Here is a 141,464-nt window from a genome sequence, read left to right as displayed (position 1 = left end):
TATCCACGTCCCCCGCAGGCTTACTGGACTCCAGCCTTCTCCGCAGCTCGGCTACTTCCTGTCCTCTCAACGCGAGGTCCTTCTCTAGCTCCATGATACGAGACTTTTCTGACACCGTCGCCACCTACGGACAGCAGCCCAAAGAAAGAGAGATCATTTAAAGGATGAATCACTGATGCTTTGCTTTAACCTTGAAGCTCTTACATCATGACCCCATCTCAAGGCAGCCAACTACCCCGAATGTCTACATGTTAATCTACCTCTAACTATGATCATGGCTTAAGCCCAGTTTTGGCAGCTCCAATTCAAAACTATAAATCTTTGGCAAACTTCCACCATTTGGATTTGCAAAAAAATCTAAAATTCATACTGCATTTAACTCCAAAACTATTTCTTTTTCCTCCAAGGAAGCTTACATCAGGGGAAATACCCATTAACTGATAAGAAGTTACCAGAAACAGTAACTTTCAAAGTTTTCAAATGTATCCGCTTGTGGGAAGAAAGGATCTTTCTTATTCTGCCTGTTTTTTCCACCCCACTTCAATAAATGCGTCTCGATCTGACTGGGATGATTTTCAAGAACATGCCGTCCAGGGGAGCAGCCAGTAGCCGCGCGCGGCTAACTGAGCACGTGAATCGGGCGCTCACTGGAAGTGACAGGGGCTGTCAGTGTGACATACACGACAGATTTTGAAGACTTGGAGAAAAAAGAACATAAAATATCTTGTTAAGAATTCTGTATTGATTACGTGATGAAATGATAATATTTTGGATACATTTGTTTAAATAAAATATATTAATTTTACCTGTTTCTTTTTATCTTTCAAAAAAGAACGTTCATGTGCGTAGCAGAAAATTTTCAGTTATTTATTTATATATGTGGCTCGTATTATGCGTCTACAGAATAGCACCGGTGTCAATGGGGTAAAATTACCTCTAATGTTTCAATGACTATCACATCAACTGTAGAGTAAGAACCTCAACTGAACGATAAGCTAATTTACTAACTTTTAAAAAAAATAACGGGAGAATGACCACTTACCTGCAGTGACATATAAGCATCCCATAGAGCACCCCCCTTTTGGGTTTTCTAAGTCTGTCAGCATGTGGGTGCACACCTCTCGTCCCCCTAACCCAGTGGTTCTCAGACCACAGGTGCATGCGTCACCTGGGTGGCAGGTCTGCAATGCAGGTCCCCGGTCACGCCTGCGCGTTCTGATTCTATTTCAGCTCCGGGGTAGGACCCAGGAACCTGCTTCTTTTCAACAAACACCTCAGGACTTAGAAAAAACACTTTTATAACCTGTGCCCTTCTTTTCCTAGGAAATTCTCTCCCTCTGCTACCTGTAGGCAGTCAGCTTACTATATGAAACGTGGGAAATGGCGGCCTCTGGACTCGCCTGGGAAATAGAAGGGAGCGTGAGTGAAACACACCAGGGAGTCCCAGACTTCGGGGATCAAAACTCTCCCAGAGAACAACTCCCTCCCATGGTGCCTTTATGGGGACAGAAAATCCTCTGTCCACCTACTAGCTGTGAAAGTGACGAAGGCTAAGATGTCCACAAAAGGATGGGAAAAGCACATACTCGGGTCTCCAAAACGGCCTAATCAAGCCATTAAATATTTCAGAGAGGACTGCGGTTGCTGCTTCAGGTTAAAGATGTTCATTCGTTAACATACCTTTTCAGGAGTGCGCGATGGGGTATTTCAAGAGTTTGTTATCACAAAACATTAACACACCCCATTGCTACAAGGTCTATGACGTCAGTAAGTCCAACTGGACAATAGCTTGGAATTGGTCAGAGCAAAACAGTCACACCGAGGAAACACCACGTAAAAAAATAAGGGAAGGGAATGACAAGCGATTTTGCTTTAGGCAGAATTTTTGCAGCACTTCTGTTTTTTATTTTATTTCCCAAGGTTTGCCCTCAGGCAAAACTACGGGTCTGCCTCTCCTGGTAGTTTGAGGCCGGAAGTCAGGTCCCATTTCTTATTCTTGCTCATGTCTCTACAGCACTGAGCAGAACGGTTTACAAACTGGACTTCTGGGGTAGAGGGATTCCAAAGCGCTTCCTGCAAGGCAGGGACGTGGTGCAGACCTTTACAGGTCCCTGGCTGGTTCCACACTTGACACACTGAGAGTGGGGTTCAGCAGAAGACATGACTTGTTACAGAAAAATAATAGCTTGACTCTGAAATACGTGAATAACCCATGCTGTGAACAGATGCCTTCTTATCCGCAGCCAGACAAATAAAATAAAAAGGCATCAAAGTTATTCGCTGATGAAGCAGTTTGGGAGAGCAGTTCAGAAGTGAAAACAATGCCCTACTCCAACGATCTTATTCTCAGTCCCTTCTATTTCCCAGGCCAAGTTGGGCTCTCGAGTAATGAAGAGATACCACCAAACTACCAGGACTTTTTTCTTACCAAGTGCACAGGAGAGCTTTAGTTTTGAGGCTGACTGAGACCATTTTCTTTTTTCATAAAAAATAAAAACACAATTTAGAGAAGAGAAATCACTCAAGTATGTAGATTTTTAAATCAGTCAATGATTTCTCAACAAGAGAAATTTCTAAAAATATTAATAATTTAAAAGGAAAAAAATCAGTGTGGCAATATTTGATCAGAGATAGAGCAATGTTTTGATATTTTAAATTTAAGGATCCAGGCAATTCAGCCATCGACAATCAAATGCACGATTTAAAAGGTATGTCTACATACACATCTTGTTCCATGTAAATGACTCAGAGTACTCCTTAAATGTTTCAGCACAAAACTATTTCCATAACAGACAGACTCCGTGTGGTTAAGGGCACAGACTCTGGGGCCAAATGGCTCAGGCACAATTCTTGGCTCCACCTATTAGCTGTGTGACCTTAGGCAAATTGCTTAACCTCTCTGTGCCTCAGTGTCCTCGTCTGTAAAACGGGGCCAATACCACCTGCCCCCTCCTGCGGCGGTGGGGAGCCTAGGCTAGTGCCCGTGACAGTGTTTCATAAATCCGCGAGCAAAAGCGTGACAGCTGTAATGGCTCCAAGGGGCCTGGGGGCAGGAGCCGTTCTGTGCCCAGCGCACGTTTCCTTCCTGACGGCTGAGATTGTAACCTCCTGGGGGACAGAAAGGAGGGAAATGCAAAGAGAGACCTGGCTGGGAGAAAAAAGGAAGGTAACTGGGGTGAAAGTCCTTCACTCTCACGAAAAGGAATTCAATGTTTCAATTCCCTTCCCCCAACAGGCCGGGGGAGAAGGCAGGAGAGGAGAGCTAAGGTCAAACACCGACAAAAACTTCTCCAAAGCCCCAGTCACGAGGGCCGTGAGAGGAAGAGGACGGCAGAGACGGATTTCACGGTGTCCACGCCGCGCGCACAGCTGCCCAGCGTCCGGTCTGGATCTTGGTCGGGTTAAGCAAAGCATTGAGTCTTTACCTCGGACAAAAGGTCTGATCTAAAGCTGCCGCGCCTACCCAGCCGTCCACGCTCGCGGACGGCACCGAGACCACGCTCAGGGCGAACCGCTGGGCCGAGGCTGCGGCCGGCGGCAAGGCGCCGCCGGGGTGTCCGCCACTCACACGCGCGGGTCGGCTTCGGGAAGCGGCGGAAAGCATACCCTAGTGTCTTCTAACTCCCTCTGGAGTTTCTCAGCTTTGGTCTTTTCAAAGAGCAGGCTCTGTTCAAGCTCCTTAATGCGGGCATGCTCCAGTCTGGTCTGCGTCTGTCAGCGAAAAGGAAGAGGAAGAGAACACAAGAGTGCCACCGTGACATGCCAGCACAGGGGAGGGACAGCGGCATGCAGGCCGAGCCACCGGTGCCTTCCGCCGGACGATGGACAAGACGGGCAGCGGGGGCGGGAGGAGGACGGAGGTGAGATGAGGCGGTGGGGGGAGGGGATGAGCTAGACTACCGGACAGAGGCGTGGAAACACACGAGGCCGGGGGGCGGGAGTGTCAGAGGCATGCAGCAAATATAAGTTATATTGATAAGTGGCGGTTATCAGCACAAATTAGACTCGTTAATATTCCTCTAAACTACCATTTCTCCTCCCTCCTCCCCCACAACGGCTAGGGGACGTTCACGTGGATGTAACTGACCCGGTAACTTTAAAAAGCAGACTGACAGCAGGATCGCTACCACCTCGGCGTGCAAGAGGGAATGCTGTAAACCTTGTGTGTGTGCAGTGCATCCCCGGAGCAGGGCCCTGCACTCGGGCGTGAGCCTGATGTGAATGAGGGTCAGGCCTGACGCCTCGCAAAGGGAGCCCAGAAGCCGGGCCCGGGCAACACCGCCCATCTGGCAGGGGAGCACCGGCAAGGCTCTCACTGCTTTCCCACAGTGGCTTTTCTGAGGGCGTTGCGTCGCCCGAGAAAAAAAGGAAATTACATTTACAAAAAGATAATTCAATAATAACTGTGTTCCGCGTCTCCAGGCCTGAGGCTCAGAGCAGGAGAACAGTCTGGCCAGAACGGGACTCTTGCCCTGGCTGCTGAGATGTCCCTGTCAGCTCAGAGGTAAGACGTGGTCACTCGCCACAAAGGCATGAGCCTGAGCGCCACACAGGAGGAGCTGCTGAGACCCTGCGTGTCTCAGACCCTCTGAGGGTCCCCGTCCTCACTCACTCAGACGAAAGCTGATGGAGAGCCTGGAGGGTGATCTCTTCCTAGCAGGTTTGAGCACAGCAGAATCTTAAATTAACTCGGTATCCGTCTGAATGGACCTCCCTCTGACTCACCTCTCCCACCCGAGAGGTCCAGCATCACCAACTGATAAAAACCACCGAGAGACCTATTCCCAGAAGCGTCTAGTCACTTGTACTAGTATTAACTTAAATACCCCGTGGTTCTAACTGGTCAGGTTTATGCGTCTGGGCTACTATGGGCGAGGAGAAAATGGCAGCAAACTCTACACAGAGTAACAAAAAGTGGTGCAGAGCTTCAGCGGAAGGCGGATTGTGCGACACACCTTTGCTCTTGAAGACGCGATACATTCGAAAGCTCCCTCTGCTCGTGAACCAGGTGTAAGTCACCGTGGAATGTCACCTGCTTCACCTCGTACGCGCCACAGAAATAACATTAAAACCGCATGGTCTGGATAGTCCCCTTCGTCCATGTGCCTTAGACAGGCGTTCCACTTACGTGCTCTGACAAGGGACACCTCTGATCCAGACCCAGACCGCTGTGGTCACGACCTCCAGCACGGAGGCTCAGAGCGGGAGGCAGCAAAGCCTCTCTCCCCCTCTGGGTACTGAGATCAGTGTCCCGTGGGGGAAGGGTCCCCACTTCAGGGTAAAAAGCCAACACCTATGGAATGTGGTCTTCTCCCCCTTCCGAATCTTCCAGGGGCCTGTGGCAGGACGCGATCACTGTCTCTGACCAGCCGCCGGCAAGGGAACTCGTGACCCGCTTCCAGGCCGGGTGCGCAGTAAAAACGTGACCCCAAGCAGGACGGCCCTTTTTTTTAGACGACTCCTTCCTTAGACTGAGACACGGATCCCCAGAGGGCAACCCCGAGCCGGGGCCGAGCGGGAAAGCAGGGGGTCTGCCAGAAGCACACAGGGAGGCGGGCGGGGACCCCATGCAGACTGACATCGGACGCGGCGGGAGCCCGTGTGGGACGGACAGCGGAGACCCAGGCCACTGCAGCAGTGGCGCAGAAAGGACGTGGCGAACGGAGTCTGCGTTCAGCGCTCAGCCTCGGGCTGTCTCCTGCAGCTGCCGGGAGGCAGGCGGTGGCAGGGAGCGGTCTTTGTTTTAATCGTGTTCCCTGGGGGGGGGGGCGGGGGGTCAATCCACCTGACACGTCTTCAGGCGTCTGTCAGTGGGCATCAGAGCTGGCCAGGGGGCCCTGAGAAGCCGGGTTCCAAGCTAACTCTGGTACGATCTGAGCAGGGTGTCTGACCTTAGGCAGAGCGGGGGAGGGAGAGAAAAACATCCCCGCGCCTAGGAGCCCTGCTACCCGGAAAACCTCGCTCTGAAATAATAATTGGCAAGTCTCTGGTGTCAAACACTAGGGGACATAAATGCCTCTCAACCAAAGCCTAGTTCGACTTCCAGTCAGCAGCAAGGCCCGGCCCGGCCCGGCCAGCAGAGGGCCCTCGACCCAAAGGCCACCGATCCGTCCGCGTTCCCCGAGTGCCTTCCCTGCCTGGAATAAATAACAGGAGACCACGTGGGAAAGCTTCCCCCAGAACCTCTGCAACTCCTTCATCTGATACGTGTTATGCTTCACTCGGCCATCGTCTCTTTTAGAAGAACCCTATTAAAATGAGGGGGCATCGTGAGTTAAGTGATGGCCAGGCCCCCAGACAAAATCCTTTATCAACTGAACCTATGCCTGTACGTCAAAGAAACGAACACACAATCCCTGTGGGGTACAAAGGTAACTGCTCTGAAAGCCACATGCGCAGGAATATGAAAGCCAACGTCTGGGGGTCAGGTATGCAGTTAGTATTTGAGTATATCAATCAGCATTTTAATCTGTAATCAATCTGTTAACGAGGACAAGATCCACACAGCAAAGTGCCCTTACATTCTCGGGATCTTCAGAAATCTGGCTCTTTTGCTATCAGTAAGAAAATAAAAAATTAAACCACTGACGGAAGAGAGAGTCGACTAAAGCATCTATATGTTAAGAGTTTCAAAACAAACAGACGAACAAAAAAACCACCTAATTTCAACCAAGTTTACAGACAGACTACCTACGAGCCTAGGGCTGATGTGAACATTTTAATCTGCTTCTCCCCCCACACCCTGGGCTGCATTGCAAATGAGTTAGATAAAGACTCTGGGTATTTCTAAATGGATGAGAGTAACACAAAAGGAAACTAAAAATGTACCTGTATAGGAAGTGAGTGAAGAATTTTTATTAATAACCCATTGAGCCCTGGGCCTTATAAAACTAAAACTCGAAAAAAATTTCCCTTGTTTTCTGTTAACGATAAAGATACATTTCTTTCCAAAGAAATCAGGGTTCCTGCTTGGAAGGGCCTTTGAACCTTAAGTATGGTGTGGGCAAGTCAAGAGACCCTCAAACTGTAATGTTAGCAAAAATGTACATTCTGACACCTGCACAGAAGAAAAGGGCAATTTTTACTGAAATATTACAGATTAAAGTCCCCAAAATCTGTCAAATTTGAAACTTTTAATGATTTCATTTGTCACATATCTGGCAGTGGTTTGAAAAGCATCCAAACTATTGTTATGTGATGCGACACTTGGTGGCAAAGAAAAATCTCAAATATACCATGGAAGTAAAAGAAGCTAAAATATAAATAATGCTTTTTTTTTTTCTTCCTGGTAATCAGTTAAAAAAAAAAAAAAAACAAAAAACAGCTTCTAGAACACATAGTTCCTCCTTTTGCAGGGTTATAAAACATTTATCCCGCTCATCTGAAAAACAAGCAGCTTTGTTTGGGGCATCATGATGGAGCGAAAAACGCGCCTTCCGAGGAATGCCACCTCTGGTCATCAGAGGGATGTCCAGAGTCTCACTTAGGACACACTGCCAGATTTATGACTCAATTAACTCCAATTCAATTTTTGAATTTCAAAGCACAGGCAAACAGCAGTGAAGATTTAAAAAATTTCCGGGGCCACGGAGGCGGGACGGCGTGGTCACCGGCCGGGGGCCCCGTGAGCTCAGCGCGTCTCCAGCTGCGCTGGCCACTCCCTCTGTGGCCTGCTCCGGCCACGTCAGCTGGCACAATGACTTCATCCACGTTTCTGAACACTGGGACCCATGAACGCTTCAGAGAGCTGGAGGGGTTTTACCTCAAGATCGCCTTTAGTAATCGATTCTTCCTCAACCCGGAACTGAAGGTCCTCAACCTTCCTGCGGAACAGAAGCGAGACAACGTACTAAGGAAAGTGACAAAGGAACCCGTCTACCTCTCCCAAAAAGTGTGTGTGTGTGTGTGTGTGTGTGTGTGTGTGTGTGTGCGTGCGTGGCCACAATGAACACCCTGGGGAGGTCAGCAGCTGAGGGGCAAAGAAATGCCTTAGAGGAACAGGAAATGAACGCAGCTGAGCCTGGGTTTGGGGGCCTGAGAGCTCTTTCCTACCCAGGAGGCTCTGTTCTCCCCAGGGATGCACCCAGAGGGCCTGAGGTGGGAGCTGAGAACAATCGCTGGGTTCCTTCGGTCACAACCACCAGAATGGATCTCACCAAGACAAGCTCTGCCTGATGGGAAGGGAGGTCCAATTCCATAGCCACAGGTTTGAGAGGGCAAGCCTGTCGCTGCCACTTTCCCGTAACAGAACGCGGGGAAAGCGGCACGGGAAACCAGCCTCTCTCCATTCTGCCCCACGCCAGCGATGGGCGAGGCGGGCAGGCAGCCACGCAAAGGCCCCGGGCAGGGCTAGTGCCTGTCCCGGCTGGGAGGACAAGGCTGGGAACACGGGCAGAGAAGCCGTCAAGGACCCTATTTGCCTCCAAAATGCCCATTTCTTTCACATTCCAAAATCTGGGTTTCAATCAATGCCCTCAGAAAGTCAATGAAATATGGTATTTTGAAGACAGAAAATCTGGGTAACATCCACGTTCGAATGTTTACAAAATTGGGTGTGAGAGGAGGAAGAAAGGCGGACAAAGGGCATGACCTACACGCAAAACAAACCTTTCAAACTCACTAGCATTTCCAGCAAAATTAAGAATGCAAAGTTCTGAGTCAAATGGGGAGGAGGTGAAAGTCCTTGAGCTCCAGCAGAGCCGGGGGGACGTCCCTCGGCCCGGCGTCCGCAGGGCAAGAGCAGGTCTAAGGGCAGAGCAAAGGGCAGGGGGGTCCCGTCACCCTCTTTTGTCACTTGTAGCCGCGTTTAGGACGCGAGGAGGAATCCTCCTGTGCGGTGGCCTTCTCTCCTACGGGAAAGCCGTTTCCTGTTGACACAGCGTCCTGCCTCCAGGTGCTGTCCCCTTACCATGGCAGCGCCTACAGCTGTCCTGAGCACAGTTACGTGAGGTTACGAGGGACCTAAGTCGCTGCCATCAGAAATGGCAGATGGCATTAAGGGCACCAACAGAGGACAGACACCCCACAACCGGAGATGTTCACGCGGTTTCCACGAAGACACTTTTTAGGCCATACTGTTTGTTAACGGTCTCAAAAGACCTTTTTTAAGAATGGGACTTGCTTCTTTGTCTCTCTCTGTTTAGCGCTTGAGTTCCTCCTGACCTGGGTAATCCTCTAACTGCGTCACGTGAGTCTTGTTTCCCTGATAAGGCACTGAGTTTCTCAAGGGAAGGGGCCTTATCATCACCCATCAGCCATAATACAGTTTTATTAGCTAGACGGAAGGTGTTCCTTCAACCCTAGGTAACGGGGACCCAGCGTATCCTCCTGCAAGGATAAGGTTATCCTCCAGGGGACACTTGGCACACAGTAGGTGCCCAGTAAGTATTTGTTCAGCGACTCAGGCTACGTTTAGATGATTCCAAACCACTCAGAAGGGGCCGCATCAAAGCAAACCCTCGTCACATGGAACGGAGACTTAGTTCCCGGCCACTCCTTTGGTTCTAAGGGGGGACGCCAACGTGGCTGCTGAAGGGCAAGGTGGTGGCTTCAAATACAAGGCCGCGTGCGCCAGGGAGCAGTTCAGGATCACCTCTTCTCCTCTTCGAGCTGGTTGAGAAGCTCCACCTTCTCCCGGTCGGCAGCCTCCACCATGGCTCGCAGCTGGTCCATCTTGGCCTCCAGCTCCAGGACGTGCTAGGGAGGTAAGGGTGTCCGTGAGCGGCCTGCTCTGCCCCCCACCCCCAGGCCCGGGGACGCCCCCAGAGAGCTACAGCGAAGTGGCCCCACAGCGGGCCGGCGTGACTCTAACACCTGTCCACGTGAATGCGCGGGCCACGGCCTTTCATAGCTTATTCTCGACAGTGTTCCTGGAAGGTCCTGATGCTGAACCTCACACAAAGGATTATCTACAAAACATGGGTCCCGTCCTCGTAAACGGGCTACCAAACTCAGGCCAAAGGTCCCAGACGTCAAGACCAAAGGCTACGGGAGACGCAAGAAGGACAGGGCCGCATCTTGATGATGATGCAAACTGGCACCCGGGCCACAGCTTCCAAACAAGCCCAGCAAAGATACTCGTAGGGCTCCCAAGACTAGCTCCCGGCTCCAGGCACCGCGTGGCTATCCAGCCTCCTCCCTCAGGTTAGAACCCGTCACCACCTCCGCAGCGAGGCCGGCACCAGACGTCACCTGGTCATGTCCGTCCCGGGCCAGCGCCAGCTCCTGCTCTATCTCCCCGACGTGGCTCGTGGCCTTGGCCACCTCCGCTCTCTCCAGGTCCCGCTCGGCCAGCAGCTGCTCAATGTGCTGCTGCTTCTCCTTCAGGGCCTCCTGGAGGGCGGTGGTGCCGGAGATCTTCCTGGCGTAACGCGAGGAGGTTTCCGTCAACTGCAAAGAAAGTTAAAGTCGTGAGGGGCGGCGACGAGGCTACGAGGGACACGGGGGAGCGAGGCATGCGGGTGGGCGCCTCCCCGGCCAAGCAAAAGCGCGTCCCGGCTCCCAGGCCGGCCGGTGGCTGGGAGAGGCGTCAGGCCAGAGGACAGTCTCATGCTGCCATTTCAAATTTAAACAGGATTTGCCTCACTTTAAACTTAAAGGCAGGGGACGAAGCCCCAAAGTCACTGCTTGGACCCTCACAGAACACAGGTTAGCAACCAGAATGAGAGGCTGCCCATTGTCACTCTGACTCCTCTGTTTTTAGTGACCTAAGGTGGGGGAGAGGGGGCAGGCCGAGAGGGGTGTGGGGAGTAGACGGACAGAAAAGACAAAACAAAAAGTAGCTTGTCCAAGCACCCTTTCACGTTCCAGATGCTCTGCTCTGGGTCCTCTGGCCCAAGACGGGAGGACCCCACACGCTCTCTGTTTTCAGTGGGTTAGACTGTTTCACTGTTAAAATTCTAAGAACATGGCTTTTTCTCAAGATACTTTAGATCCTAACATGGTTCGAAATAAAAGACAAAGAGATCTACAATCCTGGAGGAAAAGGATCTCCCTAATTTCCATCTTAAAGCCTCCAGGATCTGAAAGGGGTTGTTAAAAACTTGATTTTAAAACCTGTCTTCTTGCTAGAGTTTTATTTCAGGAAACGTGCAAGGCCCTTTCACAAGCTGCACGTAACCTCAGCGCCGGGGAAGCAGACGAGGAGCGTTTCCCGGGGCAGAGCAGGTGCGCCGCCCGCGCCCGGGAGGCAGAGACACGCAGGCGGGATGCGGGGAGGCTTACCAGTCCCGTGCGGCTGGGCTTGCTGCTCACGGAGGAGGCCACCGAGCTCACGGAGCTGAGCGAGGACGCGGAGGGGCTGCGCTTCAGGCCGCCGGGCGTGGTTGTCATCACCCGCCTCACCGCGGCGGCCTTGGCTTTGGCTGGCGTGGTGGACGGGAAGCCAATCTTGGTGACTTTGTGGACCGGAGCGAAGAGGCCATATTTGGGCTGACACTGAAAGTACCTTTAGAGGACAGTAGCAAGGACAGACACACAAGAGTTAATTACGAGAAATAACGCCGATACAGCAAAAGTTCTAACTCCCAGGATGTGACCGGTTTGCCGCCAGTCCCACCTGGGGTGGCGCCCAGCACGCAGCGGATAAATAACCTCATAAATAACAGCGTGATGCACAGGGACGGGATTACTCATCTGCTGCTAAGGGAACAATGGGAATAAACAAATATTTCCACCACCAGACAAACAAACGCACAGCCCCCCAGTGACCCCACTTAAGACAACCCTGCCGGACGAAGGGCGCTGCGGGGCACGACGCGTGGACTCTGCCGGGGCGCCATCGCGCGCAGGGCGCAGGCGGGCCGGTGCGCGGCCCCGAACACACCTTGTTCCCGCCACGGCGCCGTCGTTCTTGCCGAGAGGCTCGTCCAGCTCCACGCCGCACCACTCCCCCTTGGCGAAGTCCGTCTCCCCGAGGAAGCGCACCACGCCAGCCTTCGTGCCGCCAACCTGGAGGAAGGGAGCGTTAAAGCGCGGAGACGAGCGGGATCCCGCGGCGGGTCCTCGGCGGTGCCAACAAGGACGGAGCGCCGCGCCGGCACCGCTGACCGCGGGCTCCTCCCCCTGCCCTGCCCCCTCCGGCGGCCGGCCAAGGCGACCAGGGGGCTGAGGCTGCCAACGTGACTGGATACCTGACACCCCCCGTGATGAAGCGGCCTGTGTCCGAGCTGTTAAGGCTGCCCGCCACACTGTGCCCTTTAGAAAAATAATTTTCACAATGCAGAGCGACCTTCCTGCTCCAAAGCAAATATTTGCTGCAAACGTGAAACCCCCACATCCTTCAGAAAAACCAAATCCATCCGTAAGCCCCGTAACAGCTGCTTCCTCAGCCTCCTTTATGGCTTCCACCCGTGGAGGTCAGCAGCGCCTCCACGGGCAGGACACACGCCCACACCCACACACGCCGGCCTGCGGCCCCTGTCCTGGATGTCGCGTGTAACCGTAAACTCTTTACTCCCCACTGTGAGGCTCTCCACTTCTTCCCGGCTATCACGTGACTCTCCTTCACATGTTATTTTACACGAACTGTTCAGTTATCTCTATAAATGCGTGGCGCTTTATCCCGGCCACTGTGTGGGCTAACACAGGAAGAGGACTTCACACGCAGGGCAGGCACGGGAAGGGTGATGGGAGCGCATGCTGGTGTCACGAAAGGCGTCCCCAGGAAAGACAGAGCTGGAGGAAATGCCACCCAGGATGCGCCCTGCAGAGCTCTCGACGAAGCCTCGCTGAGTACGTGAAAGGTGAACCCCAACCCTAACACGAACCCTAACCCTAGCCTCTCTGTGGGGCCCACAGAGACAAGGCCCCTTTTCCATGCCAACCAACTCACGGGGAAGGACGGCCTCTGACTGCGGCTGTCCGTGGGGGCTCAGGGGCCGGCAAAGGGGGAAACCCGCCAGCACGGCCGCGCGCGCTGGGCACGTTCGGATGCCGGCTTGTTAACTGGGCAAGCTGCCCCACACGTAAAGCAGGGGTCACGATGGGGCCGCTGTGAGAACGAACGACCGTCGCCCCCGTGCAGCTCGGCAGCGCCCGATGGCGAGCGCAGGGGTCCCGGACACACGAGCAGCCGGGCGCCCACCCTGCCAAGGCCACTTCTGCGTCTGGCTCTTCTGAGCTTTCAACACTCTGACTGGTGTCTGAGGGACCTACAGTTGCCTGTGCAAAAGGGGCGCCCTGACACTGTGGCCAGCCTGAGCCAACATCAGACATCGCTGCTGCAGACAAGATGAACTTAAACTAGAAACTCAACTGGAGGAAGACCTAGCTGCGGTTCAGGCTTTCGCAAAACACCGATTTTTAAGTTCTCAGCCATTCATTCAATATATTAATTCTTGAGTGCTGAGGCCCTACGGATACAGAGACAGAAACAGAACACGGTGTTGGCCACTGATGGAGAGAGACATTCAAACAAATAATTCCAGTAACCAGTGATGTTAAGAGGTTTCTAGAAAAGGCTGTGGGAACAGGGACAGAGAGACGCCGGGCCAGCAGCATGGACAACAGTCTGGAGGTCCAAGTGATGGTGATGGTGTCCGCCATCAGAGCGGGGGGAGAGGGTGTAGGGAAACCAAAGGCCTGAGCTCGCGGACAGGTGGCCGGGCGACTGCACGCCCCCGGGCCTGAGGAGGAGAGTGGGGACACCCGCAGCACTGTCCCGGCACAGAGTGGGCGCAGAGCGGGGGGCACCGAGCAAGGGGAGGAGCTGGCAGCACCGGTGGGCTGGGGGGTCTAACTGCTGAACCCGGCCCAGCTGCCGTCAGCACCGCGAGGTTCTGTGTTCCCCCCTAGAGAGCCTCCAAGGCTCTGCTGAGTAAGAACGAAGGCTTCCGGAAGCCGAAAATGAGAAAAATCAAAACTAATTTCAGAAAACATCATTCCAGTCGGCAGCAGCCCTCAGGGCAAAGGAATCAGGCTACAGGAAACCTCTTGTGCTGGAGAAGATCTCAGCAGTCAGCCAAGGTCTCCAGGAAGAGTTTCTGACATAATGGGAACATCTGGAATCTTCTCGGCTTTGGCCCGCACGTGACAGCTCCTTCTATTAATTACGGTGCCAGCAACCAAGGCAAGGAGAGGCCACGGTGGAGAACAGCTTCCTCAGAGCAGGGCCCTCCCACCCCCAGGCAGATGACAAATAAATGTCCAATAGAAGTGCAATGTCACAATCTGACACGTGGCTTTGGGATTTCTAAGGCACCGGTAAGGGCACGGAGGAAAAGAGGAGAAATCACACGAGAAAAGGCATACTTACACTCTTTGCGAGAATATAAAAGAGTAAAAGCTTTCTAGGTTGTAATTTGGCAATACCTAATACAGTTTTAAATGTCTATATAGCCTATGACTCATGAGCTTATTTCTGGGTGAAAAAGAGGGCACCCTGTAAGTGTCTGTCATTAAATGAGGCGCAACACTTCCAAACAGTGTGACCCTAAACAGCAGCTTATTATTTTACATCCATACTCATATGTATGAGCCCAGAAATGCCTCAGATACACCAGAGGTGCACTGTGAAATGGGGCATATATAATATGGCCCCACTGCGTGTGTGTTTTAAATTTATACGTTAAAAAAGAAATCTCACAAACATATGTTGAACAAATGAAGAAAAACACACAAAAAAGCACATGCCAGACAAACCACACGTTATCTAAGGTTCAAACATAAAATCTTATACACACAGGTATGTTTTATTAGGAAGATGTTTCTCTCCTTTGGCAGCATCCGAAAGGCCCACAGATTTACACTGGAAGAGTCTCAGCGTCACAGCCCTGGGAGCAGCCAGAGAAAGATAAAGCTTGTCACTTTAAGAAAAGGTCTGAATTCTCCTTCTCACGTACAGTCATGAGCGAAGACCCCAACGCAGAACAGAGGCCCATCCACGTGGACACAGAAAGGTTGGGAGTTAGTTACGTTTCCCAAGAACCCGGCGTCACGCCCTAGAAATACCAAATACACCCTGAAACACAGCCAGACTGTCTCCGCAGCACCCAGGGTACCTGGCTGCCCCAGGGACTCCCAGTCTGGAAGGAGGTAAGTCAAGTGAACAGCAGCATCAGCCCCCAGCGGCCCGTCCAGCACACAGGCAGACGGCGGCCACTTCCACCAGTGAGACCCGTGGACTATTCACGAGGTGCACTTGTCATAAGCAGCTCTGACGGACCCTCCCTGAGTCTCCAGATGTTACCAAAGCACACTCCCTGAACTCAGTCCCTTCACTGATGGCTAGGAGCATGTGGGGGTGGGGAGTGACGAGGGGGACCTTCCCCAAGCCCTGACTGCCTTCCTTGAGACAGAAGCACCTGCCCTGGCCAACGTGGCTCAGTGGGCCGGCGGCATCCTGCGACAGGTCACGGCTTCTATTGCCGGTCAGGGCACAGGCCTGGGTTTCGGGCCAGGTCCCTGGCTGGGGGCCAGTGAGAGGCACCCCAGTGATGTGTCTCCCGCACATGGACGTTTCTCTCTCTCTCTTTTTCCCTCCCTTCTCCCCTGTCTCTAAATATAAATGAGATGTTTCTTTTAAATAGAGCACCCGCGACAGTCACATCTCAGGAGCTCCAGTGTTTGGATCCTAAAGAAGTCATTAGGTGGAACGTCATACCTAACACAGCGGCCCTGCGCCTGCTCCCCCTGCGGAGAGGAGGCGTGTGGAGAAGGCAGGCTCCCCTCGGCCCCCGGCGTGGCTCAGGGCGGCAGGAGCGGGACCGGGAAAATTCTACACTGATGATCTCATACAATGATCTAATCACCTTAGTTCTATTCGGATTTTGGTAACCAACAGAATTTTTCTTTAATTAGGTAAATCTCAAATCAGACATTTTAGATTTCAAAATCTGATTTCCATACTCAATTACTTTTAAAGTACAGCTGCTCTGTATTTCTGAGTGGGAGCTGTCTGTTAAGCAGAGCAGCACATTAAAGCAGGAAAACCCAGGGACAGGGGGTAAGAGGAATAGTGACAGACAAGGGTCCACGTCCCCCGGCCACACGCCCTACAGGTCAGTCGCCTTCCTTCTCTGGGATTCAGTATTACCGGTGAAAAGAGGCATGTAGTGACCCCAAAAGGCCCTTTCCAGCTCTAAGGTCCCGTGACTCTGTGATACTCCTGTAACTTCTCCTAGAAATACTAGCCAACGGCAGGAAATAATTTTATCATCTCCAATAACACACTCCTAAGACTCCAGACTCTCATGGGTCCAAATAAAATCTGTATGCTCGCTCTGACCATGGAATTAAAATCTTCCTAGAAACACGCCGTTCAAACCTCTGCACACCAGCGTGCGTCTGCAGAGTCTCCTTCTTTCTCCCCGACGAAGGGAGCGAGTCTTGCCCCCCATCAAGGCCCGTCAGGCCCCGGGTGTGCTCAGGGGGCCTCTCCTCCCACCTCCCCGGAAGCGCGCCCCGTCGCCGACCCACCCTCACTGTTGGGCCTTCACCCCGTTCCTCCAGGCCATTCATCTGGGAGACGTAACACTCTGGACTCTGCCATCTTTAGATAAAGAAATTGATAAACGAACCCAATCTCTCCCAGCCCCACCACTCTTCCAGTGCCAGCCCGGCTCCCCACGCGCCTCCACACCCAACGTCTTCAAGGAAGGGTCAGCCCACGTCCAGCCCAGAGCGACCTTTCCACCGTGCAGCCGCATCGCCTCGCTCACCGGCTCCCGGCTCTGAAGGACGAGATCCAAGGCCTCACAGGCCCCAGGCCCCCTGGGGGGGCGGCGCTGCAGACCCCGCCTAGGCAACGGCCCCACCTTCTGCCAGGCGCTCGCTGCCCCGGGGAGAGCACACAGTGGCCTCTTCCTGGAATGCGCCAGCCCCTTCCCATCGCAGGAGCCGGCCCTCTCCTTGGCTAGAACTAGAACGTTCCGGCTTCCCCCCTCTTTATTTCCCTCTGCCTGGCCAGTTCCTATTCCTCCCCAGGGCCACGTTAATCACCGTGCCCTCGTTAGCGGTGGGACCAACCTGCCCTCGTCCTCCTTGCTGTTTTAGTAGCCCAACGGCGCTCTACGTGACTAGCGCTTGAATCAATTCTTTCTCCCTTGCACTGGTGGGAAGGAAGAGCTTCTTCTGCGCCCTTAAGGCAAAAAATTTTTTCTTTAACTTCTACAAAGACATCCAAGGCGACTTCCGAACCTGTTTTGTCAAGCGAAGTAGCCTTAATAGTTAAAAGGTACGCACTCTATTCTTTCAGCTCCCCTGGCGGAGGCACGAGAGCCGCTCGCTGCAGATGTTGCTCATCCGAGGCCACGGCCGCAGGGCCAGGCTCTCGTCTGCAGCCTGTTTCCCAGACAAGCTCAACGGCTGGAAAACCTGGGCGATTTCTCACAGATGAGGGGCCACCCCCCAAGCGCGGACCCAGAGCCCGTGTTTCACCCACTCGGCAGGGATGACAGCCCAGCCCCCCACGATGACCAGGGGCGACTCCGGACTCACCAGGACCCTGTCCCCAATTTTGAGCTCCCGTTCCCCTTTCTTGATGGAGCCAGCCTCCGAGAGGTTGGAGGTGGACTCGCTGGCGGTTTTGGTAAGGTTGCTGATGGGCGGTGTGGCGGGAGGCTCCTTCGCTGCGGGCTGGGCCGGCTTCGGAGGGAGAGCGGCGGGGGGCGCCGGGGAGGGGACCGCCGCGCCGGCTGCAGGCGTGGACAGCGGCGAGGCCGCCCTGGAGGCGGGCGCCGTCTGCAGGCCATTGGCTTCGTCGTCCGCCTGCACCTTCCTCGTCAGCTTGGAAGGCCGGGTGAATATGCCCTTCAGAGGCTCACACTGGAAGTAGCGGACCCCGGCCACCGAGCCGTCGTTCTTGCCGATGGGTTCATCTAGGACGATCCCGGCCCACTGGCCCGGGGCAAACTGGGTCTCGCCCAGGAACTGGATAAATCCGGGCTTGTTTCCGTTCACCCAGACTCGCTCCCCAACCCGGAAGTCGTCCACGAACTCCTCCTGTGCCTCCGAGGACGCAGCGCTGGGCACCTTGTCGCCGGGTGTTGCTTTCTCTGCGGGAGCTGCGACTGCAAACAAAAGAAAGGATCAGAGCAGGTTCAAAGTCATGGTCAGGCTGCCCGCTCCTGAGGTGGGGGAAAACACACTAGGGAGAGCCAAAAGCAACGGGCGTGGCCACAGCGCTTTCGGGGGTGCCCTGTGTTTCTTTCTGTTTTAGCGAGCAGGCGAGCGTTCCTCGGGCCATCACGGTCACGGTCAGTGCCGCCTAACTCAGGGGCTGATGGGCGTGAGTCCTTATTTGCAATGAAGATCAGAAGCAGTCGGAACAAACAAACAAGCACAAAACTAGTCCTTCCCCCGAGTTCATAACACGGATCTGCTTTCATTCTTTACTTCACCCCCCCTACGCCACCCGGGACATCACGAGCAAACGCCCACTCAGGCCACTGGGATGGGCTTTGTTCCCACATTTGAGTGGCTAGTGACAGCGGACAAGACCAGGACCACAGACCAGGGACCTGCAGGTAGGTCTGAGGAAGGAAGGCGGGGCTTCAGTGCTGCGTGCGGTCCCTGTCCCTGTTACTCCTAGACAACCAAGTGAAGCCCCTGCTGTGCTAGCAGACGGCAATCCCAGTGGGACGAGAGAGAGAGCATCTGGCCCGTGACGGCCAGGGGACTTCGTGCCCTCTCTACTCTGTGGGAAAGACGGACGTTAAATGCTGCCAGAAACATGGTATTTACCCTGGAAATGCATCCATGCGTTCGCCCAGTGAACATTCAATAGATACTCTGTATGAACTGGCAAAGGAAGCCCACATTCTTAATCACCCTGCCGCTGACTAGGCAGAGCGCCATCTTAGGGTGTTGCACAGCCCCCCCGGGTTCCAACTGCTGCTTCTACAAGGGGAAACTGATCTCTGCCTTGAGGGGTTTTAAATGAGTCTTCAATGAGAAAATGTATTTATTCATGCTGCCCGTGGGACGAGTCCCAGGCATGGTTCTTTGCCGGGGGACAGAGCCAGACAGCACTGTCTGTGCCCTCGTGCAGCTCAGTCCAGAGGCGAGGAGTCAGGGAGAAGGTGCCGGCAGCCGAACTGCGGCGGAGGAGACCGCGCCTCAGGGCAGGGCAGTCGGGGAAGGCCTCCCGGAGGAGGAGGCGTGTGGCCTGAGAGCTGATGCGCAGCAGTCAGTCGTGCAAAGGCCGGGGAGCACTGGTCTAGCTGGCCCAGAGCCGGTGCCCAGCGTCCCTTTACGCTGCCCTAAGGGAGACCGCGGAGCTTTGATTTGTGGAGGGTGTTTTTTTGTTTTGTTTTGTTTTGTTTTTTAAGAAGAGAGTAGATGACCTCAGGTAGAACAGATAATAAATAACCCGTCAAAGAGAGGGGCTGGCCTACTCGGCGTTTTAGCGTCTGCTCTAGCTTTGCACATCCCACGGTGCTGCGCGCGTGAACTTCGGAAGAACGACCTTCAGGAAAGTGCCTTGAGCTCCCGGGCAATTGCTCCCTTCTGAGCAGGTCAGGTTTCGTATTCATAAGCTGCTTTTTCTCTTTTAAAAAATCCAGTGTGTGCCAAGCACTGCTGGGGACACCACATCACACCGCTCGTGACCCCTGGGCTCGAGGACTTCCCACGCTCCAGGGTGCGCGTGCAAAGTGCCGGGCTGGGCGTCCCATGGAAGGCCTCGTGGGATTCAGAGGGGTCTTAAAGAGCGGAAGGGTTCTGAGGGACGGGGAGGAGGAGATGTCAAGGCTGACTGCTTCCCTCGAAGCTAAACAGCCCTGAAACAAGCCCGCTTCTTCACAAGTCTTGGCTTTATCAGTAAAGCGTTCCCGTCACCTAAGATGTTGGATGGCCTTTCTGATAAAAACCAGGTGTTACCGGACACAGAAAATGTAAATAACTTGGCGTCCTCATTCAATCAACAAATACGGACGTGCCAGGCAAAGTTCTAAGTGGGCGGGGGGAACCCCGCAGTGGGAAAGCAAACGCGCACGAAGGCCCCCCGCCGCCCGGGAAGCCCCCTGGGTGCCCTTCTAGGAGACCCTACACGGTGCTGGACTTGATGGGCCATGGTGGCACCAGGCTGGACGGCTGACACCGTAACGTGTCTCGCCGGGTTTAAGTCACGTCAGAAGACCGTCAAGGCATGCATGGGACGCCCTCTCTCCTGTCTCTCTCATTAAAGACCTAAGTGATCACGACGAATCGTCAACGGATCAGTGGAGAAGGAGGGAAGACGGATGAAGAAGTGGCGGCTGGCGACGGCCGGGGGCCTGGGGTCCGTCTCTGCGACGGGGTGGCTTTCCCTCAGCACCTGGGCCGGCGTCACCGTCCTGCCTGCGCCCTCGGTGCCCACATCGGCGCCGCTCCGTTGGTGTCATGTCCTCTCTTCAGCCCGACGGGCCTCCGTCTCCTCCACGCGGCCCCGGACCCCCGCGGCCCAGGTGAGTTCAGGAGACACGCGGGGAGGAAAACCGAAGAGCCCCCTCATCCCTGTGAGGACCAGACTCTGAAGGTACTTCACCTGACCCCCATTTTACCGCCTGACACGCCATCAGTGGAACTCAGGGAAGATAACCTACAGCAAAGCGAACTCCTCGCTGACTTAAGACGTGCAGACGTAACATGCTATTCTGCCCATTACAACGTCTTCAAATCTTTTCAAGAACATGAAGTTTGATCAGGACCATTTATACTTTTCAAACGGAAGTCTGGGCACAGGGCGGCACCCCCTTCAGCGGTAAGGAACACAGAAAGCGTTACCAGCGGCGGGCGTCTTCAGGGCCGCGCCCCCGGGCTTGAGGATCTTGGAGGGGACCTTGAGCCCGCTGGGCCGCAGCACGCTCATCTCCCCGGTCTGCCGGAGCCGCTCGTCCTTCGTCCGGCGGCCCTACCTCTCCCCGACCATCGATCCGGCTGCGGGCGGTTCTGCAGGGAAGCCAGTCTCCGGGTCAAATCTGTGGAGAGAAAAAGAGAAGAATTTAGACTCTCCGGGAGAAAGGACGTAGAAACAGCAGTTACGGTTAAAGTGGCTTCCCCAGTCTAAGCGCTTTCCTATCATCAACCACCTCTGCGCGGAACCTAGGAACCTAGGAAACCCCCGATACTGAAAACACGACCCGCTGCGGAAATGGATTCAGGAGCCGTTCACGATCCTGTAGACACGTAGCCGACAGGAGCAACAGATGCACTTCTCTTTACTAAACCTACCCACGCCCGCTCCGTCCAGGGCCGACAAACACACAAGGCACAGAAGGGGGCCTGGACTGAATGGGGGGGGGGGGGGCTTTTAGTTCTGCTTGACTCGCTGCTGGACGCCTGCATTGTATGACCACGGGCCTATTCTAGCTGCACAGTTTCTAAATCCACAGGATTACGCAATACTCAATATAGAAACACGGATATGTTAAAGTCAACAAGGGTTCAAACTAAGAAAAAGCCGTATCTAGGGCGTGGCGAAGGCAAGTTATCTTTGTTTGGTCTACAGAAAAACAACAACTAAAAAGAACCAATGAACTTCTGACTTACTCAGGACCAGAGGTGAATCTACAAGTTTGATCTCAGGCAGACCACTATGTCGGCACATTCTCTTTAAGAGAGGAAGGCAACCTCAGGATTCCAGAACAAGAGAAAATATTTCTAAACGTAACACCTAAAGTCAAAACAACTCGAAGAGGAAAACACTGCTACTTATACTCCCCCGGCGTGTCCTCGCTGGCGGAGACCGGACGATGAGCCGCAGGCCTCCCTCCCGCACCCGGTCTCCCTCGCGAGCAACGGCCGCCCGGCCAGCCCGGCCAGAGGACCTGCCGCGGTCCCCGCAGTGGGCTGAGCTGTGTCCTCCTCCCCCCAAGACAGGTCCATCTGGAACCTGGGAATGTGACCTCATTTGGAAAGAGTCTTGGCAGATGCAATTCAGTGACAGACCTCGAGATGAGATCACCCTGCATTACCTGTGTGACATGGGCCCTAACTCCAGTGACAAGTGTCCCTGCTGGACTGGGAGGAGGCCGTGTGGAGACAGAGTCAGGCCTGCAGTGCTCGACACGCCAGGGACGGCCGCCCGCCCCCTGCAGCGGGGACAGAGGCACGAGACCCAGTCTCCCTCCGAGCTCCGGAAGGAAGCCACCCCGCTGACTCCTTCATCTTGACCTTCTGGCCTCCAGAACTGACACAATGCATTTCTGTTGTTTTAAGTCTCGCAGTTTGTGGCCATGGAAGTTTTTCTGTTCAAGGGTAACCAGAAGGAACGGAAATCAAGCAGCACCCCTGCCTCGCTGGGCTCCCTCTGCAGAGGGTCCGAGGTGGATGACGCGGGTTTTGAAGTCAAAGGTAACCTGTGTGCTTTGGCGGGAGAGCCTGATTAGCAGCAGGAGCTGCTGTGTATCGGGAGCCGGTGGCTGCCAGGCCCGCGGGCGAACACCAAGCCCCGGCAGCGGCAGCCGCGACACCGTCACTGCCGCGGTGCCGGCAGGGGGCTGGGAGTCCGTGGGCCAGGCCGGGGGCTTCTGACTCAAGAGTCAGGTTTGAAACCGCTTCATTCACTGTCGGACCCTCCCCGCACACGGCCTACAAGCTGCACGCAGGGTCACTGGCTTGGATGAACGGGGACGGGCTGAGCCCCCTCCGGACTCAGCACAGAAAATCTGAGGAGGACGGGGCCGGTGAAGCGCAGAAAGCACCGTGGGGCCTCGCCAGGTCTCGTCCATCCTTCACCTCGGCCGAGCGCCGTAAAGGTGACAAGAATCAGCTGGATGGGGACAGAACACGCAAAGGGGCGCAACGGTCCGGGAAACACAGTCACGGTGACAGGAAAGAGAACTGCTCCTTAAAACACTTCCCTCAACAGAAGCAGCGGATTCTCGGGCCCGGTCACGCACTTCCCCCGGAAGAGAAGGCGTGGACACCAACCCGAGAAGCGGCTCAGCGGCCGCAAAGCCCACGCAGCTCAGACTCTTTAAACGCCGCGGCCTCAGAAACAGGCAGGCGGCTGCGAGGACCCCGAGAACGGCCATCAGCTCAACGTTGTGACTTCCGCTGGGCAACCTTCAGGCTGCTGGCTCCTGGGCCCCCAGAGCGATGATGTGGATTCCAAAGTGGGGACCTGTGGCTGAGATTTAACGAAGGGGAAACGTCTAGTCTGTCGCAACAGAAGAATTCAGGAGAAACAGGTCCTGGAAGGGGCTGAGAAGGCGGGAGGGCGGGGAGGACAAGGGCAGGGAGGGAACAGTCCCCAGGCAGGGCAGCCCCCGAGCGGGCCCCGAGGAGGTCCTGGTGTGGCACGGGAGCTGGCAGAGCAGGGGACCGAGGAGGAAGGGGGACAGGTACAAAGCCTGTGGGTAAGACCGTGAAAGGCTCAGTCTGGCGAACATCAGAAGACTCTGGTAAGACTCAAGCTAGAAAAGGAAACCGAAAGGAGACTCGAAAGAGCCTTGGAGACAGGTCAGCCTCAGATGTGCGCCCCCCGTTTTACCTGCCTTACACCCCCATGAAAAGCCGCCTTTGCCTGGTGAGCCTACGGGCGCAAACTGAAAGACGGCTCAGTGTCCCCTCTAGCCCGGCCCTCATCGCACGTGTCTGTTTCAGAGTCTGGCCAGACCAGCAGGGCCAATAGAAGACTTTCATCAAGTGTCACCCCAACCGCGGGTTGCAGACAGCAGATGGGGCGGCCAGGGCAGGCCTCCAGTTTCAGGCAAGAAGCGTCACGAGCATCTAACGTCGATGGCTAGACTGTGGCTACAGAGGAAGGTTCTGCCCTGAACCCTTCAGCTGACAGCTCAGTGAGGACGCCCCTCGAGGGGCCACGCAGATGAGACGCCGCTGGACTCGGGACCAATCCCAGACGCCCCTGCGACTCCGGGCCCAGGCCGAGGCGGGCGCAGACGCTGCACGGCAGGCTCGCCTGCATACCTGGGGCCATCTGGCCGGGCGCGGCTGGCCTGGGTCTGCAAGCCGGGCTGCACGCTCCGCGTTCCAGATCCGCCCTCTCCAAGAGGGCAGCCAGCAGCCATAGGCCCTGTTCACACTTTAAGTTCTTTTAGAATGAAACGGAATTTAAAATTCAGTCCCTCGGTCACGCCGGCCCCATTGCTAGTGCTCAGGAGCCACCGGGCGGCTTCCAGAACCATTGCCACCGTCACAGAACGTTTTCCAGGACAGCCCTGTTCTAGAACCTCCTCCACCCGGGGACGGTCTCCCTGCCAACGAGTGCCCTTCAGAGGGGCCGCGTAAGGAATCTGTAAGTTTATTCGAATAATACCGCTTTGGGCAAGACACTTTCACCTCCTCTTGTACGGATGCCCTCAGAGAGTCTGTGAGCTGTACCGTGTCGGTGACCCTGCAGCGACCTCTCAATACTCCACTGGCTTGGCTCTAAAATGCTATGAGCCATTTCCAAAATTCGAATAAAAAAACCTCAAAAAGAGAATAATACACAGCTCCCGAACACAGGGAAAATGTATCCAAATGGCTGTCAGAAATCAACATCCCTCCCCTGGTGAAAGAACTTCGGGCCTGGGATAGCTTCCATTTGTTCTTAAGTCACTTTACTTATAATGTCACTTTCCAAACCGCAGGATTGCGACACATGTACAGATGCGGCTCCTGAATCCTGTACGGGCACCACTGACTGATACCACAGTTCTGGTATCTTTTCAAAGGTAAGAACCACTTATAAAATGTTTATCTCTAGAACCTAATAAAATGTTTCTCTCTAGAACCTAACCCACTTCTGAACAGCCCAGAGTAGCTACCGTTTTGGTTGTATGTTCTCTAACGGGAGACGCGGGAAGAGCGACCCACTTCCGAGCCCCGGCCACGGGCCGCCGCGGGGAAGCGCTCCGGGGACGCGCCAGGCTGACTCCGCCGGCACAAGCCCGCCCCGCTCTCCTCCTCCTCCTCCTCCTCCTCCTCCTCCTGGAAAGGCCGACCCTTCCACCTCCAAACAGGAAGCTTTGCTGTAAACACAACACTAGGGGAACCGTGTTGTTTATTTCTGTGTAACCTACAGGTTTAAAAGGCAAATAAAGCCAGGCCTGAAATAAGCAAAAATGTTTGAACTAGGTCAGTACTGTACTATCCTCGTTTGTGATGTAACTCTAAAGAGCAAAGTTAACGGGCAACATATTTATTCTGGGGAAGCGAATAACCTTAGAAGACATATCCTCTTTGAGCTTTCAAAATAAGAAGGGTGCTTTACGTGTCTTGAGAACGTCAGCTTTACTCTGAGTTAGGATTCCTGAAAGCAGGACTATTCTCCTTGCACCCGGTAAAAAAATGTGTCCTGCCCTCTAGGAGGTCAAAGTTCGGAGCAGCTAGCACACTAGATACTGGAAAACGCCAGCATCCAGGGAGACAGAGTGATAAGAACCACGGGAGCACATGGTAAGCACCGCAAATGTTAGCTATTATTATTTCTGAGAATCCAAGCACCACACTTTCTTTTTAAAAGATTTTATTTATTTATTTATTTATTTATTTAGGGGGATGGAGAAAGAGAGGGCGAGAAACATCGATCGGCTGCCTCTCACACGCGTCCCTGCTGAGAACTGAACCCGCAGCCCAGGCACGTGCCCTGGCCGGGAATCGAACCAGCGACCTTTCGCTTTGTGGGATGAAGCCCAACCCACCGAGCCACCCGGGGCCAGGGCTCCAGCACCCCACTTTCCTTTCAGCTACAGCCCCTCTCACTACCCAGTATCTGAACAGGAAAGCACATAAAAATCTGTCTTCTAAACAAAGCTTCAGGGGTCGGGAGAAGAGGCCAGGAAACCCAGAACATCCGGTCACTGCATCCACCCCTTTGTAATCAGCAACCACCTAAGACACGCCTCATAAAGGTAAGAATTTGGGAAGCATCCAGATAATACAAAAATGTACTTGCAGTAAAACACGAGTCACCAGAGACTTTGGGGGTAGGGGGTGAAAAAAGGACTCTAGTCATGAACCCCACATGCGGAGGTGCAGCTCGGGCCCTCTGACACGCTGCACGGCACACAGAGAGGCCCCCGCTCCGGCTGCCCCAGGACACGACCCACCCACCCACCGAGTAAGCTCCAGGGGCCCCCGGGCCCAGCCTCTCCGCTGACACCACTCACACCCCATCGCCATGACCCTTCCCCAGAGAGACCTTGCAGAGAGGACGGAAATTCAAAGGCTAAAAACTCGATCCTAGTCTCCCTGTGTAGGAGCAAATGCTGGAAGCACAGAACTGCTCTTAATGATGACAACGGATCTGAAGCAGCCACACGCTGTCCCTGTAACTACACTTGACTTAAAACCGGCAGTTTCGTGCCTGCGACCTCTGTGTATGGGACGGCTCATTTCCAAAGCACCGTCTCAGGGACACCTCCGTCACAGCAGCGCATTTGAAAGGGACACGCCTACTGAGTCCATAAAGGACTCCTCATTCCAAAGAAAGCAAATGGCCTGACTGGTGCAGCTCAGCGGGTCGAGCATCGTCCCTCAAAGTGAAAGGTCGCCAGTCCAATTCCCCATCGGGGCATGCGCCTGGGTGGTGGGCTTGGGCCCCCGTCGGGGCGCAGGCGTGGGAGAGGGAGAGGCGGAGGCAGCCGATTGGTGTGTCTCTCCCTCTCTTTCTCCCTCCCGTCCTCTCTCTAAAAACAAATAATCTTTTAAAGACAGTAAATGTTTTAAGACTCTAGGTCTTCCATGTTTAGGACAATAGACTATGCGACTGTCAGAGAGGGAAACAGGGAACACAGAGGGCAATGCTCTAAAAAGGAATGTCTACCTCAAAACTCGGGAGACGCTGGGTCCCTCTGGTACTGATCGCCCTGGGCAGGAAAAGAGGTCCCAGAACAGAACCCGTGGGAGGCACATAATCTCTCGTCGACTCAAACTCAGAAGAAGGGTCCAACATCTACTTAAATAAAAGACAGGAGTGAACAATTTACCAAGTGCTTGCACAACCCTGAAAAAGATTACATGTATTAACCCGCCCAGACGAGGTTTCTGGGCGTCTGTGTGAAACGCTGCCTTTTCTTCCCGCGGCGACTCACACGGGGACAGAGCGCATAGCCGGATGTTCAAAGCCTGACGGGGACCACCTCTCCGCTGTGACGCGTGTGCGTTCCGGTGTCTGGGTCACAAGGGGTTGGTACCACGGATACCCAGGCTCGTCACGGCCCACTGCTCCTCGCCTGGTGCCACAGGTGTTCTGTCACAGGACAAAACTGTGCTGTCTGCCCGAGGGAACAGGAAAATGGACAGCAAACAGCGCCCGCGGCTGCTGGCAGTGACAGCAATGTCACTGTCGCAGAAAGTAGTAAGCATGTACTCACTCACACCGCAAAGTATTTCTGCGCTGCTACTGAGCTTTCTGTTTTTACATGTCCTGTCGGGGGATGTTTTCAACAGTGATCTGCATTATGCAGTCTTTTTCGGCAAATGACAGAGGACCTAACACCAATGTCTTTCCTTTCTATGTACAGAAGTCACAGGAAAGTCAACGGACATGTAGCAACACGGGACAAAGCCGTACCTCATGGCATCTGCAGAATGGGCCAGGCCTCAGCTCCCGCCCCGCCACGGGCCGGGCAAACATTTTGAGCAGTCCTGGCTGTGACGTCACGGTGACGACCTCACAAGCAGGGATTCTGATGCTGGCCTGCCCCGGGGGACATGGCCTCAGTGCCTGAAGGGAAACCCAGACGGTCGGCTCCCTGACTCTGGCGCTGATGACGTCTCAGGACAGGTGCCTCCCCCCCACCCAGGGCCTCCCTGCTCAGACCAGCCGCGTCTCCCCGCTGCTGACCAGTGGAGCAGCGCAGGCGGGCGGAGAAGGCACGTCCGCCCGCCTAGGAACTCAGCGCGCCCCCGGGAAGGTATCTTGATTATTCCCCGTTTGCGCGTTCTTATTCGGGAACGCAGGGCCTCAGTAGCCTCCCCTTGAAAACGAAGCTACATTGAAGAACTCTGAAGACCGAGCCGGGAGGACTCGGGAAGGTAAGATGTGAGCCCCGCCTTGCCGCTTGAAGACATCGCTAAGGTCCCCGCTGTTCACAAGAGTGAGGGCGACGACGCGGGAGCCAGAAGTTCGTGTCAAAGGCGCCAGCAGCGCGGAACCTCACCCAGCTCGGCGACGGTGCCCTGGGCCGAAAAGCAGCAAAATCGCCAGACCGTTATCCTCGCGCTGCTCCCCCGCCCTCCCGTGTGCCGGCACGGACGAGCCGGCACAAAGTAAGAGCAAGTGGAATTTTATAGACACTTCTGCGTGGTTAAAAATGCTTAACTTGGAAGGAAATGTAACGCAGGCGGAGCAATAATTATCTCCAGGTGCTGGGATTACTGCTACTTTTTATAACTTCTCTGTGTTTTTGTGAGTTTCTCAACTGTTATTTGATAAACAGGTGTAATTCCATGAGCAGGAAAAAAAAATTAGTGATTTTTGAGCCCCAATAAAATGGCTTCAGCCAGGGAGTTTGGAAGCAGACTCTCCTGGGCTGCTTTCGGCACAGGAACATGAAATGCGACCCGGGGCCCGCAGGAGCCGTGGAGATGCGTGTGCAGCGGGGAGGTGCTCCCCAAGCCTGTTTTCTTCCTGGAGGAACAGGCCCCAGCTCCCAGCTCCCTCTGCGGCCCAGGGTGGCCACGTGCCGGCGTTCCAGCCGACGGAATGAGAGGAGCGTGTGGGTGCGTGCTGCTGCTAAGCCTGGCCCACGGAACCCCCGCAGGCGTGCGCAGCCCTTCCCACGGCCGATGAAGGTGCCCGGGGCAACGTCAGAAGCGTGGATTGAGGACAGCGGGGTCACAACCCATGAATCCCTTCCCCCAGTTCCCTCATCAGGAAGAGCCTGAAGGACTTCTCCGTAACTGAAAATAAACCATTATCTGCGCGTCACTAAAATTAGTGGTGTTTGCTCACAGCAGCGAGCTTACCTTACCTAAGACGGTGGCAAAGACGGAAAAACGCTGCTTAGAGCTTTACCATCATCTAAGCAAATTTGGAATCATCTAAGTAAACTGCTCAAAGAAACTCTGAGGGTAAGCACCCGAGATAAAAGCGCTTCATACCACGAAAAGCATAATTATACGGATAATAAATACAAGTACTATAGTTTCTTATAAGCAAAAAGACATTTTACTGGCGGGAGCAAAATGTGTTTAAAAAGCAAGTCTGATCCCAGCCAGCCAGCACTTCCATAAGGTGTCTGACGAGGAGCTGGTAGTGGTCTGGTTAGGGGATTGTACTGGGCCTGCTATCGTACGTGCCTGACGTCTTCCACAGAAAGTTTTTATCGCAGAAGCTATTTTAGTAAAATCCAAACCACCCTGCCTTCTCAGCACTTCATAACCGTAAAAACACTTAAGCCATTTATAGAAATAAGAGGCTCTTCAAAACAAGCAGTTCCCCAAAAACACACCTGGTGTGAATTACGCTCAAATAAAAAGGAATAATATTCTTCATGATTCCTCCCTGATTTCCGAAGGTTTTGCTTCGTTTTTGTTTTTCAGTTCGCCCCTACGCCTGAGCCATTAAAAACCAAATGTTTACAGAGAAACTTAGACTCGGAAGTTCTGTCCCGACTGGAGGAGCCTCAACACGTACACAGCTCCCCCCCCGGCCTCCGTGTCCCCGTCCACAGTCTGAGGGTCTTGATTGAAAGAGACCCACTTCCACGCTTCTGTGTTCTCCCCGTTTCGGATTTCAAATCCAAGCCCAGCGGCAGGGCAGGGACTCAGAAGCGAAAGGGAAGCGGCCCCGCGGTTGCCAGGTAAGAAGGGCGCTCTGCCCGCCTGAGAGAAGCAGCACCCAGGCCCGATAAGATCAGCTTCCAGGGAGCGCAGCCTCTCCTGGGACGCGCCCGCACGGCGGGTGGTATCCCCCGCGGCAAATCACGGCTCCACACTTGACCTCAGTCCCTTTAGGGGCCACTGGCCCCTTCAGCAAACTGAACACGCTCCTCTATTTACTACGGCTGGCAATTCTGCGGGGAGGCAAAGCACAGGGGAGGGGCTGGCCGTGACCTGAGTGCGTGCCAGGGAAGGGTTCCCACGCGCCCGGCAGCGGGCAGCCTGGGGGGCTGGCTTACCTGCGGACAGTGGGGCGCAGGCTTCTGGCCCCCCTCTGATCCTCCGGGGCTACCTGTCCGTGAACTTAATAGCAGAGGGGAAAGGGGAGAAGGCCTCAGAGTGGCGGAAAGTCTACTTTGGGGGAAAGAGGGTTCTGAAGCTGCTTTTCCAGCGAAGCAGGAGGAAGATTCAAAGGCGGTGGTCTACGGCCACGTTCCTGAGCGTGGGAGGTTCGTCCCCAGCTCGATCCTGTCCCCTGAAGTCACGGTTATGTAAGGGCCGGCTGTGTGCTGTGTCACTTGCTGCCCCCCACCCCCAGCCCGGGAGACGCGGTGTAACCTGAGCCTGCCCGCTGCCCGGGCCGCGGGCACCTCCCCTGGACAAGAAAGGCGAGTTATTCCACGTCCCCCTTTCGCTTTCTTTCCCGGTCTCACTTCTGCAAACACAGAATAGAGCGAAGGACGCAGAGGAGAAGAGCCCTAATACATATTTTCCGCAATTCCGGAGGAAAACACGGAAGGCTTTCTCTTTTTAAAAAAAAAAATTTTATTGATTGATTTTAGAGGGAGAGAGGAAGGGGGACAGTCATTGATTGATTCCTGTATGTGCCCTGACCAGGGCTCGAACCTGCAACCTTGGCGTATTGGGACGACAAATCAATAAGCTGATAGGCCTGCCTGGGCCCCAATTTAAACACAGCTCGTGTCCCGGCTGAGCCGAGCGTAGGGTCCACAGTGGGGAAGTGCACACTGACGCCCCAGAAATGGGCGGTTTCTACACCCAAAGCCCACACTTTCTCAGGGACTGGCTCAGAAAGGACCCACGCAGCCCCAGCCCCTCCTCACAGAGGCTTCTCCGAGGAGGCTTCCGCCTCCCCTTCCCCGGGACGGCCCCGCCACGCCACGGTGCAGCCTTCTATTACTGAACGGTGACTCACACTCACTCCCGCCTCTTTGCATGCCCTGTGATGACTAAGGCGCTCGTGGTCAGGGATGAGACTTGTCTTTGCATCCAAAGGATCTAAAAAAGTATCGGGCACACACTAAAGAGTCCAGAAAGTTCTGCGTCGACTCATCGTCAAAACAGGAACCCATGACACGGCGCGCTCCTGCAATTTCAAACCAGAGCATCAAGTAACCGTGACTCACGGGAGTCCGAGGATTCCCCAACCCTGCAGCCTCCTTTAAAAGCAGGTCAGTGAAACCACGGGCAAACTGCTCACAGATGCCTCCCGCGGGTGCTGGACGAGAGCCGTGAGCCTCGAGCTGGAGCGTCCCCTTTCTCCACGCTCCTAGTCTCTCCCAGAACCACGCTGTTCGACAGAAATACAATGCGAGACGCGCGTAGTTTTGAATTGGCTAGTCGCCATGTTTTTAAACATTAAAAAGAAACCGCTAAAATGGATATTTTATTTAATCCAATATATCCAAACGGTGGCTTCCAAATGTAAGCAATATACAAATTACTAACGAGCTAGCCCCTGTTCCTTTTCTCATACTAGGTCTCTGAGATCCAGGGTACTTTCTACTGGGACCACCTCCCTGCTTGGATTTGACACACTGCACGCGCTCCGCGGCCGTGCGTGGTCTGCGGCTCCCGTACGGGACAGTGCAGGCCGAGGGTGTAGGTGGGAGGTGACCAGAAGGGAGCCCTCAGACTGGCGAAGGGGGTCCCTTTGCCAAGCCCCCTGGGCAGGTCACATTGAGCTTGTCATTGCAACACGGAGGTGAGGAAAAGAGCAGAGAAATGCTTGCAGGAAAACTGGGCATAATTTAGCCATTCTTAAGAGAAAAAAGAAAAGAACCGCATTTACAGTGAGAGGGCCTTTGAGAGTCCCTCTCTGACGGGACACACGACGTGTCAGGAGGCCCGGCCTGCGGCACTGGGCTCTGCCCAGTAAAACTGATAGCCCCACAGAGTTTGAAAATACACCCCCACAAAACTCTAAGTACAGAGATCGGGTTGCAGATGAAAATTTAATAACTGTGTCTCGCGCTACGAGAAAGGAACCCGAGCGCCGGGGCCGGCAGACGTGAGGCCCGTGCGGTGGCGGCGGCACTGCCAGCGCGGAGAAGGGCGGGCAGTCGCGTGTCCCGGGCGGCTTTGCCTTTGCCCCGCGGCAGGAAGCCGACCCACACGGGCAGGGCGTGTGCAGGACGGACTTGGGGGCCGGCGGGGGTTGCAGGGGACGGGGGTGACGGCCGCGCCCGCCGCAGTGCCGGTTTTCCGTTCCTTATTAACCGGGCCCGCCCCGGCCTCTGGTAAATCGCCCTGGACTCTGATTTGACATGTAAGACCCCGGGAAACAACTGGGGAACCCGCGAGTCTGGATAAAGACGCAGGACGCTCCGCGCGGGTGGCGGGGGAAGCGTCCCCCCAGGGTGGCCAGTCACGGGGAGCTGGCGATGAGGGACACGCAGCCACCTCAGGTCACCAGCCGCCACTGTCTGGCCTCCCGGAAGCTTGTCCCGTGGACACAGGGACCATGTATGTGCAGGATGCCAGCACACACAGTTTAGGGCCCAGGCCACAGAAGGGCCACGGCTGCAAGTGCGGGCAGCACCGCGTGAGCCGGGCCAGACGGGACAGCGGGGCACTGGGGCCCCGGCAGCACACGCGCGGCTGGTTTAAAGGGTCACAGCAAAATCCCACCCACGGGGGGTGAGCCTGCAGGCCGGTGCCCCTGACGAGCCAGGAGAACTCCTGGCATCTCCATGCCACCGCCAGCTGCGCCTTCCAAGACGCAGGGGTAAGGGGAGGCGAGCCGGGGCAGGGGACCCCGGCCCCATCAGAGAGGACCGCGCACAGGAGAGCGGCTTTCTGGAACTCCGGGCCGTCGTGTGAACGCCCGCGACTATGAATAGCTGCGTACAGCTCGGGCTGAGCGAACATTTATTTTTATGTTCCTGCTACATAGATCTAAGCAAAAAATAAGCAGCCTCCCGAAGCTCCTCTACCTTGAAAAGAACTGAGAAGGACGGGAGGGTTAGGGTTAGACGTGAAAAGCTGAACAATCTGAGCTGTTTTGCTCATGTACACAAGTTTCTACAGAATCCTGTGGCTTTGCAACTAGTACTTTTGGCTTAAAAGGGACGGAAATGACTGGGCCTGGTTAGTAATCCATCTCCCAGAAGAACATACTTAATAGGCCAAGAGCAGTCAATTATACTAACGTGTAAAAAGGAGCAAACATGCTTAATATAGCATCCTGGGGTTTTAGACTCGGAAGAGACCTTGGCAATCTAGTTCAACCTCCTCCTTTTGCCACGGAGGGAAATGCTTCTACTAAAAAGTGACATCAGCTAAGGTCATGGTTACTTAACAGGCTAGGACTTCAACCCCAGTCTCCAGATGAAAGGCTCCTGCCCCAAAGTATGCTGATGAATAAAACCTTCTGATCCGCCCTCACGAAAGCCAAGGCACACCAACCGCTTGTTCTGAACAAGAACGGAGCACATGAGAATCAGTTACTTCCTGGTTGTTCTTTTCTCTTTAGAAAAGCTTTCCTATTTTCCCTTTGCAAACGAGCAAATTTAATAGTTGCTACAGGTACCCCCGCCCAGGGAGGGGCACTCCTCTCCCCCAGGGGTGGACTTTTCCCCTCTCAGATTGATGTACATCTATTGGGAACACCTCCCAAGGTTACAGGTCTTTAGTTCCAATAAAAAAACCCCACATTTCTATATTCACAACACCAACTGAAGGACACCGGCCCGTTCCCAGGGAAGGAATCACTCTGCTAAACATACACACACGTCCGTCCCTGAGACAGTTTGCTATAGAGCCTCCCTACCCGCTGCAGAGGGAAACGAGATATTGGTTTCATTTGGATCTTAACACCCAACTTCATGGTTGGTTATTTTTTCCCTGTTTTGGCAATCTTCCTCACAGACGCACAGAGCAGGTTCTACCTTAGAAGGAACTGCCCCCCGCCCCCCACTAAGCTGTGGAAAGTGAAACTGACGAACACACACGCGGGCCTGGCACCTGCTGAGGCCCAGGTTCGCGCAGGAGGAGCACAGGCTGGCTTTCCAGGCTGCGTGTTTAAGTCCTCGTACATGGCAAGTTCTCCGGGGACAGCTGCTCAGGGAAAACACGCCCTTCGGTCACGGCAGGGCGCTCCTGCTCCAGTGAACTTTCTAACACGTGGCGGAAGAAAGGTTTTCATTTATCGTAGTAGTGGAAGTGGGCCCCCCGACCCCATCCTAACCCAAATGACAGAAGAGGGCTGAGGGGCCCATTCCTGCAGCAGCAGGAAGTCAGGAAAGACACAGGCAGCGAAGGAAGGGGAAAGGACAGTCCGGACAGGCACCCCGTTTTACACAACCTCACTTAGTCATCACAAGGACCGCAGACAGGGGCCGTCTCATCCCCGATTTATAGATCAGAGCACTGCGCGCCAAAAGGCTGAGCAGCTTCTACGACGTCCCGTGACAGAGCGGGCCCCTGCTGTCGGGCGAACGTGACCCTCGCTTCCATCTGCACTTCCGCGAACAGCCCCGGCTCCCGAGGGCAGAGGGTGGGCGCTTGTCTCCCGCAGCTCCGTGCCCCCAGCACCTAAGCTGGTGCTTCCAGAAAGCAGGTGCTCAGTAAACCCCTGATGAATATACGAATTAAAAGATCGTTGGTCATTCGTAAACTCAAGAACAACAAAAAAAACTACCAACCAGATACAAGCTGGACAAAGGACTTAATGGACCTTCTTTTTCAAAACTCTGAGAGTGGCCCATAAACACGTGAAAAGAGGCTCAACATCGCTAATCATCAGAAAATGCAAGTACGAACGAACTACAGTGAGGCACCACCTCGCAATCCTTAGCATGACCACAGATTTTGTTTAAAAAAAAAACAGAAAATAACAAGTGTTGGCAGGGGATGTGGAGAAAGTGCCCTGAACACTGTCGGTGCGGATGTAACTGATGCCGTCACCGTGGGGAACGGTGTGGGAAATTCCGTTATGCCAGTTTCACCGCCGTGAAAACAACTGAAAAACAAGTAATTGCTGTTCTTCTGTACGCCCTCTTTATCCTACGTGGTAACATACTACTGTTCTGCACTTTGCTTTTACGCTTAACGAATATTTTGAAGCCAAAAAATAAATGGATATGTCTCCAAAGAAGCCGTACAAGTGACCGATACGCACATGAAGAGGAACTGGATATTACTGGCCATGAGGCTGACCCAAACCACGACGAGATGCCGCACCTCGTCCCCCGCTAAGGTGCCTGGCATCAAAAAGACGGATGGTAAGCAGTGTTGGCGAGGACGTGAAGGAACTGGAACCTCATTCACTGCTGGTGGCACGGCCCCTCGGGACAAGTTCTGCAGGTCCCCGAAAGGTAGCGCCCACGCGGCTGGCCCGCTCGAGAACTCACAGGCCGACGGTCACGGCAGCATCCTTCATAATGAGCAAAAAGGAGCAGCCGCCCAAATGACCATCAGCTGATGGGAGAATAAAACGTGGCGTCCCCAGGCGATGGAATGCAATTCAACCTTCGAAAGGAATAAAGGAAGGAGACAGGTTACACTATGCGTGGGACCCTGACGTTTGCCGAGTGAAAGAAACCAGCCATACCGTGTGATTCCATTTCTGTGAAATGTCCCCAGAACAGGCAGATGTACAGAAGCAGAGTAGGGCTGGGGCTGGGAGCGTTGGGGGGAAGTGAGAAGCGGCTGCTAACGGTGCAGGGTTTCTGCTCAGTGCAAAAAAATATTCTAAAACTGGCTGTGGTGATGTTTGCGCAACCCTGAGCAGAAAAGGCACCTGGTGCACCCAGCAGTTTCCTGTTTACCCCTTGCAACCAGATATTTTTGACCAACCATCTGAAAAAAACGACTCAGTGATTCTAAAATGCTGGAGACCAGTAAGACGGAGCCTCGCCAGGGCAGGGAAGCCTCTCCTTGACACCAACCCAGCTTCTCAGCTTTACTTCCTATCACCTGCCCTCACACCACAGGGCAGTAGACCACCGGCTGGTACCTCAACATGCCTGTCCCATTGCTCAGTCTGGCCTGCGACGCGCTGCCTAACCTGTCCCTGCAGAGAAACCCTAGGTCTCCGTCAACACCAGCACGAGGGCTAATCCCCACTCGGGAAGCCTTCCTGGATTCCCTCCCACACATACCACGTCCAGGCAAACGAACGGACTGGTTTAGCCTACACCGTAGCAGATGATGAACGATCTGCTTTTTATCCGTGTGTGTGTGTGTGTGTGTGTGTTTTATGTCTTAGGCACTGAAGACACATATTATAAGACAGGCAAACCACAGCACCTCACGCTGAACACTCAGTTAATATGCGTCACGAAAATGTAAGGGCCCCCGGCTTATAAAACTAGTGGGACAGAGGGTCCCTGGTGCCTCGCGCAGAGTCTGCCCAGCATTCAACAAATGCTGGCTAAACGGGCACTTTGAGGACTTTCTCCTACCCCATGGGATGCTTTTGATTGGTCACATTCATCTGAAAAGCTCTGCTGTGAATTTAACCATGCTAACAGCCCAGGTGACTGACGGGCCACCAGTGGCTGGGACCTGGCCTCTCTGGTCTCCCCCGGCCTCTTTGGCATTGGAAAGGGCTCCCAGGGTCATACAGAGGTCTCTAGGTCACCACCACCGGATCCCGGATCGCTTTCGTCAGTACTGGGCTGGACAAGGCCGGTGCTGCCCCCACGGTGCAGAGGGAGGAGCAGAGCCAGGGAGGGGAAGTGACTTGCCCAAGTTCACGTGACTCACAAAGCCAAGCCTGAAGCAAACGCAGGACCACCAGGCTGGTTGGCTGAGAATGTTTCCAGTGACAATATTAACTTTTAATTACTTAAAAATAGAAAAATAGATCCAGACAAATATTTTTTATTAAAAAAGAAAAAGACTGGAAAGACATGCTCTAACATACTGAAATGATTTTCTCTGGACAGCAGAATTATGAATAATTTGCTTTTTTCTGTGTTTTTGCATGTTTTATGCCTTGTGCATTGAATGCATATATCATAAGGCAGGCAAACCATGTACCTCACGCTGAACCATAAGATAGTATGTGTCATGAGCCCTGGCTGGTGTGGCTCAGTGGATTGAGCGCCACCCTGAGAACCAAAGGGTCACTGGTTCGATTCCCAGTCAGGGCACGTGCCTCAGTTGTGGGCCAGGTCCCAGGTTGGGGGTGCGTGAGAGGCAACCACACATTGATGTTTCTATCCCTCTCTCTTCCCTCCCTTCCCCTCTCTCTAAAAATAAATAAATAGAATCTTTAAAAAAAATAATAACTTCACTGAGAAACTAAAATCTAAATTTAACTCTGGTACTAGATTCTCAACAGAACAACCTAAGCAAGCTGCAGGTGCCTTACAACAAAAATTATCAACATGGCTTCAGGAGATACACACTTTTCTCTATTCACCCACATGACACTCAGGGATAAATGTTTGTTTTACCGAGGCTGTAAAAAAATTACCCTGCCTATAAAGTTTATTTATTCTATAGTCTGGAAAAGAAAAGTCTAAATAGGTTCCTTCCTCCCTTAGGTATTAGAACATAATATCTCCAACGAGAAATCATTCTATGGAGAAAATCAGAGAAAGAATGCAGGAGGTCAAAAGATCTGATTAAAAGATGCTTAGGGAAATATCCCTAATAGCTCTTATGTTTCCTGAGAGGGGAAAAAGATACGGCAAGTATTTCAGCGCACGACTCGACTAGGGAATTATAGAATCGGGGGGCAAAGTCTCATTCCAGTTGCCTTCCTTTTATGCGTCCTTCATGCGTCAAACCCGAGCCTTGGGTGACGTGCACATCGGGAACCTCTGGACCGTCAGGCCCTTAACTTCAGAGACGATCCAGTAAATCAAGAACTGGGCGGTTTGAAGTGTAAAAAAATGGGCCGAGTTAAAACTGGGATGTCACCCAAGCTATTCTTAGACACAAGTAAGCAAAGGAGAGTACAGACATTAAAGTGCTTAATTCAAGTCGGGAGAACGTGAGACCTTCTGCTTCCACCAAGCACTGGGGCCGCACACCGTCTCCGCAGCCTCCCGAGGATTGCTGAGAAGGGGCAGAAGAGAAGGGCATCTCCCCCGGGAGAGACGTACCAGAGAAGGTGCTGACGGACACTCTGTTCCCTGGACGACTCCCTCTTCTCTGATATTCCGCAAAGAACACTTGAAAGGGTTTGTTTCTGAACCACAACAACACAGACCATTAAAGAAACGGACCCACCCATTGAGCTAGTGCGAGTGGAATCTGTCCTTCTGGAAGTGCCAGATGGAGATGAGGAGGGGAAACAGCTCTTTACTCCCTGTGGCCAGGATTCCTTGGTCCTCGGTGCCAGGGCCAGGATATTAACCCAGATGCCCCAGCCAAGTGCAAGGTTGGTTAATTACGTCTGCCAACCTACCAGAGAAAAATCAAGGCGGGGGGCCCTCTTCTCTTCCCTGATCGAAACCTGAAGAGGTCACTCTCACTTGAAATTCTTGTGCAGGCCCATCGGCCAGTGTGGTTTCCCTTAAAAGTGCATCGTAACGCAAATGCTGATTTAAAGCATATGGATTCTTTCAGTTCCATCTACATGGGAAAAATACACTATGGATATTAAAAATATATAAGCCGCTATAGTCATTTAAAGCCTCCCCAAACAGATATCTAAAAAATTCATATGCAGGGTGATCTTGCCACTGTTTTCCAATTAAGATTTAGGAGACCATCCTGGCTGGTGTGGCTCAGTGGACCGAGTGTTGGCCTGCGAACCAAAAAGTCACTGGTTCCATTCCCGGTCAGGGCGCATGCCTGGGTTGTGGGCCGGGTCCCCGGTTGGGGGCGTGTGAGAGGCAACCGATCATGTATCTCTGGTCGTGTATCAATCGCACACATCGATATTTCTCTGCCTCTCTTTCTCCTTCCCTTCCCCTCTCTCTAAAAGTAAATAAATACAATCTTAAAAAAAAGAAAAAAAAGATCTAGGAGACCAACATAAAGGTTTGTATTACACATAAATTTTGAACCACAAAACTTTTGAGACTAAAAAGGAAGGCTTTGCTGCCGGGAGCACAGTTCCAGGAAAGCGCTATATATGCAGATATCAGTTACAAGGCCTCCTCGGGCTGAGCCAAGATCCTACATACAAATAGGAAAGTATACACCCCAGAGCAAGTCTCAACAGCAAGTACGGGTCCGGCCTTCCTGCCAGCCACCGAAGGTTCCGCTGCCAACATATTCTGTGCATTGCTTAACAATTTCCAGCTCTGGATTCACTGGCTGTGTGGCCTTTTAGGTAAGTGCCTAAAATTCTGAGCCTCGGTTCCCCTGTGGTTAACTCTTTCTTCGTCAAAATCCCGAATAACATGGCATTATTCTGTACCTTTCACTATTTTAAAATATTTTAATAAGTACATATTTGGGACCACAACCTGCAAGGCCTTAAATTATCTGCCCCCTCCCAAGCCTCCACCTCAGGACCTTTGCACGTGCTGTTCCCTCTTCCCTCCTCTAGACTTCTACCCCAAAGTCACCTTCTCAGCAAGGTCTCCTCTGACCGCCCTGTCTGAGACTTCCATCGCCCTAACTCTTGTCCCCACAAGTTAATATTCCCCCCTCCCTGTTTTTTTTTTCTTATTATGTATCACTACTATAATTGTTATTAATATGGAAATTCTCTGCCTCCCCTACTTGAAGGGGAGTTCCAAGAGACCAGGGATTTCTGCCTGTTTTATTCACTGCTGTGTCACCACCTCCCAGAACGGCCCCTGGCACACAGCAGGTGCTCAATAAAAATGCGCTGAGTACTGAAAGAGAGCTCATTACAGCTGACAGGCAGGTGAAGCGCAGCACCTCACACCGAACGACAGGTTTGCAGGGAATAACACTGTCCATTGTTTACCACAGGAAAAGACACCCGAACAGGGAAAGAGAGTGACAGAGGCTGATCATTTGGATAAAGTGTAAAGTTATATGAGGTGAAAGTCTCGCGTAGTTAACACTGTATAGACGAGGTTTTCATAGTACAAATGTTAACCAATTTTCCTGTGATTTGATAACACTACTTGCCGTTTTTGTTTGCTTTAGCTTTGACTTCTATAAAGCCAATCTTGAAACTTGCGGACCTCATGTTTTCAACCACTAAACAAATATTTACTGAGCACATGGGCAAAACTCTGCAGAATCCTGCAGAGGGCGCTATAAAGTGACACACATGCCTGCAAGGACCCCACACACACACGCACATACACGCAAGCGCACACACAGGGAAGACCAGACATGTACCACAAGGGAAGATCCCCAGGCAGCCAATACATGGTGAATTCAGAGGCGCCCCTCTTTGTATGGCGTACGAGAGGGCCGATTCATCCCTTACACCTAGTTTAGTATCCAACAGAGAGAGCACGTACAAAGCAGGTCAGCCCTGGCCAGGTAGCTCAGTTGGTTAGAGTGTCGTCCCCACACGCAAGGTTGTGGTCTGATCCCCCCGTCAGGGAACGTACAAGCGCCGACCAATGATGCATAACTAAGTGGAACAACAAATGGATGTTTCTCTCTCTCTCCCTCTCTCTCTCTCAAATCAATGTTTAAAAACCGCAGGAGTCAAACATTACTAAGTTAAGTTCACATGCATGTATGGGTCACATGGGATGCAATAGACTCAATGTTAGACACTGGGTAAAAAAAGTATTTTAAATATAAATAAGGGCACCAGATTCTGACTCTCTAAAGAACAGAAACCAGGTCAGCCTATGTGGTACTTAGGTACCCTGGGCGCTTAAGCAATTGCTGAAAACAGGGAGGGGTGTGAGCGTTACCTTCAGACGGAACACCTACAGATTCCAACAGGTATAGTTTTTGCTGTTTGTTTTTTGTTTCTGTCTGTGTTTTTACCTCTTGGAACCGGGCCTACAGAGATGCCAAGGTGCACTTCTTTCTCTGACCCTTAAAAACGCAGCACCAGCCCTTGGCCAAGCAGTCAGCCGCTGCTTTGCTTTGATTGAGGTTGGCCTCGCTTCTTGCCCGAGACTCACTACACTAATTTAATTATTAAGCACCTGGAGTCAGACTACCTGTGCTCAAATCCTGGCACCTCCGCTCACTACCTGTGTGACCCTGGGTAAGGGACTCCACCTTTCTAAGCCTCCTCCATAAGATGGGGGTGACAGCAGCACCCTCCTTGGGTCAGATTGATCAGATGAAACACATGACAGACTCGCCCACAGCCTGACCGCGAGAACCCTCAAGAAATGTTCACTGTTGTTATTTCCAGAGGGAAAAAAGGGCCCCCAAGCTGGGCAGCAAGAGACCTGAGGATTCTTGCAAAAGGTTATCATTAAGGCCAAAGTCAAACCCTGGAATATTGAATGGCAAGTGTAACTGGAAAAACAAATTTTTTTAAAAAAGAAAAGCCAAGGTCAGCCCTGGCTGGGTAGCTCAGTGGGTTAAGAGCGGCGTTTAGCGACGCCAAGGTTGCAGGTTGCATCCGGGGTCAGGGCACGTACAAGAATAAACAATGAGAGCCCGGGTAAGTGGGGCAACAAATCCATGTTTCCATCTCTCTCTCAAATCAGTTTTTCTCAAAAAACCCGAAGTCAAAGACTGGTCTCTGGACTTGTGGGCACTCTAAGCAACAGAAATTCTAATAAAACAGTAACACCAACCGGGGGAACGGCCTCAGCCCAAGCGGCAGCGGCACACTCCTTGCTGGGGTCTCCCTGGCAGGCGCCGTCCTGGCCCGGAGCAGAAAGGCACGGCTGAATCGCCCCCCCAAAAATAAAATAAAATAAAAGGCCGCAGCGTGTTCCCCACCCTCCTTTTAAAATGCGGTCATTGGGGCCCAAGTTTCGCGGAAACAGGTCTGTAAAAGGACTGCAGGCTCTAAGTGTAATTCCTTCGTGCCAAAGAGGGGGGCGGGGGCGGCGCTCGGTCCCCGCCGGCCGGGGGAGCCACATGAAGCGCACAGGCCGGCGAGCTCAGGACTGGATTCCAGACCCGGTTTGGGAGCCCAGGGCCCCCAAACGAGGCGGGCTTGGAAAACCACCTCTGGGCAAGTGTCATCCGTCTCCCGGGCCACCCCCTGCCCAGGCAGAGGGGCCGGGTGGGGCGCAGCGGGGTTGTTTGGGATCCTCGTCACCTCTCATCGTCCCCCTTCTCCAAGAACCACAGTCCCACTTGGGCGGCGCGGGGTGGGGGCGCGGGGACAAAAGCCACCACCAGCCAGGCCGGGGCCATCCCGGCGACCGGCCCCGCCACGGAGGCCATGCCAGGGTGTCCTCCCTGTCGGCTCGCGGGCACCGCGGCCAAGGGCCTGGGGGACGCTCCGGGGAGCCGACAGTCGTGCCCGGGGGCAACAGGTCCGGCCCGGCGCAGACCTCCCAGGGCCGCGCGGAGGGGAGCGGGGCCGCCGGCGGCGAGCGGCGCCCGGGGCGGCGCAGGGCAAGGAGTCCAAGCTCCATCTTGAGGCGGGCGGAGGAAGGGAAGGCCGGGCGCGGCGCTCCCAGGGCCGGCTACCTCCCCAGCTGCCCCGGGGAGCACCCCGGGCACCGCCGGCCTCCAGGGCCATCCCCCCGGGGCTCCCGGGTCCCCTCCGGGCGGCCCGGCGCGCGGGGCTCGGGCCGATCACAAACGCCGGGCGGCCCGGCGCGGGCCCGGCGGGGCAGGAGGGAGAGGAGAGGGGCGACGCGGAAGGGAGAGGGTCCCCGCTCACCGCCGGCCGCCGCCTCGGTCGTCGCCGGTCCCCGACACCTGCGCCTCCGCCGCCTCCGCCGCCGCCGCCGCCGCCCGGCTCCTCGGCTCGGGGCGGGGACGCGGGGAGCGTGACGCGCCACCGCCGCCGCCGCGGGGCCGGGCGGGCGCGCGCCGCCAGCAGAAGACGCCGCGGCGGCTCCTCCCCGCGCGCCCCGCCCCCGGCCCGGCCCGGCGCCCGGAGTCCCGCGCCCGATCGCCCCGCCGCCGCCGCTTTGTCTGCAACCGCCGCGGCCCCGGGAGGCGAGCCCCGACCCGCGCCCGCCGCCCCGCCCTCCCGCGGACCGGGGAGGGAAGGGCGGCGCGAGGGACCCCGCGGGGCCTGCACCCGCGCGGCGGCGCGTCTTTTCAGTTCCGCGTTTCCGAAATTGCGCCCGGGTGTGCGAGTCACACCGGCCGATCGGTTCGCGGCTCAGCCCTTTTTCTCCCAGGCCCTGGGCGGGAAGAGCTTTGAAACGAGCGCGGAGGGGCTGCGCGCAGCCGGCGTGGCGCGGGCAGCATCCTCTGGCCCCCCGGGGCAGAGCCGGTGCGGGGTCCCCGGGGAAGGCTGAAAGGCGCTGCCCGCCGCGAGGGAAGCCTGGGGCGCCCCGGGAACGACCCCGCGCTAGAGACCCCTGGCACCGAGCCGAGCACGCGCGCCGCTCGTTAGTTGGAGAAAGGCCTCTTTGGTCCGCGCCAGCCGCTTGGACGGAAGCCCTGGTTAACGTCCCCGGGCCCCCACCCGCCCCCGCCCCGGATCCCTTTTAAAAGCGTTTGAAAGGCCCTGGAGGGGTGACAGCGACAGCCCGTTCGGGGCTGGTGCGAGCACGGGCGGCCAGCATTTCACTCCCATGGACCATGGCAACCCCAGAAGCTTCGCAGCTCCTGGGAGGGATTCGCAGCTGTCAGGGAAGCCCCGGGTTTTGCAGCGACTCGGGGGCGGAGGCGGGGGCCTGGCTTCCTTCCTCTGCCGGGTGAGCGGGACTAACCAGGGGGGCGACCCCTTCGCTGACCTTTATCCAAAGCGCGCTGCTGCCCGGCCTCCCCCCCCGCCCCCCGGCGTGCACAGAGCAGGGGGAGGGGCCTCCAGGGGAAAGGCACGGAATCCTGAGCTCGATTCGCGTTTTAATTCACAAAAACGCTCTTTCCTTTTTTGACCTCGCCCTGGTTTGCAGGATCCGAGGTCAAAGTGGTGGCGGCAGCCCCGGAATCTAGGACCTTATTCCTAATCGGAAGGGCACGCCCCCGCCCCGTCTAAACACTTCCGAGCTCTCACGAGCAACCTGCGCAGTAACACAAACGCCGCCGCGAGGCGGGGGCCGCTGCGCGTGGGAGTGGGTGCAGCTACCAACACTTCCGTTTAGGGCTCCCCGCGCTCCTCACTCTGCTGAACCCCCCCGTCTTCATTTTACAATGCCGAGATTTTGTTCATCACGGATTATTTGCATTCATTTTGATTTAAAAAAAATTGCATTAAAATACTATTTGTGGCGCCTCCTTAAATGTTGCGATCAAGGCCTACCCCCGACACTACTGCTGGGGCGTTGCTTGTTCGGGTCCCACTGCGGGGCCAGTGCTAGGATTCCAGCGGCCCAGGCCTGCTTCCGAGGGAACGATCCCCTTCCGTGCCACCTGGGGCCACCGAGCTCTTCCAAACGCGCAGCGTCTGTGGAAGTATTAGAAGGGCTCCAGGACAAGCCTTTGGGAAATAGAGGAGGCGGCAGAAGTAGGCAGCTAGCCGCTCCCAGAACTTCATTTTTCGCCGTGGGAAAGTGGTTAGTACCTGTTGTTCTGTCTTTCCAAAATAAAGGCTTAATCATGTTATTAATGTAACCAGCAGGGATAACGGCAAATAGTGGTGGAGTTGTTGGGGGGCGGGGAGAGCTTTGGTGCTTTAGTTATAACAGAACATCGATAGATAACATCTACAGATGATAAGTAAATGATATAATTATATTTTTAGAGATATGGAAGTTAACCATCAGAAGAGCAAAAAGGAAAAAATTAGGGGTCTCTGCAGAAGGGGATAGGAGACAGAACAGTGATGGTTTTCACTGTAAACCCTGATATAATTGATTTTTAAAAATTATCTACATGACCGTGACTGGTGTGGCTCAGTGGGTTGGGCGTCATCGGGCAAACCAAAAGGTCACAGGTCAGATTCCCAGTCGGGAGACACACCTGGGTTGTGGGCCAGGTCCCCAGCTGGGGGCGAGCGGGAGGCAGCCAATCAATGTTTCTCTGCCTCTCTTTCTCCCTCCCTTCCCCTTTCTCTAAAAATAAAATCTTTAAAAGATAAAATATTGAGTGCCAGCACAAAGGTCACCAGTTTGATTCCCAGTCAGGGTACATGCTTGGGTTGTGGGCCAGGTCCCCGGTTGGGGGCGTGTGAGAGGCAACTGATTGCTGTATCTCTCACACATTAATGCTTCTCTCCCTCTTTCTCCTTGCCTTTGCTTCTCTCTCAAAGTAAATAAAGAAAATATATTTTTAAAATTATGTGCATGCATTACTTTGATCTTTTTAAAAATGGTATAAGATAGTTCGGATCCTCAAACAAAATGAGTAAAGAATATTCTCTGCAACATGATAGATGTTTGTGGTTTGTTTCTACACAGCTCTTCGGCAGTTATTTTCTCTGCTGCTTTCCTGCAGTATGGCAGGGTTATTATTTTGTTTATTACCTGTCTTACTCCACCCCTGCTAGGATGTAAGTTGCAAAAGAGCAAGGATGTTGACTCATTCATTGTTCTAGTATTAAAAAGGACTGAGTGTGAGACTTTAGGCTCTAAGCAACTGGGGGCTTCTTCCCAGCATTTTGTCTTAAAAAAAAAAAAAAAGAACAATAGACATTTATTAAATAAAATTAAAACAAGCAAAATGAAGAAAACAAAACTGTTATAATCCCACACATCCAAGAAAATTACTATAAATAATGGTTTTAAATGGATTTATTACTGTTCAGAAATACTTTAAATCTCTCACCGAGGCACGGACAGTTCTATGGCCATTCAAAACCTGAACGCTCAGTATGAAACAGTGGCTGGGGAGTCCTTTGTGAACCGCTGTAAAGCTGTAAGGGTTTACAGAGCTTTTAAAGTAGAACATGACACAGAAGCTGTCATAACAAGAGTGCTCTTTAAATTAAAAGTAACTTTTTTTCAAATTCCTCAACCATGGTAGACAGGTAATGATTAGAAAAGTAACTTCTAGGAGCTAGTTCATGATGACAATAATCTTTACAAAGAAGACATAGGATTCATTTTCACCCAGCTCTTTTTCTATTTTTTTAAATTACATCTACTTTTATTAGTGTTGTTGTTTCAGAGACCAGAGTGAAATTAATTCACTCACTTATCCAGAGGATGTTTTCAGAACCCCTACGGTGCGTCCGGCACTGTTCCAGGTATGGGGGGCGTCCAGCAGTGAAGATCAAGCCCCTGTCTTCCAACCTTGACTTTTATTGCTGTCAGACTTACAAAATTAAGGTTGGATAATTATTGTCTGACGAAGTCCCCTGGTTTTAATGCCCACACCCCTTGTCAATTTCACTCAGATCTGCCAAAAACTGAGGGAGAGGTTTATAAAGTCAGATACAAGAAAAATGTTTAAGTTAACTTCGAGGCTTTAGAATACACTAACATTTCCTTGCAAAGCCAAGGACCTAGTGCTGGTTCATTTAATCAGAAGTGACTAACAGAGTAAGACAGAGTCTTAAACTGCAAAGAAAGGAAACAGCCGAATAAATCCCATAACACATGGCGAGGCATCCGTAGACTGTTTGGGACCAAAAGTTAATTTTATCATGGGAACAGTGAAGCCTGTCCGCTATAGCTCCTTTACACAAACAATGCTGACGGGAGTGGAATTTTTTGAAAAGCAAAATGATGGAAGAATGACAAGTTACTAAATTTAAATTCAGACAGTCACGTCTCAAGGAGAACCGTCTTGTGACAACAAAAGCTGTATTGTGCACAGTTAACAAGGAATAGTATCAGTAAGACACCCCACGTCACGATGTAAACCATACTCGGGGCCTTCTACACAGACCCGGGCTTAGAGTGCGTGTAGTGTCATGACGTGGGGGTTGGCGATAGGACTGATAAAGTTCCTGCCACAAACATTCTTAAGATTCTGTGACTTTTAGCCAGGAAAGCAAAAACGTGTATGAAATCAGAGGCTGATGCAGCATTCAAGAAATACTTGTTGAGTGCATGACTCAATTTTCAGCAAACATCAAGCAGGTGCAAATAAATACAAATATACGCGTGTCCATAGCAGCACGGGTCCCAATGTCCAAAAAGGGGAAACAAGTCCAATGTCCAACAGCTTGATGGAGGGATAAACAAATTACGGTCCACCCACGCAATGGAATATACTCAGCAAAAAAAAGAAAAGAAAGATCGAGTTACAACCTAGATGCTGAGTGAAAGCAACCAGAAACAAACTCACATATTATATGATTCCACTGCTATGAAATGTCAAAAATAGGTAAATCCAAAGAGGCAGAAGGCAGGTTAGTGGTCGCCAGGGGCAGGGGAGGGGGATTTAGGGCAAGTCCTGGATGGGTAGGAGGTCTCCTCCTGCAGTGATACAGGTGTTCGGAACTAGACAGACGTGGTGATGGTAGCCCATCTGAAGGCACCAAAAGCTACTGAATTGTATACTTTCTTTAAAATGGTTATTTTTATGGCATGTGAATATGGTCTCAATAAAAATAAATACATGAATAAGTGAAAGTAATACTCAAAAAAGAAAAAGGCAGGCAGAAAGTGGTTGATAATCAGGTGAGTGGGAGATTTTAGAAGAGATTTTTTATATGGGGGGCAGTTTGAAGTCAGGGTCAGGTCCTTCCCAACTGAAATACTGTTATTTTACAATTTCAGGTCTTCCTTAGTGTTCAGTTCTCACAACTGGATGGATTATGACAATATTAGATTCTAAAGTCTAACTGCACAAAGGAGACCAAAGTTAAATTAGGACTATAAATCTACGGAAGGGTGTGCATGTGATAGTCTGTCTCTACTAGGGCTTACATTCAAATAAAATGACTAACTCCCATTTAGACAGCGTCTAAAAGGAAAGACCCAAATGAAATAGGCAAATTTAATATAATCCCCAAACCTATTGGAGGACTGGAGATACCAGATAGTTTTTTTATTTCAATTTAAAAATGTTAATACCAGATTAAGTAGTTTATTTAGCTCTTTAGTCAATGGAATTGATTTCATGCCTTCTAGTCTGTGTGAGTATATGTGTGTGTGTGTCTTTGTGGGTACACATCTATTACATGTGTGAAGAGGTCAGTTGGACACACTTATGATTAATGGTTGTCAATGAAACTTGTATCAGGACTTCCTGGGGAAAATATATTTTGAAAAGCAAGGTGCAAAACAGTGTGCATAATATGCTGGTGTTTTTTTTTTTTTTTAATAAGCAAGGGAGAGATATATGCATAAATGCTTAATGGAAGTATTTATTCCAAGCAAAATATTAATGCTCCTTTCTCCTCTTCTCTTTCCTTATACCTGACTTGGACCCTAAACAACCCATTTGCTGAGACTGGGAGGGAGGAGAGAAAGTTGTTACCCGAGAAGAGCAAAGAAAAAGAAGGAATTAATATTCAGGGTTGGACATTCAAAATAAGGTCTTTATAACAGCTTCATTGAGCTGTAATTCACACGCCCTATAATATACCTGTTAAAGTGTACATTTCAATGCTTTTCAGTATATTTCATTATTAACTTTTAAAAATTGAAGTAAAGAATATCTAACACACGGTCTGCCATTTTGACCACCTTAAAGCGTATGTGCGTTGCATTCACTATGCTGTGCAACCCAAAACAGAATTTTGCAGAGAAAAGAAAATGGCCTGGTGTCCCAGCATCGTCAAGTGAGAAAGGCTTATCAAAAATTGCCTTTTTTCATACCAAGGGCCTGCAAGACCATAGTTCCTGCTGCGATGTACGGAACAGACTCCTGTCTAACGTTCAGACTTCACCGGGAGACTGGAGGTGGGAGGAGAGAAGCTAGGATACAGGAGAAACAGGAGAAGCTGTGGCAGGTCCAGGCCTGGGAGTGGATGGGGAGAAGGAAGAGGCGGCGGAGGAAGGCTGAGCCGCAGGCTGAGGTCTGGGGCAGGGGAGGGCGTGGTCCCCAGAAGCAGAGCCCTTGTCCCCACTCCACATTCCAGCGTGGGGAAGAACACACCGAGGCAGGACGGCACCTGCAGCCGGCATTGTTAAGCAGATGGGCGGGAAGGTCAGGCACAAGGAGGATCCCGCTTGCGCGTCTGGGCCTCCTGGCCTGCTTGGAGGCATGACTGAGCACTTTGTGTGGCTGCTTTGGGGCCCACGGTGACACAGCTGCGCTGTGACAGAGACTTGGCCGTGCCAGCCGTGCCAGCGGGAGGAGGGACGGAAGGCCGAGTCAGCAGGAGGGGCCGCCAGCCCTGGCCGAGCCAAGAAAGAGCATATGTGAGGGGCAGACGCCAAGGCACACACACCCGGTCACAGAGCCAGGACAGCCGCCACGAAGAGCCCAGCTGTGTCTGACACTGCTGGTCGCCTCCCCGAGAGCCTTCCCCCGTCCTCACTTAACAAACCTGACGTACATCTGACGTGGCTGGGCCCCATAACCCACGCTTGCTACCCCTTTCCTAGAAAAGCTGGTTGGAAGCGCCTCTGGGAACGCTCTTCCTCCCTGATAAATGGAGACAGAAAGAGACAGGGTCGCAGAGCCAAAGCAGCGCTGATGCTAACCTGAGGTGACCAGCCTGAAGACAAAAGCCAACGGGCCCAGGTGGCCGGACGGAACAGGTGAACGGGCAGAATCCTCTCCTAGGAAACGACCTCTTTGTCTGGGGACACATATTTGAAGAGCACCACAATACAATTACTTACAACAATAAAATAAATATCGGAGGGCTAATAGACCAATTAAAAAGGAATTTTATGAAGAAAATAGAAACGGCTGCTGAGAATCTATATTGTTTTACTATATGTTGCCTGTGTTTTTTCTCCAGATTCTTCAGAAAATGTACATCACTGGTTCACGTCTGTGAATTTGAATTTGCTTTTGGGGATGCCACACAGTTCTGAGTCCTGCCCCAAGGCAGACAAGGTCTTATTTATATGGCTAAGAGTAGGTTGGTTTGTTAGTGTTATTATTTGACATTTCTACCCCAGCAGTTTCTGATTTTTAAATACTCTCTTATTGCACTTATTTTTTTCCTATTCTGGACGTTACCTATTTTTAATCTCAAATATTTTCAAAATAGGTGAGTTTCAAAACAGTTTTAAAACACGGTGACACTCCCACTTGCCAGAGTGTCCAGACTGCCACGAGGGATTACGGTGCCTGAGAACTCTTACAGGACTGGGGACTTTTAATACATTGCTCGAGACACCCATGATAGTAGATTTTTAAAAAATTGTCACCACATTTTGCAGCCCATCCGAAGAGGAGGATTCTCTTTCCCCACGCCCTGAATCTGAGCTGGTCTTCCCAGCTGGCAGTAGTATTGGTGGGTAAAGAAATCCCTGCTCGTGTGGAACTTAAATTCCAGGGGGAAAGGCAGCAACAGCCAACAAGCGAAATAACTATGTAACAGACGAGAAACTGCTGCGGGGAAGTGGAGCCCAAGGGAGACGGGGCGCGACTCGGTGCCATGTGGACGTCAGGCAGTCAAGGTGGGGTCGCTGAGGACACGTCGGAGCACAGACTGGAAGAGAGGGAGGGCAGCTGGCTTTCAGGGGACACGTGGGTCAAGGGCAGAAGCAGCCGGAGCGAACGCCCCCCACCCTCCGCAGGCCTGAGGGACCCCTGCCCGGATGGCTCTCATCCAAGGACCATCGGGGACCCTCCAGGGCCGGTGCTTACAGGTGAGCCCACACACCTTTGGGGCAGCATTCGGAGAAACGCGGACACTTCTTTCACTTACAAATGGCGACAAGTCCTGTTCCTCCCGTGCGCGCGCGCGTCCGGGCCGCCGATTCTCGGCATGAAACCGTTATTGGCTTCCAGCGCCCCGACCACAGCAGGGCCTCGGAATTCTTCCACGTGTTCGCACACGGGGACGTCAGGCTGGACTGGACGACAGGCAGGACCGTAACCGGTTTAGAGTCCAAGACCGGGACAGGCCCGGAGGCCGGGGTGGCACAGAAGGAAATGGGTTGGAGCCCGCAAGAAGTTAGCGCTGGGTCCGGTCCCGCAACCTGTCCTCGATTAGGCCTCAGCCACGGGCCTCCCCGCGCGACTGCGGACACCGGGGACGCGCCCGCTCCGACGTCACCGGGCAGAGCGGCGACCTCGCTGGCCGGAGGGGCAGCGCGCTGAGTCCGCGTTCACCGCCTGCCTTTTCAGGGAAGTCCTTGTATTGCCAAAATCCAAGTGCAGTCAGACGGTGGACGGTGCATTTTGTTTAGAAAACGCATTTCTGATCTCTGGAATTGGTGACATGTTAGAATTTCCCATTGCCACAGATATAATAAAAAAGATTAGGGTCGGAGCATTTGAGAGCTTGCTCCCCCACCCCACCCCCGGCCATTGTTGTGTTTGGGCTCAAATAAACTCTTGTACAAGTTCTCAAAAACAAACAAACGAAAAAAACCCAAACCAACAAGATTAGAATCATAACTTTTTTTTTGCATGATCCGGTCTTTTGGCATTTCTGTCACAGTCGTTCTTTCTAGATTTTTTTTTCATTAATCCATCTATTAAAAAATAAAAAAATACAGGGAAAGGAAAAACAATGTCACTGTCTCAGTGGATTAATTGCCGGCCTGCAAACCAAAGGGTCGCCAGTTCGATTCCCAGTCAGGACATATGTCTGGTTGCAGGTTGGGTCCCCGGTTGGAGGTGTGCAAGAGGCAGCCACACATTTGTGTTTCTCTCCCTCTTTCTCCCTCCCTTCCCCTCTAAAAATAAATAAAATCTTTAAAAAAAAAAGACATATACACAAAAATACTTAAAAAAATACTTAGCATTTACTCAGGAAAGTTATACCAAACTATGAATGAACAATGGGAACTGAAACTTGTGATTATATACATAAATGATTTTTCCATTTATAAAAAAGGTATGTATTACATTTACAACAGCACTAAAAATCAAGAATTTCTACTTTCGGAAAAAGAAAAACGTTTTGCGTTCAGAAAATGGCCTGGTGAGAAGAGAAACTTTGCCTTGAAGGAAAATGGCATGGACTTCCTGTCTATGGATTATTTTCCTTCAAATGTATGACTGTTACTCCGTCTGCTTACAATTTAAAATATAAGCATTTTAAGCAAAGAAAAATAAAGTATCTTAATTTACTCTTTATGTGGTTAAAAAAGGGTAGAATTGAACTGCTAACAAAAATGCACTGGAAGTGGGATCTAACGCCAAGACATTTACCACCAGCTGATGGAAGGGTACAGGATGTGACTTTTACAGACAGGCTGCTTTCTCATTATAAAGTCCACTATTTCAAAATCCAAGTGTGTATGAATCATGAAGACACGCTCAAAGACACGTTCTACGACACTATAAGGAAAGAGTTCCTTCATTTTAATTTTATGACCTCACTTTCCCCATCCCCTTAAGGGATGGAGTTACTTCTTTTGGAGACACCCCCCCCCCCCCAAAAAAAAAAAACCCTTCTTTTTTTAAGACAGCTGTCATTTTTTCCCCCTCCACTGCAATATTCCAATATTCCAGCGAGATTGCTGGTGAATTACAAAGCATGCTAGTTCAGAGACTTGGAATTTATCAATATAGTAATGGCTCTGCAGCGGAAAGCTATAAATGCTTTAAATAATTTACTCCTCAACGTTTAAAAGTAAATGTATACCATTAACTCAAACAAATATATTAAGTTAAAGGAAAACGAATTCCCCGAAGTGCTGAAGAAGAACCGGTTCTGTGGACATGGGTTCCCGGGAACAGTCACGCCTTGTAAAAGCCACTTCAGGTAGTCACGGCTGCTCCAACACCCTTGTTGCTTTTCCCGTCTAATGCTAACCTACAAAGTATGAGACAGAGGGGCCGAATATTGCGGCAGAGAACTTGGGGAACAGAACCAACCAGGAGAAACCTCTTGTTGGTAGAAAGCAGGTCAAAATTTTGACCACTTAAAAAAAATGCAATCTTAAAAAAAAGAGACATCAGTCATTTGGGATTTTCGTAAGGCTTTTTTTCCACTTTCCTGTTCAAGGCGAGGATGGAGAGCTCCCTTTGTCTTAGCAGCCCGTGTGCACTACTGTTCACGTGCCTTTCACCCCTCGGCAAATATAAGAAGCGGGCCCCCACCCCTGGGCCACGTCCCCCCTGAAGGCCAAGGGTTTGGCTATGACCTCACCTGCCCACACCTGGAGACCTGTCACAGCACGCTCATGTCCAAACAATCCCTTGCTCCTCCACCCAGCACGCTTCGTGAATACTCAAAGGCAGCCAACAGAATGAGTTTTTATAAATGCGACACCTTCTGAAGGCAACGACGTCCCTTTTTTCTGGGCTTCCTTTTATAAAATGTCTCCTTCCTCCCGTTTATTCTGAACTCTGCTGAAGGGTCTCTCTTGGTAAAACATCTCTTAGACATTTTCAGTGAGTTCACTGCACTGATAAATCTTTAGGTCCTTTTCCTTCATAAAATTCAAATGCCCCAGTGAAGCAATCAAGAGTTTTTAGCATCAGTGAATGAACAACCCTTTTAAATCTTTCTTTCTATCACCGTACACTTTGAGTGCGTGGTTATTTTGTTTTTGTTTTTAAGATTTTATTTATTTTCAGAGAGAGGGGAAGGGAGGAAGAGAGGGAGAAACATGCATGTGTGAGAGACACATTGACTGGTAGCTGGGACCGGGGCCGCAACCCAGGTATGTGCCCTGCCAGGAATCAGACCAGTGACCTTCCAGTTCGCAGGCCTGTGCTCAGCCCAGAGCCACACCAGCCAGCGCGCATCTACTTGTTTTAATCATGGGATTTACTGTACATTTCAAGGCTCATTATCCATGTAAATCCTACCTAACCTGTACGGATTTGCTCAAAGGCTCTCCTTTTCCAGGACTCTTCAAACAGCCCGCATATGAACCTGAACCCACGGCCCTGTGAATCTGAAGCTGGCCATGTGACGTGCCTGGCCCTCCTCCCAGGGCCACTGAGTGACTCTCCTCATGAACCATCATCCTTTTCTCCCATTACAGCAAATTCTACCGTTGTCTTTCGTTTGTTTATTTATTTTAGAGAGAGGGGAAGGGAGGGAGAAAGAGAGGGAGAGAGACATTGATGTGCGAGAGATACATTGTTTGGTCTTGCACACCCCAGCTGGACACCCACAGGCATGGGCCCTGACTGGGAATCGAACCCGTGACCTTTCACGGAACCACACCAGCCAGGGCATACCACCATCTGCTTGTAATGCCCCAAAGCATACACAATGGCTTAACTCAAGTTGAGTCCTCTAAGATGTAACTGAATAAATCAAGAATTAGGAGGCAACTTTTTTGAGAAACCAGGGCTTTTACAGGGAGGTAGTACAGTGGCTAAGAGCATGGATGTGGGGGGAGGGACCAGAATGGTCTGGCTTTAGATCCACTAGGTTACTTACCAGCTGTGTGCCTGAGGCGTTTCCACTACAAAACGAGGATACCAGAACACACCTAATACGGAGCTTGCGCAAACGGGGTAGAGCACCACAGTACCTTAAATGACACGTGGTGGTCAGAGAAGACTCTACGGATACAGCATCCAAGGGACAGGCGGCCCCCCATGGGAGACCGGCCGCTCAGTAGCCCCTGCTTGAAGGCTGGCGAGTCCCGTCACCCGCTCCACACCACCGAGGCTTCCGTGCGTCCCATATGGAATGTGGTGACAACACATTTATCCCACAGAAAGACCGAGTGAGATCACGAGATTACTTTCGTTATGTACTTCGTCTCAGAGAAAAAAGCCAGAAGTATGTAACATTCTATGCAATGTCTAGCATGTCCCGTGAAGGCCTTGAAAAATAAATTCCCCCTCTTGTACCATTTCCCTTCCCTTCACGGTGCACAGAACAGTACATCTGATTGCTCAGGTTCTCAGAGTGAAAACTAAATCCGGAATGGTTCTGTAGGGTTCCCTCTGCTGGTCCGAGGGGACAACACAGGGCCGGCAAACGCAGGTCCCCAGTGGTTCGTGCGGAAAACACAGTAACGAACAGACATGCGGAAAACACAGTAACGAACAGACATGAGGACAGACTCGCGAACTCAGCTGCAAAACCCACGGGCGCCCCGCGCTGTGCTTCCTGAGACTCCCAGTTCAAGACAATCTAAGTGTTCACTTTCATGACCTTGACTGTGAAGCTGTAATGGCAATCTACATGAAGGCAAAAACCACAGCTTCAGCTCTTTATAGATCTGAAAATTAAAAGAAATTTTTTGTCAACTTCCTATTTTTAACTATTAATTATGTTGGGGTTCAAATCAAGACTTTTGTTTTTTTGTACAGAGGTTAGGTGCCCTCTATTTTTTTCAAAATGACTGCTTTAAGATTCTGCTGCTTCTATATTTAAGACTGAATCCACTGAAAACATCCAAATTTGCAGTATCTTGTATTTCCTTTGCTTTTTTCCTTTATATTTTAACTAATTTTTACAACCACATAATTTACTTCCGAACTGAAATGCTTTTATATACTAATTTAACTGTGAATCGCTTCTTTGTACTCAAGGTCTTAGATGCTGTACATGAAAACTAATTTATTCAACCTTTGTACACGAAGATGAACACACCTGTACAGCGAGCTTTTATGAAGAATGACGTTACAAAAAAGTATAAGTTATTAAAACTGACGTATGTAAATCACTTACAAAAATACCCCAAGTGGGTTAAAGCTGCTCATCCCTGATTTTTCTCATTTGGTTGTCCAAGTTGAAGTGTGAATTTAAAAGTTAGGATTTTTTCTTTTAAAAAGCGATATATTAAACTTATATACAGGATGCCTAGCAAAGTGTAGAAAGGGCAAACGGCGTACAAAAGACAGGTAAAAACCGCTCCTCCGGGCAGACCCTCGCGCTCCGAAAACAGTACAAACCTCGCGAACGGCCTCTGGCCCGGCTCACAGTCAGCCCCGGGCCCCGAGGCCCCCCGGGGAGGAGACACGCAGGGCGGCAGGCCCGGCCTCCCTCCGCTGAACCGGCCCGACCTCGGGCCATCGGTGAGCCGCGGGGGGCCAGACGGGGCCAGGCCGACCGCCCACTTAGCACTGACGCCAGGACCCGGGCGCCCCGTCCGGCCGCTACTCGGGCGCCTTCCGCTGCTTCTGCTGGTTGCGCGGCGAGTTCCTCAGCAGCCCCCGCAGCCGGAGGTACATGCCCGTGGACTCCGCCATGTTCTCGAACTCGAACGGCGTTATGCCCGTGGCGAACTTGCTCATGTCCGGGACCGGGCCGCGGGGGCCGGTGTCCGCGCGCGGGAGCCCCGGGCCGCAGTCCGACACGCCGCCGCCGTTCCCGAGCGCCCCGTTCGCGGCTCCCGGAGCGGGCGCCTCCCCGTCCCGACAAAGCCACGTCGCCGCGGAGTCGGGACTCGAGGGCGAGTCCGCTGCCGACCTCTCCGGGCCGGCGTCCGCGTCCTCGGGCCCCGCCGGCGCCCGCCTCTCGGGGGGCCCGCCCTCCGGGCCGCCGGGGCCCAGCTCGCTCGGGCACGGCGCGGCGGCCGCCGGCTTCCCCGGCACCGGGGCGTCCCCGGGGACGTCGGGCTCGCTGGGGGCGCTCTCGGCCTGCTCGAGGGCCGCCCAGATGCGCCGCTGCTGCTCCTCCAGCTCCTCCAGCGTCAGCGCGTCCTCGTCCACGGGCGCGTCCCTGGGGGTCGGCGGCCGGGTGCCCCCGGGGAACGCGGGCAGGAAGGCGGGCGGGGCGGCACCAGGGGGCAACGGGGCCTGAAACCGAGCCGCGTCCCTGCCCGGGGAACCGCGCGGGACCTCTGCATCTGCAAGGAGAGAGGTAACGTGGGTGAGCGATCGCGCCTGGGCTCGGGGGCAGTCACAGACTCCACGGCCCAGACCAGCGGCTTGAGGGGGAAACTCTGTGGTCATTCCCACCGTGCCACCGGCAGGGAGGGCTGCGCGACCTTCTGGCACCAGGACCGCGGGCCACGCCCCGGGAAATCCCCTGTCATCCCTTCTCAATGAAACCAGCACCCGCCAGGAGGCCCACCTGAGTCGAGCTCCATGTCGGCAGGGGAGCCCGAGGTGCTCTCCTTCTTCCCCCTCTTGGGGCTGCCGGGGCCGGCCTGAGACGAGGACCTCTTGGCGCCGGACTGCACACCCGGCTAGCGGAGGAGCCCGACCACAGTCAGACGGGCGGGCAAGGAGCGAACATCCCCCCCCCCCCCCCCCCCCCCCCCCGGTTAAATACGAGGCAGAAAACCAAACGGGCCAAGGCTAGGGAACGGGTGAATGGAGCTACCCTGCTCCTTCTGGGTCATCGGAAAACCAGGAGACTGTTCATGCGCGACCAACCTCCCCAGACACATGTAGTACACTTTCACGGGGGCCCCGCCGGAAGTCTCTTTACCGCCTGGAAGTTGGAAGTAAGGTAGTTGGCGAACACGTCCTTCTGCTGACAGGCCTGGATGGGTATGGAGCCGAACACCCTCCATTCCTGATGGCGGTGAGAGAAGGGAAAAAGCGACCTCAGGCTCTGAGGGTCTGTGCTAAGGAGGCCACCGGCGGTCTCAAATGCACTTCTGCTTCCTGCGCGACTTTCCCTTTTTGGGGGGGAATCAATGAAAACGATGGTGCCCCGAAGGGAAACAGCCTGACCCCTGCCTACGGAACAATCAGGACTGGACACTAAGAGGCAACCTGACCCTCCCGCGGCCCCGGAATGTTCTGCTCACTACCCGTAGCCGTTAGGGGCCTCCCCGGACCCCCAGCAGGCCTCGCCGGCCCGACCCTCCGCCGACTGCTCGCCTTTCCTCACGCTGGGGGTCCTACCTTCCGTTCTCTCCCTTCCCAAACTGAGTCGTCTGTAAGGGCCAGCGTTTCCCTCGTCACCAACAGCACATTCAACTGTGACTGTTACTAAGATTCTCTTTGGATGCCTGTTAAACCTACAGACCCCAGGGACTGAGCCAGACAGGTGTAAGTGAGGGCGCACCCAAGGGGGTTCTGATGTGGGTTGGCTCCTGCATCCACTTCCAGAGGCACTGCAGTCCTTAATATAGCCCACGCGTTTTTTAAGAGTTGGAAAAAAGTGTAGAAACCATTCTCATACAGAATGAGAAATTTTACTTTGAGAGAGGAAAAAAAGGAAGAAAGAATAGACAAAAGTAACTGTATACTTAAGATTTATCAAAGACAGAAATTCTCTTCCCAAGTAATTTTGTAAAACTTACGATAATACTGCCTCAGAATCATCCCATATTAAAAAAAATTTTTTTTAATTTCAGAGTTAACTTTAGACTTATGGAATCTAACTGTTCTATTTTTGTTTCTTTTCTTAGGGCATAAAATGGAAAAGACTATTGTGGGTATTTTCCTTTTTGATGACTATAAGATTCCACTTAAGATTCTAGTCAACATAAAGGAAATTAAAAAGTTAAACACTTAATAACACATTTACTTCTTTGTGCAACAGTAACTGCTACATAAGCTAACATCCTGAATAATCTACATATCTTAAAAGAATTTTTTAAAAAACCATATACTCACGTCTGGAATTCCTCTGGGAGTAGATATATTAAAACCCGGGTAGTTTACCAATTTCGAGAGATCGTAAGTGACATTCTGACTCTGTTGTACTTCTCCCATTTCCGTTTCCCCATCGGCACCATCTGTCACAGACCATGAGAAGGGTTATCATGCTAGATGCCACTATAAATCCTCTCCAGACCACAGGCAGACCTGCAGAGTGTTTATGTTCACGGCAAGAGCATTATTCTTCAACGGTAGTACGTCTGAGCCATTAGCTTGGAACCGCTGAGCACTGCAGTTGGCTTATCTAACCTAATGTTACCTTTTCCATCATAGAGCGCAAGCCCCGAGTTCTCCAGTTCGGCCTCTTTGAGCCATCCTGGCGGGTACCCTAGCTGGCGCATTCGATATATAAAAGGCGGAAGGCTCTTGTCCGTCACACCCAGTGCATCCTGAAGTTCCTCACTAAGTAAAAATAAAAGAGGAAGAAAAAAGATACTGTATTCTAGTTTGGATGAACACACATACTATTCCCTTGTTTTAAAACAATTCTGCCTTACATTATACAGCCAGTGGCCCGGTGCCTCTCAAATATACGAGGTCTGCCCAGAAAAAGTCCAGCCATTGTTAGCATAAGAGAACAGTTTGCACGACACGGATGTAACCTGGCAGCCAAGGAGAGTGGACTGGATGTGCATGTGTGAACAGTGGCGACCTCACTGTACTAGTCAGTGGGGGTGGTAGATGTGTCGAGTGGACATGTGTACTATGTGGCTGTCATATTCAAAATAACTGAATGATTAGAGCAATGAATCTGCATCAAATTTTGTGTTAAGCTTGAACACTCCTCCACAGAAACTATTCCTATAATTCAGAAGCTGCAGCTACGGGCCACTGGTGACTGGCAGCTTCATCACGACAGTGCACCTGCTCACGCCTCACGTCTCCTGCAGAGTTTTTTGGTAAAACATCAAATCACCCAGGTGACTCAGCCCCCTACAGCCCAGATTTGGTGCCCTGTGACCTCTGGCTTTTCCCAAAACTAGTATCACCTTTGGAAAGGAAGATTTCAGACTGTCAATGAGATTCAGGAAAATATGACGGGACAGCTGATGGCAACTGGCAGAACTGTGTGAGGTGCCGAGGCGCCTACTTTGAAGGGGACTGAGGCGTCACTCCCCTGTGTACAATGTTCCTTGAATCTGGCATCTTCTCCACTAACTGTCTCTATTTTTTCTATTACATGGCTGGATGTCTCCTGGACAGACCTGCTATAGTTAAGGTTTCAATGAACATTTTCAAATGAACTGATGCGTATTGCATAGGGCCTCGCTAGAGAAAACTCCCACACTGAGAACCCCCCAACCACACAGACTGTGCCAAAGCCTGGGGACGCGGAGCCGGCGTTCCGCGGTAAACTGAGAGGCGGCACCTAATCACTCCGGGCTTGAACCTCCCGAAGCGCTCCTCCACCCCGTCCGCGTGGTAGCGCTGCTGGAAGCCGTGGCTGCTGGCCTCGCCGCAAGCGTCCAGGTACTCCTTCCGCTTCTCGCTTATGCGGGCGGCGTTCCGGGGCTAAACCGCAATGCATTGCACAAGGGTGGTGTCAGGCTCTTCAGAGGTGTTTCAGAAATCAAATAACAAGCACTTTAGGTCAGGCAGCCAGGTGACTTTGGTTTGAATGCATAAATAACAAATATGAAACAGGGCGGATATTTTAGAGAAATAAACAATGAAGAGAAGCAGTCACTTTAGGACCTCAGCATTATCATAAAACAAAACGCAGACTTTAGAATAGGCTGTCCGAAAACTAACTCTCCTAATGCTGCATTCACCTCAAATACAGAGCATCGCAATACATTTTTCAAAAAGCCTAATGCCTTCGAATTTAAGTATGAATCTGAAAAGATTTCAAGTTCCAGGACCACGGGAAATTAACACAGCAGTCTCTTCCTATCACACAACGCCATACCTGCGCCGCCAGCATCAGAAAGCTCTGGCTCAAAGGTACGTTTAGAGGAGAGACATTTACCATTGCGCAGTCTTTCATCTGATGCTCTTCAGAACCACAGTTGAAACAGTGAGGCTTTGGCCTAGTTGGTCAGAAAACAAAGATGTTCATCGCGTAAATGAAAACATAAAAGCAAATCAGTAAAATCCCAGACGACGGCAAAGCGGCTCAGCGAGAAGAAAGCGTGTAAACCACAGATGACGGAGACCTGCGGGGGGCGCACTTTCACCTCCCCACTTGGTGCTCTGACCCGAGAACCCGATGTTCCCGACTCTCTGGCACCTCTGGGTTTCGTCAGCGTTTAGTACCACAAGAGCCGAGGCAAACAGATCGCACTTCCTTCAGGCAACGTGGAAAGGGGCAGGGGATTTTAAGGACACAAACACTGACCGCCACAGTTAAAACATTTCTACCCACCCAGACCCATGATGCATGAACCAATCAATTCCAATAAACAGAGGATCAATTTAAGCGTTTAATATAGGTCTACATATTAAAATCAGAGCTTAATCTGTAGTTTAAGTCAGCAATATAGAATATTAACTTTTCAAGCTACAAGACTTTATGATTTGGTTAAAGAGCAAAAGGAAGAAAACAAAAACAGCTCCCCACACAAACCTTTTTGCCTTTACTTGTATTTCTTGCCCTTCTAGAGATACAATGTGGCTGAAGACTTGCTGGTACCTTTAGTGAGCTTTATTAAGGAACAGTTATCATAGTCTGCAAAACCCGGGAAATTTTTTAAAGGTGAACTGAATGGCAAGGTGCACACAAGATCTTCATTCACTATGTAGGATACTTGGGTATTTCCCATCCTTCGGAAAGCTGAGGGTTTTCATTTAGTAGCGGTTGCCCCAATTTATCAAGGCAAAAATTAGTAAAATACAGGACACTTCCTACAACCTGCAGAAAACAAGTCAAAAAATATTGCTATTTAAGCAGGGGGGAAAAAACATTAAATAACGTAAGACTATGATTGTTTCAACAGTTTATTTTGGATGAAATTATTAGAACTAATAACCAGCTCCCTAAAGGAGTCAGGCTTGGATGAGGCAGCAAGAGCGGCCTCCGTCTTTCCACTTCCCTGCGCCGCCCCGGGCGCTGACACCTTCCTCCCTTCGGACCCTCATCATCAGCTCTGTTACCTGCTCCAGACGTAACAAATAAAAACTCACCAACAACTCTCACCTTCCCTCCATCCCCCATTTTGTTGCTTCTCTTTGTGGCAAGACCCGCAGGACAGCTGTTTGCATTTACCGGTTCCACTGCTCTCCTCCCAGCCTTGTCTTTCCCTCTGATGTTTTGGAAAATTTTCGCACAAAAGAGCGGAGGAGACGGAGCGATGAACGCCCGTGCGCCCCCTGCTAGGCTTCGCGGTTGCTCACGGACCGTTCCGTACGCACGCCACGCTCACTCGCGCATTTTTCACACTTTTTACTGGTCCGTTTGAACAAAGCCGCCGCCACGTCCCCCCCGAGTCTGGGCCATTAAGGTCCCTGGCCTGAGACACACACAGTGACTTCCTGCCTGGTCTCCAGCCTCGGTTTTCATGACGCGCCACCCTACGTACTTCAGTGTGAGCCTCCTAAAAATAAAGACCCCCACTAACCACAATCCCATCGTCACACCCACAAAAACGATTAACTCCTTAATATCACCGCTATTAATCCAAATTCTGTCTTCCCCACCTGCCCCCCACACGCCCTGTCGGCCTCTTCTGTCCCCGAGGCCAGGGTCTGACTAAGTAAGGTTCACACGATGCTCACACATGTTCACGTCCGGTCTTTTCAGTCTCCTTCAATCTAGGACAGCCCCTCCCCCCTTTATTTAATCAGAATGACACTGTCGTCATGCTCTCAAACACGCCCAGTACGGCTTCCTTCTGTTCCTAACACGGCACTAAGGTATTTGACAATGGATCCCCCCACCGACCCCTGTGCAGCCAAGTGCAGTGTGGCCAGTATATATATCCCTTCCTTCCAGAAACATCTGCGCCCGGCGCGCACGACAGCACCGTCTCGGCTTTCTCCCTACCTTGCTGACTAGCCCCGTCTCCTTTGCCCGACCCCCCCCCCCCCAGCTCCCACGTTCCCCACTTTCCCTCTCCAGGCGGTCCCCGACTCACGGCAGGAAACGGAACGACACGCTGACCGCCCCCAGCGCCCAGCTCTGACCGCTCCTGAGCGCCAACCGTGTCCGCGCAGGTGCCAGGGCGGTCGGAGGGGACGCCCGCTCCGGGGCGCGCACCACGCTGGGTCCCCTGCCGCGCACGGGGGTTGGGGTGGGGGCAGGGCCTTCCCCGCCGCCCGGGACGCCCGGAGGCACTCTGACCGCTCTCCCTCTCCTCTCCTACGTCCCAGGTCCGCGGCGCCCACTCCGACCTCCAGAGCACACCCGGTTAGAAACCGCCTCTCAGCGCCGCCGCCCGTGGTCCGAGCTGCCGGTCCCCCTCGCCGGGCGGCGCGGCCCCTCCCTAACGGCTTCCCCACGCCGCCGGCTCCCGGCTCTCCTCCACACGGGCCGGTTCTTCCACAGCTTCAGGTTCCATCGAGCCCCAGGGCTCCCCGGCAGCCTGCCCGGCTCCTCCGCCCCTCGCTGCGGCCTGAGCGCACTGGCGCCTTCCTGAGCCCTCCTGTGCCGAGCCCCGAGCAGCACCGACGTGTGGGCACCTCCCCTAGGCCTGGGGCGCGGAGCCCTCCCGCCCCGGGTCCTCCCCACGCGGGACAGACGCCCCGCAGCGACTCAGCCTCCGTGATTTCTCCCCAGAGCACGGCCCTGCCCCACTAGGATACAATTCAAGAGGACAGGGGTTTTGCCTTTTTAAAAAAAACGATGTCCCTGGAACCCAGAACAGCCCGTGGTACAAAGGCCCACTCCGTGAATGTTTATCAGCACTTGTTACTGAAGAACAAAACTAACGCGTGCGCACAATCCCCAGTTCCCGGGCAGCTGCCACTGTAAAGCCCAGAACCTCGCTAGCGGTCTAGTTCAAACCCAGATCTTTCCTTCAAGCGCCTGGGAGCACCTCAGCCTCTGACTCCAGGAACACAGGGGTCACGTCTTAAAAACTGAGACGAACCACTTCGGTTTCCCCACTGCTGAGCTGAAACGCGCCTTTCGTCCTCAGTCCAACCCCGGGGGCTCGCACTGCCACCTGGCACTACCTCTGCGGGGTGATCTAAAATGACACCTCCACGAATAACAGCCTTTATCACCTCTGCAGACACGTGACACCCCTTGGGAGTGTCTTCAGTGAGATCTGGGGGCTCTTCATTATCCCAGCCGCCCCGTGCCCTTAAGACTGTGGTTTACCGATGGGGCACAGTACTTCATAAACGGGAACACTAGTCTTCCTTTTATAGAACCCAGGATGACACCAGCTTCTTCAAAAACGCACTAGATGCCAAGTCACAGCGCCGCACCGCGTCCACACCGCCAAGTTCTGCGAGACCCCGAAGGGCCCACCCGGGGGCTCATCCTCATTAAGCTGCCTCTACTCTTCAATGGTATGTGAGTCTGGCAACACCTTAAGTTTCATACCTGCTGCCTGTTAGATGAGCTGCGTATCCCTCCCAGCTTCACCCATTTCTAAGTTCAACAAGCATGCTTTCTAGAACTTCCTCCAAGTTCTTGAAAAGCAACAAAGAGAGGCTGGTCAGGACAGAAATAAAGTCCTCCAGACAGAGTACTGCGCACCCCCGTCACAGTAAAACAGTCACTAAAAAGCGACCCGTAGCATTTAAAGGCTGCAGTCTACACTGCTGTTCACAACAAATCCAACGAAAGCACGGTGACCATTTAACGACCTGTGCCGTGTTATTTACAGGTCACCCACCTGACACAGGACAGGAAACACACCTAGAATTCTAAAGCTAACACGTCCAAACTTACACTGAAAGCTTCCTTGTTGTTCTTAACGGCACAGGACTCTTCTCCTTTACGGTCGTCTTCCAGCATCACACTGGATGGCTGATGCAGGAAAACACACGTTACAAAGAAGGACCAGGTTTTAAACTTTAACATTAAAATATTAGCAGTCTGAACATACTTTAGTTGCTAATACATACCACTAAGGTACATAAAAACTTGAATTCATTGTTGTCATAATTAGGGTAAATTAAGCGAGGTAGGAATGCTTATGAAAGAAATTTCACAAGTAGGAAAATTTAAAAAATTTTAAAGATATAAGAACAGCACCCTCTGACGCATTAGCACGCACTGTGACTTTTGTGTTAATGCAGTGGTTCCCAACCTTCCCAAGGCCGTGACCCTGTAATACAGCTCCTCATGGTGTGGTGACCCCCAGCTGTAAAATTATTTTCGTTGCTACTTCATAACTGTAATTTTGCTACTGTTATGAATCGTAATGTAAATATCTGATAGGCAGGATGTATGTTCACTGTTACACATGGACCATAACTAAAGCATGGTGATGAATCACAAAAACAATATGTAATTTCGTATGTGTTTTCCGATGGTCTTAGGCGACCCCTGTGAAAGGGTCATTTGACCCCCAAAGGGGTTGCGACCCACAGGTTGAGAACCACTGTGTTAATGACTAGGATGGAACTTTCAACCCGACGCTGGCGAGGCAGACTTTAGTTTCTTTTGCAATCAGATAACCACAAAGATTAAAAATTACAACTTTATATTATTGGTCAATTATTAATATAACATTCAACAACCTCAAGCCACTAAAAAAGTCTGAAGTTTACCTTGAATCAAAACGTTAATAATATTTAGTATAGTTTTTATTGTTAAATGTACTTTCCATTTCTTGAATCTTTAAAAACTGCATATAAGTGAAAACTAAAGGTGATTTAAAATTTTAATTATCAGAATACTCTGTTTTCCAATCTCAGAGGATAAACTACCAAAGGTTCTGAGAGGCTCTACCTACCTTAATCTCTAATTTTAAAAAAGCCCCAGAAAACATAATTCTGATTTTTTAAGCACATATTCATGCTCTAATATTCACATAGGAAAATTTCTCAGATTTCTTTGGACACGTTATTGACTTTTTCCCCCCGTTCTTTAAACAGAGGGGGAAGAAGAGAACAGTGCATAAACTTTTGGTTTTAGAAAAAAAGAATCCATATTTTATAAACCCAAGAAATATAATTTTTTTTTGGCATAAAATTTTCTACACAAACCCCCATGTCCAAGTTAGGGAATGAAAAAAAAGCCTTCAACCGGGAGAGCAGCCGGGTCTGACCGTGAGTTTCCTGAGCAGAGAAAGTGCACCCCCTGTCGCACGGGGTGGCGTGGGGGAACGAGGCCGAGGGAAAGGTGGGAAGGGAGATGCTCTTAATCATCCCGGTTTTGATTCAAGAGGATCCTCGTGGGCTAATAATTAGCAGCGAAGAGCATAACCGACTAATCGTAAAGTCTCTTAAGTTTGAAATACCTGGGGCAAAAGATTAAAGGAAGTCTTTTCCACATCACCTTTCTGCTGGTCCTCAAATCTTTTTACTAAATTCGATACAAACTCCTCTATTTCTTGGTGATATTGCCTGCATAAGAGCACAAAAGGGTCAGAAGTCAGGCAGGAAAACAGGGAGCAGGCTTCTTCTTACCCACCACCCCGCCATGTGTAACCCCCGTTACTCTCTTGTTCAGGTTTATCAAATCCCCGACTCTGTAACGCCCAGGGTCTACGCCTTGGGGAAACCACACCGGCGCCAGGTTGGGGAAACAGTTACGACGACCTGCCACGGTGAGAATACACGGGTTTCCCCAGGAAACGCTGCGTGCTGAACCTCTGACCACATCGCACGCGCGCGTGGTTCGGTGAGCACGTGAAGGGCCTGCTTGCCGCCCGGGTGCCAGCCACACAGACACCCGCGCATGCGCTTCCTCCTCACCCTCCTCCCGGACCCTCCACGCACACAGAGGGAAATACTGCGTAACTATTGAACTGGAAAACGTAAAACCAAACTGCAATGCACGAGAAACCCCTGAGGTCTGCTTCCTCCAGCTTTCCAGGTCAAGAGCTACATTCACTGAATATTCTTCAGTCTCAGCCCAGCCCGGCCGCCGCGGGGCACCAACGTCCTTGTCGCAGACCCGGTGATCGGTCAGGTCTCTTTACTTCTGACCGCCTAAGACTTCTGCAGGTGGAACAGCAGGGCAGCGGTGCAGGAGTCAGACTGCCAGGAACGGGACGAGGCGCGGCTTCTAGTCTGCAGGTGACAGCGGCGCCCGCACCTGACTGCTGCTCCACTCCCCGTCCAGCCTCCCCGCCCTTCCGAGCTGAGGGTCCTCTCAGCCTAACGTTCCCTTGACCGTCTTCACCTTGCCCAGCACGTAAGATACTGTGACTAAGTGCATGGGAGAGGCGAGCACCTAGTGGAAGCATCTGTCACCATTCTTGGAGTAAGGGACAGGGCACAGCACTCCAGCAGCACAGAGGAATGCAGTCACCCTGGCACCAAGCTCGCTGGAAGGGTTTATTTGCAAAGGCCTGGCTTTGGGACTTAAAAACGTATCACGTGGAGAAGCTCTGCAGAGAGCCAAGAGGGAAAACTGTTACCTGATGTGGGGGAGAAATGGCTAACATCATCGTTGCGGTCAGCAGTGTTTTTTATTTTATTTTTTTAATTAGAGGCTATTCATTGGGCTCTGACAGGTGCTCATTTAGCTACCTGGGAGGTGGTTACTATTAATAGCCTGTTTTCCAGTGAGGTAACTGGTATGTGGAGAGGGCCAGTGACCTGCACAGGGTCACATATGCAGAAAGTAAAGAGACCAGATTAAAACTCAAGTTTCCATGACTCTTAATTCCCTGCTCTTCATCACCATTCCATACATTTTAAGTAAAAGAATAAGGATGGAATAAGTACAAACTAAAACAACATTCTTAGAGAAGACATCGTTGCATAAACACTTAAATTCATTGTATTTTAGAAAAGGGAAAATGACTTACTTTGAAATAACATTGTTCATAAACAGAATCTGTAATAAAGGTCCATCTAACTTAGTGTCGTTCACCAATATTCCACTAAAACAGAAAACATAATCTTAGAGGATTCAAAATAAAACGTGCATACGTATATATAAAGCCATAACCTATATAATCCTCAAGTGCCAAAGATCATATCACAGTTTAAAGATGAGAGCAGGAACCACCAAGAACTCCAGCTTTCTCAAGAAAAATCTGTTTCGCCGCTTTACCCACTTTAACAGTTTCCCACAGAGGTATCCCTGATGTAGCATTTTTTTTTTTTTAAACCTGGCAAAAAATTAAAAGCTACAGTTAATTTTCCAGTTTTCAACCAAAAGGTTTCTTTACCTGTCGGTTCCTTCTTCACAAGCTGGGGAGAGGAAAGAGGGACTGGGATCAAGCAGCAGGCTACAAGAACATGCTGCTAGAAGAATCGGAGTGACTCTGGCTTGGAACTACACAGGAAAACGGAACACTATAAATAAATCGACAGGTTCTTTCTGGAGGGCAGAGGGCAGAGCACACCGCACTGAGTGTCTCAACCCAGAGACGCTAACGTGGAGCGTGAAGAACATGCTGTTCCGGGTTTCCTTTCAAAGACCGCGAAAGCCAGAGCGGAACGCAGCCTGGAAGCCCGCAGCCCATCTCCCCGGGGACCCGGGACCAGCTGAGCCTCCAGTCCCTCCCCACCTGCCCCCTATTCCGCTACCTGGGCAGCACGTGCCAGGCTGCATCTGGGGTTGTTCTCATCAAGCAGAGAAATCAAATTAAAATCTGGAGAAGTTCGGAGGCTTGTTTCAATTTGAACAAACTTCAGTTTTTAAAAACCGCACGTCGACTGCAGGGTCTTTGGTTGGAGTCTATTCTGAGCAATCGGTTACAAAGACATGCAGTTGGGAAAATGTGAACAGGTACTGGGATGGGAATGTCATCAAAGAAATGACAATTATTAGGTGTGATAATGGTGTGCTTGTGCGTGAAAATTTTTTAAAAAAAGATCCACGCTAAAATATTTGGGGTGAAAAATGTATGGGATTAGAAGAAAATACGGCAAAATATTAATCATTAATGTGATGAAAAATGGGTGTCAATCATACAAGTTCTTTGAAAATGTTCATAATATAAACAAATAATACAAGCCAACAAACGTAATGTTTACTGGTTAAAAGAGAAACTTCTAATCATGATGGTTCCAAATTAAGGGTTAAACCAAGAGACTTGGGGTACAAACTTGATCTAAATAGTTTTCTTTCTTTTTCTTCCTTGGTTTTCTGTAGAATGCTTTATCAGTCTGACAATTTGGAGGACGCTGACTCTGTAAATGTTTTTTCCTTTCTCATGACATGAAAGCTTACTTTTTACTAATTGGCAAAGCCTACAAGGCTACAGTCATTTGAACTCAGGGGATTCTAAGCCACTTTTAAATAAATATTTAATGTTAAGTAATCAACTCTATTGGAGAAAGCGCTTATCTAAATAAAATACCTGATTATGAATTTTGAGGAATCGCAGTTATGGTCAATACTTAATTAACTAACCAAAAAATGAGTTTATAGATCCATAACGTGTGCTTACGTAGAGGAAGAAAGGTAGGACGTGGGGAAGTGATTCCGAAATACATGTAAATTCTACAAGTTTAAGCGTTTCCAAGTCACTCGCGCCATCAGCTGCTCCAGCAGGCACCAGCCACAGAACGGTCCCCGTGAAACCGCACGGGGCAGCCCCAAATGCCGAGAGCCCGGAAACACGCTCCGCAGAACACTACCTTTGTACTTAACACGTGAGAACTCTGATTTTACCCCCACTTAAAAATAAAGGATCACTACTTCTGATTTCTTCCGCGTGGGCTGAACAAATAAAAATGATACAAAAATCCGAAACACCCTTGTTATAAAGATGCTGGGATTACATATTAATATTGGGATTAAAAAAATATATAAAGGAGGACTACGGGGTCATTTTAAGATCTCATACCTTGGTCGAGTCAGAATGTTCAATTTTCTTCTAAGTTCTTCATGTTATTACGTGTTAAGGAGTAAAAGCCTTCGTTAAACACGCATGGACATCAGGAAAACCAACTCCCAACTCCCATCCCTGCGGGGAAAGACCCGCAGCCATTCCGCAGGGGACACGCGGAGCTTTGCGCGGCCGAGGGGTCCGCACCTGGCCCCACACGCCGCGTTTTCACCCCACGAAGGTGTTTATTTATTAGACACCGGCCTGCGGCGCGGGGGCGTCTAACAGACCGAACCCGAAACGTTATTCAACCCGCGGCGTCGCGTCCACGGGCAGAGCCACTCACTGGACAACAGTTTCCAAGGCAGAAGCATCGTGACGCGCAATAAACACACGACTGCAGAACTGGGATCCTTCCCGCTCTTCTGCGTTTTCCATTTTTTCATAATAACAGAGAGGAAAACGGCACCACGGGCAGAAACCACCGGACTTCGAACGCTTACAGGGCGGGGAACGCAGCCACCGCTTTCAGGGGATCCTTCCAGACTCTCAACGGAAAACGACCCGAGCCAAAATGATCGGCATCTACCCAGCTTTTTAGTAACAACAAGAAAGATCGCTCGGGCTGTACATACACGCACGAACGAAGCCGGCTAGAAAGCCCGTCCGCACGGAACTGCAGCCGAACGGAAACTTTCGCGTGTTTCCCCCACAGCGCGGCCGGAAGCCTTCCCCGCGGAAGCCGTGTCCAAGGGGAAGAACTTCAAGCGGAGTCCCGGCCTTCGTCGGGCAGTTCCCCGCTTCTCTTCGCATCCCTGGCCCCTCGGGCCCCCAAGGCCACCCCCGAGCACAGGACCGCGCGCTCCTGCGCACTCGGAAGGGAACGGAAAGGGAAAGGAGGCAGCCCCACGGAACGGGGCCGCGCTCTCCCAACACACGACCGTGCCGGGGCCGCGAGCGCGACACCGCAGCGCCCCCGAGAGCCCGAAGGAACCCCCGAACCGGCCGCAGCCCGCGCCGCTTCCGCACCCCGAACCCCGGGGTCTCAGCCCGCCGCCGGGGCGAGAGGAGTGACGTCGACGTGCGGCCCTCGGGCAGTTTCCGCCCGCGCGCCCCCGGGCTCGGCGCCCACCGCCCGCCCGGGCGACGGGCCCCGCGAGCGGGAAGGATATTCTCGGCGCGGAGCTGCTCGATGGTGTCCTCGCACCGCAGAAGCCGCTCCCGCAGCTCCGCGCCGCCGGCCCCGTTCTCGTGCTCCTCGTCGCCGTCGCCGTCCTTGAACCGGGTGTGAACGGGCTTTGGGAGCGACTCCTCGGGGTGGTCAAACGCCTCGAAGAGCTCTAAATCGCCAAAATCCACCTCGGCCGCCATTTTGGACTCTGGGAAAAACTCAAAAAAGAGGCGGAGCTGACCCCCCGGGCCGGGGGCAGAGGTCTTAGGCCGGCACCGCTCCGTCGGGAGCTAAGCTACCCCGTTGGGTTTTCTTCAAGCGCAGGCCGCGGAAGCACCACAAGGGGCGGGGCAGTCCCCACGGACTGCAACTCCCAGGATGCAATGGCGTCCCTCATGCCCCTTCCGAGGGAGCATGGCATGCTGGGACATGTAGTTCCCAAGCGACTGTTAGTTAGCTCACTGTTTGCATTGCATACTGCGATTGGCCCTTTTTAAACGTTAAAAGGCTGGAGTAAAACAGAACGTTAGGACAATGTGGGTTGTCTTTGTTATGCACGTAAGGCTGAAAAATCAGAACACAGGGCTTGTTACAGTTGGTGGTGTGCGTGCCAAACAGCAAGGACAGAATTAAGAACTCCAGCTGTGCCACAGACTGACTTTGTGGTCTTGGACAAGCTACTTCAAGTTCATTGGGCTGCTTTCACCTTTTCATGAAAAACCAGCTAGATTGAACTATTTCAGATTTATCTTGTGGAGGTAAAAGGGGCTAAACCTGATTAGCTCAGGGAGAGGCCTGCAAGCAGGCCTTACAAAGTGGAGTTCTAAAATAAATAAGTCCTAAAATAGGATGGTCTGAGATGAAAACTTTTCTAGCTGAAGGTAATTACTCACGGCAGGTAGTCCTGTCCTGAGAAGGTATGTTTTTTGACAAAGGTCAATCTTTACCTTTACTGAACCAGTCTTAATGCCTTTTTGCATCTACCTTTGGGGTGTCAGGGTAATTTCCTTTTTCCAGACCCTGCAGGGCACAAGCTCCCACTGGATCAGGAGACTACAGAACCCTCTTTGTTACAGTTAATTAACTGTTAGCTCTTCTATATCCATCTACATAAAAGACGTATTCTTTTGTGTTAGGAAAACTCTGACTCCAAAAAACCTCCGCTGCCTTGCGGCATACCTCTTCAGGGGAAAGGCTAAGGGAGTAAACCCCGACAGAAAATCCGGAGCCGGAGTCCCTAAGGCGGTTTGACGTTGCAGTCAACACCGGCAACTCCTGCGGCGCACCTGAAGCCAAGCTGTATTGACTCCGTCTTTCCCTTGGACCCTTCAGCTGCGAAGAGAGGGGGGGTCTGCTGCATGGGCAACAGCAGACCCTCCATATCACCCTGCCCAGGCTCTGTAGCTTCAGCTTCACTGGAGAGGACACTCCAGCGTCATCGCAAGATGTCGATCCAACACGGGAGGAGACAGATACCGTGTCACTCCCGAGTCGGACTGCACAGCCATTCTCGGCGGTGCAGATAGACTCTTAAGAAGCTACACCATCGTCTCTCGAGACTGACGGCTGCCGATACGATACTTTTGTGTTACCTTTATCCAACCCCAGAGATCTCCCTACTGTGCTTTCCCTCACCTCCCTCCCGCTTCATTGTAATATATAAAGGAAAGGGCAAACCCGCCGTCCACTGGCGCATTTTCTCAATTCGATGAGATATTACTTCCCAGCAATTGTCGTCCGTTTGGCTCAAATTCGTGAGCCATCCTTGCAGGTTCATACCTCTCTCTCCCATGCTTCTTATCTTGGCAGTCTGCTGCCGCTCTGGGTGGTTTCTCTCTCCTACCATCATTCATTCAGTAATGTTCACTCACCGCCTTTGAAGAGCCAGTCCCTGTTCCTAAGACCCTAGGGTGCACAAGTGAGCAAAACTGGGAAGTCCCTGCTCTCACTGGAGCCTAGTCTAGCAAAAGAAATTTTAAAAAACCATAAATACTCCCACTCTTTCGTCGAAATGGATAATGGTCATCGAATTACGAAACGTGAAAAGGCCGGACCAGGGTGGCTCCCTTGGTTGGCCATCATCCGCAAAGCACTGTTGCTGGTTCAATTCTGGATCAGGGAACATGCCTGGTTGCAGGTTTGGTACAGTCAGCAGATGCACGAGACGCAACCAATCAGTTTCTCTCTCACATTGATTCATGGCCAGAGTGGGAGAATCTGAAGTAGGTCCCATAGAAACCATGTTTAAAATATAATTAAATCCGCCCTGACTGGTGTGGCTCAGTGGGTTGGGCATCATCTGCAAACCAGAAAGTCATCAGATTCCCAGTCAGGGCACACACCTGGGTTGCAGGCCAGGTTCCCAAATGTGGGCATGCAAAAGGCAACCCACCAATAATCCTCTCAAGCATTGCTGCTTCTTTCCCTTTCTCCCTTCCTTCCCCTCTCTCTAAAAATAAATATTTTTAAAAATATACTTTTAAGATTTTATTCAGAGGGCAAAGGAAGGCAGAAAGGAAGAGAAACAGTCAAGTGTGGGAGAAAACACTGATCAATTGCCTCTCCCATCACCCAACCGGGGAACGGCTTACAACCCAGGCCTGTGCCCTGACCAAGAATCGAATTCGTGACCCTTCAGTTCACAGGCCGGCGCTCAATCCACTGAGCCACACCAGTCAGGGCAATAAAATATTTAAAATATGTGTATACACATATAAAATATATACAGACAAAACTGAAAAACGTGGATTTGTGAGGCCAAGTCATTTCCCCATAAACTTGATTTTGTCACACAATCATGACATTTCTTCAGAATTATTGTACTCAGGAAAAAATAAACATTTACCAAAATACATTAAAAATTTTGTTATATGTTGTAACACACCCTGGCCAGGTAGCTCCGTTGGTTATAGAGCATTGTCCCCACACCCGGATGTCGTGCGTCTGATCCCAGGTCAGGGCACAGGCAGCAACCAGTGACGCATCAGGAAGTGGGACAACAAACCCATGTCTCTCCCTCCCTCTGAAAGTGCGGCCACTTGATATTCTTGTACCGCAGAAACCTGCCAAGCAAGCACGCCGACCAGACTTGGTAACCAGTTTTTAAAGTAAAGGTTGAAGTTTCACCACCCCCCACGGTACGTCGTGGCGGCCTTCTCCAAGGGCTTTTCCAGGGAAAGCTGACAAATGACAAGTTCTGTAGTCCCCGCCCTAAACCAAACCTGTGCTCTAGTCAGTTCAGGGACAAAGTGGCTTTCTAATGTTTTAGTGCTTCAGTTTACGCTGAAGAGACTTCAAAGGGACAATGAGCAAAGGGCATACGAAGAACTTGTTATAAGGCACTTTATTAAAATAAAAGTGCTTACATCCCTTTAATGTATTAATCTATTTCCTGAATAACATATGGAATAGTTAACAAATACTGTACACCAATTATGTCCCTTATAATAGTAGGAAAACAGTTTTTTAAGTTTGTTTACTCCTCCCAACTTCCTTTTACATTTTTGTTCACTACAGAATTGCCAATAGCAGATTTTTATTAAAAGAAAAGAAAAAAGAAAAGGAGTTTTTAGCCAGTGTTTCCCTTAACAGCAACTGCAAAATGCTACAGAAAACGTCGGAGAAATTCAAGTAAGAATTCCAGGTAACTTAAATTAACACCAGTTTTGAGAAAAACATTTTTATTATCGTCACTACCCAGCTTATTTGCGCTGGTATGTACCAAATGGCCAGATCTTCTAAAGAACATCTACATAACATTTCTTTCATGTTTCAAGAGATGAAAATAACTGTACAAGGTTAAGTACAAAAGTACACAAGACAGCGGACACGAAAAAACCCACGTATGAGATTTTATCCCGTCTGCAGCTTTTACGTATTTTGAAAGTAGAATTCATGAACTAAAAAATATTGTCCTTCTAGAGTCCTGTCAAGTTTAATGGAAGTGGGTTTAACCTAATTACAACACTAACACCAGTATCACTGATCTGATATTTACAAAAAATCGTTATTTTTCAATAAATTAAAGTCAATGCAACACCCATGCAAGCTAGAATGCTAGCTGTTTGGTGAACAAGGGCCTGACATCAGAACCAGAAGTCTAGGAAGTCCCAAACATTAAGTGTGATCTTTTTCAAACTGCGTCCATTCCTCGCATCGATGACGTGAAACCCAACCCCATTCCTCTCTGCGTGTGTGTCTGTGACCTTGCCATTTCATACTGGGCATCCAAATTTCTAAATACTTCTTCCTGTTGCTTCAAAGTCTTGTAACTTTCTTCATCAACGGAGCTACATCCGGCTTCATCTTCACTCTAAGCATCAGGCAGAAAACATATTAAAATAAATTCGGACTGGAATAAAGTGCCGCTCTCACTTCCCAGCACTGGTGAGTCACATGTGTAGTAAACATACTGGGCTTCAATCCTCAGCTCCATTCCCTCACTCAGCACCTATGGTCTTTCTAGGTCCTGGGACACAATGGAGAAGATCAACTTCGTTTTCGTGGGCAGGACCAAGACCAGGAAGCACACGCCAGCCAGTGAGTAAACAGCCAGCTTAGTTTAACCCAAATATCCCGTCAAAGAAAAGCCAGTGCCCTCCGTAGTGACCAATGTCTGAACACGCGTGCACCGTCCCCGCTGTGCAACATCTAATACTGTTCCTGCCTGCCTTTTACTCAGGAGCAACTCAATTAATTGTCTTCATTTTACCAAAAGCTTCCTAGAAACTTACAGAAGCTTATGACCTCAAACAATGCTTACCTAAGTATAAATACGCAATCATAATCAACAAAGCTGTTAATTTATATCAAATAATTTGTGTTGTCAACTAGTGATATTATTTTAATTTTGTGCAACTACTCAGAACATAAACAAAACAAAAAGCGCCCAGCTAAGCATCAGTGTTACACTGAAAATTAAGTATGAATTTTAATAGAAAGTGTAAATACTCACCTTAATACCCATTAATTTCCTAAATTTGACGTTTTGGTCCTTGTTTCCAAAATTCAATTTTTCCCATATTTCAGCAGACTGGGATTTGTCCTATTAAGAAACACTGAACTTTTAGAATATGTACAACTTAAATATCTTTTACTAGGATATTAAAGCTTTCCATTATCTAGTAGAAAGTAAAAGAAAACAGCATTTATAACTATCAAAGAAGTTTATAAAGATTTATATTATAGAATAATGAAGCAAAGAAATATAAGTACATCATAATGTATCTTATGAAAAAAGCTAAGAAGAGCCTCTTTTTCCTTAATATACAGTGTTGTTTGCTTTGAAAGCCTGATTTTTTTTTTCAGTAATAAATAACTGTGGCAAATTAAACTACTCCAAATAGGTTCTCAGAAGAAAAACCCAAACTAATTTCTTGCCAATTCAAATTTGTTTTTTCAAGCAATTGCTACGTAGGAATCAGTGCCAAAACGGGGGAACAGAAGAACTCACCCCTTCTTTCTTGCCTTGCCAAAGCATTTTCCTTTTCTTCTCTTGTTCTGCAAACTTCATGGGATTCACAGCTGCTGGGTTATAGTAACTGGGCACAGCGATGCCGGTCTCTGCCAACGCTTTAGCCTGCAGGGCTGCCATCTGAGCTGCCATGGCTATCTGAGGGGTCACTTGCGTTCCTGACGCCAACAGGGCAGCCACATTGAGAACGGAACCTCCGGTAGCTGCAGCCGCTGAAAGAGGCACGGATGAACTTTAATACTAACGAAGTAAGACTTCCTAATTTACAGCACTACATTATTTATAGAGAAAGTCACTAAATCACCAAATTTAAGGAAATGATATTTACCAACATTTATTGAATGTATTCACTGATACATACTTCTCTATATGGCCACTTATAAATACTAACAGTTTACTTTTTAAAAATGAAGAGAATTCTGCAAATAGTAAAAAGGTGTATTATTTCAATGAAAATGAACTTTGTAGCTTACAGCTAAACTTATAAACAAAATCAAAACATATTTGTGTGGTTCTTTAGTTTATGAAAATCGAAACTTGTATTTGTGTGGTTCTTTAGTTTAAGAAATGGTTTCACACATTCCATTTGGAAGTCCAAGCAAACATTAAAAAATATTAAAACAGGTACCATGCACATTTAAGATACTAAACAGAAAAGACTTCAAATTACATATTTTTCTGTCAGTCCAGATTACTATAAGCTTTTGAAATTTCTTAAAATTACTCCCATAAATGGCAGTTTGTAAAATTCTCGGTTTTTAAAGTGCCACTATTAATGAATGTCAAAAACACCAAAATGACCCCCCGGACAAAAACCAGCCAGCCAGCCCTCCAAGCCACCGTTCAGCTCACATTCCTACAACTCAGCAGTGAGCTCTCTGACTGTCTGCAGCCACTGCAGGCCGTGTTCATGCCTACAAACTTGACTTCTCAACCAGCAAGGCATGATACATGCCTCCAATCCAGGCCCTCGTCCTTAACAACACGCAGTTCCAAAACCCTAACGAGAAGACCCGTGCTCTGATGGGTAGCAGGGATCAAAGGCGGTTTTTTCTTATTGCTTCTCTGAACCTGAAATGCCATATGTCCATGATACAGAAAAAAATTACCTGCAGCTATTTCTTGTTGTTTCTGTTTTTCAACCATTTCTTTTTCTCGCTGTTCTTGTAACTTCTTTGCCCTTTCCAACCTGTCAAAGACCATTTAAATAAAGTTAAAGTAACAATATAAAACCAGTATTTATCTTCACTAAACAGCCGAAAACTGGAATAGTTTTTATAGTTTCCAGAAATGGTTAAAAAATAAATATTATGCAATATCCATCAGTGTCGGTTACAGAAATAAGGATAAAATAAAATACTGCAAATAAGTCAGAGTACATTAAGTGGTAAACATTTAGAGTTACCAAATACTTCTCGGGGGAGGTTGCATAGAATAAGGCCAATCAACATGCAAATAATTTTTTGTATTAAATATGCTTTACTGTATAGCCTTCAAATTAATTAAAAACAAATTTAAAAACCAACCCCTTCCTGAATGAGTATACGAGTTCAAAGTGCCATCCTCTGTAATCTAATAAAAGGGTGGGTAGGAAATTACTTTTAGCAGCTGAAAAAGTTTATCATTTGTAAAATCACTGGAAACATGAAACACACATCCCTCCCAAAACAAAATAAAAACATATTCTAGTTCACATTAAATTCGCCAATGAACACACACGCTATATGTGCTGCCCGGTCAGCACCCCCTTCCTATGCGGCGAGCCCTAAGTAATATTACCGTCATGATGATTCCTGAAAGAGAACCCCCTGTCTTTGGAGAATTCCCTGACCTACCCATTATAAATTAACCGCCACTCCTTTGTGTTTTCAATGTGGTATAAAGGGGCAAGGACTGGGGGAAGGTTTGTTTGGAAAGCTATGGGTAGTAAAACACAGTGGTATAGGTTATAGATTATTTTTTTAAGTTTTAAAAAAAAGTTTTAAGACTCCAGTAACAGTTTCGACTTTAATAAAATCCAAAATTAAAACCCAGTAAGCTTGTAGTAAATAAGAATAAACTGTACGGCTTAAAAAAATACCGGTCAGAGTTAATGGACCATTCTTTATAAATCAGATCAAATATTGTGGTAAATCACTTCCTAATTCTGTTATCTGTTTCGGAACGAAAACACGCTCGACTACTATTGGTCGCACTTCTAAAATGGCCATTGCAGGTCGGAATTAACGCCATTCACTCGGGTGAATGGGATGAAGAAGGGGCGGCTCACACCTTTGCTGCTGCTGCTGTTCAGCTGGAGTTTCTGCCAGGCTGGGGTCACAGGGCAGCAGCCCATCAGGTTACATTGTGATAACTGTATTTTTGTAATGGAAAAAAAAAAAAAAATACAAACTCAATTTCATAAAGAAAAAAAAAGTCAAAATCAGAAGACTATAGCTCTGAGCACGGGAAAACCTGCAGACAAGGACTTGGATTTTCCGTCCTCCGGGCCTTGCTAGACAAGACAGTTCTTTAAAGGTTTTGCAGAGTTCACACAGTCCTCCACCTTTGAAACATGAGAATATTTAAAAATATCGTAGTCTCCCTATGCTCCTCTCTCAGCAGCAAAATTTACAAGGATCAAGTAAATTGGCTTATGATAAGAAAACCACTGACAGAATTCTACTTATTGTTTCAGAGATTCTTTTCTTGAGAAGAAAAACAAAAAGAGAAAGCAATATTAGAGGCAAAAACAAAAAAGTTCTTAAACCAGATAAAAGATTTTTTAGTGTCAGTTCCACACTACAGATGCCTCGGAGCCTACAGTGGAGAAAAAGGAAGCTGATCACGAAGGGGAGAGGGGGCCTGCTGCAGACAGGCGACCTTCCCAGGCTGTGCAGAGGTGCAGAATTAAACTGCTCCCTTAGCTCTAGATCACAAAGGAGCGACAGCATTCATGGCTGGATCTGGCTATTTCAGTTATCCTGACTGAAAGCATTCATTCTGCCCACACAATTGAGACTCTACTTCAAGCTGAAAAAAGGATGTGTGCGTGTGTGCATGTGTGCAGTGCGTAAAACAAAGCCACCAGATAAAAAGGACACACCTCCTGGCTAAGGCTTCCTGTGCGTCCATTGCTGTGTTTCTGCCCCTGAAGGGAGGTGGACTAGGAGTTCCGCTTAAGCTTCTGCTAAATCTTCTTGGTTTTTCAATTCTCTTCTTTCTGTCTCTGTAAGAAATCGTATTTTACATGTCTCAGTATGGCCAAGTAATAACAACTTTGTTTAACCAAAATCAATGATATCTACATGGTTTAACCAAAATCAAACTGCACAGGCAACATTCTGAACACTTCCCTGCCTGCCTCTGTCCCAACCTCTCACGGACGCCCTCCGTCCCTGTGTACACGGCTAGTTTTCTGTGAGCTCACTGACCGCCCCTGCTGCACGTGGGCTTTCAGGTTAATTTCAGCCTTGCCCTTTCACCCGCTGCTGCAGAGACCAGTGTGCGCATCTCTCACTCCATACGTGTGCAGGTCACCACGTACAATGCCTGCCTGGTAGTGAGATGGTTAAGTTAAATGTTTCTAGTATTTTAATCTACAATGAGTAAATGAGTTTGTAATGTTTCAAAAAATACAAAGTATGAATTACTAAAACAAGAGAATTAGAAAAATAAAAGACAAAAAGCAGGTATTGGTCAGAATAAAAAGTACCAATAGTCAAAACTAGAAATGCCATAAATAATGACCTGTGAGTTGCCCAATGGCAACTGGAAGATTAAACATCAAACTACCATGCACCTTAGGTTCACTAAATCTAATAATTGGTGTAAAATTGGTAAACACAAACTAAAACCACTGATTAAAAACTGATAAACTGATCAAACAAGTAATGAACCCAGTCACTGCAGTCAGCTGAAGGCCATTTCTGTTTATTCCATCTACCACAGGCTGACCTAAGCAATAGAAGTGACAGAGAACTTTTCCATTATTTTAATCATTATCTACAACTACAGATATAATACAATATAAAAATCGTCTTAAGTAGAGAACATACTCTCTATTAAAAATTTAACTCCCCCCTCCCCCCCACGCTCATTCATTGTCATGACTCAACACATTAGAGCCTCCTCTCAATCAGGCCGTCTTTTTAAGAACTAGCAGCAGTGGGGTTACACTGGTAACCGCATCATGTACGTTTCAGGTGCCCAATTCTATAATGCACACCCTCAGCTCACTTTCTGGGTGTTCTAGACGGGACACACAGCATGGAGGGTCAGGCACACCTACGGCCTTTGCCCTCAGGCACATCAGGGACCTGATCCGGGCTTTCCATTTAGCAACTATGACTTTGGGCTTCCGGGCAAGTCACTCAACTTCCTGAAGTACAGCGGGTCCAGCTCCCGAAACAGGTGTTTCGAGAACCAGATGAACTAACACACAGGACACGATGACATAACATACAGTCCGTGGTGAGGATGCAATAAATGAAAGCGGCTGTTAATAAACAATGAATTCAGTGTACAAAACCACAGAAGTAACTTTAAATGAGACTATTCACGCCTGCACTTCACAAGCATCTGATCAACTCAGGCCAAGTAAGAACGCCATGCAAGAATTCAGGTTTGTTCTTTCTCGGTCAGGACGTAATTATTCTGTCAATAAATTCTGGCCCCCAATTTCAATATTCTCAGATTGCACGAGACAAACAGAGCCTGTGAGGAGCCCACCCGATTGAGCCTGGATGGTGCCCACCCACCGGCTCCTACTCCTTGTCCTGCTCCTGCTCCGGCTCCTGTGCCTGTGTCTTGACCTGGAGCGGGAACGGGATCGGACGCGACGTTTTCTTTCCCTGCTTCTGGATCGCGACTTCTTCCTCTCCCTGCTTCTAGATCTTGACTTCTTCCGCTCTCTACTCCGGGACCTTGACTTCTTTCGCTCCCTGCTTCTACTACGGTGACGCCTGAAATAAAAGCGCACAAACTTGTAGTGAGAGGTGTATCTTTCCCGTTACAGACGTCATGAATTAGTTATCTGTAGTCTATGTAGTCAAGACAGGCAAGAGACTACAATGGACTGAGTACAGAAAAGACAGTTTAAGGTTTTAAATGGAAGGGGTTGTAACAAAAGGCTGACTTTCTTTCTTGATGATGTCTCTGAGCAAATACAGTAAAATGATGTCAAAAATGCAATGCATCCTGCCCCCATTTAATAGTTTGAAATCTACTGCCTTACTAAAATATTTATAAAGTTTAAGAATATAATTGTGTTAACCTACTACTGAAAATTTTAACCACATATTCCCCACAGAAATCTCCGCACACACATTAAATACTGGCTTCTTAAAACAAAAATTCCACAAATTTGAGCCATGAACCCGTATCTCAAAAATCTTTGCCTCTACACAAGATAAAACTGAGATTAGAATTTTGCAACAAGTAAATCCTTATCAGCAATGTAAAAGGACAGCTATATTGGCTTAAATCATATAAACACCATTCAACAATACAATTTTGTCATTGCAAAAGAGAATCCAGAAGTTAAAAGAAACAGCTGCTAATTGAATATATTAAGCACTGTCAACCCTATCCCCCAGCTTTCGCCATCAGTGAGCAAAGAAATAGGTCAAGTTAAAAAAAAAAGAATCTACGTTCTAATTAAGATTCTTGGGGCTAGTGCTGGCTAATGAGAAGCCTGATGCAATTTAGGAGCTCTTTAAAAGGCACCAACTTATAAACCCCCACACCAGTTACCTTTCGCGAGACCTAGATCTGGAGTGACTTCTGCCTCTCGATGCCCTTCTCTCTTTGCGCTTGTGTCTGTCCTCCCCGTTTTCAGACGAATTCAGGCGCTCTCTTCCTTTATCAGAAGCATGTTCTTTGTCATTATGTTCCTCAGACTTGTGTTTCTTAGCAGACTTATCTTTGGCCTCGTGTCTTCTTGCCTGTTTTAAGAAGAAGTTGGTTCTTTCAGGAAAATAGTGCAACAAAGAGTGTTAGTATGGGCATCAGTAGACAAAACTGCTGAGATGCAACAATAGTGACCTTAGGGGCGTGGCAAACTCTAAAACGGCCTAGAGTCACACGGGCACATGTTGCAGATATACGTGACTAACTACTTTGTCTTTCGAAACCCCTCCAATGCGGTTTCCTCCCCCAAATATTTTCAATACAATTAAAACAATTTTCAACATTACATTTAGGAACTCTTAATATATATATATATATGTTTTTTTTTATCTAAAATAAGTACACATGTACCAAAAAATTTTTCAACTTTCCAACAAACCTTTTAGGTGAATAGACCAAGTATATACATCAACTTCTAAATCCAGAGCACATAATATTATTTGAAGTTTAAATAGCTAACAATAACGAAGATAATAAGGACACAAAGAAATGCACTAGAAAATGCATTTCAAATTGAGTACCTAAGTAAAATTAATTTTACTAACTATTCATATTTTCTGCAATTGCAAATGACTTTACACAGAGCTGCAGTGTCCTTTTAGAGCTATATTGCCACCTCCTCACTAAAAGACGTCTCTCGACTTTTCTCCCAATGCCTACACTGTGAGGCAATCACTTTTCATCTTGCAATATCCCAACAGGCTTCAAGTTCTATTATATTTCATGTACCTAGGATAGAAAATGGCAACCGTATCTGTTTTGATTTTTATGCGATCAAAATAGGTATAACATAATTAACCCCTATTAACATTGCACAATACATACTTCTCCCATACTCTGATTTATGAAAAAAGGCTTTTGTTTTCACAACATGCATTCAGAGACTGATCTAAAATTGTACGATCAAGTCTCCACCCTACCCTCACATCCTTAATCATCAGCGCAAAACGTTAAGACTTCCCCACATTAATCTTTGTAAAATCCACCTTGTCGCTAAAGCTTAAAATCCTGGCCATCTCAGAATCACAAATTTAAAGCTGGACGGAAACTCAGACCCTCTAATTCCTCTTACTTTATGTTTAACTGAACTAAGACCTAGTCACAAAGCTACACAGCAGCGGGGCTGAACCCGGGCCCCACGGTCTTGAGGCTCACGCCACTGCTTCTCGAAAGGACACTGATTTCGGGTTTCCCAAAACAGGCCATAATCTATTTCTTTACACTCGACACTCTCTTAAAAACAAAAAACTGAGCCAAACGTTTTAGAACATGCATGACGATTTATCTGAAAACGATTATAATATGTACTTTGTTATTGTGCAGAAAAATAAGACCAGGAGACACAGCTAAATTCTAGTTTCATTGCCAGTTCTCTACAACACGAGCTTATGAAAAAAAAGTATGTCCTTGATTTTGCCGTAGAGCAGCAAACTGGGAAGGTTTTAAGTGGTTAAACTTCCGAAGGTTTTAGAGATTATTTCAAACCAGTTTTTCAAACTAACATTACGATTAATTTTTAAAAAACCATTAAAACCCTTAACTGATTTAAGATATACTTAAGGGAAATAGGAGTTTGAATGACTAATAGTTACCTTATCATGAAGTAGGCTTATTATTTTGCTATCTGAGTCTGCAGCGTCTTCAGTTCAGTCTCTTCGCGCATTAGCACGCTGAGTATGATTTATTATAGAAATGTTATCATGTGAGCTACACAAAATAGTCATTTTCACAAAAACTCTCCTAAATTAAAAATGTAACAGAGCTTCCATTAGGGGAAGAGGTGAAGTCCTGCCCACGCTAGTTTCAGGACCCTTGCCCGGCCCCCCGGACTCCCCCTCTGGCTGCCGCGATTGCTCTGCCTGCTGGCTTAGGCCTCCCAGGGGGCGAGTCTGGGCGAGGGGACCCCTCTGCAGCACCGCTGCCGCCTGTCCCTTCCTCTGGCGGTGCGGCCACTGCCACCTCTCCAGCTACCCCTGGCTGGCGCTTGTACGTCAGAACTCACACCACTGTCAGAGGGACACAGCTCGTCTGCTACGAGAAGAGGCCGCCTGCCACCTCCCAGGAGGCAGCAGCCCACGGTGTCTAGGGCTTTGCTATGTAACACCCTGAGCGGTCACCAGGCATAAGGAGACTCGGGACCTCGGGTTAATGGAAGCTCTGTGTGACAGACCTAAAAAAAGCCAATTATATTCTCCATAAGAAACTTCTATTGTGAGTATTTTCACAACATAATAAAATTAATAGTTTTTGAATGAACTTTTCATATAAACAACTATCTTCTTGAAAAAAAAAACAACAGTTGAATCCAAATCATGCTTATTTTATAACCCAATTAACCTTTTAAATTTCAAGTCTTGGTACTTACCTGGACAATATCACATATTCACACACAAACATTTCTAGCAGATACGTTACAAATACTTTAAACTGCCGAGTCACTACAAAGTGTTAATTACCTCTTTGCTTCTACTCCGGCTCCTGTGCTTTCTGCCTTCGTTATCTGTGAGGGCACACAAAAACGCACCGTAAACAGAGGTAAACACCTTAAAACAAACTCCAATACTTAGAACAGGCTGAATTATACTTGGTGGAAGTAGTCAAAAGGATGTTATAGCACAGGAAAAGTCTCCTTTCAAAATCACTTAATGATAATACTGTAGTTTCAAACACACAGAAAGGCTACATCCGAACCGTCCTGCAGATGATTATCTGCGACACAAAGAATAAAGAACAGAGCTCAAGCTTTGAAACTCTGACCTCGTTACTACTCTACTCTCACTTAACATCTTCATTAAACAGCAATACATTTTTAAAAAATAGCAAAACATCATGCTGTCTATACACCAGTCTAACTTTTTAAAATGCCAAACCTCTTGCCTCAGAAACATTCTAACGTTAGGTTAAAAAGCAAGGGTAAAATACATGTTCCTATGACTTACAAGGGCGTCAAGTTCAGAGTAACACACTACTGCCAAGACCGCGGGACGGGGAAGAGCGGGGCCCGGCTGATCGCACGGAAGCGTGTGACACAGGAACAGACGACGAGAATCCCCGTCTCCCGCGCACAGCCGCAGACCCACTCCTGCCCGCCCCGCACGCCTTTCCACACGTTCCTCTGAAGGAACGGCACGGAGACATCTCACCCCCCGTGGAGGTAACAAACGGCTACCACAACACAAGGTTAAACGTGCATTGTTGCCTCTGAACAAGCACTTTCCACACCAGAACATCTGTACTTCTTCCCACTAAAATCTTCTCCGGAAAACCGCCAGCGGACTTCCACTGCCCGTCCCTAAGCTGGGAGAGCACACCTCCGTTACACCAGCAGACAGCCCGTCTGTACACGTGTGCACACACGCTAACGAGTGCCAGCAGTGTTCGCGGCACCGTTCCCGACGAGTCATACCTGACTTCCGTTTTCTTTCTCGGGACCTCGACCGTGATCTTGAGTAATGGTGTTTTGAGGCTCTGGGAGAAACAGACACATCTGACTGCTCTTTTTTCTTATCTGTGTCTGGGGACGTCTTTTCTGGGGCTAGTCCATCTCGTTCCGTATCACTAGCCTAAAGGTTTCAAGAAAAATGATTGTAAGTTAATTACATTTAAAATATTACCAATTTGTTAAGCGAGGGTGGGGAGTGACAAAAGATAGTCACCCTTGTACTTTTAAAAATAATCAATAAACCAGAATGGCTGATTTCTAAATATGCTTTGTTCCTAATAGGCCTGAATAAATCCAAATAACTCACCCGATACTGAAGACATATGGAGTTAAGACTAGTGTATCTTTCTTTCTAAAAACATCATTATTTTTATAACTTTCAAAGCGAGGGGGGAAAGAGGGGAATAAGGGCCCAGGTACTTCCAATGAACACTTCAAACCGAGACAAAGAGCCCCTTTTAAATGTGTGAAGTCCGCGAGCCCACTTCACCAGTACTCTAAAACCGAGCCACTGAGGGTTAGAGCCCCGGCCCTGGGCGGGCGGCTCATCGGGTCGCAGCCTGGCGAGGGCGACCGCAGAGAAGGGGAGCACCACCCCCACGTCTGCCTCCGCTCTCTCCCTCAAAACCAACTTGAGAGAGAGAGAGAGAAGCGTGGCTGTAAGATCTTCAAACAGCTTCTGAAGAAAGGAACGGAGTTAACGCGCTGACCTGAGGCCCCCACGGCCGCGCACCCCGCACCCCGCACCCCGTCCTGAGGCCGCCCTGCCCCGCTCGCAGGCGCTCCGGCTGCGGAGACGCGGGGTCGGTTCTGCTCGGAAGCGGTTCCTAGGTCATCACAACACAGACTTCAACAGATGGAACAGCAGCCAAACTACGCGTACACCTCTTCCCCGGAGGCCCCCGCACCCCGACAGCACGGCTGTGCCCCACGCTAGACCCCAGAAAGAAAACGGGGCGCTGAAAGGGAAGGGTGCAGGCTGGCCGGGACTGGAGACGCACGCTCCGTGCAACAACCTGACCAGGGAAGGGGCAGAGGCAGCAACGCCCACGGGCGGCTCCGAGCGCGCGGGCGTCCCCAGTTCTCCGTGCGAGGGTTTTCCGGAATCGCACGTGTTTTGTGCGGAACAGCTTTCGCCCCTTAGAGTCGAGCTCGATTTCCCGTCGCACGGACGAGCCCCGGCCACCTCAGCTGCCCCGCCGAAGGCGCGCTCCTCGCTGTCCCCCATTAACCAGCGCTGGCGCACAGCCAACCAGCCGAGGGTGGCTCTGCCGCCGCCGCCCGGGGGCCCCCTCGTTCTCCGCGGGGACCAGGGCGGCGGCGCCGGCTGCACTCCCGTCGGACCGGAGCCCCGCTCGCTTCCAGAGGTCACGGCTGCTACGGAAACCAGCTTCCCACGGAGCAGAGGCCGGCACTGTTTCCAGCCCGCGGTTTATTCCGCCGGCACCAGGGCGGTCAGATACACGCCCGCGGCGCCGGGGACCCCCAGCCGCTGCCGGCGGGAAAACGCGCCCCCGGACGCAGGCCCACGCCATCGCTGAACACGCAGGAGTGGGAGGCAGCCCCGCAGCTCGCGCAGAGCTTTCACTCCCACGAAGACATTTCATTCTAGCGCAAGAAGCGTGTCCCCCCAAGCCACCGAGTATCAGAGGTCTCAGCGCTCCTCTGATTTACACAGGGGAGGGGTCTCTAGACACCTGCTCCGCAGAAAGGCCGCCGCTGCTCCTTCCACCGCCCATCAGGTCTGAAACCCCAGTAACGCCGGGGCACCGGGCTGCGTACGCCCCCGCCCGGGGCGGAGGAGGGGCCGGACTCAGCACCAGGCCACGCCTCCTGGGGATCGCGTCTTCCTATTGGAGGAGCTGCAGCAACAAATGCCTCAGTTGTCCTTTAAACAAATCTGAGACCAAATGAAGTATATATTTTTTACTTTTAAACTATATTAAGAGGCCCAAACACTATTTTCAACGAAAACATTAAGCCGATCAGCTGCATAAATACCAAATGGTGTGCCAACTGTTTGAAACCTCATCCTGAACAGAAAAAAAAAAAAGGAGACCCTAAATGCAATCAATTGGGGGGTGCGGGGGGAACGACAGCATTTCCAATTCCAGATGCCCCCCCCCCACGCTGGAAACAATAAACGAGCTATTTCCCACTTTGCTTAACAGTCCTATTTCTCTTCGAAAAGCTTGGCTAGCGGGAAGACAGAAGGCCTGCAGTTCTCGGAGTTAAGATCCGGCCATCCCGCACCACGACGCGGTCCGTCGGGCCCGGGCGCCTGGTGCCCGGAGCAGGCTTGTTGCTCAGATTGTTTAAAAGCCGCAGCTTTCATTTCGGGCTCCAAGGGCCCCCAAAAGATTCCTGCGTTCCCGGAACGACGCCTACGACGGAGCGGGGTGACCGAGCTTCCGCCGGCCTCCAGGGCGGGCCGCCCCCAGCGTCCGAACGAAGCCGGGTTCTGCCTCCTCCCACCGAGGCCGAAGCCCACCGGCGTCTTCGCAGACGAAAGGCTCATCGAAACGACGCCACGAGGCCCATCTCACTCCACGTCGGCCAAAAGGAAAAACAAAATCGCTACAAGACTGCTCTTTCCACATTTGGTTCCTCGGAGGCCCTTTCGGGACCCGACACTTTTCAGACGGTCCGGCTCACTTTTCTCTCTTCCCCCCGCGAACACGGTCCCCCAACCTAATGGAACTCCACGCAAAGCACTAAGCAGAGGGGGTAACCTGAACTGAAGGCAGCTCTGCGGGCCGAAACGAACACAGAGCTGACAGAGGGACGAGGAAAGTTCTGGAAAGGAAAAAAAAAAAAAAGACACTCCTTGCGGCTCCCCGCCCCCACCCCCGCCGACACCGCCTCGGGCCCCCTCCCTACAGCAGGAAGCCATGATGGCGGGCGCGGAAGGCCGCGGCGCCATTTTGTCCACGCGCGCGCGCGGACAACAGCTCTGGGAGCCGTTCCCGCACTCTTGCCGAGCAGCAGAAAAATGCCCCTGGCCTCCAACTCAGATTCGGCACCTACCGCCATAGTCCAGAGTCCTGCCCGCGGGGGCGGCGCCTCTGCTTGCCGCTGTCTACAGCGCAGACCGCCCTGACGCTCCGCCACAGACTAAATGGCTCAGGCGAGGGACCCGGATGGCACAAAGGGGATGAGGCGGGGCACGTCGCACGGCTTGCTGGGAGGAAAGGGGGCGAGGAGAAGGCCTCCTGTAGCAACGCGGCCCGAGGCGGTGATTGGTTGTTCTTCAGAAGGGGGCGTGTAAAGCCAGGGGAAAGGGCGGATCCAAGAACACACCCTAGATTACGCAGCCCGGCGCCCGGAAAGGGCGGAATTTAGGGTGGAGCGACTTCCTGTTTCGAGTCTTCCTCGCTCTTGGCCTTCTCCGGCCGCCGTAGAAGGGGTTGGGCTTGGTCTTCTCCCGCCAATTTAAACACTTGGGCTAGAACCAGAAGAGATTAGGGGCGGTTGGGGGCTCGCCAAGAGGGGCGGTCAGCTTCGGTGTTCCGCTTAAATTTCTTCAACTGCAGGTGAGGAGGGGGACTGGCTGCTGTAGGGAGCTGGGGGTGAGTTCAGGTCGCAGGGGCAGGGCTTTCCCTTCAAGACAGCGGCGGGCGACGTTGGCGTGAGTTCTTGCTGGCCCCGGTGTGGCGTAACGGAGAGTTTCTTTCTCTTATTGATTTTGGGGGGACGGAAAAATGGATTTGTTGTCCCACTTACTGATGCGTTCATTGGTTAGTTCCTGGAGGTGCCCTGACCGGGGATCAAACCCGCCACCTTGGTGTCACGGGGGTGACGCTCTGCCCACCCGAGCTCCCTGACGCTGTGTCATGTCGCATAACTCGATCATCGTTGGCTGAGCGGTTGTCTAGCCAGCAGCCAGCGTGAGCGCAAGTTGTTAATCAGATCGTGTCGCACTCGTCCGCTTAGTGCCGTCCCCCCTGCGCCGTTCGGTCCTTGGCCCGGCAGCAGCCTCGCACTCGTTCCAGCCTCCGAGCCTCCGCTTCGCCGCTCCGCTGAGCCTCGCCTAGTGGGCTGCTTGCTCTGCGGGTCCCCGCTCAGACACTGTCTCCCCTTCCCACGCGAGTCCTCCAGCGACCCTCCCACAGCTTGTCGTTGTGCGTGTCCTCGTTACTGGGTGTCGGGAGGCCGTGTAGCCGGCGGTGGCCGGCGTGGGGGTGCGGGGTCTCGTCTGGCTACACCCCTGACCCGCTCGCGTTAGGGGACCTTGGCCGTTTGTTTGCCCTCAGCTGTAAAGCGGGCTGTTGAGTCAAGGAAAGAAGCGAAGCGCGCCCAGCTCTCCTGCATCCTCCTTCCATGGTAACCAGTCCGTGTCTGTCCCTCCTGCGAGAATATAAACTTCGTAACGACGAAGACCCGTCCTGCCTTCACCAGCTTACAGCTGCGGGGCGCGGGACCCCTGTAACTACTCAGCCTCGCAGCCCAGCGGCCGCCGTCTGTCCGGCCGTCCTCGGTCCCCGCACCCCGGCTTCAGCTCTCGGTGAGAACGCCTCTCCTCGCAGGCCCCGCCGTGCACCTGAAACTGATAGAACGTCGTATCTCGGCCGTAATTGAAGCCTAACACGTGCCTGCGGCCTTAAATCGCTGGCCCAAATGTTACCGCTTCCGCCCACGGCGATAATAAACTCGCCGGCCCTTAACACGGAGCGCTCGCCGTGAGCCCCGAAGGAGCGCGGACGTTTAAGACCCGAGGCCTTGCAGGGAGGCGCCGCTCTCTGCCTGCCCCGCAGGTCGGCTCAAGGACGGGCAGCTGGGAAGGGGCACCACGTCCGAGCTCGCGCCTTCCCTGTCTTGTGTCTTCCGCAGGTTTTACGGCCTGTTTTCATTCTTTTTATTGTTGTTCTTTTACCGTTGTCCCGTTTCCCCCCATTGCTCTCCCCGGCTCCACTCACCCCCCTTTCTCCCACAGCCAGTTCCTGTTGTCCACCCACGCCCGTGGGTCCTGTATACCAGCTCCCGGGCTGGACCCTCCCCCTCCCCTCTGGTCACTGTCAGTCTGCTCCTTGTTTCCACGCCTCTGGTTCTGTTTGGCTCGTTTGTTTGTTTTGAGCTCTATAGATTTTTAAAGCATATGGTGTTAGCACTTACCGAAGCAACGGTAATCAATTGGCTGTTGTTCCCCACCAGTCTTAAGGTTTTAGTCCAGGGGTTCTTCCTTTCTCACTTTAATATTCTACTCTCAGCCAGGCCACACAGAGAACGAGTCCTAAGTCTTTGTTGATGACTCTCTTCGGTCCAGTCAGAGACCTAATCCTGTGTATTCCTCCTCCCTTGACATTTTCATTTCTTGTGCAATACTGGAAACAGTAATGAACATGTTCGTAAGCTTCACCTGCGCCCTCACCGTCCTAAGACGTCCCAGACGTTCTGACTTCAGAGCTTTTGCTGTTTCTTGCTATGCTGATGGAAGATTTACTTCAAATGAAAACTTGTTATAATTTCGAGCCAGGCACACAAAATACTAGAAACTCTAGGATACATTGCTCAGATCATAATGGAACTATAGTTCCATTTATCTGATGGGTCCCAGGTATCCAGTCACTACCGAAGTAACAGGAAAATGGAGAAGTCTTTATTGACATATATTTTAGATAAAGCCTTTTCGTTTCCTAAGAAACTGGATCCTGTTTAACAGTATAAATTGGTCTCTAATTTTGCACGTTGTCCCAGGGAAGGCAGTGATCCCCGAACCAGGAAAACAACCCCAGGAACATGTGGAATGATATTGAGCTGCTAACAAGCGATGATACAGGCAGTGGGTACCTCAGTGTTGGATCAAGAAAAGAGCACGGAACTGCTTTATATCAAGTAGATTTGCTGGCAAAGATCTCCTCCGAAAAGGTAATGATTCTGAGGCTGTTTTTATTCCCAAAGTTTTTACTGTGCTTAGTAGGCTCAGTAACTATGTGGTTCAGACTCAAATTATTGGAAATTTCCATCTGAATTCCCCTTACATTATCTTAAGATCTGTATTTCCCAAACTAAGCTTTTTATAGATTGGGGAGGAAGAAGTAAAACTGTCTTTGGTCTCACATGACATGACTGCACATCAAAGACCTGAAAAAACGGACAAAGAAACGATTAGAATAATAAACGATTATAGCATGGTGGCAGGGTACGAGGCTAATATGCAGAAGGCAGCAGCTTTCCTGTGTATGAGCAAAGAACAAGGGAAATTTATTTTCAATCCTCCCCCGAGGACACTTTCATGGTTTTGAGAGAGAGAAAGATGGAAACATCGATGCGACAGAAGCACCGACTGGTTGCCTCTGGCACAGGCCCGGACCGGGAGTCCGACCCACAGCATAGGAATGTGCCCTGATCAGAATCGAACCTGCAACCTTTCGGCTACAGGGTGATGCTCCAACCTACTCAGCCACACCGGCCAGGGCGAACGAGGGGAATTTGAAATGAAAAATACAACCCCCCAAATCTTTGTGACCTTGTAGTAGGCCAAGCCATCTGAACTAAGATGTTAAAAGCACAAGCAATGGAAAAATAGATCCATTAGGCCTATTTGGGGAGGTCTATAATTGGGGAGGCTCTGGATGTGTGGGAGCTGGGGGGTCTTTGGGAAATCTACCTTCCTCTGTTTTGCTGGGAACCTAAAACTGCTCTGAAAAAGATAGTCTTAAAAAAGGGATCACCTGTTCAGGCACGAGAACAGCATGGAGATGTTTATTTCCCTACAATATAAGAGGACAGACCATCCCTTTTTTTTGCAATTCCTTGGTGTAACTTGTCACTAGTTGAAGAAGCAGGTGACGAGTGTAAGGGGTGAGAATGAGGTGGAGTTTTCAAGAATTACACCGGGAGAAGGTGGCCACTGACGCAAGCGTCAAGTGAACTGATTAGCTTACAAAACTAAGCCCCAGAAGAATAAGAATAGTAAACATTGATTAAGCCTATGCAATAAGCCCTTTACTTGAATTCATTTGCTTTCCAAACAAGCCAGCCTTGTAGATATTATTATAATTATTGCTCTTATTATCATCGTCGCCCCTGTTTTATAGGAGTCAGCAGAGACATTTGCCGGAGATTGCTAGGCTAGTGAGTGCCTGAGTCATTCCAACCACCACGCCACCCAGCTGCTTCACGATAGATGTGTGTGGGAAGTTCTAATCAGCAGAAGCTGAAAACTGATTCCTATTTGGCTTGCATAACGTTTTTTAAAGTGTTGATTTAGCTGCCAGTATTTAAAACTCAGAGAGTTCCCCTTAAAGCTGCAGCTTTTCTTGATAAATTGGAAGGTGCGGCCACGCCACGTGTTCCGAGTTTATGTCGTGGGGACACAGACCCTCCAGTTCCCAACTCGCCACAGCCCACCTCCCGTAGCACTGCAGACACCGAGACCTGGTGGCAGTCTCAGCCCACTCGTGCTAATGCCTGCCGGCTCCTGGGGGCGTCCGACCGGCCTGTGGGAAACCCAGACTCGGACATGGGAACCCTTTGCCCTTTCCTGACGGTGCTGGACTCTCCCTGTTTTGGACTCTCAGTGGATTCGAGATACACCATACAAAGAAAGACTTGGCGGGGTAGACACACGGGCTCAACACAGAAGGCCTGCTGAGTTTCAAACTTGGGCGCTTGGGACTATGACACCGGGGATCAGTCCTACTAAGCGTGTCTCAAATGTTTTATATTCGTGCCGCTTTTCCCTCCCACAGGCCTCGCTCAGCCCGAACATTAAAGCGTGCAGCTTAAGCGATGGGTTTGTTGTCGTGGCCGACCGGTCCGTGGTGCTGCTGGACAGGGCTTGCAGATCGCTCCAGCTGCACCTGGTGTTTGGTGAGTCGATTCTACAGCGAAGCGATGAGATAAAGGCGGAGTTAAGTATTTGCTAGCAGTTTTACTGCCTGGTCTCTTCTTCACTCCACTGCTTCTAAGACTTGAAATTGGGCTAATGTCAAGCAGTTAATCTTGAGTGCCGTTCTTTATGCTGAGTTCCTAGATTCAAAGGGTGCCGGGCTGACCCCTTCCCGGTAGGTCTAAGGGGGAACACTGAACTTGGCGTGGCCTTCGTACAATATCAAAGGCCTGTAGGAACCGGCTGGGCCCAATCGTGTCCAAGTCCCTGAATCCTGTCCATCATTTCAGTATCACCCACGGTATTTGGATACTTTCAGAATGAATGCCGCTGTAAAAAGCTCTTTAAATACTTACGAATTCTTCATTGAGTTAAAGAGCTTTAAGTACATACAAATATGCACTTAAGAGTAAATGGAGAGAAGCGAGTGGCTGTGCTGACCGAGAGGTGGAAATGCCATGAAAGCTTTTCCTGCAGTTTTGAGAGGAAGTGGTCATTGAAGTGTTTGGGTAAGGACTCAGACAACTGAAAAGAAAAATCAAGGCCCTGAAGAGAAACCTTGATCGCACCCTGGAGGCGTGACGCTCGTACCCTGTGGCATCGGAGCGGATCCGCCCTGATGGGGCCACAAAATTCGGGTTTCGCCAGGGAAGTGGCTGTGCGGACATCGGATCCATTCATATGAAGACGCTGCTGCTGAGTGATTTCCGTCCCTAAGCCGCTGACAGGCGCTGCTTTAACCCATCCCCTCCCCTCGCGGCCCCCACTTCACCCCCTTAGGTCTCTCGCTGCGCCCCAGCAGTAACCTAACCTCCTTCGCGTCTTCATTCGCATCTTACCTTATCCGTGTCCTCCCTTATCCGCGAGGGCAGGCCTGAGCAGCCAACGCGGCAGCGCGCGCGGCTCTTCGGGACCCCTCCCTCCCTGTTCCACGTCTCCTTTTCCCCAGGGAATTCATCACCTTCCTGCATGGCGTATAATGTACTATTCTCACTGTTGCAGCGTCTGGGCCTTACAACTTGAGCTCCGTGAACGAGGGACCCATATTCTCAAGAGGCCTAGACCCACGCTTGGCAGAAAAGTGCTCAGTAAATATTGTATCTGTTGGTCGATGAAGAGTCTTTAGCATTTTTTTTTTTTTTACTTTAATCACCACTTTAAAAAAAAATGTAAAAGAAGCTTGAAGAGTTGACTTTAAATGACAAAATCGACAGGTATTTTTTTGGATTGAAAACTAACATGCTCAAAGGAAGCTTGTAACGTTGACTTGACACTTTCAGATACAGAAGTGGATGTCGTTGGCTTATGTCAGGAAGGGAAGTTTCTGCTGGTTGGGGAGAGGAGCGGCAACTTACATTTTATCCACGTGACGTCAAAGCAGACGCTGCTCACCAACGTAAGACCCGGGGCCGCTCTGCGTTGTCTCAGTTCTCAATGATCTCTGACAGCGAGAGCCGAGCAAACCGTGCCTCAACTTGTGTTTTTAAATGAGAAGTAATGTTCCTTTGCGTTAAATGTAAGACTCATGCCTTATAAGCATATGGAGTAAATGCAGAATTGTAAAAGGAAGCTTTGCAGATCTTAGCATGCTTATGCAAGAGTTTTCCATTTTAAAACTAAAATGTTGGGAACGAAGACAGAATTATTGCTATTGATCATTGATAGCTCTGCGATTTTAAAGATGCTAATTGTTGATTATATTTTTCTGGGTTTATGTAATCTTATTGTTTGAAATTAATTTGCAATTAGGCTTTTGTTCAGAAAGCTAATGGTGAAAATCAGTGCACCTACCGAACTCTCGTTATTGAGGAAGATGGATCGAGTGCAGGTAAGTTTTCTGAAATTTTTTAATGTCTTTTGACTAATACCCAGTCAAGAAATCCGATTTACAGTAAATGAATTCTGTAAACTCATTATTATGCGCCCTCCGTGGTGTGTAATGTTCTAGTGATGCAATCAATATTGTAAGAAACAAGTTTTTATTTTAGCTCTTTTCAGAGATTTAAATGTACTTTTCTTAAATATAATATTCTAAACTAATTTTTACAGTTTTGAGAGTTTGATAAATTACCAGGGAGACATTATACTCTTTTTAAATGTTCTTTTTTGTGGCTTTCAGCAACTTTATCCTATTTTCATATCAATAAATGTTAATTGGATTTTAATTTATTTTGATATATCTGAAGATATTTCCCCCACTGGGAAGTGAGGTTTGGTTTATAAAAGGTTCAAGGAGTTAACATTGTTTTTATAATTCTTCGTAAATAAGCTTTATCTGTATCTTCACTATATTATTTGATGATGACAATTTAAATGAGCAAATGGACATTTTTAAGCTAGGTTCATATACTAGTTTAAATTTTTATATTTATGTGCCTTTTAGAGAAACTGGCTTGATTTTGTGTTAATAGGTACCTATTATATGCTGCTTCTGACAAACAATGGATTTTTTTGCATTACGAACCTTCAGCTTGCAAAAATTCAGCAAGGTAAGTAAAGTATTATTTTCATATCATTGATTTGCGGCAGTATTCCTTATTTGTTCTCCAGGTAACTTTTTGAATATTCTCTTTAATTACATCCGATGATACCGGGCGCACTTCTAAGTATTTGTAGCATACCCGTTCTCCACTGTTAGGGCTGCTGCAGAGTCTGAAGAAAGGTAGTTTCTTTGTAGCCTTCGAGGATGTACAGCCTCGCTGGGGAGACAGGGCGGTCCCTAGCACAGTGACAGAAGCTTTCTGGGGGGGTGAACAAAACCAGAAACGGATGGTGTGTAAGGGCCAACGCTGGTAACATACCAGCTTAGCAGGAACTTGGTGTGTGCTGAGTGGTGTGGCCCATTCATCCCTCTGAGCTGGGAGAGATTGAGAAACTGGTTTGAGTCATGGATTCAACAAGTTTTTTTTAATCTCCAATATTATGTGCCAAGAACCTGCAAGGCCCAGGAGGTCCGACAAGATCTAAGAGACATAGCATAGCTTATTGAAAGAGCAGTTAAGTAAAAGAGCGCTTCCAAAATGGAGCGTAAAGTGATGACCTTGCAGGGAGGGCTTCCAAACTTGAATAGGGAAGCTGGGGCCTATTTTAACAGAAACCCCTCTTAGTAGGAAGGGAGGGTCTGGAGAGGCACTGGAGGGACTGGAGGGCAGCTTGGCTGGAGCCCTGAGAATAGCGTGTCACAGTTTATATCATTGGTCAAGGGCAGCACGGAAAAGTCCCCGCCGTCTTACGGATTTCAGACGAGTGTCCCTCTCACTAGACTGTGTGTCATTTCGCCGGCCACACAGGGGCGGCTTGTTTGTGCTTCCTGGGTTAATGCTGCACACTGAGCCTGCTTTCTCTTTCATACAGCGATTGAAAATGTCGACTTCAATAAAGCAAAAAAGGTGAGAAAACAGAATTTCGTCGTCTTCCTAAAACTTAGATTTAATGAAAATTTAGGAGAGTGTTTCTGGGTATAATTGTCTCTGGTTGACCTTTTGGGAGTTGGCATGATATAACATTTTAATAACATTTCCATTTAAAAATACATGTATCATCGATTGGTTTAAATTGATCTTATCAATCTTTCTAAGGAATTTGGACTGTGGAGTGTGTATAACATTCTTATTTTTTTAATTTTGCAGTTACAAGGGCAAATCAAATCCAGTTTTATTTCTACTGAAAATTATCATACTCTTGGCTGTCTCAGTCTTGTGCCTGGAGATTTATCAAGCAAAATCCCTCTGCTAATCGGGGTAAGAATTCTTTTTATAAAATTGTGGTTCTTCTGTTTCTGAAATGTTTCTTCATTAAAACATTATAGTTTTGGTTAAATTGCAAATTAATTTGTAATGCGTAACAAATGGGAATTATAAAATTAAAGTCACAAATTAATAGGTCAACCTAAGTTTCCATGCTGGAAAAAATATTACATCTTTGTTTTCACTAATCTTCCTGAAATTTATCATTTCTTTCCATTATAAATATAGGCAAAAACAAGTATAGCATCTAATATTCAAGGCCAAGATTCAATAAAATCACAGCAATGAACAACACTTTCCTCGCCAAATTTATACAGGGTGGGTCAAAAGGAGGTTTATAGTTGTGGGTGCACAAAACACATTTATTCTTATATTATTATTATTGATTGATTATTGTGTTTGTTTTCATGCGAACAACTGTAAACCTGCTCTTGCCCCTCCTTGAGTTACGTTAAAGTTTACCCTACGTCTTCAGAGTGAGTTGCCTGAATATGCCTACTGCTCATTAAATATTCCTGTTTTAACAAAGAATAGCAACAGCTCACTGCTGTTTCCGTTCTGTGCTGTTGAAAACAAGCCTAGAGAGGGACCGAAAGGTGAAAGCGGGTTGGGCTTGAATGTGTGTGTGTGTGTGTGTGTGTGTGTGTGTGCTGAAATTAGTAATGGGTACAACTTAGATGTTTCTGCTTTGAGGAGAACTCAGATCTAAGAACCAAATCTGCAACCGACTACTGTTGTCATTTGTGTAGGGAGCCGGTCACTGTGCACTCTCAAAATGGGAACCCGATCCTCTCAGGGAAATGACAGTTAAGAACGTTATTGATGCAGAGATTATTAAAGGTAAGCTAAATTCGTGCCACTGATTTTGTTACAGTCATTAGTGAGTTCTAATTTTCATGCCAATGGACTGAGTCCAGCGTATGGGCCATTTTACCGGACCACTCTTTGTAACAAGCCAGGTTAAATTGATAATTTTTTACATGCATGACTGTTCTTGATATGTTGCCTTTGTTATTCTTTATTTGGGGAGTTTTTACGTTTTAGTGGTCATCTAAAAATATAGGCACAGGAATAAATGAGAATGGGAACGTTTTGTCCATTAAAGTTAGTTTACTGTTTAAATATGGCTGTACGCAACGCAGAAATGTTACCCGTACGCACCTTGCTTTCTCTTGTAGGTGCAAGGAAGTTCCAGCTGATAGACAATCTGCTCTTCGTTCTTGATACTGATGTATGTTTCCAGTATTTCTCCTTTGATGTTTTGTCTTGGTGCTGTGCCTAACATCACAAATGTCCAACTTTCAAAGACACGGACTTCAGTCGGGGTGGATGAATTACTGTCTTGTGTACTGTGCTGTATTTCAGAGAGTGTGTGTGTGTGTGTGTGTAAAGATATAACCTGAAATGGAAATTTTTAGGCATTGAGAAGACATGTTGCTGAAATGTCTCTTTTGCAGAACATGCTGAGCTTATGGGATATTTACACTCTAACTCCCGTGTGGAACTGGCCCTCTCTTCACGTGGAAGAGTTTCTCCTTACCACGGAAGCGGAATCGCCTTCTTCTGTCACCTGGTACGTTACGGTGCTAGCAGTGATTGCCCTTTTGTTAGGGCCAGGCTTTCTACCTGGTTCTCATCTGATCATTATGTATCGCATTCTAAATAACACTGAGGCCCTGGCTGCTGTGGCGCAGTGGATTGAGCACCGGCCCGAGAACCAAAGGGTCGCCGGTTCGATTTCTCGTCAAGGCACATGCCTGCGTTGCAGACCAGGTCCCCGGTTGTGTGAGAGCAACCACGCATCGATGAGTCTCCTCCTCTCTATCCCTTCCTTCCCCTCTCTCTAAAAGTAAATAAATAAAATCTTTTAAGAAATAGATAAATCCTTTATCAAGAGAAAGCAAAAAAATAACACTGTGCACAGACTCACAGGGTAAAGACCACTTTTTTGTTGGCCAAATTTGTTGAGAACAGGCAAGACGAACCTTCAAGTGATTGTGTTAGAAAGAGCGTAGGCACACACTGACAAAAAAAAGAGAAAGAAAAAGTGTCAGTCCAAAATAAGTAAACAAGCAAATAAAGTTCACATGTTGCTTCGCGTATGCATCCAGATTCAAAATCACTCAAAAGACAGAAAGCGTGTCAGTCTGGACCATAATTGTGCAGAAACCAAGGTCAGTGTCATCTGTGTATGTCAATTTTAGCGTTTATACAAGAATATGACTTTGACTTAGCTTGTATCTGGCAACTGGCAAATCTTATTTCATTCACCTAAACCTTCTTTTCTCTTTTAGGCGAGGGATCACAAATCTCAAATTAGTAGCTCTGACGACTGCTGCTAATAAGGTATTGGAAAATGTGTTTCCTGTCTGTCCATGTTATATGTTAGAAATGTCATTGATACAAAAGCAGTTGTTAGGTGGTGCTCTTAGGTCACAGGGACACCTGACAAATCAGAAATAACGCTGCAAGAGTTCTTTTTTTTTTCCCTCTCATTTTAAAAGTATGGATATAAATACCTGCTCCACATTTTAATCAGAACATAATCAGAGCGTTGTGGAATTAAAATGTCCACAAGAGACTGTTCCTTAAAGTGACTCTTATAGTTCTGACACTGAGGAATTACAGTTGCCTTGACTACAAGTTGTAGGATGCACCAGAGGTATATGGACTTTTTATTCAACAGATTTGGGAAGTGGGATAGAACCTAATTTTATATGTAACATACAAGTAATCCAGAACAGACTTACCTATAAAACTATTGTTGCATGGAGCTTTGTACCAGATGTTTCGATCTGTGTCCTTTATTATGAAATGCTGGCTTGTGCACAGAAGCTTATGGTGACCTACTAAATTAATTGCTCTACTTTTTTTTTTTTTAGATGAAAAACCTCATGGTGTATTCATTGCCTACAATGGAAATACTCTACTCTTTGGAAGTGTCCAGTGTTTCTTCTCTGGTCCAGACAGGAATTAGCACAGTAAGTTGATATACATTTTGAACTACTTTCAAAAATTGAGAATAAGCTACGCATGAATGGAATTTACTGAAATACCTGGGTAGATTGCAGGTTTATAACTATATTTTTTGTTGTCAGATGTCCTCGAATACACTTGACCAAGGTCAGTCTTTATTTTTAAAAGAGAAAAGAAGATTAATTACATAAAGTATCAGTCAACTGCACATTTAATTTTCTTGTATCCCATAGGAAATTTAGATGATAATTGGGAGTAGGGGGGTATTGCTTTTATTTATTCATTTTTTAACAGTGGTCTTAAAATTTTTTTTTACTATATTTGTTTTATCTATTTTTACACACACACTATATTTTTCCCAAACCTATTAGAAATTAATTGCTGACATCCTGACCTGTCACCCCTAAGCACTTTAACAGGCAGCACCTAAGAACAAGAGCATTCTTCTACAATACAGTGATCAAGCTTACAAAATTTAACTGTTACAATATATACCACCCAAACTCAAAATTACCAGTTGTCCCAAAGTTTGGTTTTTTTTTTTTTACTATGTATTTTTTCTGATCCAAAGTCCAGCCAAGCATCACATATCCAATTTTATTGTCATGGTCGCATGGCAGCCTACTTAAATCTAGAACACTTCCCTCGTCTCTTTGTCTTGTAAGACAGTGACATGTGTTGAGTCCTAGGTTCTTGTGTTGGAGAATATCCCTCTCTTCGGCTTTGTTTGTTCCATCATGACCCGATTCATGCTAATATTTTTTTTTAAAGATTTTATTTATTTTTAGAGAGGGGAAAGGAAGGAGAAAAAGAGGGAGAGAAGCATCAGTGTGTGGCTGCCTCTCACACGCCCCCACTGGGGAACCTGGCCTGCAACCCGGGCCTGTGCCCTGACTGGGAATCGAACCAGCAACCCTTTGGTTCCCAGGCTGACACTCAATCCACTGAGTCACAGCAGCCAGGGCTGGTTCATGCTAATCTTTTGGCAAGAGTACTGCTCAGGTGACATTGTGTCTTAACTGGGTCACATTAAGGGGTTCGTGTCCTTTGTCCTGCTTTGGTTATGTGACATTTGATGACATGGTTAATGCAGCTATGCCAGATTTCTCCCTTGTGAAGGTACATTTTCCCCTTTGTAATTAGTAAGTCGTTTCTCAGGTGTTACTTTGAGATTACGGAAATATCCTTTTCTCCGACAGTTCTCCCAGTGATTTTAGAGTTCCATTGTTAGAAAATTTCATCCTAAACCAGTTGTGACTCTAGTCACTATAAAATGAATTAATTCTCTATTTCATTTGCCTTAAACGTGTTTTTGTTATTGTTGCAGGATACCATATACCTTCTGGAGGGAATTTGCAAAAATGATCCCAAGTAGGTCGTGTTTTGTTTTATCAGATGAGTTGTTAAATAACAGCTAAGTGAAAATTTACCTATTAATATTAAATGACAAATGTGCTCAAAGTGAAAACTTATTTTTCAGACTATCTGAAGACTCAGTCTCTGTTCTAGTCCTCAGATGTCTTACAGAAGCTTTACCAGAAAACAGGTAACTTCTCCTTTTCTTTTCAGCCTTGCCCCTTAATTTAGAACTTCAGTTCCCCGATGAGAAACCTTGCCAACGTCTCTCCCCCATGTGACAGGCTGAGTCGGCTGCTTCACAGGCACAGGTTCGCTGAGGCTGAGAGCTTCGCTGTTCAGTTTGGACTAGACGTTGAGGTAATCACTCATGGATTTATTTGTCCATTGAACAAGCTTTTCCTTCGTACAGGATGCTTGGGAGACAGCATTTTTTTAAAAAGCTTTTTTTACTTCTAGAGAGAGGGGACGGGAGGGAGAAAGGGGGAGAGAAACATGGACGTGCGAGAGAAACATCTATCAGTTGCCTCTCGTACACGCGCCCCGACCGGGGACCTGGCCCACAACCCACGCATGTGCCTGACCGGGAATTGAACCGGTGACCCTTCGGGCCACACCAGCCAGGGCGGGAGGCAGCATTTTTGGCTTCAAGCTCCCTGATGCGGCGTATTTATGTTATAGCTGGTTTACAAAGTAAAAGCGAACGACATACTGGAGAAACTGTCTTTGAGTTCCGTGGCCACCAGCGAGCGCCCCGAGTGGCAGAAGCTTGTGGACGACGCTAAGGAGAACCTCCATAAAATCCAGGTGTGTTTTCCCGCGCATGTGCTGGACTGTCCAGACGCACACACTGGCCCACCTGGGTCGCCTTACTGTGTCTGCTTTTATGGGACAGGACGATGAGTTCGTGGTGAGTTACTGCCTGGAGGCTCAGTGGATAACTTACGAAACCACCCAGGAAATGCTGAGTTACGCCAAGGCCAGGGTGAGTTCTCACAGCCCGGGTCCCCGTCAGTTCATCTCAGGCGAAGCGAGTGACTTCTCCTTCAGTTCGCAAAAACATTCCCCTTTCACGAGAAACCTAACACAGCAGTTACTCCAACCGTGTCTCCCGTTGTTCGTCTTAGCTCCTGAAGAAAGAAGATAGAGCTGTTCCTGTCTACTCTTACGGCTTAAAAGAGGTAATTAGTTTGTATTTGCAGGTTAATGTAGGGCTGAGCGTCCTCAGCCCCGTGCCACTTAACAACGGGACATGTCCTGAGAAACGTGGCGTTGGGTGACACTGGCTTTGTGTGGTCATTACAGACGCGTCTCCATAACCCCAGGTGGCGGGGGAGCATCGGAGGTCTCGCTCCCAGCATATGTCGTCCGTTTGGCTCAAATCAACTCTTTTAAAACTTTAATAAAACAGCCCTAGATGGTGCGGTCTACCACACGCCTAGGCTTCATAATACAGCCCATTGCTCCTGCGTCACAACCTGTGTGGCACGTCCCTGGGCTGAGGCGGGTTTAACACAAGGCAGACTGTTTTGGTATCTAGACCTAGAAAAGGTGCCGTAAACATACCTCAGAAATGACAAAAGCCGATGCAGCGCTATAGGGCACTTCCCGGGAGTGGGGCTGGCAGGACTGGGAGTCTGGGCGCGAGTGCGTGAGCGGGAGGTGACCGTGAGGGCCCAGCCCGGGGCTCCGTACGCACTGCACACTCAGGCCGCGCTGAGCTCGTCCACCAGCACGGGCCTGAGTCGGGCACGGGGGGACACGGCGCAGTCACGACGCGGACGAGGCCGCGCCTTGTTTCATACAAATAGGAAGAGCGCCCTGGAATAACGGGGGTAACAGGAAAGGGGCACACACGCAACCTGGGAACACAGTCGCTCACGGCCGTTGTCGAGCCTTGGGCACCGCGCAGAACGCGGTACGTGTTGCCCTGCAGCTGCCAGGGCAGGACGCTCCTTCCCTCGGCATCGCCCGCCCGTGTGGGTCACGCGTCGCACTGTGACGTCCCTGGGCCACAGGAAGGTTTCAGCTCCATCACAGTCTCGGGGGGCCGCCAGCGTACAGGTGGTCTCTCATGGACTGAAACGTTCTGTGGCGCGGGACCGTGTGCTTTCCAGTTAGAGAGGGGCCCCGAGTTTTTTCAAGAACACAAGGAATTTTAATACTTCTTTCCTTATATGCAAAATGGGAATAATAATGGTGCTTACAGGGTTATTTTGAGGTCAAATTAAATAATGTAGATGAAATGTTCTTGCATAGCGTCTGGCACCTGCTAAACACACAAATACATGTGACTGTGATGATGATTATGATGGTACCAAAAATACGTGTGTGTGTGTGTTTGTACATATGTGTGTTTTTTAACTCTTAAAGTAAATTTTTGTTATGATATAGGTAGGCTTTACCATAAGGGCATTTATAAATCAGTGGCAAAACTAACTGATTTTGAAGGTACCCGTAATTAATGTGCCAATGGCTTCTTCCCATGCAGTTTTACTGCACTGAATATGATTAGAAATGCTCCCATTATTCCAACCTTTTTTTGTTTTGTGTTAAACAAAAGCAGTCGTATTTATGGGGACCGACAAAACAAGCGTGTGTGCAAGACCCTAACCCTAACCCTAACCCTAACCCTAACCCAGTGGCTAATTTGCATATTATTGCACAGCACATACAGATTATCGATTTATTCCTTCGTAGGTACTGAGGGCCCACGCAAAGCTGACTACTTTTTATGGAGCATTCGGACCAGAAAAATTCAGGTGTGCACCTTCCTCATTTTTAAGTTTTAGATTCCGAATTAGATTTAAATTTAGGATATTATGGCAGATAATAGGATTCCTTTGAATGAATTTGTGTTTCTGGGGCTGGAAAATATTTTTCCTGCTAAGCTTGGGGCACTTCCTGCACCCTGTGTGGGAACTGATACCTTGGAAACGCAAACTTAAATTCCTGCCCCTTTTGCCTTAGCAATTATACTCCTGGAAACTGATTTTATTAGATATACTAATATGCACCAGGCAAGTATTATTATCAGGATAAATGAACACCAAAGGGAAGCTTTATTTTTCCTGTGGCTAGTCAGTTATTCCAATACTATAATTAAATGATCCAGATTTTCACAGCAGATTGGAATGTTCTATTAATCACATGCTAAAAATCTCATGTGTATGTAAGTCTGTCTCTGGACTTTATTTCTTTTAAGATTTTATCTACTTATTATTTTTAGACAGAGGGGAGGAGAGGGAGAGAAACATCGATCAGTTGCCTCTCGCATGCCCCTGACTACGGACCTGGCCCGCTCAGGCCTGTGCCCTGACTGGGAATCGAACCAGCGACCCTTTGGTTAACAGGCCAGTGCTCAGTCCACTGAGCCGCACCAGCCAGGGCTGCAATGAAATTTTTTAAGTACAGATAGTATATATATATAGGAAGCTCTCATTCATTTAAAACTAAAAACGGTTGGTTGTGTATGTCGTGATTCTCTCAGTGGCTTCTGGGTAAGATTCAGGAGTTTAAGGTCAGAGGTAAGAAGGAAACTTACTCCTCACGGCTTAAAAGTTCTTTGCAACGTTGTGAGAAAAAAAAAATACTAGTTAAAACGCATAATGATACCCACTTGGACCGAATAACCCGAATTTTTTTTTAACCTGTAACTTTTCCCTCTGACTCTGCAGCGGCAGCTCTTGGATCGAATTCCTGAATAACGAAGATGAGCTGAAGGACGTATTTTTGCAGCTGAGGGAGGGGAACCTGGTCTGCGCACAGTACCTCTGGCTGCGGCATCGGGTAATACATGTCGCGCTTCTTTCTTAATGGCTTCGGAACCCCTCGGATAGGTGATTGAGTCAGTGTTGGGGACTAACGGGGGCCAGTGCGACTGGGTGATGGGACGTTTTCAGGCTGCGGAAATGTGACCTGTCCCGGAGTCAGCTATCCCGTGGTGATTGTTAACTCAGGAAACATTATAAAAATGTAATAGGAACTTACCGTAGCTCATGATTCAGAGTCTAAACTTAGATCCTAAACTTAGCTCAAAAGCAACATTTTATTGATTTATTGATGGGTCTTTTTTTTCTTTTTTACCTTTTATTGATATTAGAGGGAGAGACAGGGAAAGAAACATCAATTTGTTGTTCCAATTATTTATGATCCATTAGTTGCTTCTTGCTTGTGCCCTGACTGGGGGTCGAACTTACAACCTTGGCGTTTGGGGACGACTCTCACCAACGGAGCAGCCTGGCCAGGGTGGTGGGCTTTCTTACGTAGCCTTGGTGGAGAAGGTGCTCCTATCGCGGTTCAGGTGGTGGTAAAGGAAAAGCAGCTACTGTGGGTCCCCTAATGCTGGCATATCAAGTTAGGTCCAAAAAGCAGTTATCTGGGTGTGATGTCTTCAGTGGACACATTGCTAGGCTCTGTATTATTGCCTTCAGTTACTTTTCCTTAAAAGGCCACCTCTGCCAGTTCCTCTGCCTCCTAATTTGTTACTTGGCATTTTCTGTCATGAGATTCATGGAATCTGTGGCTCCCCGCTCAAATCGTTTGTGTGAAGTGAATCCCCTTGTGTGCCCATTAAAATGTAAAATAATCCTGGGAATGACTTTTTTAAGACGTTTATCTGTTTGCGGAGGCTGTCAGTTTAAATTTGTCAGCTAAACCTTAATTTCTCACTCTGCGATTTAGGCAAACTTTGAAAGCAGATTTGACGTGAAAGTCCTTGAGAACCTGCTCAACTCAATCCCCACTCCAGTCCCTTTGCAAAAGCTCTGTCCGTGGCTCGAGAACGACGTGATCCCGTTTGTGAGGAGGGTTGTACCGGACGGACAGGTCGGTGGCCTGTGACTTCCACTCCCAAGATCCAATTTTGGTTTTTACATCCTATCCCTGACCCTTAAGTCACATGGACATTGGCTAGTTCATTTCAGTGTCTCTTCTGAAAGATTATCAGGGATGTTTTAAATTCTTTCGGTGATTACTCAAGTATTTTATTTTTAAATGATGTATCTATTTCAGAAAATTCTTGCAAAATGGTTGGAGCAAGCAGCCAGGAACCTGGAACTAACCGATAAGGTGATAAGAATAATTATCCCTGAAAAGATATTTAAGACTCTCCCAGTGGCATAAATGATTATTAGTAATGGTTTGTAAATTTTTTTAAAGGCAAACTGGCCAGAAAATGGACTTCAACTGGCAGAGGTATTTTTTACAGCAGAAAAACCACACGAGCTGGGATTGGTGTCTTCCTGGCACTGGATTTCCCTGGTATGACATGGCAAACAACTTTTTGATAATAAAACATTCAACTCCTGTTCAAGAATTTGTCTACATGTACTAGAAATATATCCACTTTTGAAATTGTCTGTTTTTATTCTTTCATTTTCTTTGGATAGGTACTTTTAAAATCCACTAAAAGGGAAATTTCCTTTCTTTTCTTCTTGATATTTCTGTTATAACGTCTACCTATCTTAATGTATTCTTTCCCTATTGAACTGACCAAAAGGGAAATAATACAGAAACAGATTCCTAAGTAGCGTGCTTCAGACTTTCTGCATTAGCAGCATTTCACATTGCTTTAAAGAACAAAATTCAATAATGCATCAGGATTAATTTTCAAAGGCTATATCATGCAGGTTTACATCTTTACTTAAACTGATAAACTACTCCTGGTTCTGAATGCATCCCATAGACATTTTAGCAACCACGATGGCTTAAGTACCAATGAATATTTGAAAAGATCAAATTGAAAAAACCTGGGACTTTCTGACTATCTGAAAGAAATAGCATTGCTAGGAAGAGAACTAGGATCGGGAATATTGATGTTATAATTTATGTTAATTTGAAGTTAATGAACTGAATTTATTGTTTGGCTTCTAAATTTCTTAAGTTCATTTCTCTTTCCCTTCAGATTTCTAGAAACTAGAAAGCATTCGTTATATATATTTTTAAGTACATTCTTGTATTTTAAAAATTTGTTAGTGTGCCATAATTTAGTTTATACACATGAGACATCTCAGTATAATCCCAGTTCTGAAGTATTAAGTACTTAAGTAGCAGAGGTATGACCTTACTTATGGTTAAAATGTACATTATGAAATTACATTTATTCCTTAAATTTCTGGAGCCTCAAAATAATAATTTCTTCCTACTTTTCAATATAGCAGATTCTTATTAATTATAAGTACTTAATTATAGATTATACACTATTAAAAATAAAATGGGAATTTTTATATGTTTCAAGTAGGGTGTATATATAATCCATATGTATTGTATATTGTTCACTCTAAAGTATTTTTTTGCAGAAGAGCATTTTCCTTTTGCTGTATAAAACACTACTTTGTCTTTTCCCTGTTAATTGCCTTTTATCAATATTGAAAATTTTGATTTTTATATATAACCTTAGAAAATGTAGCTTTATGTCTGGTCATGATTAATACGGACAGACATTGAGGGTCATCTAAATGGTTTTGCACAGTTAAGTATCTTGGGGTTCCAAAAGCCTATTACACTAGTAATAATAGTTTTCTATGGGTTTTTTTTTTTTTTAAGAAAGAAAATTTCCTTTAGATGGTCTGTTGGATTCTCATCTGCTAGTTTGTACTAGTTAATTTTAGTTAAAGTTCTATAATATTTAAAGGCATGGGTTGCTGGTTTCCTCTTCAGTATGTAATCATGGCCATAAGTATGTAATCATGGCCGTAGAAGTAATTCTGACCTTTTCGTGCATTTCCTCCTCACGGTGTTATTTCCTGTCCTTGATAACTGTAACGCTTCTGTTTCAGAAGGATTTTGAAAACACGGAGGAGGTCTGTCAGTTAAGGACTTTGGTAAAGAACTTGCGAGAGCTGATCACACTGCACAGGAAATACAACTGCAAATTGGCCCTCTCCGACTTTGAGAAGGTAGAAGTCTGTGTTTGTCAGGATTCTTTTCTGTCGCAGCCAGCGTGGGCAGAGTTTGCATTTATGCTCTTCGTTTTGGGGCATTCAGGAGAATACAACCACCATTGTGTTCCGGATGTTCGATAAAGTGTTGGCCCCGGAACTCATCCCTTCCGTGCTGGAGAAGTTTGTAAGAGTCTACATGAGGGAGCATGACTTGCAAGAGGAGGAGCTCCTCCTTCTGTACATAGAGGTAATTTCTTTACAGCGGGTCTTTTCTCTTGGACCTACACGGTGTGTGATTGTGTTAAACATTCGATGCAATGTCTTAACTCCTGCGAGTTAAACGTGTGATGCTTTCTGGTTAGAATTTGTGAGCTCATCCGTTTCGGTTAAGAATGTTGGTTATTTCCGCTGTTGATTGATTGGTAACCTCGAGCCAAATGGTGATGTTGTGGTTTTCTACAAATAGCTTTTGTGAGATAATAGGAGTGTGAGCTCAATAAATATTTGCAATTATTTTTTGTAAACATTAATAAGGTGCAATAATTTTCTTTATAATAGAGTCCTCGAGAATGTTTGCGTCGTAAGTTTTCTGTACCACGTAAAACCGAAGGCCGAGATTTGGGCCGTTTTGCATTTTTTTGATCATTGTTCATCATTCATGGCTCAGCAGAACTTTTTGGTTTTTTACACATCCATAAAAGCTATTGATATCTGTGTGTGTGTTTTACTTTTTGTTTTTCTGTTTTATTGAGTGTTAGGTTTAAAGTATATATGCGCTTATCCCTCGTTAGGACTTATTGAAGAGGTGTAGCTCCAAGTCCACGTCCCTCTTTGAAACGGCGTGGGAGGCAAAAGCCATGGCGGTCATAGGCTGTCTCTGTGACACAGATGTGAGTACGGAGGGCCACGCAGACATTCTTTTCCAGCGTTGCCTCTTTTTTTTTTTTTGCTTTGATTTCTTTAATTCCGTAGTTGTCAGACTTCCATTCAGCTTGATTTCTGACGGTCCCGAGAGATGGTTGTTCTGCAGTTTAGTGCTGTATTTCTGATGTGACTGGGAGGAGGCGAGCCGTGTCTGCCTGCGCCACCATCTCCACCACAAGTCTCAGCATTGCTGCCTCTTCAAACTTTTTTTCTGATCACAAAAGCAATAGACGTTTGTTAAGGAGAATTTGTGTGGTGTGAAAAAGGAATTAAAAACAATTTAAAACCACCCACAATTCTATTCTCTTTAATTATGAAAATTAAAAGTGAAAGCTTTCTTACCCCCAGCCCCAGAAGAACCCCCATAGACAGTTGGATGCATATATTTCTAGACTTTCCTATGTTTTTAAAAACATAGAGACACTTTAAAAATACGTTATAATATGTCTTTATTTTGACTTTCACTTTTATTAGGCACTGTCATAAAATATAAAGAAAACGTCATGGAAAATATTTTTAAACTTAGGCTGTAGAAAGAAACAGTTATCAGACTTAACGTTCAGCAGAGAACATACTTCCCTAAATTTTTCTAAGTGCTACAGTTGCCCGTTATGTCTGAGAATTGGAAGGAGGGCGTGCTTTCGTCGTCAGAGGGGCAGGGATTCTCCAGCCCCCGCTGCAGCTGTGAGGCCTCGGCCGTGGGCCAGGCAGTGCCGCGCGGTGGCATGAAGGTAACGCGAGGGCCGCTCGCTGTCCCGTGTGTCCCCCCGCAGCTCATCTTCGACGCCGTGCTGAAGATCATGTACGCGGCCGTGGTGCCCTGGAGCGCGGCGGTGGAGCAGCTAGTGAAGCAGCACCTGGGAATGGGCCACCCCAAGTAAGGCTCCGGCCCGCCGGGGCGCCCCTCGCGACTGGGGAAAGCTCGGGGGTGTCGGGTTCGCAGTCATTGCTGGTTTTCTGTCCTTTCCCGTGTCCCTTGGTATTTCCTAAGAAAAGTGAATGCCTGTTAATCATGATAAATTTGCTTGTAGAGTCAAGTTGTTAGAGGAGAGTTACAAACTGATGGAGATGAAAAAGCTCCTCCGAGGCTACGGGATAAGGGAGGTGAGCCTCTTGAACAAGGAGATCATGGTGAGTACCGGGAAGAGTCTCGCAGTCCCGTTCCCAAGACAGCGTGGGAAATTTCATGAGAATTTCATATTCTTAGAGGCAATAGGGCTAGAGGCTCTACTACTTTCCTTCTGTTAAACAGAATTTTAATGGGATGCTTAATTGTTTATTAGAGTAGAGGGGACAGCAAACGGTAAATTAAGAAACTAAAGAAGTCTATCAAATCTTCACATCGTACCCCTTAAATAAATGCCGTGTTTATTTGCCTATTAATCCTCCAGTAAAGCTGGAGGGAAAAGGAGCTGAGCAGGAGTGTTGTAAAATCAGAGTGTAAGTTATTTGTAATGTTCTGATACAGCTTAGCTTTTTGGCTGCCTTATTTAATGTAATGAATACTCTGCCTTATGAACAAGTGATTTCTAGGTTCTCTTTGAGATTTTATAACAAAGAAATGTATGTGTTGTCCCTGTTTCAGAGGGTGGTCAGATACATTCTCAAACAAGATGTCCCGTCTTCTCTGGAAGACGCTTTGAAGGTGTCCCGGGCATATATGTTGTCTGATGATGAAATCTACAGCCTCCGGGTTATCGACCTGATAGATAGACATCAGGTGTGAAAGCTTCATATTGTCCTTTCTTTCCTATGGTTTCTTTGTTCGTGAAATCGTTAAAACCCGAAACAATCAGATTGTCCAGGTAGATTAGCACAAGATAAAGTTATACCAAGGTAAAAACATTGGATGTGAGATTGTAGCTTTTTTAGAAGAATTCTGTGACTAGCTAATGCATTTTCTTACCCTCTGATACTTAACGAAACTCAGATTCATGTTTTACGTTTTCTGTGGTACCCTTTGATTCCAGAATAGGATATGGACTTTTTTTTGGTATTCTTAAGTGTCTTTTTTCCTATAATTCTATAACCATAGAATTACAAAGTACAAATATTGGTATTTTAATTTAATTTCTTTGCTGTCATCAATAGAATTTTCATATTTTTATCTTACTGTAATCTCGTTTTCAAAATACCTTTTTATCCTTCAATAGAAAAGAGAGAGTCCACACTGTTCTTTTTTTTTTTTAAATAGCTGAGGATACTAATATGAATATTCCCACCCTTGCCCTCAAGTACACACTGGTCTTCGCACACGCGAACCAGCTCTTTTTCCTTCCTTCCAACGCTATTCCCAGGGTGAGGACTGTGTCCTTTTGTTGAGGTCCCTGCCTCCTGCTGACGCGATGAAGACCGCAGAGAGAGTTGCCACGTGGGCGCGACTGGCCTTACAAGAAGAGCCAGAGAATTCTAAGGAGGTAAGATTTCCACTAAGTAGAATGTAGATAAATTCAGTTTTTATAGAGAGCGAGCAAGGGGCTAGAAAAGATAGGCTTGCCAGTGTGAGTCACTGCGCTCCTCGCCGCCAGAGCAGCCTAATGCAAAGACCTCTGTGTCAGTGTGCCGTGCAGAGAACACCCGGTGTGGCTGCTGTGGAACGGAGGCGTGAGCCCACACCGAGCGAGCGAGGATCTGCAGATTAGAGGATTCACTGAGGTCTTTGTCGTACGGGAGGAGTTTCCCATGATGCCTTGCAGTACAGACAACATTCTGCATTGCATGGGGCATAGTCATTACTGTCCGATAGTGATGTCAGCCACAGAAACAGTGTAAATCTACATTTTCCTGGGGGGCTGAAAGTTAGAAACAGTTTCAAGAGAGCCCGTGCACTTCACAGAGAAAAGGAACCAAATATGTAGGTTTTTGAACCTTAAGAGATAAATATCTCCCAACCTGTCTCAGCAGTCCACTTCAGTAATTCTTTTACTTTTAGGGAAATGAGCTTTTGTGTGTGTGTGTGTGTGTTTTAACCTAATGTTTATTATGGTCATTATTATCATGCAGTGGGCATTAAGGTAAATATTTCAAATGAATTGTCCACTTTCTCTTAAGTGTGATGTACGTTCTTACTGATTAAGTTCAGAAACTAAAGTTTTTAGATAAATGCCTTGCCCAAGTTTATGAGGAAGTGGCAGAGCCCAGCTCCCACTCTGGCCCCAATGTCTGGGTTCTGAAGCCCCAACCTGCTCCGCCTGCCGTGGGAAAGGGCGTCTGTGTGGGCCTGGCCAGGACACCCAAGGTGTCCTTTCCTTAGGGCTTCTGTTTGGGTTTTCTTCTCTTTTTTAAAACTAGTTTTTAGTCCCGAAGATCCTGATTGACTTCAGTTCTCGAGGATAAACAAGCTAGAAGTTCTTTCCAACTTCTCCAGAGAGCTTTTCTAAATGTTTTTCCAAATAAGAAACAAAAACTGTGGAAAAACCAAACACGCAAACAAAAACCCAAGGGCCTGTAGGCACAAGGTGCGCAGTCTGTGGTGTTTCTCAGTCCTGTATCCAAGGGTTCCTACTGGGGACTTTCATGCTTAGATTGTATATGATTCAAGTTTGACCCGCTTCTTGGTTCCCCACGTCCCAGTCACACGGACCTCTCAGTTCAGTTTTCATCGTTTTCAGATATTTATTAAGTGTGTGTACTGCCAAAGTGGCGAATGAGGAAGTAGATTTCACCACAGTGTTTCTTTTTAGGACGAGGCCTGGAGGACGTCTGTGGTGAAGACGACAGTGGACATCCTTAAAATCCTGTGCGACCTTCAGAAAGGTGGTGTCCCCCTGTGTCCCCTCACCGTGGTTTGTTCCCAAGTCTGTCCTTTTCAGAAGGGAGCATCAGCGACCACTGTCATCCTTGCTCACAGTTTCTGTGGCTCTGGTGGCTTTTGTTGATCCCAGCCATCTTTCTTCATGGAAGTCCTTCCTTGCCTCGTTCCTTTGATCGGTGGCGTAGGAATAGGTGTGTCTAAGACCAACGTACCGTTTGTACGTACGCTTCAGCAAGCTGCTTCACGCCAGCCCAGGTGTCTTTGGCGCCTTGCACTTATTATTCATATTTCTCCTTATCATTTGGTTATAATCGGGAAAAAGTCCATTTAACTTTGAACTTCAATAAATGATGAACAAAGTCTCTTGGGAAGAAAAAAAGGCACTACAGTTTATTTCAGAAAAATTGCCCGTTCTCTTATGACCCATGAACTTCTCCTTTTGTCCCTTCCCAAAGCATGATTGGATTTCTTTTTGTATTTAAACTGTCTGAGCATCTCAGCAGAGCTGCTGAAGGCTGGAGATAGGAAAACCAAAGCTGATTAAAATGGTAGCTTTTATAAATTCTGATAACAGGGGAATTTGGATGTTTGCTATAACTGAAGATTTTCATTACAGACAATCTGCAGAAGAAGGATGAGTGGGAAGAAGTCTTGAATCTCTTTAAAACTGTTGCTAGCTTACAGGTAAAGATGTTAAGTTACATTGGACAGGATTATTTTACTCATCAGTACATTTGACATAGACCTATGGTCAGCCCCTCCTTGAAGTTTTCCACACTGGCCCTCAAGACTTTAGATCTATTCCCTTCCCTTCTCTTTCTCTCTCTCATTAAAAACAATTTATTGAGATGTGATTCACATGCCATACATTTCATCCATTTGAAGTATCTAATTCAATCGTTCGGGAGTATATTGCATCTTTTTTTTTTAAATTGTGGCAAAATACACACAACATAGAAGTTGCCATTTTTGCCATTTTTCCGCACACAGTTCGGTGGTGGTTACATTTAGTGTCGCCCGGCCATCACCACCACTGCACAGCCGGCCATCTACTGCTACTCTCCTGAGCACAAGCTCTGCCCCTTGACCCAAAACGCCTCCCGTCCTCTTCCCACATTTCCCGGTAACCCTCTGATCCACTTTTTGTCTCTGTGAATTTAATATTCTCTGTATTTCCTGCAAACGGAATCATATCGGATTTGCCCCTTTGTACCTGGCTTTCAAGGTTTATCCATGTTGTAGCGTGTATAGAACTCCATTCCTTTTCCTGGCCGAATAATATTCCACCGTATGGAGAGCCGAGATTTTGTTTATTTATCTGTTGATGGACATTTGGAAAACCTTGGCTTGTTTCCACCCCTTGGCTCTGGTGAACAGTGCTGCGCGGAACCCAGGGTACAGGCACTGCAGAGGGATTGCTGAGTCCTGCGGTCGTTCCGTACTGGGTTTTAAGGAACTGCTTGCTCTCTCTTTTCTCATTGTATTCTAGTTTGTACTTTAAAAAAGCTTTGATTTAAGTTATCTTTATAGCTTGCTTACTTACTTAACCCCGAGGGCCCCGGACAGTAGCCGACAGCCGCCCTCACTTACTCAGCACTTGCCCTGTGCCAGGCATGGCGCGAGCTGTCCATTGTCGCGGGAGCTTCCCGCGGGCGGTGCTGACGATCCACGTCGCACCCGACGGGGCTGGGGCCCCACGGCGCCCGAAACGCTGCCCAGGGCCGTGGGTTGTCTACAGACGCGGGACCAAAAGATTACTCTCTGCTCCTTCCTAACGTGTGACATATTTTTCTCCATAGTTTTATTCCAGACAGTTTGATTTTCTTAATTAATTTGTTAACTTTGAATTTATTAACTGCCCTAAGATTTGAGATTTGAAAGTAATTTTATTTTGGCTCAAGGGCCTTCTGAGGGTAAAAGATTTTGTAAATAGAAGGACAGAGTCAAGAGATGTGTTAAAATTCCGTAGCTTTGAAGATCTCTCTGTGAAAACTTAAAACTAACACTGGAAGACTGAACTCTCAACTCTCCTCTTCTTACGGTTTATATATTTTTAAAGATTTTATTTATTTACTTTTTAGAGAGAGGGGAAGGGAGGGAGAAAGAGGGAGAGAAACATCACTGTTAAGTTGCCTCTCGCATGCCCCCACCTGGGGACCTGGCCCACAACCCAGGCCTGTGCCCTGACTGGGACTCGAACTGACGACCTTTTGGTTCTCAGGCAGTTGTTCTATCCACTGAGTCACACCAGCCAGGGCCTCTCAGCTCTTCTTTCAAAGTGTATAAGATGAAATGATTTATTTATTAGTTGGACCAGTATTTCTCAAAGTACAGCTCATGGAATCCTCCAGGTCCCTGAGACCCTTTCAGGGGGCTATGAGATTAAAATATTGATGGCAATGATAAGAAATTATTTGGGTTTTTCTGTCCATAGGCTTCATGATGCGGCACCATCATCACTCTGAATGCAGATGGGATAAACATTTTAATGGCCCCTTTTGGTTTAAAAATTTCTCAGTTTAATTTCTAGTATGGTAAATATTGATAGATATCCCCCAAACAAACGGACTTTTGAGTCCTCGATGTTTTCCAGTGTGTCAAGGGCGCTGCGCCAGGACGCTGGAGACCGGCCGTGTCAGACGGTAGTGATCTCTCTAAAGAGCCGGGGCCGGGTGGGCGGCGTCAGCCCAAGTCAGCCCCTCCTGTTCTCAAGTTTAAGACACTGTAAAGCAGTGGTTTTGATCTAGACGGTCGTGTGTATTTGTCGTGCTGCTGTGTATTAAAAATTTACGGCACCAGATCTAGTGGGCAGAGGCCAGGGACGCTGCGACACGTGCTGCCGTACATGAGGCACCCCCGATCCCCGGCCCCCCAACAGCGAATTCTCCCGCAAGATTGAGGAGCCCTGCCGGACCGCGTGGCACCGAAGTGAGAGGCCCGCCGCGCTCCCACCAGCGCTCGGCGCCCGGCCCCGGGCTTCTGCGGGGTCGTTGGAGGCCTGGGGCCCGCGGCCAACGGGAGTTCTGCCGGGAAAGAGCGAAGCGGGGTTCTTCCAGCCGCTAGGGGAGACTCGCCCGCGTTTTAGCGCTCCACCCCTCCGGCCTTCTGTTCGGGCCCCTGACCCACGCAGCTCCGGCCCAGTGTCCTTAGTGCCGAGACAGCCCGCGGTGAAGTGGCGCCTTCCCATTTTCTAAACTTTTATAACAGGTTACTTTCGTAACCCGAACTGGGAAGTCTTTAACTTTCTGGTTTTTGACTGCAGTTGACACTCGGTATCGCGCTGGTTGCCGGCGCACAGCGGCGCGCTTAGACCCTCGCGTGAAGCCTTAAACCCTTACCAGGCGCAGGGGCGGTGGGGGGGGGGGGTTGTTTGAGACGTCCGTGGGTTTCCACAGCGGACGAACTAAACAGACCCGGGGCTCTGTCTCGCCTTTCTTGCAACAGGAGGACTTCGAGGTCTTTCTTCCGTTCGGAGATTACAGCAGCCGGTCCCTGGTGGCGGAGCTGCGGGAACGGTACATCGGAGCGCAAGCGGCCGCGCAGGCGGAGCGCAAGCCCGGGAGCCGCGCGGGGCGGGCGGAGCCGAGCCCGGGCGCCGAGTCCAGGCGGCACCGGCAGGCGCGGGCCCTGCGGGTGTCCGAGCAGGAGCTGGAGGCCGAGCTGGCCTGGAGGGCGCTCAGCGACGGGAGCGTGGGGGCGGCGCTGAGAAAATGCAGGTGCGCGCGCGCTCCGCCCCCCACAGCCCGCGGGAGGGGCCCGTGCCTTGGCTACTCCTAGGGGGTAAGGGGGGGGCAGGGCCCCCTGCAGTTTCGCCCGGTGACTCGGTGTCTCGCCCTGAGAGCCTGTTGGCACAGAAGACAACCGACTGATGCCATGTAGTTGGGTATCCTAAGCCCCGGGTGACGGTCGCTTTGCGCTCCACCCCCTAATGGTGTCCCAAAGAAGTTGGAAAGTGAAGCAAACTATATACCACGAAGGCATTTTAGAAGTTGTTGGTTGGTTATATATTAATCTAAGAAAGGCAAATGCGTTTGCTCTCGATACAAGTATTCTTTTTGCGTACATTTTTTTAAAGGATTTTATTTATTTCTAGAGAGAGGGGAAGGGAAGGAGAGAAACATGTGAGAGATAATAGATCAGTTTCCTCTCACATGCCTCCAACTGGGGACCTGGCCCACAACCCAGGCACGTGCCCTGACTGGGAATCGAACTGGCGACCTTTTGGTTTGCAGGCCGGCGCTCACTCCACTGAGCCACGCCCGCCTGGGCTCAGTACAAGTGTTCTAACTTATGACACTTCCTTTTTTCCAAAGAGACTTGTTTGAATATCACTGCAACCCCGACACCGGGAAATGGCTGTTCCTGGCCTGTCAGAAGGTTTGTCAGATGTTGGCGAGTGACGTTCCGATGACAGCGCCTGTGGGGCTCCATCTCCCTTCTGAGATACACACTCTCGCGTGCCAGGCTGCCACCATCTGCAGTCCAGGTGACAGGATTTGTAATACGCGTGGTTTGATGTTGTCTGGTTCATGTGGTACCTGCCTCCCAAAGGCTGTCCCTTTACAGCCGGGCGTTGCAGTTAATGAGAGGAGAGGTGGTATCTCCACCTTACACAGGGACCGTTATAATCCATTTTTGGTGGGGATTGTTGTTTTAATATAATTCCGAATATTAATGATATCATTTCTGCGCACTGACGATACCCACTTTTATAGGATTGTGAAGTTCCTTGCCTCCCCCTCCCTCAGTCTTACTTCCCAGCCACACTCTAGAAAACAGCCCACCTGCGTTACTTGGGCCTCCGTGGAAGCCTGTCCTTCCACTTTGTGGCCTTCCTTAGAATTCTGGATGGTAATTGCTGGAAGATCATTTTCGGTATTCTAAACACATGCGATATTAATTTGGTGATTTTTCTCCGTCTTCTTCCAGATTTCTTACTGGATGCTTTAGAACTGTGTAAATATACTTGGACGGCCGTTGAGCTTTCCAGACAGTGCCAAATGGATGACGGTGGAATTCTAATGAAAGTAAATCGCTCTTGAATTTCTTTTCCTTAAGCAAAAGCCCTGCTAGCGCATTCTGTCTGCATCACTCTTAAATCACATGCATAGTTTACACAAACACTGGCTGTATCTCTTGCATTTTCTTAGCCTACACTAATGGGCATGAGACCATGCCTCTCTTCTAGCCACATTTATTGGCTTTAGTTTGCACCGTGTTATGAAACATCGGGCGTCCAACAAGGCATCTCTGGATGTTGTCCCTATCCTAGGGCGACAATTTAGTTTAAAATGGCAGCCTTATGAGCCATCGACCAGAAGACACAGGCTGCATAGGTATAGTCGACCATCAAAACTGCGTTCAGCTTGAGCATCTCTGATGCTGGGCTCTGCACGGGGAAGGCAGCTTTGTGTGTTTTGGAGTCTGCTTATCGGTGCCCTTGCCGTGTGATTTGGCCTCCAGACCTCCTTTGGAACTCACAGAGACCCCTATGAAGAGTGGTCGTACAGCGACTTCTTCAGCGAGGACGGGATCGTCCTGGAGTCACAGATGGTGCTGCCTGTCGTTTATGAGCTGATTTCGTCCCTCATCCCTGCAGCCGGTAACGCTCCTTCATGCCATTAGTTTCTGTGTGTTTCCGCTTTGTTTACACAAGTTCATACTGTAGAGGTTTGGAGCTAGAACTACGCACAGTAATACAGGTGAACCTCCTGGGCATCATGCTGAGCAAAAGAAGCTGGACTCGTAAGAATCCGTGCGCCCTGGCTGCTGTGGCTCAGTGGATTGAGTGTCGGCCTGTGAGCCAAGAGTCGCTGGTTCGATTCCCAGTCAGGGCACAGGCCTGGGTTGCGGGCCAGGTCCCCGATTGGGGAGTGCATGAGAGGTAACCAGAGACTGATGTTTCTCTCCCTCACTTTCTCCTTTCCCCTCTGTCTAAAAATAAAATAAACAAATGAATAAATTATTTAAAAATATATATCTATGTGATGTAAACGTGTGCTCTATGAAAGACTGTTTTGTTTAGTGTATTTATTCTTTTTTTGTAGAAAGCAAGAGACATCCCCTGGACTCTGCCAGTTTACCGTACTGCTCCATTAGTGAAGGTACTTGACCTCAGAAATGTATGCTGTTGTATTGTGATTTTGTAAACATACCGTATACAAATTCCTTGAAATCCTGAATATAAATCTGACTTAATGTTCTTAACGTAGTTAGTTATTACCGTTACGCTGTTATTCTTCCAAAGGGTCAGAAAACTGTCATTAGGCTTTCTAGCCTTGACGATTTTGAATCTGTTCATAAATTTTGGTCTTCCAAGTGGAGAAATGGTTTCCTCAGCTAATGATGAAAGCATCTCAGAATAAGCAAGTTATAATTAAAATGTTTCATTATGCAGCGAACTTAGAGATTTCCCGGCTGACAGCAGGCCTCGTGTTAACTCTCTCTGATTTACTAACTTTGAGAGCATTACCCTCATCGAAGAAGCGTGCTGTCCCGGAAAACAATTTCAAAACGTTTAAAAAGTCTAAATATTAAAATCCTTTCATCATTTCCCAGGAGACAGCCTTATTTTACGCAGCATGAGCTCCATCTCTGCCCTGCTCCAGAGCCTGCAGGAGTCGAGCCAGTGGGAGTTGGCCCTGGGGTTTGTCATCCGTGCGTTCAGCACCTGCCTTCAGTATTCTGTCTCAAGCTTCATGAGCGCCGGTCTGAGTGAGAAGGTACAGTTCCGAGAACAATACTTTCCTCGGGGGTGAATGCAGACACAGAGACGGTGCCGAGCAGAGGAATTCGGAGTCTGCATGTTCCCACCGGCTCTGTAGCAAGGACATCAATGATTGGTCAGATTTAAGAAGCACTTCTTGAGCATCTATTAAGATACAGGTGGTGTTCAAGGTCCCTGCACACATTTCGTGCCCCATCTTTACAACCCTGAAACTCTCCTTTGTAAGCGAGGGAACTCCCATGCGGGGAGGTCAGATGAGGTGCCTGAGGTGTTAGGTTGCAGGAAGCCATCTTACTCCGAGCCCATGGTCACATGAGGTCACAGCTGTCTGTCTGCTCTTCGTTTTGTGGCCCAAATTATTGTCATTATTACCTGACGGCATCATCGACAGATTCTAGAAGACAAGCTATTAACTCGCTGGCCTCAGGGAGTCACGCTCGTTTCTACTCATCTGTTGCTATTTATTAAAGGACAGTTTTAAAAATTAGCTTTATTGCAGTCTGGCTTTCAAAATTAAAATGCCCATGTTTGTGTTCACCTGGTCACCAACACCACAATCAAGATAAAGACTCGAGGGTACGTACTGATTTAACCGCCGGGACACTGCGCCCTTCCCAGCCAGCCCACCCCCAGCCCCAGCTCTCTGTCATTGTAGGTTACACGCCAGTTCTTTTTGCACCTAATGGCGGATTTTGGAAGTTCCTAAATAGTTTACAGAAGTTTTCAGAAAGGTGCACAGAGGCGGACCTAACGAGTCCTTTGTGTTTTTCTAATAGCTGTTCGGAGAGGCCTCGTTGGTTAAATCCAGGCAAGTCATTGCGGCGCTGAGGGAGAAAGCCGTGCCGTTCGTCCGGGGCAACGCCGCGACGCTGCTGCACAAAGTGAGTGCGGGCCCTCGGCCGGCTGTCCCCCGCGCCCCCACCCCCACCCCACCCCCGGCTGCCTCCCAGTCGCAGCGGCGTTCAGGGTGAGGAGGGCATGGGCTGTGAAGCTGAGACAGTCGTGCGGGAGAGAAGGGAAGGGCTTCGTGCCCCAGAGAACAAAATGGTGACGCTGCTCTCCTTAAAGTTATAATGTTGATACAGGGCGTTCAAACTAAGCCAACAAGTTGTAACTCCGTGACAGTAACTCCCGTTTTCGGAAACATGTTCTTTCACAGGCTCTATAATTAGATTAGCGACAGGCCTTTGGGGCCTGGTATCCTGTTGATTGTGAAGAACGTGCTTCCCTCGATCCTCCTTCCCGCAGGTTTTCAATTGTCGCCTGGTGGATCTCGACTTGGCCTTGGGCTACTGTACTCTCTTACCCCGCAAAGAAGTGTTTGAAAATCTCTGGAAGCTCATAGATAAAGCCTGGCAGAATTACGACAAAATTTTGGTATGACCCGGAAGCGCGCCGTCCATGCTGGGAGTAGTAAAGATTTAGGGGAAGAAATGAAGGTGGGAGGTTGGCTTTGTATCGCCAGCTCTTAAGATTCAGCAGAAGGACTGCCACGCTGACGCACGTGGTTTCTACCGGCTTCTGCCGGCCTAGGGACACGCTGGTGGACGGATGCAGGTCCTAGGCACTGCCCAGCCAGGAGAACCGCTGTCGGTTTTATTTCTTAAAATCTGTAGGCAGCCATTGCACCTCACTTCTTACGCTTACTCTAGTGTAGTGAAACCTTAGGCCTACGAGCTCGTTCTTTTTCACAGGACAAGTTTAACAGATGCAAAACCTCTCCTTGATGGGTGTGTTCCAACGCTGGCCTTTGGTTGGCGGGGGGCAGTTGCGGGCAGGGTAACGAAGGAAAGCCAGGCTAAATGTATGGCATCGTACGTACCAAAAGCCGGGCGACCTAAAGCTTGTATACGTAACGTCTGTGCACAAAGCAACATAGAACATTTCACATGGTGAGCACCAGGGAAGGTTATGGTTTTCACGGTTGGTTTTCATTTTTAAGGCGATAGCTCTGGTGGGCGCTCAGCTGGCCAGTCTCTACGAGGACACAGAGATGGAGCTGAAGTTCCGTGAGCTCAGCACTGATGCCCTGTGGGGCATTCGCCTTGGCAAACTTGGCGTGAGTATTCTTTGTAGCGCCAGCAAGTGTCATTCATTCTGATACTGCCCAGCTAGAAGATTTAAAGCAAAGGGCTCATCTTCCTTTCAGTTTTGGGGAGAGGATGGAGATATATGTGTATATTTAGGTATATTAAGTACATAGGTGTTTTCAAAGAAATAAAGGGCCTTTTGCCTCGTTTCCTTTTTTCTACATTTTTAAGGAAATCAAAAAAGGCTTGACGTTTTTATCTGCTTAGCGCTCTCATTTATAAGAATATCTCTAACATTAGTTGACCTTTATACCATTTCGGGCCTCGCCTTCAGCCTCCTGCTTTTGCGCTGCCATTATTTGGTGAAAGATAATATTAAAAATGTATGGACAGGTGTGCCAAGCTTTAAGATCTCCTATTAGAGAAAACTAAGTGGCCTTATTTATCACTTTGCAAGAACAAACAAAATCCTGTTTTACTTACGAACATGTAAAACACCTTAATTTGACTAGCAAGCAGGTGACCTCTCAGGGATGCAGCCGCCACAGAAATGGCACGTTTCGGCGTCTCATGCCTCTGCAGTCATGGGGCTGCTCGTCGCTCACAGCCAGGCTTACTGAGGAAGAGCCACAGGCCGGGGGCCCAGGGAGGTTCCGGACCCTCTGCCAAGTAGACCCGAAACCTCGGGCTGGTGGTCCAGTTGGGGAGTGTGGCGGAAACACAAGTTGGAGGAGCTACGGGGACAGACTCTTCTATAAAGAGAAGAGTGAAAAGGCCCGTCACAACGGTGCCCTTATTCTTATACAATCCAGTTCGGCGGACCTTTCTGTTTCGCTCTTTTTATTTCTAGATTTCTTTCCAGCCGGTTTTCAGGCAACATTTTCTCACCAAGAAAGACCTCATTAAAGCTCTTGTGGAGAACGTGGATGTGGACACAAGCCTCCTTCTGGAATACTGCAGGTGACTCTTTAGACTTTAGTGGCATTTTTGCCGTTAGCCTAACCCGCTGCGGGAATCGTGACCCGAGAACACAGTAGTAAGGACAGGTGGTACCTGCGGTCCACAGATCCACGAAGCGGGCTTTGCTCGCCCCCAAACTGCATGTAAATCCAGAAGCAGATTAAATTCCCTTTGGATGTCACCATTTTTATTCGCTGTTCATGTTTCTGGCACTTCCTGCCTGGTGAGCGTTACCCAGGGCACGCAGCGAAAGACAGGGCCCTGGGCCTCCCGTGGTTCTCCCCGTGGCTCTCCCCGCGGTCCGGGCTGAGGCCCCGGGGTCTGAGCCTGCACGGGAGCTTCAGAGGATTCCGTGATCGGGCAAGTTTGGGAACATTTCCCTGAGCAACTACACTTCTAAATCAGAACCATTTAGGGGCAAGGCAATCTTACATTAAAACACAGTGAAAAGTAAGATTTAGGAAGAACTTTAAAAAATTTAGCGAGAAAAATTTGAAGACTAGATGATACTTAACAAATATTCGATGGGCGCGGCATTGCGCCGGCTCTGTGTCCGGTGGCCTCCGCAGGAAGGTGGCTCCGGAATTTGGTGCAAAACACCCACTGTTCCCACGCGCACCCGCTCCCCTTCCCCCAGTAGCTGGTTTTTGTCCCGTTGGCCACCAGGAGTCACTGTGCTGTTCTCGGCTTTGCACACGTAAGCACCCCTCTTGGCTGGACAGTCCAGTCGCACCTCAAGCAGGAACCCCTTCAGCTTTAAGAGGAGCCGTGTGCGCCCTCGGGTTCTGGAGCCCCTGCTTCCAGCCAGCAAAACCGGGTGTGGGGGTTGTTTCGGGGGTCCCACTGCCAGCGGTCCCCGCACGCTGCAGGCGGCGGGCAGAGCAAGGACGCCTGAGGCTTGCAAAGGCGCTGGTGAGCTCTGGTGACAGGGTGATCTGTCTGACATGTGACTGGGCAGAGGGAGGCTTACATTTCAGCGACGGGGACACGGACCTCAGTCTTCTGCGGGACATTTCGTGTGGGGACGCAGGCGTTTGGGGGGGTGGGCTGTGACCGGTCCCTTCTCTTAGCACCTTTCAGCTGAACTGTGATGCGGCCCTTCAGCTGTTCATCGAAACCCTGCTCCACAACACGGACGCCGGCCAGGGGGACCCGGGCCCGGGCCCGGCAGAGCGGCCGCGCTCCCGGCTCCTGGCCAAGGCCCTGGACATGGTGCCGCTGCTGAGCAGCACCAGGGAGCTGGTCGTCAGCCTCAGCGGGCTCCTGCACAAGGTAGGCGGGCGGCGGGGGGCGGTCAGTCCTTCCCCGCGTGCCTCCGGCGCCTAGGAAATGCGGCGTGGAGGGGCAGATCGGAAGTGGGAGCCCCAAGTGTTTCATAAACTCTTAGGTTCCTGTAGTTTTAATAAAGCTTCATACTGCAGTTTTTCTTTCAAAAAATAGAAATTGCCTCATTTTTAGATTTTTAAAAATAGCACACGTTCTTTGAAAGGGATCAAACTAGAGAGAAAGGTATAAATCAATAAGTGAAGGCCCTGGCCCGGGAGCTCAGTGAGAGCATCGTCCCAATACGCCAAGGTTGCAGGTTCGATCCTGGGTCAGCGCACACAGAAGAATCAACGAATGATGCATGAATAAGTGGAACAACAAAAACTGATGTTTCTCTCTCTGTCTGCCTTCCTCGATTTCTCTCTCGAAAATCAACCGATAATTTTTTTTAAGTGAAAATGTTTAGGCCCACTCCCATAGGTAAACATGTCAGTAGTTTGGTGACTGTCTTACCCCGAAATTACTGTCCTGTCACTGCCTCTTTCTCACTGAGGGCACGGTTATTGCGTGTCAGTGAATGTCCAGCTACCTCATTTACGACAAGTATATATTGGTTACTCCACTGTATGCATGAAACCTGTGTTTTACCAGGCCTTTATGGATGAACACTTAAGTTGTTGGTGAATTTTGTTACTGTGAATATCTTCAGGCATTCATGTTGGCCCTCTTTTTTAATTGGGGGGGGCAGTTAGGAGATCTTCTGAGAGTTGGAATTTTTAGGTCAAGGGCTGGTTTGGTTGGGGGAATTAAGTTAGATGGACGGGGAGATAAGATGATAAGACTACAAGAAATACTTCTGTTTTATATTTTGCCTGTAATTTGGCCAAAAATCATATATAGCTTGCTCAAAATTTCTGCTTTGTTCATTGTTCTTATTCATGTGACTTTGGTTGGCATTTAAAGAATGAAAAAAAGCTGATGATGTGTGCGCAGAAGTGCAGAACAAAGAGAGTACTTCCTTCCTTTATTTATAAACATACAGATGCCACCCAAGTAGTTCTTCATCTTCGTCTGTGGTGAGAGCTAGAATGGGGTCCTTTCAGAAATTTGCTTCGAGGGCCACACTCTTAGTTATATCAATCTATGAACAGGGCAATTCCTCCTCTTCTCGTTTTTTGGTCATAAATGGAAGAAATAGAATTTTAATTTTAAAATCCTACAAAATTATGAGGTTTTAATATGTTTAGTTTTTTTAGGGTTTAAAAAAAAAGGCTTTTGAGACATTTTAAAGCATGTATTTCATCCTAATAGAACTAATTTTAGAAATGAAAAATGCTTGTTTTTCAAAGAATAATTAACTTAACAATGTAGTGCACTCAGATTTTTATATTTGTAATCTTTCTACTGATGAGCATAACTGAATAAAACCATCTACAAGCTGGCAACATCTTTTAAAGTTTTGATGTTTGTTTGTTTGTTTTTATACAGTTGAATCCCTATGACTATGAAATGGTCGAAATTGTCTTGAAAGTTATCGAAAGAGCTGATGAAAAAATAACCAACATTAATATAAGTCAGGTACAACAAATATATTTTAAAATTTTGTTTTGTTTTTATTTGGATCTTTAAAAATTTTAATTACCAGTGTCTTTCCAGACTGTCCTTTGAGCTCCCTTTAAACTCCATGTTTTATTTCAGTTCCTTTTCTTTAAAAGGGATACAGAAGGCAAAAGATTTTTTTGTGGTCTCCACATGTTATCATTTATCTTAATCCAGTTTTTGCCCTATTGAGGTGATTTAAATCAAAGTGTACGAAGTCATTAACTGACTAGTTTGGAAAAATTAAGTCCAAATTATTTGTCATCCAGGGGGATACATATATAATACACACACACACACACGCACACACATGCACACACACATGTGGTACCCAGATTTGGTTCTCCTTTCTCTGTTAGCAGGTAGGCCCAGGAGTCCATCCTGTTCAGTACTTTCAGTAACGTCTTAGTTTCTTCTGAATTTTGGTCATAGTAGCTTTTATGTCGTTTTAAATTGGATTTTAAAAATTAAAATGGGTTAATTCAAAAGGTTATTTATACAAGCCTGAAAAAAATATAAGATATATAAACCAAAGTGAAGGATATAGAGGATTAGTTGTAGATCTACCGCTTCCGTCCTTACAATTGAATCTCGGGCAAAGGGGTCCCAATACACGGTGATGGGAGATGGCGTGGCCTTGAGTGGTGTGCTCAGGTGCAGCATACAAGTCATGTGTCATAGAGGTGCGCACCTGAAACTTGTGTAATCTTATTAACCAATGTCCCCCCAGTAGATTTAATTAAAGAAAATTAAAAATGACAAAACCAAGTACTTTGGAGCTACCCCTCAAACTATTTGGAAAGAGCCTAGGGAACTGCCAGACTCGTGTACAGAACACCCCTCCAGCAGCAGGGCTCTGTTTCACCCAGTTCAATTGCTTAAGTGACCATATCGATTCTGGTTTAGAACTGCAGTTTTCGGTCTTTTCCGTGCCTTGGTGCACAGAAACGAACTACTGAAATTCTGCCGAACGCCAGAAGTAGTATTACATTTTTTTGCCCGTCTGACAACAGAAATAGGTATGATTTTGATTCATTCACACTGGACAGCTATTGTTCTGGCTGTTGTCATTTTTTTTTTTTTTTTTTTTTTTTTACAATTTAAGGGAAAAAAGGTATTAAAGTTTTAAAAATTCTTGCACAGCCCTGGCTGGTGTGGCTCAGTGGATTGAGCGCCGGCCTGTGAACTGAAAGGTCACTGGTTCGATTCCCAGTCAGGGCACGTGTGTGGGTTGTGGTCCAGGTTCCCAGTTGGGGGCGTGCGAGAGGCAACCAGTAGATGTTTCTCTCCCTCTCTTCCTCCCTCCCCATCTCTCTAAAAATAAATAAATAAAATGTTTTTTTAAAAAAATTACTGTTAACCCGGTTGGAAATTGTTGGTTTAGAAGAATAGCATTAAAGGTACAACTACAAAAGGGTTCAGTCATCTTCATGCGAACAGTAGTGCCTCAGAGATGGAAACCTGTGATGGTATAGAATTGATTAATGATTTTAAAAACACTTAGGATTAATTTAATTTCAAAGGAAAATTTTTTTTATTTTACTACAGGCATTGAGTCTGCTACAACATTTGAAGTCATATAGAAGAATTTCTCCTCCCGTGGACCTGGAATATCAGTATATGTTGGAGCATGTAATAACTTTGCCATCAGCCGCCCAAACGAGACTGCCTTTTCACCTAATATTTTTTGGCACAGCACAGAACTTCTGGAAAATTCTCTGTACGTTCTTTACCTTCTTACGAATTTTACTGAATAACCAAAATTTTCTTCTTACGCAAGTCATACCGTCCTTGTTTCCGTTCCAGCTATGGAGCTCAGCGAAGAATCCTTCCCGACACTGCTTTTGATTTCTAAATTGATGAAGGTGAGAGGTGATAACTTTATCAGATGGTCCTTTGCCCTTTAGTTAATTCCGGTCCTGCGCAGAGGACTCCGCTGCTTTCACGCGAAGCCCGCAAAGACGAGCATGTCCGTGAGCCCTGACTTTCCTCTTCCCCCCGTTGCAGTTCTCGTTGGACACTCTGTACGTGTCTACGGCCAAACATGTCTTTGAAAAGCAACTGAAGCCAAAGCTAATGAAGTTAACCCAGGCGAAGTCCTCGACGCTGATTACCAAGGAAATAGCTAAGGTCACGCAGACCATCGAGTCCTACTTACTGTCCATCGTGAACCCTGAGTGGGCCGTGGCCATCGGCATCAGCCTCGCCCAGGACGTCCCGGAAGGTAGGCGCTTCCTTCCGCTGCGCAGCCACGGAGCTGGCGGGTCTGCTTCTGTAGCTTCACGGAGAAGCCGTGCGATAGTTCCAGAAGGTGTGTGCCTTCTCCCCTCACTCGTTTGGCTGCTCAATATTTAAATGGCCCCAGTCAAGAAAGCAAGACTCGCCGCTGGCTTGCCCGGGGTGTGGGGGTTCGGCCCCACCTTGCCGGCAGGAATACAAACTGGTGCTGACTTCCCGATGCCTGTCCTGCTTCCAGTCACGAACCCTTAGCTGTTCTCCTGGAATCCAGCAGGTGCACTAACACAGGCCCTCGTTGCCGTGGCTTTTGTTGTAACAAAAGTTGAAAACTATTTTTTTTTAAATGTTCCTTGGTCAGGAGCTGGTTTAAAAAATAGAGCATATTCACAGAATGGGACACTATGTAGTTGATTTGGGGAGCTGTCCCAAGACATATATTAAGTGAGAACTGTAAGTGTGTGATCTTATCCCTTTTGGGTTAAAATGTGTGCGTGCGCCCAGAAAACTCCCGGAGGAGTGTAAGATTCTAGGGAGTAGGAACAGAAGCTAAAGAAGACGCCGCCTCTGGATTTACTTTCTAGTGTGTATTTTTCTGTCCTGTTTCAATTGTTCTTTACTATGAGTGTGCATTTTTATAATTAAAAAAATAAAACAGCTTGCTAACTTGACTGAAATACATTGTCTTGAAAGGACTAAGATTTGCTCCTAAATCGCTTCCTTCTCTTTTTAGGCTCCTTCAAGATGTCCAGTCTGAAATTCTGCCTGTATTTAGCTGAGAGATGGCTACAGAATATCCCACCCAAGGTGTGTTCTGACTGTAGGCGGGAAGGCTCCCTTTTCTTGTCCATTTAAATGGTGCTCACCTAGCGTCCCTTCTCCCCCGGCCCTGGTGACGGCCTTTTTCAGGGTGTCCAAGGGCCGGGTGCCTGGAGGGGAGAGAGGTGACGAGGCCTCTGTACAGGACACTTAATGATGTCGCTAAGGCAGGACCCTCCCTTGAATAATAAAACTGGACCTTCGTGCCTCACTTGAGAATTTGAAAGCAAACATTTCTTTTTGCCTGGGATGTTCGAAAGGATGAAACGCGTGAAAAAGCCGAGGCTTTGCTGAAGAAGCTCCATGTGCAGTACCGGCGGTCAGGCACGGAGGCCGTGCTCATCGCCCACAAGCTGAACACGGCCGAGTATCTAAGGGGGATCGGAAAGCCGGCCCACCTCATCATCAGCCTGTATGGGCATCCGAGCATCAGCGAGCGGATCCAGAATCCGGCGGGCAGAGACTACCCTGGTGAGCACAGACCCTTTCCACCTTCTTGTCCACGGAGAACTGCCATTTTGGTTTCCAATTATCTTGCATTGAGAAGGTGGATTTTTCTTTTTTTAATTCTTCATGTTGACTGCCTTAGATATTCATGCAGCGGCTAAAGAAATAGCCGAAGTCAACGAAATTAACTTGGAGAAAGTTTGGGACATGTTGTTGGAAAAATGGCTGTGCCCGTCCACAAAACCTGGCGAAGTGAGTCTGTTCTCAGGAGGGTCTCTCCTGTCTGCTGTCCCACACCGACCTAAGCTTCTAACGAGGCGCGCGGACTCTTCAAAGGAGGCACTTGGGTTCAGTCTGGTACCTTCCCTTACCTGAGCCGTTTTAATGAAGTTCTTTACGTTTTCTTTTTGCCTAAATGTTACTTGGCGGCGATTTCACCTTCTCATTGGTGGCCCCAGATGGATACGTATATAAAAGAAATGGCCACCTCTTGCCCTCAGATTCCTGGATTTACTTTTTATTTTGAAGTAATTTTAAACATACAGAAAAGTGGGGATGGTATAAAAGAATTTCCGTCCGCGCTTCACCCAGCTCTCTCGGTGTTTAACACTTCACTGTATTTGCCTCATTGCTCTCCCTATGATATGCATGTGGGTGTATCTATTCATAATAGTTTTCCAAGTCGTCTGAGAGTAAATTGCATACGCCATGCCCCTTTGCTCCTTGATATTTACGAGTATATTTCCTAAGAACAAGGCTCTTCTCTTACTTAACCACAGTATGATCATCAAAATCAGATAATTTAATGTTGACAGAATATTGAATGACTGTTAGTAAACCCATTTTCTAAGCAAAATTCTTACAGTAATGAATTGTACTGCAATTTCTTGTATGTAAACATAAGTTTTTATGTCGAATTTTTCATCTAATAGATTTTTTTTTAACTTTAGTTCAATTTTTTTTGAGTTTTGACTTTTTTTTTTCATTTTTTCAAAGAACCCATCAGAAATATTTGAACTTCAAGAAGATGAAGCGCTCCGGAGGTACCGTCTTTACGTACACTTGTCTAGGTCCCATCGCCCAGTAGCAATCTTACAATAAATTTGTCAGAGGTTGGTTCTGAAAATACTTTCCTGGTAGAACTTGGATCAGAGTCTGAGAAGAATCAACTCACTGGCACGTGGCTGTGAGTAGGGATACGTGTCTCCAGTGGCATAAATAAGCAGCAGCCAGGACTCGGGATTCCTGAACCCCCATGAGCTCCTGCTAACGGGAGGGCGCCTGGAACACCCTTCGTAGGGAAGGTGCCCCAAGCGAAGGGAAGCTCATTAGCTGCGACCTTGGCCCCCACCCCTCTGTTCTCTCGCTCTGGTGAGCTGGGCTGGCTCAGACACGGGCCACCGGGATTTCTTTTCCCTTCCAGCCTCAGACTGAGGCCCAAAAAGGCCCTTTGATTTCATCTGTGCCAGATCTGATTGGCTGGGGCTGGGTCTCGTGAGAAGACGGTATCCGGGCCCAAATCAAAGGCAGTGCAGTAATCCACTCCAGGTGCCCGGCCTGGGCACAGGCGAGGGAGCGACGAGCCTCCTGCCGGCTTCCTCCCATTCCTGGTCTCGGCCAGAAGTGGGGCAAGCCGCTCATGAAGCCCTGCGTCGCCCTGGAGATCTAAGAGGGTATGGGAAGGCTTTGCCCGGTTTGGACTGAGCTGGCCTGCCACGCCCTCCGTGACCTTCTTTCCTCTGGGCTTCCCCTTGTCCCTGCATAGTCTTTCTAAGGAGGGGGGCACCTTCCCTGAGCAGGAGGTCGCTCCTGGAGTGTCTTTCCCTGAATCGGCCACATGGGAAGTCTTAGAGGGAAACAATTCAGAGAGAGAGAGACAAGGAGAGAGAAAATCCCAGAAAGGCAATCCCAGAAGGGACTTCTCCTTCATGCCAGTTTCGTAACTTCCAGCCTTTCCCCACTGCAAGCTGCACCCCGGCCCCCCCGCGCCCTGCTCCATCCCGCCCTTCCAAGCTGGGGGGCGCCCTGGGAACAGGAGCGGAGCAGTCCGTGCCTGGCCTCCAGCGCGCTGGGCAGCCGTGGTTCGTGTTAACTTCTTACTTAGAAGTTAAGTTACCCAAGGCGGACTAACCCCTTACAGAGGCGAGGCCTGCATTTATTTACTTATTATCCTCTTCAGATAAAGGGGAAAGCAAAACTGCCCTTGACCTGTAACCCCTCAGGTCTCTGTTTGGGACATCTGCCGCCTTTCTCTGTGGACAGTAAAACAGGTCTTTTGTATTAATAAAATCTATCACTAAATTATAATCGAATTAAACATTTTTTTCAGAGTCCTGTATCTCCTCCTGTCTCGTCCGATGGATTACAGTTCAAGAATGCTGTTCATATTCGCCACGTCGGCTACCACTGTAAGTCCTGGGAGCTCAGCCCAAACTCAGGTCTGCCTCTCAGCCTGATGCTTTCTCTGCACGGCGCTGACGCTCGGTATCGTGGGCGGGTGGCTGAGGTGATGCCCACTCACGCACCCAGTGCCGTGGGCCCCACCGCGGCAGGGAGGGCGGGCCCCACTCAGCCCTGGCTTCTGGGACCGACTGAGCGGCGCGCCCGGTGGCAGTTCCCACGTGCTACCTGCGCTTGTGGTGACTGACGCTCCGGTCAGTCGGCATTCCTGACAGCGTGGGGCCTAACCGACTGGCCGGGCTGCGCCGTCTCCACCCCGGATGCAAGGCCCCGTGTGACCTGGCTCCCCGCTCCGGTCACGCCCCCGAACTGGAGCCGGACTGAAGGACCCCATTTCCTTTCCCCCAGAGGCAGTGCAGCCTCTTTGCTTTGCTTCTTCTGCGTCTAGAAATGCTCTGAGTAGGTAGGGACCCAGGGAGAGGAAGCGTGGAGGTGGGGGAAGAGTGTAGGTGGGAGGAAGAAAGGGGGGGAGGGTCTGAGATGCTGATGCATATTAGTCGTTCTTTCTTTTTTTTTTTTTTTAACAATTTTATTTATTTATTTGTAGAGAGAGGGGAAAGAAAGAGAGGGAGAGAAACATCACTGTGTGGTTGCCTCTCACACGCCCCCAACTGGGGACCCGACGTGCAACCGAGTCATGTGCCCCAACTGGGAATCAAACCAGTGACACTTGGCTCGCAGGCCGACCGGTCATTATTTCTATTAAAAATGGCGTCCCGGGAAATGGGCAAGTTCAGCTTGTGACCAAAGTGCTTTTCCCTGAAAACCAGTCACACTGCGGTAGCTTTATGCACGCTCCCCGTTTTCTCACGCGGAACATTCAAGAGTACATCTTAGTTACTATTAATATGTGTTCAAATGTGAGCTCGTGTTAATATATTCAAGAGCCGAGATGTCATCACATTCATTTTTCCGGCTTCAGCAACCTCACGTGGGCGTGGCGGTTTGTGTTCGGGGCTGCGGGTGTGGGGCTCTGCCGCGGCAGCTGGGGTTCCGGCCTCGGGTCGAACCGTGGCGTTGTTAAGAGGACAGTTGAGACCGGCCCCCCCTGGAGGGGTGTGGGGAGCACTCCTCCGGGTACCGCGGGTCACGCTTTGCAAGCCACTGCCTCCCTCGGAGCAGCGACTGACTTTAATTTTGTTTTTTAAATGATGTTGCTTGTGTCCCGAGTCGTCACCAAGTTCGGCGTGCGAGTGTGCCACTCCCGAACCTTCTGTGGTTTTACAGACGTTAAACATGCACCAGCTCACGTTTGCGCACAGAACGCGGGCCCTCCAGTGTCTCCTCTATTTGGCCGACAAGGAAACCGTAGAATCTCTCTTCAAAAAGCCCATCGAAGAAGTGAAGTAAGTGCAGCGGTTTAACTTGTGTTCAGACACAGGAGACGGCCAGCGCTTGGAAGTGAGGCTTGGAAGGCCCCTGCCGGCAGGAGCGCGTTCGGGGGGCGGTGGGAGTGGAGCCCCGAGTGCCCTTCCCGCGTCAGAGCCCCCGTTTGCCTCGTCCCTCTGAGATGCTGCGGAACTGAGTGTCTTCCTCATCTTCCTACTATTACAATCAGTGAATATGTTTAGAAGCCTAAAATAGGCATTTAAAAACCAACAGGCCTAATTTATGTGTATGGTGGCTTTTATTTTCCGTGCGGGCGTGGCCTAGGAGAATGTTTTCCATAAATGCCTCTGTTTTGCAGATCTTACTTGAAATGTATAACTTTCCTGGCATCATTTGAGACGTTGAATATCCCCATCACATACGAGTTATTTTGCAATAGCCCTAAAGACGGCATGATTAAGGGGCTGTGGAAGAACCACAGCCACGAGCCCATGGTACGTATGCCGGGCCCCGGCTCCCGCAGCGGAGCGCCTGCCGCCGCTCAGGGTTCCAAAGAAAGACCCCGAGGAACTCTCTGTTCCTGAGCAAGCCTTCCGCTGCGAGACCTCGTCCTCTCTGCTGTCCTGGCGGGGGACAAGGCGACTGGGAAGTCCCCTTACCTCTCTTCCCTGAGGCCTGAGGCCACCCCTCTCAAGAAGAGAGAACGTGTTTGTGGTCCTTCCCGAGGCCTGTCTGTCCTCATCTGGACAAGAGGAGAGATGACCCTGTGTAGGGAGGCGTAGTTTCACGTCCCCGTAGGTGTTTATGGGACTTCAGTCTCCGAGGCACTTGGAGCCCAAGGCGGAGTGGCTGTGGGCCCGAGAGGCAAACCGTCCTTAGGCAAAAAAAAGAAAGAAGGGAAAGTCTGAGATGCTGTTTGTGAATTTATGAAATTTAAAAGGATAATCTCCATCTCTTTTTTTCCTTCCATCAGAGAGATGGGGCCCTCATTGAATTTAGGCAAAAAACACAACCAGATTATAAGCATATTTTATAATCAGCTGCCCCACCTGTTCTAAAGGCGGTTTGGTTTTCTGGGGTCTTAAAGCAGCGACGGTTTGCTTTTCTGCTGCAGGCAGTGAGGTTGGTGGCCGAGCTTTGTTTGGAATACAAAATCTACGACCTGCAGCTGTGGAACGGGCTCCTGCAGAAGCTTCTGGGCTTCCAAATGGTGAGGCGCGGCCCTGGACTGCATGTGCGTGTGTGTGTGTGTGTGTGTGCGTGCGTGGGTGTCTCCTGCCCGTAGGAGCTTCCTCCTTAGCCTGCAGTGTATGTTACAGCGTCGGCCCGGCGTCCCCTCAGCGTTTGGCACTGACGCCTGTCATTGGACAGATGCGGGCTGAACGCATTTGCTCTCACTGGGGTCAGGCCAGACTTGGAGAACCTGGGGTTAGGCCAGAGCCATTGCAAAGTCAAAAATGACATAACTGTCCCAGGAAGCAAATGGAAATTTCCTGGCCTCCTTCGGTATTTGTGAATTTGTAAGGGAGCTGCTCCGGCGGTTCTCGGGGGCCATAAATTAGACTGACAGCCCTTTGGAAAGAATTTGGTATTTCGTGCGGACGGTTTCTGTTCTGGTGATCTTCGGAATGTTTCTCTTATTTTTCTCCACAGATTCCCTATCTAAGGAAAGTGTTAACAGCCATTTCCAGTATCCATTCTTTATGGCAGGTATGCAGTTTCGTTTTTAAGTAAGTTTCATAGACTTTAATCTTTATACATGCCGGCCTGCTGACCGCCCGGCACGCTGGTTGGTCGCCGGCTCCTCAGTGAGCAGCAGCGCCGATGCGAGAGGCCGGGGGCCCGTGAACGTGGCGGATCTCCGCCTACATGGCGCCTCGCCAGGCCCCGCGCGTCCTGGCCTTGCTCACGCGCTGAAGCCCTGACCCCTCTTCCGTCCTTCGCAGCGCAGCCTCACTGAATGACACACTCAGCAGCCCCTCCTGGGCCTTGAGGATCTTTTAAGCCAAAGACCGTGTCTTGTTCCTCCTTTCTAAATTTCATAACCTGCACACCGATGTAATCATTATTATATAGAAATATATAACTTAATGGTGTCTTGGAGATGGCTCTGTATCAACACATACATCTATCTCATTTTTTACAAATTCAGGAATAATTCACATGTAAAACTCGCCCTTGTAAAATGTACAGTTATGTGGTTTTTAGGGTATTCACAAAGCTTTGCGACCATCACCACTGTCTAAGTCTAGAGCATCCTCCGCACCCCAAAAAGAAACTCCGTATCCGTTAGCACTCACTCCCATTCCTCCCCCGCGCCAGCCCCTGGCAGCCACCAATCGACTTCCTGCCCCTGTGGATTTCTCCAACAGCAGGTGGCCTTCACCTCTGGTCTCTCTCCCTCACCGTGATGTTTTCAAGGTCCATCCCTGTCACGCAATGTGTTAGTACTCCCTTCCGTTCCGTCGCTGAATCACGCCCCGTGGCGTGGCGGTCCCACCGTTTGTCCGTTCATCAGCTGACGGGCATTTGAATTATCTCCATATTTGGTTACTCTGAGTAATGCTGCTGGGAGCACTTGTGTACAGGCTTTTATGGGAACGTGTGTTTCTGTTTGTTTACCTAGGAGTGGAATCGTAGGGTCTTACAGTAACTGTTTGACCTTTCGAGGTAGCTCTTTATTTTTAACTCTTAATTGTTCCCCGTGGTGTGGAGGGAAGGGTCCCGTAACCTAGGTGACCGTTCCCCTGCTGGCGGGAGGGGTGTGCTCTCTGTGCTCCCTGGAAACACTTCCCCTGCCTGCCTGCCCCGCTCCTGCGGCCCTAGCACCGCACCTGACCCGTAACAGGCCTCGCGTATGTTTTGTTTTCCGAGCTGGGCGCTGACGCTCCTTCCCACGTAAAACAGTAGTGAGCCGGCCGGGGATTATATAGAACAGTGCCCTGCGGGACACAGTTGCGGAGAAACCTGCCCTCGAATCTCATCACCTTGAGCACAGAGGTGCCCGTTTGTGACTTTGGTGGTCGCGTCCAGCACAGAAGCTGGAAGCGTGTGGTCGGGGGCGTGCCGGGCGTGACGTCTGCGGTCCACGTGTCTCCGCAGGTGCCCTACTTCAGCAAAGCCTGGCAGCGCGTGGTTCAGATGCCGCTACTGGCAGGTATCGTCCTCCCCGCGACAGGGACAGAGCCTTTCCCGGTGTGTGTGTGTGTGTGTGTGTGTGTGTGTGTGTACACATTTTTGGTGTTTTTCATTTCAGCCTCTTGTCCTTTAAGCCCAAGCCAGTTGTCAGATTGTTGTGAGAGTCTCATTGCTATTCTAGAGTAAGTAAAATATTTATTTTTCTACCCCCCCAAAAAAACCAATTTATTGCTTCTAAAATTCTTTTTTAATAACATGAATAATTCCTTTTTCTTGGGAAGGTAAGGATACCACTCAAAATGAAATGCCTCTTATTTTTCTCCTCCCTTCTGTGTGTGGTACGATTTGTACACTGATAGCCAGTTGGTCCCCAAATGTGACGCAAGTGTAGCGTACCCCCTGAGACCGCCCTGAATGGGACAGTACCGTCACGCAGACTCTGAGTCTCCTGAGAACTCGTCTCGAGGCCTGCGGAGGCTCTCGGGCGTGAGCGCAGCAGCACCGGGGCCTGTGCACCTGCAGGTCGATCCTCTCGTTCCAGGAAGAGCCCCGTGAATGATGAGCCCCTCGTTACTAAACCCGTGCCAGGCCCCAGCCCGTTAACGCTCGAACCCGCTGAGAGCTCAGGCAGGCCACAGCCCTGGGGAGCTAGAGACGAGGGCCTCTGACATGTCACTGGTGACTAATTAATGCGCCCTCTGGAAGATGTCCCGTTTCAGGTGACCTCGACACGGTTGGCGTGGCCCGGCAGTACGTCCAGCTAGAGCTTCCCGCTTTTGCCTTAGCCTGCCTCCTGCTCATGCCCCACTCGGAGAAAAGACACCAGCAAATTAAGGTATCGTGGGAGTTCTTCCCCTGGGGCTGCCAAAGAAAGGGAGGGCCCCCTGCACATCCCTGCGAAAGGTCGCGTCCCCTTTCCCGCACAGCCGTGAAGCGTGGTGCACCAGTGCGGGCAGGCCACAGGGGCGCGTCTCCCTCCGTCCGCACGCACCGTGTGGGTGGGCCAGGGGCTGGAGGGGCCCCGTCCCCGAAGTGGGGTGGCGGCACCAAACGGACACGAGCTAGACGGGGAGGACTGCGAGGAGGGCGGCCACGCGGAGTGATCGAGGCGGGAGCACGCAGAGGGGGCACAGTCGGGGTGGGGGCAGCCACCACCGTTTCAAGGGCGGCACTTACGAAATGACCCTCATTCGCTCGGCAGGACAAAGAGAACAGAAGCTGGGGAGCCTCGTGCAGGCAGTCGCCAGGGGCAGGCGGGCGGCAGGGAGTGCGCGCACTGTCGTCTGCCGTCTGCTCACGCGCTGGGTTCAGAGCCGCCTGGGCTAGGCCGTGGCCCTGTCCCGTCCTGGCTCTTCGCAGCCTCGGCCACCGCCGCTTTTCAGGGTTGCGGTGTTTAACGAGGGCTCTGTGGCACTTACAGTGACAAAACGCTCGGTCATCAGCTCTCGCCCGTTGGAACGGGCATTTGTAAAACGCTTTTTTTCTTATTTCAATTATTTCTTGCTGAAACAGGCTTTGTTTTCCTATAATAGAAGTTTGCTAAGATACTTCGACTTAAAAATGAAACCTGCCCTGGCCAGGTCGCTCAGTTGGTTAGAGCGTCATCTTGACACGTCAAGGTTGTGGGTTCGATCCCCAGGCAGGGCACATACAAGAGACAGCCAATGATGCATCAATAAGGGGAACAACAAATCTCTCCCCCCCACCCCCATCTAAAATCAATTTCATAAAAAGAAATGAAAACTTTACGGATTTGACAGAAATTAGTAGTAATTATACTTTTCATTAATTATGTTTTGGTTTGTTTCTCTAGAACTTTCTGAGCTCATGCAATCCCCAGATCATTTTACAGCAGGTAGAGGAGCATATGAATACTGGCCAGTTGGCAGGATTTTCACATCAAGTAAGAGAAAATCTCATTTCCTTTTTGCTATGAAAAATTAGATATTAGAAGGTAATCATTTTTCCCAAGCCGAGACTAAGTGGAAAATTATCATCTGAATCTGTTTGTTAATATATGCAACTATTTTGCTTTCATTAAAACTTCTAAGTTTTTTAAAAGGCAGGGACCCTGGCTGTCTTGTTTATTGCTATTCTCTTTCAAGTTCCAAAGTGCTTAAGAACTATCGATTTTTACTTATTTACTGTATAAAGGGCCAGAATGGACCAAGGCAGCCCCCCCGCCCCAAAGAAGGTTTAGCTATAATGCAATGATAACCTAACTCCAGATTTTTATTAACATTTTGGTATTAAATAGGACTTGACATTTAACACGTTTTTAATTTGACGATACCTGTCATTCTATAGGTTCGAAACCTGATCCTGAATAATATCGTAAGTAAGAAGGAGTTTGGGGTTCTGGCAAAGACGAAGTACTTTGAAGTGTTGAAACTGCACGTGATGAATACCAACAACATCACCGACCTAGTAAACTATTTGGCAAATGAATTAAGGTTAGTGATTTAAAGAAGAAAAAAAAACCTTACAATAGAATTTCCTTAAAATGTGTCTTCATTTTGGAGGAAAATAGCAAACAGTGATAGAGCTCTTTGGCTGTAGTTTGAGGCTCCAGAGTTAGCTCTAGAACACCCAGAGGTGTTCTTGTCCTGTACCCAATGCCCTGGAATAGGAACTGGAAATTGGACAATTGCACCAGCTGTCTGAACCCCCAATATAGGGGTCTCACAGTTCTCGAAAACCCTAAATCACAGCCCTATTTCTTAGCACTCGCACAGAAACGGTGGCTTTATGTGACGTGATCTTTGCTGAGCCTGGTTGTCTGGTCTCAAGATGGGCTTGGGGCAGATCCGGGAAGGAAGGGGGAGAACGCAGCGATTGGGTGACCCCGAAGAAGGGACAGGTGGAAGTGTCCCCGGGCCGTTTTCCTGTCTCGTTACCCCCCAGGGGTTTCTTCCTGCTTGCTCATCTCTGAGCTCCAACCAGTTACATGTTTTCGTTTGCGAGCGTGTGTTCTTTGCGGTATGATCTGTGTGTAGCAAGCGGCACATGCTTCAGGTGTGCGGCCTGATCGGGTTTTGTCTGCACCTGAGACGCCATCACCGCACTCGAGATGGCGAGCACAGTCGTCACCCCAAAAGTTCCCTCACGCCCTGCTTTTTTCTCTCTGATGCTGCAGCTTAGAAGAAGCCACCGCCTTTGTGACTGAGTACTCGCAGCGCGGCGGGAACCCCGTGCCGGCGGGCGCCGCTCCCGGGGAGCTGCTGGAGGTAAGGCTGCCCACGGCTCCCCGGACACTACCCTGGCGCCCTTCTGTTTCCAGGGCCTTGAGATTGGGCCGCTTGTCCTGGAGACCCATGTGTGTCTGTGTGTGGCTGCATATAATCCTTATATCTTACTTTTGTGTGAGAGAGTCCCGGGCCAGAAACGGAGAGGCCGTGGTTCCCCTCTGAGCCCCGTGCCAAGTGGCCGCGTGGCCCCGGTCAGCTGTGGCCTTGACGTTGGGAGCCCCGGTCTCCCACATGCTTTCCAACCTTCTGATTCCTCCCGGTCTCATTTTTCATACTGAAGCAAGCGGAATGCTGCATTTCGGAGGGCATCAGTTACTGTGGCGCTTGGGCACTAATGGCTTTTACTTCTCCTCTTTTAATTATCTAAGACATAACTGTTCATTGTGGAAAATGAGAAATTTGTAAGGGGAAAAAACAAAAATCCTAATATGAAATCTCACAACCCGGACACAGTGTCACCGTTAACATTTTGGTACATATCCTCCCAAGTGTTGCGTAAAATGTGCATATAAATTACTTTTACTCCTATGTTGAATTTAAATATAAAGTAAATATTTTTACTTTGATTATAGATCAGTAGCTTTAATCAGTAGCTAAGTATTGTGGGGGGGGGTTCCTCCTTTGGTCTAAAATAGACATATTAAAATAAGGCTACATTTTGTTAACTTTCATTAATAACTTCCAGTGCTCACTTCCAGTCTGTTGTGCTCAGTGGCATAAAATTACTTTTTTTCAAAGAGGGAGAATATTGATTCAGGAGGTGAATTTGTGGGCCTTAAAGTTACATTTTTCTCCAGTCGTATCCATCTCAAATACCAAAGGATGTTATGTGTAGATTTTTAGCAATGCAGTTAAACCTAAAGCTCCGGAGTTTATCTGAGCATTTTCTACTTAAAAAAGCTAAGTGACATTCATAAAGATAATTCTGTTTTTTTTTCCCCCATTTAGATGTTTCTTAATGGATCATAGTAAATCATCAAGCCTTCTTCAGGAAGAACAAGAGGAAGTTTGGAGCCTACTATTAACTGACTATATTTATTACGGTTTTAAAATTGTGCAATCTGTGTGTAATAGCTCTTTCGAATGTTATCTGACAAATAATAACTAAGACAGTTGGTTGTCCCATAAAAAACTCATATCCTGAATTAATAAATCTTTTCTTTGCCAGTTATTTGTATCACTTATAGAGACTATCAGTTTCTGCACCGTATATGAAGAAAACAAAATGCAAAAATATTCTGCTTCCTCCAGAAGAAAAGCAGCTATTTATAGCCTGTTTCTTCCCCATATAAAAAAATGAGAATATCAGTCCTTTTGATGTCATTCCAGTAAACATAATAGTCACTTCAGAAGTGTCAGTCAGTGGCCAGTCAGAAAAACAGAAGACACTCTAGGGAATTCAAGGGGAGAGGGGTGGAAAGCCAGGAATTGGTTACAAGGTGGGAAAAGAACGGAAAGGAGAAAGGGAGGTGGAAGGGGGCCGCTTGGGAACGGGAAAGGGAAGGGCTATGAGTCTAAGATCAGGGAGCTGCTCCCTCCTGCCCCGGGGTTGGAGCCCGGAGCCCCGATTTGCTGCTGAGCTGGTGGCAGAGCCCGGAGCTCCAGCTCCTGCTGGAGGGGAGGGGGGGCCCCCCCGAGTCTCCTCCCACGTGGTGCCTGAAGCCGCCCTCGGGCCTTCTCAGTGGTGGCGGCAGCTGCCAAGCCACCAGCGAAGAAGAAAAGTAGCTCTTTGCTTTCTGCAACCTCTAATTCTCATGCCAGTGCCAAGAAGTGACAGAACCGAGCAGGGAGCCCTCTGGCCATAATCCCCGGAGGGGAGGGTGGCCCGAAAGCCAGCGGAGGCACCTGGGCCGGGAAGTGGTCGCAGCTCTTACTCCGCCTGCGTGATCGTTTGCGGTACCTGTGAATTCCTCAGCAATTCTAGACTTAGTTGGCCTTTGTTTTGCCAGTTGAGGAAATATTATTTCTATACGATCCTGATTTAAAACATGGGTTTTAGAATAAAATAAGTCTAAACTTGAACCCTGGCTCCATCCCGTACGAGCTATGTGACCCTGGGCAGGCCTGAACTCCCTGGTGTGTAAAGCCTCCTGGGTGCTGGAGATTTAAGTGGTCATTCGCGTGCTGTCTTCCAGACGTTTATAGACTCCACCCAATTTTTTCACGAAGCTTTTCCCACGTTTGCAATTATTTCCTTCAGATACGTTCCTGCCCTGCCTGGTGTGGTTTAGTGAATTGCATGCTGGTCTGCAAACCAAAAGGTCATCAGTTTGACTCCCAGTCAGAGCACAGGCCTGGGTTGCAGGCCAGGTCCCCAGTTGGGGGCATGTGAGAGGCAACCACACATTGATGTTTCTCTCCCTCTCTTTCTCCCTCCCTCCCCCCACTCTAAAGATAAATGTAATCTTTAAAAAAGAAAGAAATGCCTGCTAGGCACTACACTTAGAAAAAGTCACTTAAAAATAAAAAATACAGTCCCAGGAACAGATTTACCACATCAAAGGGAATGAAGAACGTTTTTATGTAT

At 49.1% G+C, this 141,464-nt stretch overlaps 4 protein-coding genes across 4 annotated transcripts in view; 1 reads left to right on the top strand and 3 right to left on the bottom strand.

The window, feature by feature from the left end:
- CLIP1 (CAP-Gly domain containing linker protein 1) overlaps positions 1 to 42,740 on the bottom strand; it is a 73,726-nt gene extending 30,986 nt beyond the window's left edge. The window contains exons 1-11 of the mRNA XM_090257304.1: positions 42,647 to 42,740; positions 20,704 to 20,897; positions 17,437 to 18,008; positions 11,825 to 11,949; positions 11,224 to 11,446; positions 10,192 to 10,389; positions 9,593 to 9,696; positions 7,763 to 7,823; positions 6,522 to 6,554; positions 3,607 to 3,711; positions 1 to 124 (exon numbers count right to left, since the gene is read on the bottom strand). The exon at positions 1 to 124 is cut by the window's left edge and continues 821 nt beyond it. Of these exons, the coding sequence (XP_090113430.1) occupies positions 1 to 124; positions 3,607 to 3,711; positions 6,522 to 6,554; positions 7,763 to 7,823; positions 9,593 to 9,696; positions 10,192 to 10,389; positions 11,224 to 11,446; positions 11,825 to 11,949; positions 17,437 to 18,008; positions 20,704 to 20,788 (1,630 nt within the window). The 5' untranslated portion in view covers positions 20,789 to 20,897; positions 42,647 to 42,740. The remainder of the gene's footprint in view (positions 125 to 3,606; positions 3,712 to 6,521; positions 6,555 to 7,762; positions 7,824 to 9,592; positions 9,697 to 10,191; positions 10,390 to 11,223; positions 11,447 to 11,824; positions 11,950 to 17,436; positions 18,009 to 20,703; positions 20,898 to 42,646) is intronic.
- A 12,629-nt stretch (positions 42,741 to 55,369) lies between these two features.
- On the bottom strand, positions 55,370 to 70,694 carry ZCCHC8 (zinc finger CCHC-type containing 8). The gene is made up of 14 exons (XM_090290521.1): positions 70,406 to 70,694; positions 69,252 to 69,294; positions 67,260 to 67,334; positions 65,742 to 65,847; positions 64,226 to 64,303; positions 61,134 to 61,237; positions 60,953 to 61,018; positions 60,356 to 60,416; positions 59,756 to 59,898; positions 58,646 to 58,788; positions 58,342 to 58,463; positions 57,203 to 57,289; positions 56,843 to 56,957; positions 55,370 to 56,615 (listed from the first exon to the last, which is right to left on the bottom strand). Exons 1-14 carry the CDS (start codon positions 70,602 to 70,604, stop codon positions 55,924 to 55,926), a joined length of 2,034 nt encoding a protein of 677 aa, XP_090146647.1. The 5' UTR covers positions 70,605 to 70,694; the 3' UTR covers positions 55,370 to 55,923.
- A 3,373-nt stretch (positions 70,695 to 74,067) lies between these two features.
- On the bottom strand, positions 74,068 to 88,368 carry RSRC2 (arginine and serine rich coiled-coil 2). Its single transcript, XM_090291190.1, is given in 11 exon segments — positions 74,068 to 74,716; positions 75,359 to 75,448; positions 75,857 to 76,089; positions 76,987 to 77,066; positions 78,963 to 79,085; positions 80,617 to 80,820; positions 81,611 to 81,810; positions 81,812 to 81,823; positions 84,223 to 84,266; positions 85,173 to 85,329; positions 88,236 to 88,368. Coding segments are annotated over 11 exon segments (1,329 nt in total). The 5' UTR covers positions 88,242 to 88,368; the 3' UTR covers positions 74,068 to 74,536.
- Positions 88,369 to 88,630: 262 nt separating this feature from the next.
- Positions 88,631 to 140,104, top strand: KNTC1 (kinetochore associated 1). Its single transcript, XM_090290782.1, has 64 exons — positions 88,631 to 88,741; positions 90,903 to 91,073; positions 92,900 to 93,020; positions 94,320 to 94,435; positions 94,789 to 94,867; positions 95,451 to 95,528; positions 96,394 to 96,428; positions 96,669 to 96,779; positions 97,535 to 97,625; positions 97,964 to 98,016; positions 98,243 to 98,358; positions 99,080 to 99,131; positions 99,668 to 99,766; positions 101,089 to 101,132; positions 101,242 to 101,307; positions 101,402 to 101,477; positions 101,799 to 101,924; positions 102,013 to 102,102; positions 102,245 to 102,298; positions 103,818 to 103,879; positions 104,795 to 104,906; positions 105,801 to 105,944; positions 106,131 to 106,187; positions 106,278 to 106,379; positions 107,897 to 108,016; positions 108,105 to 108,248; positions 108,793 to 108,891; positions 109,699 to 109,802; positions 109,957 to 110,056; positions 110,511 to 110,645; positions 111,223 to 111,342; positions 112,609 to 112,681; positions 113,296 to 113,363; positions 116,124 to 116,395; positions 116,993 to 117,165; positions 117,609 to 117,706; positions 118,143 to 118,281; positions 118,727 to 118,783; positions 119,238 to 119,401; positions 120,183 to 120,287; positions 120,655 to 120,783; positions 121,349 to 121,465; positions 122,287 to 122,396; positions 123,467 to 123,668; positions 125,151 to 125,240; positions 126,810 to 126,981; positions 127,068 to 127,126; positions 127,269 to 127,485; positions 128,230 to 128,303; positions 128,576 to 128,786; positions 128,905 to 129,014; positions 129,759 to 129,805; positions 131,092 to 131,170; positions 132,450 to 132,568; positions 132,910 to 133,045; positions 133,666 to 133,761; positions 134,205 to 134,261; positions 135,654 to 135,708; positions 135,808 to 135,871; positions 136,395 to 136,524; positions 137,503 to 137,592; positions 137,997 to 138,142; positions 138,826 to 138,916; positions 139,886 to 140,104. Exons 2-64 carry the CDS (start codon positions 90,945 to 90,947, stop codon positions 139,904 to 139,906), a joined length of 6,606 nt encoding a protein of 2,201 aa, XP_090146908.1. The 5' UTR covers positions 88,631 to 88,741; positions 90,903 to 90,944; the 3' UTR covers positions 139,907 to 140,104.
- The last annotated feature ends 1,360 nt before the right edge of the window (positions 140,105 to 141,464 follow it).

This window comes from Furipterus horrens, unplaced genomic scaffold (genome assembly GCF_987537825.1).
Source record: "Furipterus horrens unplaced genomic scaffold, mFurHor1.1.pri manual_scaffold_11, whole genome shotgun sequence".
Classification (NCBI taxonomy): Eukaryota; Metazoa; Chordata; class Mammalia; order Chiroptera; family Furipteridae; genus Furipterus; species Furipterus horrens.
Note: the sequence above shows the minus strand (reverse complement) of the source record. Positions and strands in the feature narration are given on the sequence as shown.

Coding starts and splice junctions, on each gene's coding strand:
- KNTC1 (XM_090290782.1), top strand. CDS start 90,945: ATGTGGAATGATATTGAGCTGCTAACAAGCGATGATACAGGCAGTGGG. Junction 104,907..105,800: donor ACCTCTGGCTGCGGCATCGG/GTAATACATGTC, acceptor TCTGCGATTTAG/GCAAACTTTGAAAGCAGATT. Junction 133,762..134,204: donor AGCTTCTGGGCTTCCAAATG/GTGAGGCGCGGC, acceptor TTTTCTCCACAG/ATTCCCTATCTAAGGAAAGT.
- ZCCHC8 (XM_090290521.1), bottom strand. CDS start 70,604: ATGGCGGCCGAGGTGGATTTTGGCGATTTAGAGCTCTTCGAGGCGTTT. Junction 61,238..64,225: donor ACAACAAGGAAGCTTTCAGT/GTAAGTTTGGAC, acceptor TGTTTTCTGCAG/GTTGTAGGAAGTGTCCTGTA. Junction 57,290..58,341: donor CTCCCAGAGGAATTCCAGAC/GTGAGTATATGG, acceptor CACCGCCATCAG/GAATGGAGGGTGTTCGGCTC.